The following is a 133,983-nucleotide window of genomic DNA, read 5'->3' on the forward strand; positions in this document are numbered from 1 at the left end:
AAATTGTCAGCTACGAAAAATATAGATGAAACCTGTTGACAAATAGACACAGACAGCCACCCCTCACACAATCCGTCTTACCGGAGGCAGCTGTTCTATCTTGCCGATGCACGGAAAACACAGCCAGCTGTATGTTACCCATGTTCAGCCACAACACGGTAAAACATAAGATATTAGAGTTAACGGCCCGTTGCTAGGAGAGTCTTCATCGTAGCTTCTCGAGTTTATCGTCCAATGATTGCACGTTGGCTAATAGTACTGAAGGTGGAGGCGGGTTAACCACTCGCCGTCGGATTCTTACAAGGCACACCGACCCACGTCCCCTATATCTCTGTCTCTTATTCATGTGAATGCCAGGGATTTGGTCCTTGTCAGGTGTCTGAAGAAAATCCTTCGCGTCCGACTCGTTAAAGAAAAAAATCTTAGTCCAGTAAGAGGCGAGTGATTGCTGTTCTGATATTCAGATATTCTTTTTTGGTCATAAGAGATGGTGGTAGAAATATTATGTACATAATAAGTTACAAATAATGTAAACACACAATCCGTTAGGAGCCCGTAAAACGGCTGCCATCTCCTCTGGCACCATTCGTCTTACTAATATTACAATTACATAGTTGTTCAGACCCTTTAATCAGTACTTTATTGAAGCACCTTTAGCAGAGATTAGAGCCTCAAGTGTTCTTGGATATGACCCTACAAGCTTGGCACACCTGTATTTGGGGAGTTTCTCCCATTCTTCTCTGGAGATCCTCTCAAGCTCTGTCAGGTTGGATGGGGAGAGTCCGCTGCACAGATATTTTCAGGTCTCTCCAGAGATGTTCGATCGGGTTCAAATCCAGGCTCTGGCTGGACCACTTGAGGACATTCAGAGATTTGTCCCAAAGCCACTGCTGCATGGTCTTGGCCGTTTGCTTTAGGGTCGTTGTCTTTTTGGAAGGTGAACTGGTGGAGTGCTGCAGAGATAGTTGTACTTCTGAAAGGTTCTTCCATCTCCACAGTGGAACTCTGGAGCTCTGTCAGAGTGACCATCGGGTTCTTAGGTCACCTCCCTGACCAAGGCCTTTCTCCCCGGATTGCTCAGTTTGGCCGGGCGGCCAAAGAGTCTTGGTGGTTCCAAACTTCTTCCAATTAAGAATGATGGAAACCACTGTTCTTGGGGGCCTTTAATGCTGCAGAATTGTTTTGGTACCCTTTCCCAGATCTGTGCCTCGACATGATCTTGTCTCGGAGTTCTATGGAAAATTCCTTTGACCTCGTGGCTTGGTTTTTGCTCTGACATGCACTGTCAACTGTTGGACGTTATATAGACAGGTGTGCGTCGTTACAAATCATGTCCAATCAATTGAATTTACCACTGGTGGACTCCAATAAAGTTGTAGAAACATCAAGGATGATCAATGGAAACAGGATGCACCGGAGCTCAATTTCGAGTTAAAACTTTTAATACATTTGCAAACATTTCTAAAAACCGGTTTTTGCTTTGTCATTATGGGGTATTGTGTGGAGATTGATTTTATTACAATTTTAGAATAAGGTTGTAAAATGTCGCAAAATTTGGAAAAAGTCAAGGGGCCTGAATACTTTCCGAATGCACTGCATCTTGCAATGTACCTGAAAGTATCTCACAATGTCATTTTAACTACACTGAACAAAAATATAAAAACGCAACATGCAACCATTTCAAATATTTTACTGAGTTAAAGTTCATATAAGGAAATCAGTCAATTGAAATACATTCATTATGCCCTCGTCTATGAATTTCACATGACTGGGAATAAAGATATGCATCTGTAGCTCACAGATGCCTTAAAAAAAAGGTAGGGGCGTGGATCAGAAAACCAGTCAGTATCTGGTGTGACCACCATTCGCCTCATGCAGCGCAACACATGTCCTTCGCATATAGTTGATCAGGCTATTGATTGTGGCCTGTGGAACGTTGTGCGAAGTTGCTGAACATTGGCGGGAACTGGAACACGCTGTCATACACGTCAATCCAGAGCAACCCAAACATGCTCAATGGGTGACATGTCTGGTGAGTATGCAGGCCATGGAAGAGATATGACATTTTTAGGTTCCAGGAATTGTGTACAACTCCTTGCAACATGGAGCCATGCATTATTGTGCCGAAACATGAAGTGATGGCGGCAGATCACTCACATGACAATGGGCCTCAGGATCTTGTTTATTCAAATTGCCATAGATAAAATGCAATTGTGTTCATTGTCTGTAGCTTATGCCCGCCCATTCTAATAACCCCACCATGGGGCACTCTTAACAACATATATCCCGGCTGGGGCCACTACATCATGGGTGGCCCCAGCAAAACGACGCTTGGCGTTGCAACATGCTCTTGACATCAGAAAACCACTCGCCCTCACGTCTGCCCGGTGAAATCCGTGAAGAGCATACTTCTCCAGCGTGCCAGTGGCCATCGAAGGTGAGCATTTGACCACTGAAGTCGGTTATGTCTCCGAACTGCAGTCAGCTCAAAACCCTGGACCAGGACCTCCACATCCGGCTTCCTCACCTGCGGGATCATCTGAGACCAGCCACCCGGACAGCTGATGAATCTGTGGGTTTGCACAACCGAATAATTTCTGCACAAATTTGTGCAGAAATTCTTCAGTTGTGCAAACCCACAGATTCGAATGAAGATTGTGGAGAAAGGGGAAATCAAGATTTTAAAACAATAAGCCAGACAACTAATTGTTAGCTGCAAAAGGCCCATGATCATCCGACATTGGAGAGGGGAAAAAAAACATGTTAGGCCCTGTGACATTCTGCGCTGCTTTGGTGCTATCCACTCTTTCTACAATCTATGTTGTTCTTTTGCATTATGTTAATAGTTTAACTCCCATATGTATTAAGGTATGTCGTCCGACAAGCTTCACCGAGATGGTTGTGCAAACCCACAGATTTATCAGCTGTCCGGGTAGCTGGTCTTTGACGATCCCGCAGTTGAAGAAACCGGATGTGGAGGTCCTGGGCTGGTTACACATGGTCTGCAGTTGTGAGGACGGTTGGACATAATGCCAAAATCTCTAAAACGACGTTGGACCTGGCTTATGTTAGAGAAATGAACATTCAATTCTCTGGCAACTGCTCTGGTAGACATTCCTGTAGTCAGCATGCCAATTGCATGCTCCCTCAAAACTTGAGACATCTGCAGCATTGTGTTGTGTGACCAAACTGCACATTTTAGAGTGGCCTTTTCTTGTCTACCAGCACAAGGTGCACCTATGTAATGATCATGCTGTTTAATCAGCTTCTTGATTTCACACACCTGTCAGGTGGATGGATTATCTTGGCAAAGGAGACATGCTCACTAAGCTTTTTGTGTGTTTGGAAAACTTCTAGCATCTTTTATTTCAGCTCATGGAACCAACACTTTACATGTTGAGTTTATATTTTTGTTCAGTGTAATATGTATCAATGGACTTCACTATGACACTTCATCTGAATAGCATTGCGTTGCGATATAGGGTAGGGCAATTTTACGATTGTATTGTCTATTGACAATGTTTGACAGCCATTGTCGATGGTGATGACATTGTGTAGTCACAAACGATTGTTTAGTATATTTGAATTTAACTGCACCTCCGGAGTCTGGCAGGATACAACAGTGAATGAGCATACAGCATACTTAATACATATGTTAGTTAGACTATTAACATAATGCAAGAGAACAATGTAGAAAAAGTGGCTAGCACCAAAGCAACACAAAATGTCAGATGGGGAAAAACATGTTAGGCCCTCTCTTCAATGTCGGATGATCATGGGCATTTTGCAGCTAACAATTGGTTGTTTGGCTTATTGTTTTAAAATCTTGATTTCCCCTTTCTCCACAATCCTCATTCGATTTGAATGTGACTTGTTGGCCTAGGCATAACCTACTCTTATGATCAACCATCGAATTAACCTAGTGACCTAACGGAGTTCCATCTCAGAAAGTTGTTTGCGATTGGCCTCAATAAAAACAGTATAGTAATAATGAGAACAATAGCAAGATAGGTTTCTGCGTTAATTGATCAAAGTGTAGGCAAAATAAATTGTGCTGTTGGAAAATCCCCCCTTGCAAATCAAACAGACAATAATATAGGCCTACACCATAGGCTACTGTCCATAAAAGTTGCACTAAAATTACTTTCACAAGTTAAATTTAAACTAATATTGTCAAAGTGTTTATTAATGTCATTGAATTGCTCAACAAGCAATTGGGCATAAGATCCCACATCAGCACATTCAATAAGCTGGTATGAAAAATAAATTAATGATGATTTTGTGTTTTCAATAAATTTAAAATTGTGCATTTAAATAAAAACGAACAATCAGATAAAAATACTATTTAGCCTATAACATTCTTTATAACACTTGAATGAACATTGGCTTAGGCTAAAAATCGAACTGTATATCAAACTGTACAAATCCTAAATATACAGTGCCTTCAAAGTATTCATACCTCTTTTGACTTATTCCACATTGTTGTTACAGCCTGAATTTAAAATGAATTTCTCACACCCATCTACACAGAATGCCCCATAATGACAAAGTGAAAACATGTTTGAAGAAACTTTTGCAAATGTATTAAATTAAATACAGAAATCTAATTTACATAAGTATCTACACCGCTCTGCTATAACACTCCAAATTGAGCTCAGGTGCATCCAATTTCCTTTGATCATCCTAGAGACAACACTACAACTTGATTGGAGTCCACCTGTGACCAATTCAATTTTTTGGACATTATTTAGAAAGACACACACCTGTCTATAGAAGGTCCCACAGTTGACAGTGCATGTCAGAGCAGAAACTCTATCGTGAAGTCAAAGGAACTGTCTGTAGATCTCCAAGAGAGAATTGTGATAAGGTATATCTGGAAAAGCATATAAAAAATATTTCTAGTGTCTTGAAAGTTTCCAAGAGCACAGTGGTCTCCAGCAATGGGAAATTACAAAAAAAATATGGAACTACCCAGACTCTACAGACCAAACTGAGCAAGAAGGACCTTGGTCTGGTAGGTTCTGATCGGAGAACAACAACAACAGTCTAACAGTCTCAAAGGCACTTCACCAATCTGGGCTTTATGGGAGAGTGGCGATTTGGAAGCCACTCCTGAGAAAAAGGCACATGACAACACACCTGGAGTTTGCAGAAAGGCATGTGAAATACTTATGATCTCAGTGGTCTGATGAGACAAATGTAACTATCTGCCCTGAACACAAAGCACTATCTCTGGAGAAAACTAGGCACTGCTCATCACACATCTCTACCATGAAGCATGGTGGTGGCAGCATCATCATGCTAGGAGGGTGCTCTTCAGCAGCAGGGACTGGTAAGGGAACCATGACTGGAGCAAAATACAGGCAAATTCTTGATGAGAACCTACTTCAGAGTGCAAATGACCTAAAGGTTTCTGGCAAGGAACACCAGCATGTAAACCTTTTCTGCCCCAGAGTATAGAACTCAGCAGAATGATGGACTTGCAGAATATTCTGTCAGCATTTACAAGTGACTTCGGTCAGGTCTGCTGGCTCACCTTTATCATTCGGCCTAAAACCGAAGAACTGCCAAAAAGGAGAAGATGTGCTTTTCTTTCCCACCAAATCAGCCATAACTTTTTACTGATTCAGCTTAAGGCAGGCTACACTATAGTGAAATGTCACTTCCTTTTTTTTTTACAGTCTGAAACTGTCAGTCACAAATGTACTTACCTACATGATCTACAATAGCCTACAATTGAAACGGCTATAATATATATATTTTTAAAGATATGCTAATCCCACTGGGCACATATGTCAGTTCAACGTCTAGTTTTGATTTACATTTGACTGAGTTGTCAATTAACATTAAAACAACAAAATCACATCATTGGATTTAGGTTAAAAGTTGACTTTTTGTAAATCAAATCAGTTTTCCATGTTGATTCAATGACATTGCATAGGCTTTTGGGGTTGAAATTATGAAAACAACATTGATTCAAACAGTTTTTACCCAGTGGGATATACACTGAGTCTACAAAACATTAATAACATCTGCTCTTTCCATGACAGACTGACCAGGTGGTGAAATCTATGAACCATTATTGATGTCACTTGCTAAATCCACTTCAAATCAGTGTAGATGAAGGGGAGGAGACAGGTTAAAGGATTTGTAAGCCTTGAGACATGGGTCTGTGCCATTCAGACGGTAAATGGGCAAGACAAAAGATTTATGTGCCTTTGAATGGGGTATGGTAGTAGGTGCCAGGCGCAGCGGTTTGTTTGAAGAACTGCAACACTGCTGTGTTTTTCACACTCAACAATTTCCTGTGTGTAACAAGAATGATCCAACACCCAAATGACATCCATCCAACCAACTTGACACAACAGTGGGAAGCATTGGAGTCAACATGGGCCAGCATCCCTGTGGAACACTTTCGAGTCCATACCCTGACGATTTGAGACTGTTCTGAGGTCAAAAAGGGGTGCAACTGAATATTAGGAATGTATTCTTAAATGTTTGGTATACTCACTAACTGATGAGTATATAAACACAGCAAAAAAAGAAATGTCCCTTTTTCAGGGCCCTGTCTTTCAAAGATTATTTGGATTTTTACGAATTCCTTCACAGATTTTCATTGTAAATGGTTCCCCATGCTTGTTCAATGATCATGCCCCTGTGGAACGGTCGTTAAGAGACTAACAGCTTACAGATGGTGGTCAATAAAGGTCACAGTTATGAAAACGTAGGACACTAAAGAGGCCTTTCTACTGACTGAAAAACACCAAAAGAAAGATGCCCAGGGTCCCTACTCATCTGCGAGAACGTGCCTTAGGCATGCTGCAAGGAGGCAAGAGGACTGCAGATGTGGCCAGGGAAATAAATTGCAATGTCCGTACTGGGAGATGCCTAAGACAGTGCTACAGGGAGACAGGACGGACAGCTGATCGTTCTCGCAGACAAGACTGGCGAAAAGTGCTCTTTGTTGACGATCTACGGTTTAGTCTCACCAGGGGTGATGGTCGGATTCGCGTTTATCGTGGAAGGAATGAGCGTTACACCAAGGCCTGTAATCTGGAGCGGGATCGATTTGGAGGTGGAGGGTCTGTCATGGTCTGGGGCGGTGTGTCACAGCATCATCGGACTGAGCTTGTTGTCTTTGCAGGCAAACTCAACGCTGTGCGTTACAGGGAAGACATCCTCCTCCCTCATGTGGTACCCTTCCTGCGGGCTCATCCTGACATGACCCTCCAGCATGACAATGCCACCAGCCATACTGCTCGTTCTGTGTGTGATTTCCTCCAAGACAGGAATGTCAGTGTTCTGCCATGGCCAGTGAAGAGCCCGGATCTCAATCCCATTGAGCAGGTCTGGGACCTGTTGCATCGGAGGGTGAAGGCTAGGGTCATTCCCCCCAGAAATGTCCAGGAACTTGCAGGTGCCTTGGTGGAAGAGTGGGATAACATCTCACAGCAAGAACTGGCAAATCTGGTGCAGTCCATGAGGAGGAGATGCACTGCAGTGCTTAATGTAGCTGGTGGCCACACCAGATACTGACTTATTTTTGATTTTGACCCCCCCTTTGTTCAGGGACACATTATTCAATTTCAGTTTATGTCTCAGTTGTTGAATCATGTTATGTTCATACAAATATTTACACATGTTAAGTTTGCTGAAAATAAATGCAGTTTACAGTGAGGACGTTTCTTTTTTTTGCTGAGTTTATTTGTTTTATTACTTTTTACCCATTTTTCATGATATCCAAATTGGTAGTTACAGTCTTGTCCCATCGCCGCAACTCTCGTACAGACTCAGAGGTGAAGGTCGAGAGCACAACCCCGCCAAGCACACTGCTTGCATAACCCTACCAATTTGAAACCCCATCCTCCCCTATTGCGATACCTCACTTATTCCATTGAAATCCCCGGTCAAAAGAAACAAAGAAATGACAACGCCAAGGCAAACCCATCGCAATTGTGATAGAGCATATTCAGCACCTCTGCAAAAGGTTTGAATGTGTAGTGGAAATACAGTACCTGTTTGGTGGCGTGAGTTTCTTCTGTAGGTGATCAATCGTCTCCTCTGCCACGCGTATCTTCCTGAGAGCGTCCTCATCAGCCAGCTTCTTGCTCTCCTTCCTCTCCCTCTCCTCCAGCTCTCGAACCCGCACCCGCAACTCATCCACCTGGGACAGAGGGTGGATTTAAGTATAACACACGGACTGAGACAGTACTTCAGCTTGTAGTGGGGGGGGGGGGGGAGATTCAGATAACACTAACCATCTCATGAATTGACTTTCAATGATAACCTACAGTTCAGGTTGGAATTTGAAAAAGTCAAAGAGCATAGTTGGACAAACCTCGGCTTTAGACTTGCGCTCTGCTGCCATAAGCTGCACTTTGTCTCTCTGCTCTTTAGGAGCTGATTTATACATGTCCAAAAGTAGCTTCATCTCCTTCTGAGACTCCTGGGCTTTCCTGAGGGGAAAGAAGAATGAACCGTAGAAGGGTTAGCACTACCTAACTCCAGAATATGACAATGAGTTAAGTCCTCTACTATATGACAGTACCCTTAATTCTATATAAAATATGAGTTGTGTGTTCAGAGCCCAAGAACTAAACATACTTAAGTTCAGCCCTCAGCATCTTCAGTGTGTCAGAATCTTTTCTCTTCAACTCTTCGCTGCGCTGTCGCTCCCTTTCTCGCTCCCTCTCTCGCTCCCTCTCGGCCTCCCTCTCTCTCTCCCGGGACCGCTGTCTCTCCAGCTCCCTCCTCCTCTCCTCCTCCTCTTCTTGGTCTTCATCCTCTTCTTTCTTCACCTCCAGGCTGTCGCTCACCGGCTCCTCCAACGACAGAAGCCCAGTGTCACCACTCTGGCACCGCAACTGACAAAGGGACAGGAAATGGTTTTGGGACATCGATTGCATTCATCACATTGTCGTACCAAATATCATGATTCAAGTGTCATGTTTATCCTGAATTATTATCCAAATATTGTGCATCTCAAGTTTTGTTGAACCATGACCTAACCACCTCACCAGGGCAAACTCCAGGCTGTAGTTAACCTATAATAAGGGTCCAGAGTTTAACCCAGTCAGGTCCTATGGCTCTATCTATGAACTATGCATATTGATGAAATATTCTTAGAGAGCAGAAGGAAGTGCAGGATCAGTTGCCTACCTTATTAATCTCCATCTGTGTTTCTCGGAGCTTCCGCTTGTAACGCTGCACGTCACCTTTCAGCTGGTGGTTGTGGTTCTGGAGGCTGCTGATGAGGTGTCGCATCTCTCTGTTGATTGGGCCTAAGGGAAAGATCAAAAGGGACAGAGGTGTCGATAAGATAATGACCATGGGTTTTCAGTCAGCGCCGCCGCAGTGTTTTGTCCAACTACTGTCTGGTGCTTGTGAGCAATATGGACAGTGATAACAGGATAGGATACATTCCTCCCAAACACACAGTCAACATCCTTGGTTACAGAAAATTATTAAATAAACAAGACATGCATATATTACTAAGTACATAAGTTCACTGAAAATAGTTCATTCAAACATCTCACAGAAAAACATGAGCTTTTTATGAGAAACCTTTAGTGATAGAAACAAGCCTATAGGGAGTGGGAGGTGTTGTGGAGATGATACGTTACCTGCTTGCTCGTTGGCTGCCAGGTTCTGCTCAAACTCGATACGCAGCATTTCATACTCCTTGCGCACCTGGGCCAGCGTGTCTTCCAGCTGGATGACCTCAGTGCGGAGCTTCTTCTGTAGTGACAGCTCATCACTCTGAAAAGATGACGAACAACACCAACTTTTGTTGACGGCTGTCGAACAGCGACATCACACCAATCTCTGACATCATGACTACTAGTGTTGGCCATGTTTTTATAATTTGTGATGTAATCCACTTTCACGGTTGCCACGGCATTACCTTTCCAACCACATATATTCCTTTTTGTATTCATGATATAAGTGCCAGACCTGGGTTCAAGTAGTATTATTAGTTCTCTATCAAATACTTTAGATGTGCCAGGCAAGCTCAATCAAGCACAATGTAACCAATGGAATAGTCCCAAAAGGTCCAAACCCATCCAGCTGGTACCCCAAACAGGCTCAATCAAGCACAATGTAACCAATGGAATAGTCCCAAAAGGTCAAAACCCATCCATCTGGTACCCCAGACAGGCTCAATCAAGCGCAGTTAAAGCATATATATATATAAAAAACGGGACTGATATGCTGAAAGGTTGATTTTAAATCAGTGGCTCCCTCCTACACTTAAGTCATTTGTCAGTTCATCTTATCCAAAGCGACAACCAGTGCATTGAACTAAGGGAGGTACAACCAAGTTCACAATGACTGCAAGTAAAACCTATCTGCTAAATTAGTGCTTCTGACCTCCATATGCTCGATCTGTCTGAGGTGGGCGTTCTTGGCGGTGAGGAGCAGGGCCCGGGCCTCGTCCAGCTGGGTCTTCACCCCGAGAGACTCGTTGTAGAGCAGTGAGAACTGGGACTGCAGGCACTTGTAGTCCGCGGTCTCCTTCACCACATCCTCTGGAATATTTTTCAGGTCCAACTGAAAAGGAGTTAAGTGAATGAGTTACCCCCCTCATACACTGTAAGATGCCTTGGGACCTGCTGAAAAACTATATAAATGCAATCAATTTGGGATAGAGCAAACAGAAAAGTAAATGCATTCAATGATATTATATACAGAGTATAGATTCAAAGATCATAATGACAAACACAAGTTATTGTGTTTATACATTCTACAATTATTGTCTTCCTTAACTTGACACCTGACTCAACAAGACTGTCTAAATAGTGAGCATATCCTTTGTTAAGCAAACAGAGTATTGCGGTGAGTTTAGTCTTGTATTCCCTCAGAGGAGACGACTTCTGTACCTTGAGCTTCTCACTCTCCCTCACAGCCTCTTGGAGCTCCTGCTGTAGTTTCTCCAGTTCCGCCATGCGGTTGTTGGCCAGCTCCTGGTTTTGCTCCAACTCTGCATTCAGGCTCTCAAACTAACAGACATAATAATGACAGTATGAAGTTAAATTATTATCACAATTGGCACCAATTCATCTCCATATGACTAGGTTGGAATACAACAATGTATCAAAACAAGACTGAAGGGAAGCTCAAGAATATGGTTGGACAAAAAAGTGACAAGTCTGCACTCACCTTCTGTATATTGAGAGTGATCTGGCCTCCGGGTAGCCCCCCTGAGCTGCCAGTGGTGTAGTAGCCCGAGTTCAACTGGACAGAATAATCATAAGAGGTGTTTAGCGAACTTGGCCCATACATTAGTTCAGACAATAACCTAGAAATATTACAATAGTAATATAAATGTGGTTACAGTCCTCATTTAGACTATACAATATCAAAACATGATTTTACCCATGTGCATACAGCAGGACATAAATAAACACACTCAGCTGCGATTCAATGGCTGGCATGCTCTGGTGCCTTATCGCTGGCCATAGATGCATAATGGAGAGTGCCATCAGCAATGATGAGATACAGGACTACACACACAAAGTATACACACCCACCCACGCACACAAATTAAACAAACCTGCTCAAGAGCTTCAGCTAGATGCTTGTTGAGCTTCTGTTCCCTTTTACGGAGCTTCTCGATGTCCCACTGCAGATCCTCCACAGCAGTCTCCATCTCAGACACCTTGGTCTCCGAGCTCGTCACCTTATCCACAAGCTCATTGTACTGAACAAGAGAAGTACAGATGAGAGAACATTTGATTAAGAAATTGACTGGATGAATTTACACAATCTCCATGTATTTTTAATGTTTTTTTTAATTTTTTATTACATTTTTTACATTTTTATTATTACCAACGATGAGAAATGGCAGACATTGGCAGACATTCAATTTGAGGATACAAAAGCGTGAGAGGACACACCATGGAGATGTGGGCATTCCCAATCCACCCACACTACATTATAAGGTGAGGCAAAGTACCTCCATAGACATCTTGTGGTGTCTGCCCTGCAGGGAGGAAGCCAGGTCTTGTAGTCTGCTATTCTCCTCCAGCAGAGTGCGATTCAGACGGAGCAGCTCTTCCTGGCCGTCGTCCTCACACACTGACAAAGACAACACAGTTACTAGGGTTACTCAACTGTGAATGTCACAGTAGGGAAATCCTCAACATGTTTATGCCACATTTAGAACCCAAATGCTTCTACAACAGCAAAGTGACAAAAAATATTGTCCCTGGTCATGAGTGAGTCTGAATATTTACCTGCGGACTGGATCTGGGTGCATAGGCCGTCGATGCGGCTGTGCAACCTGTCAAAGACGCAGACCATGCAAGCAGCGGCCTCTTTGCTAAACTGCATCCTGTCCTGCAGCTGCAGGCTGAGCTCCTCCTCACTGCTGTTGTCCAGAATGGAGAGGAAGGCCTTGGCACTCTCACTGAGGGAAGTAGTGGGCGGAGGTGCTACAGATCATGGCGACAAGTAAAAATGGACGGGAGGACTTAGGATGTGGTTGAAAATATAAATGTGACATAAACGCTAAAAAGGTGTACTGCTTTGTTACATTCCCATACATCAGTTATTACAGGTGGCAAAGCAATGGACTTGGAGGTATCATTACTGCAGATCAGAGCTAGATATGCATAGAGAAAGGTTGAGCGAGCGAGAGAGCAGGGATCATCTTTACCTGTTGTCGAGTCCTGCTGTGGTTCAGGAGCTTTCTCCATAACATCAGGTGGGGGAGGCTGTGTCTCCTCGTGTTCTGTTGCTGGAGGAGGGGGTGGTGGAATCATCATACCATCCTCTTCTATTGGGGTAGGGGCAGAGACCGGCATTGCATGCGGTGCTGGGACCACCGTGGGGTCAATGCGGAGGCGCAGGACGTGAACATTTTCTTCCAACTGGAAGTCAAAGAAAGGGTAATTCAGTATGGGTGGGGGTTACATTTTAGGTTAAGCATACAGTACAAGTCAAAAGTTTGGACACACCTACTCATTCAAGGGTTTTTTTAATGTATTTTTTAAATAATAGTGAAAACATCAAAACTGAAGTAACACACATGGAATCATGTAGCAACCAAAAAAAAGTGTTAAACAAATCAAAATATATTTTAAGATTCTTCAAAGTAGCCACCCTTTGCCTTGATGACAGCTTTGCACACTCTTGGCATTCTGTCAACCAGCTTCGTGAGTTAGTCACCTGGAATACATTTCAATTAACAGGTGTGCCTTGTTAAAAGTACATTTGTGGAATTTCCTTCCTTCTTAATGTGTTTGAGCCAATCAGTTGTGTTGTGACAAGGTAGGGGTGGTATACAGAAGATAGCCCTACTTGGTAAAATACCAAGTCCATATTATGGCAAGAACAGCTCAAATAAGCAAAGCAAAATGACAGTCCATCATTACTTTAAGACATGGTCAGCCAATCCAGAAGATTTCAAGAACTGAATGTTTTTTCAAATGCCATCGCAAAAACCATCAAGTGCTAGGAAAAGAAGACAAAGAATTACTTCTGCTGCCAAGGATAAGTTCATTAGAGTTGGCCTCAGAAATTGCAGCCAAAATAAATGTTTCACAGAGTTCAAGTAACAGACATCTCAACATCAAGTGTTCAGAGGAGACTGAATGTATCAGGCCTCCATGGTCGAATTGCTGCAAAGAAACCACTACTAAAGTTCACCAATAAGAAGAAGAGACTTGCTTGGGCCAAGAAACACAAGCAATGGACATTAGACCAGTGGAAATCTGTCCTTTGGTCTGATGAGTCCAAATTTGAGATTTTTGGTCCCAACCACCGTGTCTTTGTGAGACGCAGAGTAGGTGAATGGATGATCTCCGTATGATGTGGTTCCCACCGTGAAGCATGGAGGAGGTGGTGTGATGGTGCTTTGCCGGTTACACTGTTGGTGATTTATTTTGAATTCAAGGCACACTTAACCGGCATGGCTACCACAGCATTCTGCAGCGATACGCCATCCCATCTGGTTTGGGCTTAGTAGGACTATCATTTGTTTTTCAACAGGACAATGACCCAATACATCTCCAGGCTGTGTAAAGGGATATTTGACCAAGAAGGAGAGTGATGAAATGCTGCATCAGATAACATGGCCTCCAATCACTCGAACTAAACCCAATTGAGATGGTTTGGGATGAGTTGGACCGCAGAGTGAAGGAAAAGCAGCCAACAACTGCTCAGCATATGCGGGAACTCCATCAAACACATTTGGAAAAGCATTCCAGGTGAATCTGGTTGAGAGACTGCCAAGAGTGTGCAAAGATGTCAAGGCAAAGGGTTGTTACTTTGAAGAATTTGTTTTAAACCTTTTTTGGTTACTACACTGTTATTTCATAGTTTAATGTCTTCACTATTATTCTACAATGTAGAAAATAGTAAAATCAAGAAAAATCCTTGAATTGTATGTCCAAACTTTTGACTGGTACTGTATGTCTATGATCCTTCAAGGCAGCAAAAGATTGTGGAATGTACGTACCTGGGACCAGTAACGATTCACAATGAGCAGTGTGGTATCATCAGTGGCTTGTCGCTTTTCCAGCTTCTCGATCTTCTCTCGCAGCTCGTCCTCCATGGTCTGCCTCTGCTCCAGACGCTCACTCAGCTTCTTATTCTTAAACTGGATCACTTTCATGTCCATTTCCTCCTGCAGATGTGAAATACATGATAATGAAGATGATAACCATGTAGGAGGGATAATATACTTCATTATAGACAAGAGCAAGATGCGGAGGCCAAAAATAGTGACTAACCGTAGAGGACACTCCCCCAATGCGTATTGGCTCAATGAGAGTGGTGGTGGTCTTCTCCTCTTTTTTACTCTTTTTCTCAGGTGGACCAGGGGGGCTGTCCCCACCTGAGGCTCGCTTCCCTCCGCCGGTGCCAGACATCATTGCTGCTTATGCAACCTAAGTGTGACAGCTGTTTTAGGACACAAAACTGATGAAAATTGTATATTTCGTTAACATAATTCATCAGCTGACGATGTACTCTGTGATGGCAAAAGAGACATTTAGCAATATAGACATTTATCGTTGATGACAATACTGATTATCTGCTCTTGTCAACAACACTAGGGTTTTGTCATTGTGTCACCAACTCTTGAGGTTAAATTTAGCCAATGTTACTGAAGCTAACGACTATCTGGTATCTAACTACAAATAATTTGTGTTGATTTCTTACAATTGTTGACGAATAAATGTAGATTTGTAAATGTCAATTAAATTAAGGCCAGAATGTCCCGCTAGCTAACTTGCAAGCTATCCAGTTTCCGATGTTAGAATTATGTGCACCTAAACTTGCAAAGTGGCCATCAAAAACTTGGCATGCGTATCTACGTTAGCTACCTAAATAGCGGTAGTTGCGTCTTAGCTATATTTTACTACCTGGTGTAGCTTTTGCAAGAATCTGTCTAGCTAACAGGCTAATGCTGCGGTGAAGAATGCTAGCAGATTAGCAACTGTGAAGACAATGGCTTTGAGTACAATACGGCGTATTTCCACGAATTAGTTTTAAAAGTAATCATATATAGGGTAGTATGAATTAATTCACGTTTTTATTTCCCGATCACTAAGAAATATGACAAACCTTTCAGAAAGAGACCTCGTACAACATTTCCACTAACCGAAGATGACGACAGTAACTATTTCCTGTATAGCACGGTAAGTGTACTTCTTCTTCATCTTTTTCTTCTTTGAGGTTTAACGGCAGTTGGCATCCAATTTATTGCATTACCGCCACCTACTAGACTGGAGTACAACTCCCTCATACTTTGCTTGCTCGATAAAATGTAATAAATACCCTACCATCTAACACTACACTCACTAATTTCAAAATTATATAAAATAAAATGAACACCAACCATGAAAAACAGCCCCAGACCATTATTCCTCCTCTATAAAACTTCACAGTTGGGACTATGCATTGGGGCGTTTCCAACACTCCAGAGTCCAATGGCGGTAAGCTTTACAACACTCCAGCGCCGATGCTTGGCATTGCACATGGTGAACTTAGGCTAGTGGGCGGCCATGGAAACCCATTTCATTAAGCTCCTGACAGTTATTGTGCTGATGTTGGTTCCAGAGGCCGTTTGGAACTCTGTAGTGAGTGTCACAACCCGAGGACAGATGATTTTTATGAGCTTCAGCCCCCGGCAGTACCGTTCTGTGAGCTTGTGTGGCCTACCCCTTTGTGGCTGAGCCGTTGTTGCTCCTAGACATTTTCAAATTTCTGCCCTGCTAGAGCTGCCCTGGTCAAAGTTGACCGTAGAGGTGACCCGGGACTTTGACTCTATCTTGAAGGAAGGAGGAGCCCCCAAGAAAGTGCAGACTCATGGCGGAAAATACTTTTTTAATAATACTTTTCAGAAACTCATGAAGAAGCACAATATAATACATTTTGCTACAGGCTCAGATTTGAAAGCTTCAGTTGTTGAACTCTTTATTAACAGAACTCTGTAGGAGCAGATGTGGAGATATTTTACAGCTCACAACACGCATAGATATATCGATATAGTTCAAGATTTAGTAAAGGGGTACAACAACAGCTACCATAAGAGTACACGGATGAAGCCCTCTGAGGTCTCTTCTGAAAACTCTTTTCAAGTCTTTAAAAATCTGTATGGTTTATTCCCCCTTCGCCGTAAGAAAAAAAATATTTTAAAATTCATAGTGGGGGACTTGGTGCGTATATCCACGTTGAGGGGTGTTTTTGACAAAAAATGAGCAAGGTTACAGAGATGAGGTGTTCACCGTTACCGAATATCTACCGCACATACCCCCTGTCTACAAGTTAAAAGATTGAGACGGGGAGCTTATAGAGGGATCTTTTTATGAGAAGGAATTACAGAAGGTTCAGTTGGGAAAAGACAAAGTCTTTCACATGGAGGAGATTCTAGATCAAAAGAGAGAAAAGGGTCAAAATTGGGTGCTGGTCCGCTGGAAAAACTGGCCCCAAAGGTTGAACAGTTGGGTATTAGAGCACAATGTGGTGGAGGCATCGGGGGTTAACTTAAACCCTCATGCATGTTAAAATACACCATCATTCGCGTGTACACAGGAGTGCATCATGGAACACAGCGGCTTCTACCTGACTCTCCCCAGTAATGCGTCTGCACATATCGTAATAACCAAAGTTTAAATTATACAACCAATTTTCCAAAGCCTATAGAGTTATCAGAGGCCTGGGAAGTAGGTCTCAGCAAAATTACATACCCCCATAGTTGGTATAATATCTAAAGATAAGGACCGTGATTTTTATTGCAAAAGGATATCGGAACCTACAAAACTTATTAAGCTTAAAAAAGGGTTCTATAGAACCGTCGACAGGATCGTCTCAGAGTTGAATGAACTCCTAACCCAGAACAATATGGAAATACTCGATCTACAACCCTATACATAAACGTGTACAAATCTCAGGGGGTGCTGATGGGGGTATAAAGACCAGCGGTAATTTAGCATACATGTTGGGGATGGGTCCCAATAAATGGACGTATGTGAAAGATAAATTGTTTTCATTCCCGCGGATATACAAGCAGGATTTTACAACATATTTGTAACATATCCTATCTCAAAGGGTCGTAGATAGTTGTGTGCCCCTCCTGAGAACAGTTCATATAGACTGAAAGGATGGCGATATAGACACTGACAACTACGACAAGCCACACTACGTACCTATAAGCAAGAAATATATTGAAAACATTCTGGTTGAGCTTAAAACGGATCATAACGAAAACATTGAATTTACTTATGGTAAAACGATTGTAAAACTCCACTTTAGACCCACCAAAACCTCTCTACATGTATTATATATTTTTATAAACATAATACAAATCATTTAAAAGGGTTATGGACCACCAACATCTCGACCCTAACCGCTATGTCTCATACTATGTTGCTCAAGTGGGTAATGGGTTACCAGGCTATCATGGATCCCCGACCATGTACGGGTCAGGGATAGGAGGTATATTTCGTAATCTCTTTAGGATGGTTTTACATTTATGATGAGAGGCCTCAGCATAGCCAAACCACATTTAAAATCAGCGGCTAAAAATATAGTAAGTGAGGTTGCAGCCAATGTTATGACCAGAAGGGCGTCACCAGATGCTGAGCATCAAGAAGCCTCGGGGCTTATGATGTTGTCTCGAAGACCAAAAAAGAGACCTCCGGGTGTAAGGCGCAGGCTTGCCCCTAAAAAGCGGAGGTTAACAGTTAAAAGAAACTCAGTAAGTCAAAGACGTGGTAAAGTGAAGAGGTCTGGACCAAAAACGACAAAAATAATTCTCTGAAGTATTTTCTAAAAGAACTAGCACCATGGCTCTTTTACACCGCATGTCCTCTGAAGCTATAAAGACAGAGCTCAATCTTTTCACGGCTCCCTTAACCCAACATTCAGTAGAGAGGTCCAGTTATGTGGAGATAGCCCCACTCTCTGCCATTACAGACAACGGTCCCACAGAGTTTTTCATACCAGGCCACGGTGACAACTATCTGGACCTCAACAACACCTTTGTGCATTTACGTCTAAAAGTGACCAAAATAGATGGTGCTAATATTGCACACGATGCTAAAGTGAGTCTCATTAATTACCCAGTGGCCACCATCTTCTCCCAAGTGGATGTGACTTTGGGTGAATGCCTAATCAGTCAGTGCCACATACCCTTATAGGGCCATCATAGAGTGTTTACTCAACTACTCTGAAGACACTCTCAAGACACAATTCAGCGCCGGGCTGTTTAGCAAGGATACTGCAGGAGGCTCTATGGAATCGACAGACCCTTCCACCGGTGCAAACAAAGGACTGGAGGCACGCGCTCGCTACTGTGCCGAATCTCGAGAGTTTCATCTGCTAGGGCCTATACACTCTGACATTTTCTTTCAAGAATGTTTACTCTTAAATTCGGGTTGATTTAAGACTAAAATTAACCAGGGCCAAGGATGAGTTTTGCCTGATGTCTGCCCAGGACGGGGACTTTAGTTTAAAAGTGTTGGGGGCATCGCTTTTTATTTAAAAAGTGTCTATCTCCGGCAGTTCGTCTGGGTCACTCACAGGCTTTGATGAAAGGAAATGCCCTTTACCCTCTCCAAAGAATTACCATGAAAACCTTTAGCATACCTGTGGGCAGCAGAATCTGCAGTCAAGAAAACCTTTTTCTAGGCCCTTTACCCCGATACATTGTTATAGGTTTGATTGATCACGCCTCTAATACGGGCAGCTTACATAAAAACCCATTTAATTTTCAACACTTCAATGCAGAGTATGCAGCTCTCTGTCAGGACGGACGTCAGGTCCCTGCTAAGGGTTTCCAACCGCAATTTAATAACAACATATCTGTGCGAGAATTTTACAATCTATTCCTGGCTACCAGGAGGCATCTAAAAGATCTCTGTTTACCTATTGACAGAAATGATTTTGCAGATGTTTACACATTATATGATTTCAGTTTATCACCTGATGATGACACCTCAGGAAATCTGTCTGTGGTGTCCCAAGGTAACCTCAGGCTGGCAATGCGTTTCCGTACACATTTAGCCTGTACAGTTAGCATGATTGTTTATGCATGCTCTGATTCAATCTTGGAAGTGAACCTTTCCACTACATGCGGTCACCACTGTGTATTCTACCTTTGCCAAAGAGCCCGGGGAGTTTCTTTTGAAGATGGTATGTCTCTTTATAATGATGATTTAAGAAGTAATGATAACGTTGTAACTTGTTTTGTTCGAAAATATCAAAAAAAGATTTCAAATATGTGTCCTTTAAGACTGTGAAATCAAGGCGTATGCTCACGTCAAATGTTTCAAGAATGCCACAAATGTTAAATTGCTTAATTTTTCAAATAAAATATATTGAATTTAATCACAGTCATTCAAAAGTCTAACCACCCTGAGAGATCGGGATGAGGAAAAGGTCCGGAGGCGTTCAGGGGGGTAAATGAGTTACCATCATCCCTTTCATAGGGGGGAGGGGTTGTTGGGACATCTTTAGGGGTGCTGTAGCTCGTTGAAGGTTTTTGTTTTAAAGCTTGAATCTGTTGACGAAGCTTATAGTTGGGTGCCCCCAAGAGGGGAATGTTGAGGATTGCCAGGGCCTTAAGAAACTGACGCCACCCGGGAGGTCTTCTGTCATCAGCAACCTTGTGGGCAGCCATGGTACTTTTTAAGCAAATCAAGCATATGTGAACCCCCGACAACAGAAGGATAAAGGATAAACTCTCCTTTGTCATTCCAAGTAGCGGTCCCCTTTGAGTCTTTTATCTTGTTCATAATGTATCTAACATTTTTCCTGTTATGTGCCGGAACATGTGTCAACATGTCATGCATAACTGTATCTTCAACAGACATTTTGATCTTCAGCCGGTAAGATCGCAGGTACAGGCATTACAGAGGCTTGGCTCTCGCTAGTGTTGGATCCTGTATTTTACATTATAGCCATTACCATATATATGATTGAATATGCTGAATATGAATGCTGTTGGCTTGTGTGGATGTATGTATGTGTTATGCAACATAGCTGACTTGAAACATTGTTACAAGTATCAGGGCCATGGGACTTTCTCATGATGGAAAAATACAGAGAAGCATGAAGACAGGAACTGTTCAAATTAGTTGGGAGGGGGGCACATTCAGAGCGGGGTGTTGCGAGAACAAGCGGTCTCTTGTTAGATAACAGGAGCCAGGTGCGAGATAACGGTATGGAGCATGAGAACCTGGATGTTCTTCACAAGCAAGTTACATCTATCAACAGAAGCGCCAAGAGGCGGGGACCCGCCTGAGCACCTGCAATAGGCTGGACAAGTTTAAACCACGCCCAGTCTCTACTGTGATAGGCCAACAGACGGGTTGGAACTGTCTATTACAGTATAAAGAATACTGTTTTACATACGTCTTGTCAGTTCTCTGTTCTGCCCTGCGTGGTATTACAGAGAGCCCGTATATACGAAAGTTGCATTTGCCATTTATTACTTAGCTAATAAAAAATACATCGTATAAAATCGGTGACTCATTGTTATATTTATCCTGATACCAGATTTGAATTTACGCAACTCTAACACTAGGCTCGTCATCTTTTAAAGGGTCAGATATGGAAAGCGTTAAATGGTTGGTCTCTCTCTCACTGAGAGAAGGCCAAATACCTTTGCAAGAGGTTTGTGTATTTTTGGACCTTATCATAGGGATTCAATCCTTTTCGGTTCAAAATATCCTTCATGGCCGTATCCAAATAATTTCCCGCTGTTTGTCTGATATTTTCAGGACCCTGCATTTGTTTTTTTAAGTCTATCCAACTCTTGTTGTGGCACCAAGTACATTTTTTGGACCATCACACTCTGTGTTCAACCCCCACGTCTGGCAGCAATAAGGCTGGTGATGAAGGGCATGGCTATACTTAGTAAAGGTAGAAGAAAACCCCCAGACTGTTGTATGCTATGTCGTTTCTTTTGAAGACTGGCCCTTTTATTGGCAAAGAGTTTGATCGCGGTCTTTAGTCTCTTTAATTTTTTTCAATTGAGTCAGGGTGAGTGGAATGCGTCCTTTGAGAAGATTCAAAGCAATCTCACATAGGGATAATATGAGATCTGAAGAACAGTGACCCAAGGTGGCCTTCTGTTCTTTAGCTGTAGCCCCAACTAGGCTTCTCAAGAGGGGCAGGTTTCTTTTTAAACGCAGAGACATAGCTGTTACTTTTTAGGAATGTACGCAGCCGGCGACTCCCATGGTAACAGACCGGTTCGTAGCCTCAGGTGTTCTGGAGTATTTGCTTTTAAAATCCACGATTAAATAAGAAAATAGCGCTTTGGTAGCATCCTCATAGCTCTCCATTAAATAGGATTTCCTTCCCGGGTACATCTGCTGAGCTAGAGTGTTAATTTGTAGTTTGTCTTTTTGAACAAAACCATGTAATTGGCGTTCAAACTAATGGTACGACTATTTTTACCTTGGTGAAACACATTCTGCACCAAGTAAAGCACGGACAGGTTTCTATGATGAGTATATTGGGTAAACGCTCGGGCAATTTCGGGATGTTCGCTACCTGCAAATAGCATATTGTCCAAAATCAGCAGATTGTTTTTATGAGGAGGGAGAAGTTCATCATCAGACAGGGATTCAGGTTTTCCTTCAACAAACTTGATTTTTATTTTCTTCAACAATTAATCATACAAAGGTTGACAACACGAATAACACCACACAATATTATCAGGCTTTTGAGAAATCACATGTTCAGAATTCTCTAAAATACTTTTTACAAAACAAGTTTTACCACTATTGGATGGGCCTGCGATTAAGGCCGAAAATGGTAGTTGCAACCGGGGGTCAAAACCTTCTACAGCAGAGTCATTATATCTTAAGCTTTAAGACACACTGGAACTTGTAGCATAAGTCCGTAGCCAAAGGGCAATGTGGTCCAGTCAGGCAAAAGCAGTCTCTTGTCATAGACTACCCGGAATCTTTCAGTAAGTGGGGCATTCCTTAGATGGAAGCACTTTTTATCCCTAACAATCTGTTTGTAGGAGCTCAAACTCCAAGTCACTATTCCGGTCGTTTATGAACCCCTTGACCAATCGTGTGATTGATTCCAAGTTTACATGCGGGGCATTTTCATAGTTTTGAGTCACGCCTTTGGCTTTCAACACCACGTGATTGTCTTTAGTCCTAAAAGCATAGCTTTTGAGACCACAGGAGGACCATTCTGTGACATGGTCACCATCTTCGAGTTCACTCGTTAAACCACCCAGATAGTTACTAAGTGGGGGGTTCCTATCACCCTGTTTGCTTATATAGACCACAGAGTCTGTGTCGTGGTAAAGAACCCGCCTCTGAAGCTGCTCCATGAGGGTGTCAGACGGCCATAGGCCGTGGTAAATGCTGCAAGAAACATTTACATTACTCGGGGGTAGAACCCACTTCTTGTTACGCCTCCATTGCACCAGGGCAATGTCTTGACTCAAGAATGAAAAATGTGAAATTTTGAATTGGTCCGAAAAAAACAAATTCCAAAAATTCTTTGCGGTCTTTAATGATCGACGTTGTTAGCATATTGCATAATCTGCGAAAGCTTGCCCCAAAACGAGTTCAAGTACAATTGACACATCTTTTTGGTTTTGTTGACCTCTATTCTGTCAGGGTCAAGAAGTATGCCTTCTCTGTCGAAATAGTCTTGAATGTACCTGTCTTTGCTCTCTTGATCTGTGACCGATGCAGGATAGCCTGAAGCCATTTGCTTGCATCTCAAGAAGGTATTGATGTACTCTTTAAAAAGAGTGTCTGATTTCCTGGAAAAGTTCCACACTTCAAAGATTTTGGCCACACGATACCCCATCTCTAGAGCCTTAGAGAATTCAACTGTGACCCATACACCTGTCAGGGCTCTTTCTTGATCTGAGTGATCACAAGGGTTTCCTGGTTGTTGTTTTCACTGCAGGTGCGACAAAGGGGAAAGAAAAGTGTTCCTTGAGGTCCCTTGTAAGGCAACACTGGTATAAACAAACCCCTAGGAGGGTAGACAGTTGATTTGATCAGACCAAAATAGTTTTGGGGTAAGTCAAAGTCGCAGTGAATAATTTCAGGATGCCCCATAGGATAGCATGAGGAACTCATTACATGAGGATAAAGGGATGTAAAATCTACATATCCTATTTTCTCGTCGGGTTGCGCTACATACCTCAATATCAAAGCATTGGTATGGCCTCCATACAAGGTCTGTCGTGGTTCCAAGGGTTCTGGTGTGTCAAAGCTGGAAAGGAAGGCTTGAACATCAGGATCAGACTTTTTGAGTGCGGTCCATTCGTGCTCCCATATCACATTCACTTTTAACCCGTAAGTAGCCTGTAAAGAATCCAATTGGTCTTGAGACTCTCGGTACATTTCCCCAAAAATATTTTGGTTTAGGACACATGGCCTGGGGCACAAAGCAAGATTTACAACCATGGAAGAAACAACCGTTGTACTCAAACACGGTCTCAACCCCGTCAATCTGTGTGTATCCATCTACATGATAAGACCCACACGCCTTCTCATCCCTATTCAAAGCATGTTGAATAAAAATGTCTCCACCCTGGGCCAAGTACTCCAACCATTGAATGGACCCACTAGAGTATGACTTGAATTGGCGTCGGTAGTTGTCAGGCGAGGGGATAGCTATAGATGCTGTAGGTAGAAAGTGTGTACGATAGGTTTTCATGCATGCCGATGCAATAGTTGTATAACTCCAGGGGTTAATGCCTGCATCTTTAATGACCTCTTCTCTAAATCTGAGGCATCCTTCACGAAGTATAACCACATCATTGTCACAGTATGATTCCATCTCTTTATGGAAATCAAGGGTGCTGCGTCTTACTGTCTCGTACCAAGTCATGAATCTCTCACGCTCTTTGGGAGACATTTCATCACACCCGTACATTTCGGGGCTGGGATAAGATACAATATAATGTAGATTCTCCTCAGATGTGAAGAAGTGGGAAAACCAACCTTTGGCAGAGTTTTCAAAACCCAAGGCCTCTGGCATTTGAGCCAATCTCATGGGTAAGAAGCTTAAACTGTCAATGTATCTCTGGTTGAAGGTGGGGTCTACAAAACACAAGATTTTACTACCTTGAGCTATGACACTGGGTGCAATGCCTTGCTGTATCAAGGGGTTCAGAAGAAGGTAGGAATCATAGGCTCTAGAATTGTGCGCTATAAACGTGAAGTTTCTGTACTGGGGTTTTCTAAAGTGTTTTAGAAAGAGCAGTGCACAATTGGAGCCCTCTGCCGACCACTTATCACCCTTGAAAGTCATGGTAGATACAAAAATTGGCAAATGAACCCCTGATTGCTGATTTGTCTCAAAATCATAGAACACGTATTTCTCTGAATGTTCATCTTCAGCCAAGGGCTGAATATAACACTTGTGTGGCACTTCTTGAACCACATCAGCGTCTCTGTTTCTCAAAGGCCCTTTACAGTGTGGGCAATGTATGATTCCACACATGAGGTTTAGGGCTGTCTATTTTACAGTTGTAATTGCAATGGCATGTTGGACATTTCTTGTTAACGGGATTGATATGACAACAGCCAGTGAAAGTGCAGAGTGCCAAATTCAAACAACAGAAATCTCATAATTAAAATTCCTCAAACATATATGTATCTTATACCATTTTAAAGGTAATCTTGTTGTTAATCTCACCAAAGTGTCCGATTTCAAATAGGCTTTACAGCGAAAGCACCACAAACGATTATGTTAGGTCAGAGCCAAGCCACAGAAAAACACAGCCATTTTTCCAGCCAAAGAAAGGAGTCACAAAAAGCACAAAGACAAAATGAATCACTAACCTTTGATGATCTTCATCACATGACACTCATAGGACTTCATGTTACACAATACATGTATGTTTTGTTCGATAAAGTGCATATTTATATTTTTTTAAATCTCAGTATACATTGGTGCGTTATGTTCACTAGTTCCAAAAACATCCGGTGATATTGCAGAGAGCCACATAATTTTACAGAAATACTCATTATAAATTTCGATGAAAATACAATTGTTAGACATGGAAATATAGATAAACGTCCTTAATTCAACCGCTGTGTCAGATTTCAAAAAAGCTTTCCCGGAAAAAGCAAACCATGCAATAATTTGAGTACAGCTTTCAGACAACAAAGCAGCTAAAACTATATTTGCCATATTGGGTAGTCAACATTAGTCATAAATAGCATTATAAATATTCGATAATGTCCATTTTTGTCCAAAGAGCTACTTTTGTTAGCACGTTTGGTCAACAAATCCATAGTCATGAAGCACGTTCCCTAGTTGCAGACGAAATGTCAAAAAGTTCCATACTGTCCGTAGAAACATGTCAAACGATGTATGGAATCAATCTTTAGGATGCTTTTAACATAAAACTTATTCCAACCGGATAATTCCTTTGTCTTCAGAAAAGCCAAGGAACGCAGCTACCTCTCATGTGAAATGCAAGTGACCAGCGCATGACTGCTGGCAGACCTCATTCCTCTCTCATTCAGTCCCACTTCACAGTAGAATCCTCAAACAAGTGTCGAAAGACGGTTGACATCTAGTGGAACCCTTAGGAAGTGCAACATAACTAATATCCCACTGTGTATTCAATAGGGGCTGGGTTGAAAATCGACCAACCTCAGATTTCCCACTTCCTGTTTGGATTTCCTCTCAGGTTTTCACCTGCCATATGAGTTTTGTTATACTCACAGACATCATTCAAACAGTTTTAGAAACTTCAGAGTGTTTTCTATCCAATACTAATAATAATATGCATATATTAGCAACTGGGACTGAGGAGCAGGCAGTTTACTCTGGGCACCTTTCATCCAAGCTACTCAATACTGCCCCTGCAGCCATAAGAAGTTAATGTCACAACTGCTTACCGATTTACAGGCCTTGGGGTGCCATGTTTCAATTTTGTGTTTTTCGTAACAGTAGGCCGAACGACATGTGCGGTGACAATCCTCACAGGGTGTCAGGTTTAAGGGCTGCATCGGACAATTTTCATCCAGACATATAACGGCAGGAGTGCCCCCCCTCTCGAGTGTAGCCGGTATGGCGCCTAAAAACGCTGTGATGTTAGTAATAGCATAATAGTGGGCGTTTTGCACATAAAAGTACAGATTCTGAGGATGAGGTTGGGGGTTGTTTTGGAACTTCAAGAGAGCTGCATTAGCTCTACTGTGGTACAAAACCACAATCTTGATGTTCAGAAGGTTTTCAAACTTGACTATGTCCAAGAAAGCCACCGCATCTTGTATACCGAGACCCACGGCAGTTTGGAGCTCTCTAGCCTTGTGTAATGCCGCTAGATCTGTACATCCAGGTTTGAGTAAATGTGCTAGGCCTATTGCAAAGCATAGCTTTTTACCAGGATTGTGAACGTTTATGAGATATGCCCTTTTATTGCTTATGATTTCTGATTGCATTAGGCTATCAAGCTTCCTTCTCTGACCACCCAGTGGTTGACGTATTATTTGCACTACAAGCTCGAGGGTCCTATTGGCTATGACAGATAAATTTGACTGAACAAGTCGTACCAGCAGGGCTATAAATTGTTCACGGTCTGCTTCGCCATTGGGTAAAATAAGAGATACCGTGTTATGCAGGCTATCTCTACAAATTTCCAACTGTAAGACATCACGAGGTTCGCCATAATCTCTTGCCCTGTCTAACAGATCGTTCAGAGTATCCAGTATCATCACATAAAACACTGCATAGTCAAGATTCTGATTCACCCATGTGAAATTGAAAAATTGTCGAATCTCTGTATTGCTGAATTTATTTTGGTACACAACCCGGACACTTCTATCAATACCATCTCCCTCCTGATTTATTAGACAATTTTCCAATTCCTCAAAAACATTGTATTGCGTTTCAGACTCTTCGGACATGGGCGTTAATGGCGGGGTTTGTGGGGTGTCCGGTGTAGAAGATCTTATGCTTTCATTCATCTGTTTTTTTTAATTTTATTTTTTATTTCACCTTTATTTAACCAGGTAGGCTAGTTGAGAACAAGTTCTCATTTGCAACTGTGACCTGGCCAAGATAAAGCATAGCAGTGTGAACAGACAACACAGAGTTACACATGGAGTAAACAATTAACAAGTCAATAACACAGTAGAAAAAAAGGGGAGTCTATATACATTGTGTGCAAAAGGCATGAGGAGGTAGGCGAATAATTACAATTATGCAGATTAAAACTGGGGTGATAAATGATCAGATGGCCATGTACAGGTAGAGATATTGGTGTGCAAAAGAGCAGAAAAGTAAATAAATAAAAACAGTATGGGGATGAGGTAGGTGAAAATGGGTGGGCTATTTACCAATAGACTATGTACAGCTGCAGCGATCGGTTAGCTGCTCAGATAGCAGATGTTTGAATTTGGTGAGGGAGATAAAAGTCTCCAACTTCAGGGATTTTTGCAATTCGTTCCAGTCACAGGCAGCAGAGTATTGGAACGAAAGGCGGCCAAATGAGGTGTTGGCTTTAGGGATGATCATTGAGATACACCTGCTGGAGCGCGTGCTACGAATGGGTGTTGCCATCGTGACCAGTGAACTGAGATAAGGCGGAGCTTTACCTAGCATGGACTTGTAGATGACCTGGAGCCAGTGGGTCTGGCGGCGAATATGTAGCGAGGGCCAGCCGACTAGAGCATACAAGTCGCAGTGGTGGGTGGTATAAGGTGCTTTAGTGACAAAACGGATGGCACTGTGATAAACTGCATCCAGTTTGCTTAGTAGAGTGTTGGAAGCAATTTTGTAGATGACATCGTCGAAGTTGAGGATCGGTAGGATAGTCAGTTTTACTAGGGTAAGTTTGGCGGCGTGAGTGAAGGAGGCTTTGTTGCGGAATAGAAAGCCGACTCTTGATTTGATTTTCGATTGGAGATGTTTGATATGAGTCTGGAAGGAGAGTTTAGAGTCTAGCCAGACACCTAGGTACTTATAGATGTCCACATATTCAAGGTCGGAACCATCTAGGGTGGTGATGCTAGTCGGGCATGCGGGTGCAGGCAGCGATCGGTTGAAAAGCATGCATTTGGTTTTACTAGCGTTTAAGAGCAGTTGAAGGCCACAGAAGGAGTGTTGTATGGCATTGAAGCTTAATTGGAGGTTAGATAGCACAGTGTCCAAGGACGGGCCGGAAGTATATAGAATGGTGTCGTCTGCGTAGAGGTGGATCAGGGAATCGCCCGCAGCAAGAGCAACATCATTGATATATACAGAGAAAAGAGTCGGCCCGAGAATTGAACCCTGTGGCACCCCCATAGAGACTGCCAGAGGACCGGACAGCATGCCCTCCGATTTGACACACTGAACTCTGTCTGTAAAGTAATTGGTGAACCAAGCAAGGCAGTCATCCGAAAAACCGAGGCTACTGTGTCTGCCGATAAGAATATGGTGATTGACAGAGTCGAAAGCCTTGGCAAGGTCGATGAAGACGGATGCACAGTACTGTCCTTTATCGATGGCGTTTATGATATCGTTTAGTACCTTGAGTGTGGCTGAGGTGCACCCGTGACCGGCTCGGAAACCAGATTGCACAGCGGAGAAGGTACTGTGGGATTCGAGATGGTCAGTGACCTGTTTGTTGACTTGGCTTTCGAAGACCTTAGATAGGCAGGGCAGGATGGATATAGGTCTGTAACAGTTTGGGTCCAGGGTGTCTTCCCCTTTGAAGAGGGGGATGACTGCGGCAGCTTTCCAATCCTTGGGGATCTCAGACGATATGAAAGAGAGGTTGAACAGGCTGGTAATAGGGGTTGCGACAATGGCGGCGGATAGTTTCAGAAATAGAGGGTCCAGATTGTCAAGCCCAGCTGATTTGTACGGGACCAGGTTTTGCAGCTCTTTCAGAACATCTGCTATCTGGATTTGGGTAAAGGAGAACCTGGAGAGGCTTGGGCGAGGAGCTGCGGGGTGGGGGCGGGGCTGTTGGCCGAGGTTGGAGTAGCCAGGCAGAAGGCATGGCCAGCCGTTGAGAAATGCTTGTTGAAGCTTTCGATAATCATGGATTTATCGGTGGTGACCGTGTTACCTAGCCTCAGTGCAGTGGGCAGCTGGGAGGAGGTGCTCTTGTTCTCCATGGACTTCACAGTGTCCCAGAACTTTTTGGATATTTTTTTTTTTGGTTAATTGACGATATGAGGAATTCAGGAATCTGGGACAGTTTTTCATCGGTCGTCCCTGACTCATTCATACGATTCATTATTTTTATGAGTTCGGGGGTATTGGGGATAATATGTTTTCATCTATCGGTATTATGTCTGTTACCCAAGCCTCATTCACCTGGTTAATTATAGCTTGGGATAACAGGGTTTCAACTGTCTCAATTATGTCTGTTGGCTCAGCCATTTGGATAATTAATGATGTGTGTTCTTGTGGTATTCTGGAAGGATACATGTTACATATATGTTTCTAGCGCCTGTATTTGCGTTTTTTAAATCGGTTTTGCTGTTTAACAAACGTGGCATTGTTCTATGCCAGAAGGATAGATCGAGTAAAGCCCCCATTCGTTTGTGGAGCAAAACCTTTCGGGATTTTAGAGCCCTGGAAAAGGCTGTGAAAAACCTAGCTTTTTCTATTTCAGGTTCGGGTGTTTCCACCAAAGAATTGGCTGAATCAAGAAGGTTGGCCGCCTCCCATAATAGCAGGTCGTCTACCTCTGAAATGTCATTTAAAACGATGAAATCCTCTGGTTTCGTTGTTTCATTGTGAACGTCTTGTGAGCCGAAATCCTCTGCGTGCTCTAGGTGTGTGAGGTCTTCTGTGCCGTTATACGCTGGGGAGGAGTCTGAAAGAAAATAATACATACAAAATACGTTATTAAACATAAAATATTTTACATATAAAAAAGTAATACATTTCAGGTATAATACTATATATTAACAATACATAATTAAATTACCTCAGCTTTTTTGACGAGGGCTGTTCTGACGGATCGCGGAAACCGGGGTTCTTTCACCAGGTATTCCAGATTCTGCTGGGCATGTCTCGTTGGGAGTCTGAAAAAACATTATTTGTCATTGTTTTAACATATTGAATTATCAAAAAATGTAAAAATAGTAAAATATGTATAACTAATAATATATATATATATAATTCTCCTCGGATATCGTAAAGGATGGATACCCTACAAACGTTAAATCATATTAACATATATTTATCCGATATATATTACATTTTAAATTTTAAGAATACGTGCATTTGAAATATTACCTAAACAATCATTGCCCCCCATTTAAAAAACCATATCACGCCGGTTTAATATTACAATAATATCCATACCATTCCCCGCCTCCAAATCTAATATATTATTTTCACTAACTCACCTTCAGAAAGCTCCATTAGGACGGATTCGCTGATTATCTTTGAGCTGTTCTGGGCTGTTGGCCGTTCGTACAGAGGGGTTAGTATCTGTTTCACTAGCCCTCGCTCCGCAGTCTTGGCTCAAAGGAGAGATGTTCTGTAATGGTTTTACAGCGCGGGGGTGATGTTTTTTCGGGCGGCAGGACCTCTGAATGTTCAGAGAACCCAAAACCACAGGTGGTTGTCTCGACATATGTCTGCCAGTATTTCCTTTTCATTTCCTACAACATCATGGGTAGCAGCGTGGGGGGTGTCCGATATACATTTATAGACCTGGGTGGGGGGGGGGGGGGACCGTTTGTATATACACTGATTACAAATAACATATGTTTTAAACCGTAGGAGGTTGTCTAGACAAGATATATTCTGCCGGGGTTGTTTGACTTTTTAGCCCCCCACGTCCTTGGGGGTGAGATAAATACGTATTTGAAAGGCATGTGTGGTAAATTAATCGAAAGTGCCCATTTGAAGAGTCACACAAACACAGCCCCCATACAACCCCACACACTTTTTGATTGGGGGTAGCCAGATATCTTGACAGAGAGAGATAGAGCCTTGAGTACAAATTCCATGGCATTGTTGAACACACACCCCTCCCCTTTGTTTTTGAAACACACACACCTACACTCGCACGCACACGTCTTTCTGGAAAGCCTTTTTTCTCAGGGACAGATTGGGAGAGAGAGGGCGTGTGATATTCCTTTCGTTAAACGGTGAGATAACATTTAGTTAATTCATAATATTTAGTACAGACCTTTTTAAAACAATTTTACTGCGCAATATAAAAACATGCATATATGTTTTATGTATAAACAGTGGTTGTACAACAGTTACACATCATTACCAGACAGTACTAAACTTGTATTAACCTTTAATGTTTATAACATAACTTTGTAGGAAAGACTGTATTCATATAAAATAAGATATTGCATTTCTCAGCGACAGACCGGGGCGAGAGAGAAAATACAGCTTCCCCGTTCGTTAAGGGTTAAGATATAGCATTAATCCCCTTTAAATCAAAATCTTTAGTACATACAGTTTAAAACATGTTATAATTAATTCAACATTTTTACTATTCATTTATTACAGATAGAGAGCCTGGTTAGCCCTGACCCCCATCCGTCTCCAATTCACCTGCATCGAGACAGGCTCTCTTGCTCGCAGGATATCCCACACATGCTCAGTCAAGGCTCCGTAAGTTTTCACTCCAGGGATAGATCAAACGTCTGGCATGTCGATCCAGCGCCGTAATTGTTCATGATTTTGGAAAAGACTGTCCAGCTTATTCATCAGGGTTATGGATATAGGGTAATCAATCCATTTAAAGCTGAACACTGGCATAAAAAAAGTTCACATCCTTGCAGGCTTTGGAAAATACATATGAACTGACAGACTTAGTCGCATTTGTACTATCAAATTGTTCACATGCTAAAAATTGTCACTTTAGAGTCGGGGCTATACGCCATTGAAGCGATTCTTAGGGTATTCAAATCACTGCGCCAGGGCAGGGTTGTACCACTCAGGGCCCGTTCAATTTGACAGAGCGCTAGCCTTATCTTAAGCCATTCTCTCATACGCAGCACAGGAGAAAAACTCCCGGGTTTTGCATAATAAAGGGTTTGGGTCCGCAGTCTGTAAATATCTTAACAGTAGAATCCTCAGGTTGGAATATGTCAGACATATGTCCTTCACTAGCATCCAAAACTCCTTTAAAACATTCAGGGGCCTCACCCAAAACGTCCTTGATGCTTTTATCATTGGGTTCGTGACAAGAGATGCATAGCACCCCGAGAATTGGCCTAGGAGACATAATTTTCTGTTTAACGTTCTGGGTTTTATTTAAAAAAATCTTGTTTAGTGTTCTGGGGCCGCATGTGTTGTTCTGGGCTTTATTTATAATGCGTCTGCCGCCAACACAAACCCCCCTGGACATTCCTGCTTCATAGACAACAACCCAAAGGGCAATAAAATAGGGTGGGTGTGGGGTCATCCTCTTGGAAATGTTCAAACCCCCCCAGTTCAACCAGGTCCCTACACATCAATCATCATGACAACTTCAAAGGAATAGATGCAATATAGATATAAAATAACACACCCTCTAACACCTGACAACAGGATATCCTGGCCGGATGCCCATATTTGGGCATGAACGCGGGATCCAGACATAGGGTCATAAATCAGACGTTTGACCCGCGCCACCTACTTTATTCTCTCTATTGTAATTACAGCAAAAATAATGAGTAATTACAATACTTTGTACACAGTAATTACAGCAATCATTACAAAGTAACAAGGGCACTGTAAAGTAAAGTGTAACAGGAAGCTTTTATTTTTGAGGACATCAGTTCCATGCCGGATCTTTGACACCAAAGTGTCTTTCTCTCCCCAGTCAAACCCAATAAACAATTCAATCTCACTGTCACCAGGATGTCAAGTCAATAAGACAAATATTTACCTAACAATCTTCTGATTGACAACCTGAAGTACCAACTTGTACTACATAAGTGGCCACCAAGGCAAGGTAAGACACTCAAATCCTGCTAAAAAATTTTTTTAAATAAAGCCAGTGAATAAATCTATTTCCTCAAATATGTTTCCTCCAGTTTGCCGAGTCTCGCCACTCAACTAACATCTCAGTGAACAATGAACATTTTGAGCAAGACACAGTAAAAGTGAGGTCCATCCCCAACAAACATCCCTTTCAAGGCCAGTGGAGTGAATGGGCATCAGAGGTTCATGGGAGGACTGAAGCCATACAACAAGGTATGGTTTGGTCAAGACATTTGGAACTTTACTAGAAACATTTGAGCCCAATGTTCCTTGTCCCCTCAGTTGCAGAATTTCCAATGAACACAACATTTTGCGCCATCTTATGTGTGCTGGTTTCAGTGCTGCTAATTCTGTGCTTACATTCCAATTGTAAGGTTAGTTTGGATGACCTTATCTTTAATGACAACATCTACTGTGTCAGGTGGAAGAGATCATGTCATTCTTGGACTATGGAAAATTAAGGTTACCTAATATAATCAGTTATTTGATAACATGAAAGGTCTGTCACTTTTGGGTAACGTCCTGTTAGGGGCAGAGTCTAGGAAGATCCAATCACACAACGTCTGTTGTAGACAGACAGGAGCAACGGCCAATAGTGGACCTATCCACTTCCCATATAAGGGGAAGTTGTCCGCTCCCATCTTCACTTCTAAGTACATCTTTCTTACACACACCTTGAAGGGTAACACGGTGAGATCTGACTCGTAAGGTCATAGAACCGGGGCTACATTAGGTAGCTTTAAGTTCTATTTCATTTACCTGTTCGGTCTCTCACTTTGGGGAAATAGACAACTCCCGTAGCGCTTGTATACTATCCGAAGCCAAGTCTAGACCAATGACTGTATATACAGTTGAAGTCGGAAGTTTACATACACTTAGGTTGGAGTCATTAAAACTTGTTTTTCAACAACTCCACAAATTTCTTGTTTAACAAACTATAGTTTTGGCAAATCGGTTAGGACATCTACTTTGTGCATAACAGAAGTAATTTTTCTAACAATTGTTTACAGAAGGATTATTTCACTTCATTCACTGTATCACAATTACAGTGGGTCAGAAGTGTACATACACTAAGTTGACTGTGCCTTTAAACAGCGTGGAAAATTCCAGAAAATTCAATTTTAAAAGGCTCAGAGAGGCTAATTGACATCATTTGAGTCAATTGGAGGTGTACTTGTGGATGTATTTCAAGGCCTACCCTCAAACTTAGTGACTCTTTGCTTGACATCATGGGAAAATCAAAAGAAATTAGGCCAGAACTCTGATTTTTTTTTGTAGACCTACACTATTCAGGTTGGGAGCAATTTCCAAACGCCTGAAGGTACCATGTTCATCTGTACAAACAATAGAACACAAGTATAAACAACATGGGTCCACGCAGCCGTCATACCGCTCAGGAAGGAGACGTGTTCTGTCCCCTAGTGATGAACGTACTCTGGTGCGAAAAGTGCAAATCAATCCCAGAACAACAGCAAAGGACCTTGTGAAGATGCTGGTGGAAACAGGTACAAAAGTATCTCTATCCACAGTAAAAACAAGTCCTATATCGACATAACCTGAAAGGCCACTCAGCAAGGAAGAAGCCATTGCTCCAAAACCTCCATAAAAAGCCAGACTACGGTTTGCAACTGCACATGGGGACAAAGATAGTACTTTTTGGAGAAATGTCCTCTGGTCCGATGAAAAAAAAATAGAACTGTTTGGCCACAATGACCATCGTTATGTTTGGAGGAAAAAGGGGGAGGCTTGCAAGCCGAAGAACACCATTCCAACCGTGAAGCACGGGGGTGGCAGCATCATGTTGTGGGGGTGCTTTGCTGAAGGAGGGACTGGTGCAGTTCACAAAATAGATGGCATCATGAGGGGGTTCAATTCTATGGATATATTGAAGCAACATCAAGACATCAGTCAGGAAGCTAAGGCTTGGTCGCAAATGGGACAATGACCCCAAGCATACTTCCAAAGTTGCAAAATGGCTTACGGCCAATAAAGTCAAGCTATTGGAGTGGCCATCACAATGCCCTGACCTCAATCCCATAGAACATTTGTCGGCAAAACTGAAAAAGCGTGAGCAAGGAGGCCTGCAAACCTGACTCAGTTACACCAGCTCTGTCAGGAGGAATGGGCCACAATTCACCCAACTTATTGTGGGAAGCTTGTGGAAGGCTACCCAAAATGTTTGACCCAAGTTAAACAATTTAAAGGTACACTTCTGACCCACTGGGAATGTGGTGTAAGAAATAAAAGCTGAAAAATCAATAATTCTCTCAACTATTATTCTGACATTTCATTCTTAAAATAAAGTGGTGATCCTAACTGACCTAAAACAGGGAATTTTTACTATGATTAAATGTCTGGAATTGTGAAAAACTGAGTTAAAATGTATTTAGCTAAGGTGTATGTAAACTTCCGACTTCAACTGTACATAAACACAGAGATTATTTATAAAGCCAGGCACAGTTAATAGTTAGGCTATTGATCATAGACCTAATAAAGTTGGTTTCCCCTCTCCTTACTTTTCTTAAGACAATTAAGGTAAGGGCCGTTTGTCATCTTGTTCTCAACACTAATTTGTTGGTTAACTTTGCTATTAGGTACATAGCAACATGGTCTAGAAGGTGCCAATTCAACGGCGCACTGATATGTGTTTCAGAACCGCCGACAGCGACCACTACCCAACGCGGGAGAATGCGTGTTTGTTATCAAATATTATTTGTGTTGCACCATTGTTCTTAAGTAATATAACCGTATACAATTTCACGCAATGGATCAGTCGACTCGGACAGGAACGAATCAGACAGGTGTCTTGTACGCCATTTATTTTTTGTTGCTACTGCTTGACTAAAGAAATCAAGCAGTAGCTTGATCAACAGCCTATTGACCAAACAATTGACCAGTCGACTAAATGGGGTCAGCCCTTGTCCGGATTCCCTTCTGCAGCGTTATATTGAAATGCTGGTATGCATTCTGCAAACGGTTGAGTACTGCAGTTAACCTCTAACTAGCCAGGAAGCAAATCTAAAAGGAAATACAAACAGTTAAGCATAACAAAAAAATCCTAAAAAGGTTCCTTTTTCAATTTTCCTAATAAGCTACCTGGCTATGATTTATGAAGCCAACAAACACATTCCTCACACACTAGGAAGACATTTCCTCAAACTCATACTGAAAAAAAGGTGCCTCTCACTCCCAAAACACGTGTTCTGGAAACGTGTGGGCAAAGTGCTGATGACTTCGCCCACTGTATGGATTTTCGGTTGCCTGACTGCGTCCCGACCTATATAACAAATACGCATTCTTCCTCGTTGGATAGTGGTCGCTGTCGGCGGTTCTGAAACACACCAGTGCGCTGTTGAACTGGCACCTTTTCCTAGCTAATGTTGCTATGTGCATAACAGCAAAGTTAACCAGCAAATTGGTGTTGAGAACAAGATGACAAACGGCCCTTGCCTTAATTGTCTTAAGGAACAATCTGCACACTGAGTCCCTGACCACCTCCCGAAGTTGTCAGCCAGATCTGAACACAATCCAACCACAATGCAACTTGTGTGTCTAGACCGGTTGTTTCAATGCGATCTTCACAGTTTGATAGCAGAAGTCGCACGTGACATGGTAGACATTTAAAATGTAGGTTTATGTTCATGACGTGTCCGCAATTTCATGATCAGAATACAAAAGCTGCATGAACTGTCAAGTCTAGACACTGCCTCAGACACACTCTCCGGTGGGCCATCTGTGAGCCAGGAGCAGTGCCCCAGAAACGAGGCATAAGAAATTCCCAGGACAAGTGCATCAGATGCTGGGTTAGACAGGTTGTCTTTGGGGCCATCCTGGATCATGTGTACAGAGCAGTCGGAAAGTATTCAGACCTTGACTTTTTCCACACTTGTTACGTTTCAGCCGTATTCTAAAAAGTATTAAATAAAACAATTTCCTCAATCGACACATAACACCCCAAAATGACAAAGTGAAAACGTTTTTAGAATTTTTGTCCCCTAGAATGGATAGGCATATTGTGCCCGACTTCCATTCCAACATATGAGGCTGGAAAACGTATTGTAAACAATCCGCATTTGCGCTTCATCTACAGAAAAAGTTATTCATTCTTACTCATATGGAATAATATCCTTAAATTGGTTTTACAATTGTTTTTTTTTTAGTAAATAAGGGCAAATATCCTTTATTATGACCATTGTTTTTCTTCTTCACTCTCAAAAGATGGAACTCAAATGTCTTGCCAGTTGATAAAGCGAGCGGTCTTACTCTGTATCATGATGTGCAAACAAATATGTTTTAATATACTATTTGTACAAAATATGGTATATAGAAAGTGTCAAATAGAGTTTCATGGGGGGCAGGGGTGTGTCACCTATAGCTATTATAACATTTCTATGGCAACATTTGTTAACCACTAGTTTTACTGCTCGAGACAGTAACAATGGCTTTATAGAAACAGTTTATTTACTCTAACACATACATGAACAAAGCACCATATAAACATAAAGACTGATACAGACGTAAGCCTACCTGCCTTGCGAGTCAATGTGGCCATTTTCTTTTTTCATAGCAAACACTCCAAATAACAAAAAGACAGCAGACTTTCTTATATTACAGCATGCTGAATAGAAAACCTGCATAAGAGAATCAGACAGAGCAAACTAGAGACAAATGTGAGATGACAGTATAAAAGTGCCATTCATTATACAGCAGTTGAAATACTGACAATTAAGTAATTAGCACATTTTACATAATTAAAATCATGGAAATCTGAGAGGGGAGGGGTTTAAGGAATAGACCATCTTTGAGAGCAAAAACAACAACAAAAAAACCTAAAGACAACTAAGACGTTCTCTTCCTCTAAAGAGGATGAAGATTGGATTATTTTTGAGTCGATGGTGAAACCGGTACTTTGCTGTGTCCCTCGCACCATAAGACAAGTAATACAGCTAAAAGGAAGCGGCCGGGATGCTACGGCACCCATTTCCTCCTTGCACCCGCAACACACCAGCCCAGCAGTTTAACAAAAGGGGGGGGTTGGTCAGAGTAGAAGATGGCACAGAATGCCTGTCAAGAGTTTTAAATAGAAGTCCTTATAAGCGAGTCCCGATGTGAGAGGGGCACATTCATAGAGAAATAGGGGCGGTGATCCACATCTGATCCATTCCTTCTGCCGAAGCCGAACTATCTTCACCCTTATGAAGGGGAGAATTTTTTGGCCTGTGCTCGAACTCTTTTTTCATATTCTACTCTGTTTTGGCTGAAAAAAAGAGGGGTTTAGATTAAACAACTGAATGATCGAAATATAGTGTTACATCCACCATATCCCTATCCAAAAACAAGACTGCAAACCGGAAGAAACTCCCTCGATTTTACTGCTGTGCTTTAATTAGTTGTTACTTTTATTTCTTACTATTTGTTGGGGTATTTAAAAAAAAAACTACATTGTTGGTTAGGGCTTGTAAGTAAGCATTTCACTGTAAGGTCTACCTGTTGTATTCGGCACACGTGACAAATAAAATTAGATTTGATACTAGCAGGACTCACCAGTAAATTGTGTATGCCTCTGCTTGGGCTGGATCCTGGATATTGGGCTCATTTAAGAGTTCCTGTATTCCTAATAGGATCTGTAAGATATGACAATACATAAGGATCATGTTAGTTGGACATACAAACTATGGACACCAAATGGTCAATCACCAGGATATCCTAACCTGCTTGATGGTGATGGCTGGTCGCCAGTCCTTGTCTTCCTCTAGAATGGATAGGCATACTGTGCCTGACGGATATACGTTAGGATGGAAGAGTGGAGGCTCAAATTTACCTAAAAAATAGAAAAACAAGAGGGAATCATTATGGGGAAAATAGGTGATGAGATAAGTTCTAAGTCCTGTTCCAACACATCCTTCCTACCTTTGTGATCACCAATTTCACCTGAAATTCCGAGGGGGAGAGAAAAAAAACGAACGTACACTTTGGGGGCGAGGAAGGATAGTCATCCTTGAACAGCATCCGCAGTTTGAACAAGCCTCCTTCCCATGGGGTCTGGGGATGAGTCATAAGCGTTTAAAATGTTTATTTATTTAACTAGGCATGTCAGTTAAGAATACATTCTTATTTAATAATGGATCACAAACACTTGCAAATTATGTGAGGGTCAAGGATGAGCCATGACCCAGCCTAGCAATCTTTGGTTTCATACAAGATATCCACTTTTCAGTGTTGGTGTATGAAACTACTATATATGCAGGTGCAAAACATTTCCTCTCAATGATCTACTACCAACTATGCACATATTGAGTGCTTATAAACAATGACTATTTTTAACTGCATGTGTAGAGAATTGGCTGTACCTACCCCCTTCTTCCCAGGAATAGCACATTCCCAGTTCATCAAGTTCATCGTTCCATCTGGGTTTTTCGTCGGCACAGCCACAAAGCCCTGAGAAAGAGGTGCATCAATCAGTAAAATGCTGAAACATGAGGTGACGGCAGTGGATAAATGCCACAACAAGGGGCCTCAGGATCACATCACAGTATCTCTGTGCATTCAAAAGTTCATCAATAAGATGCAACTGTGTTCGTTGTCTGTAGCTTATGCCTGCCCATACCATAACTCCACCACGGGACACTCTGTTTACAACATTGACGTCAGCAAACTGCTCACCCACACGACGCCGGTTGGACATAGGGCTGTTTTACCCGCCACACCGGCGGTCAGGAGTCATGACCGCAGTCAAATTCCACGTGAACATTTAGTCATGGTAACCCTTTGGCCACAAAAGGCATGGATTTTTTTAGGGAGCATTACGGCCACACAAGGGGGATGTCGCCGGGACATTAGAGGCCTGGTGAGAATATTATCAAGTGCTTGTCAAAATGTGAATGAGAGACTGATGAAGTGTGTGCAGCCTGCACAAGAAACAAAGCAGAGCTCATGCCTTTCATGCAACTTTTTTCAAATCATTAGTCGCATCATGCAGCCTTAAAATTGATTTTATTATTAAAAAAAATAAAAAAATAGGGCCTCCCGAGTGGCACAGCAGTCTAAGGCACTGCATTCCTCAGTACGAAATCCTCATCGACCCACTGTACTGTCAGACTCAGCATGCTCATGGGGCTGACGTCGCTGGTCCAAATGTCAGTCGTGAAGCTAATAGCAGTGACGCCCATAGCAAGTAGCTCATGGATGTGCATTTCAACAATACTGTGTAACTCCGGTAGGGCAACATCTGAAAAATAGCGCCTACTTGGTAGTGTGTACTAGTGCTTGACCAGTCGGCAAAAGCCAATATCATCCACGACAGAGAACGATTGATTGTGAAGGGCAATGAATTCCAATACCTTGGCATTAATGGATTTCGCCTTTGAGTTGTCTTGCTGAAAATGTCTTACTCTTTCAAATGACTGCTCGACTTGAACTTGTTTAGTTGGAATTGCGCTTAGTGTTCTTCTGCTTTTGTTCTGTGTAGTGCTGTATTTTTCATGGCATCATCTGCAAACGTTATATTGGTATGCACGTCAGCTTTGACATCGGTCTTGCACATCGGAGTTAAACTAGACATTGGGCTGATGTTGGCATTTTTTTAAACTAATATCGGCCAATTACGGTATGATCACCGATATATTGTGAATCCCTAGTTATATCCTTCTTCTAAAATGTATTAAATACCCCCCCCCCCCAAATCTACACCCAAAATACCCCATGACAAAACATGTTTGTTTTTTAGCAAAATATTAATAGAACTGAAATATCACATTTACGTAAGTATTCAGACAATTTACTCAGTGAGTTGTTGAAGCACCTTTGGCAGCAATAACAGCCTCAAGTCTTCTTGGGTATGACGCTACAAGCTTGGCACACCTCTATTTGGGGAGTTTCTCCCATTCTTTTCTGCAGATCCTCTCAAGCTCTGTCAGGTTGGATGTCGCTGCACAGCTATTTTCAGGTCTCTCCAGAGATGTTTGATCGGGTTCAAGTTCAAGCTCTGGTTGGGCCACTCAAGGACATTCAGAGACTTGTTCCGAAGCCATTCCTGCTTTGTCTCGGCTGTGTGCGTAGGATCGTTATCCTGTTGGAAGGTGAACCTTCGCCCAAGTCTGGTCCTGAGCACTCTGGAGCAGTTATTCATCACGGATCTCTGTACTTTGCTCCGTTCATCTTTCCCTTGATCCTGACTAGTGTCCCAGTCCCTGCTGCAGAAAAACATCCCCACTGCATAATGCTCCCACCACCACGCTTCACCGTAGGGATGGTGCCAGGTTTCCTCCAGATGTGGTGCTTGGTCTTCAGGCCAAAGAGTTCTAGCTTGGTTTCATCAGACCAGAGAATCTTGTTTCAACTGGTCTGAGAGTCTTTTGGCAAACTCCAAGCGTGCTGTCATGTGAGGAGTGGCTTCCGTCTGGCCACTCTACCATAAAGGCCTGATTGGTAGAGTGCTGAGAGGTAGTTGTCTTTCTGGAAGGTTCTCCCATTTCCAGAGAGGAACTCTAGAGCTATTTCAGAGTGACCATTGGGTTCTTGGTCACATCCTTGACCAAGGCCCTTCTCCCCCAATTGCTCAGTTTGGCCAGGGCGGCCAGCTCTAGGAAGAGTCTTGGTGGTTCCAAACTTGTTTAATTTAAGAATGATGGAGGCCACTGTGTTCTTGGGGACCTTCAATGCTGTAGAAACGTTTTGGTACTCTTCCCCAGATCTGTGCCTCAACACAATCCTGTCTCGGAGCTCTATGGATAATTCATTCAACCTCATGGCTTCGTTTTTGCTGACATGCACTGTCAACTGTGGGACCTTATCTAGAAAGATGTGTTGCTTTCCAAATCATGTCCAATCAACGTCATTTCCCACAGGTGGACAATCAAGTTGTAGAAACATTGAGGATGATCAATGGAAACAGGATGAACCTGAGCTCAATTTAGAGTTTCATAGCAAAGGGTCTGAATACTTTTGTAAATAAGGCTTTTCAGTTTTTAATTTTTAATACGTTTGCACAAATAAAATAAAAACTGTTTTTTTTCACTTTGTCATCGTGGGGCATTGTGTGTAGATTGAGGATTTTTTACATTTATTTAATCAATTTTAGAATAAGGCTGTAATGTGACAATGTGGAAAAAGTCACGGTGTCTGAATACTTCCGAATGCACTCTTTCTTTCTTTCTTTCTTTCTTTCTTTCTTTCTTTCTTTCTTTCTTTCTTTCTTTCTTTCTTTCTTTCTTTCTGTATGTACAGTGGGGAGACAAAGTATTTGATAACCTGCAAAATCGGCAGTGTTTCCTACTTACAAAGCATGTAGAGGTCTGTAATGTTTTATCATTGGTACACGTCAACTGTGAGAGACGGAATCTAAAACAAAAATCCAGAAAATCACATTGTATGATTTTCAAGTAATTAATTTGCATTTTATTGCATGACATAAGTATTTGATCACCTACCAACCAGTAAGAATTCCGGCTCTCACAGACCTGTTAGTTTTTCTTTAAGAAGCCCTCCCGTTCTCCACTCATTACCTGTATTAACTGCACCTGTTTGAACTCGTTACCTGTATAAAAGACACCTGTCCACACACTCAATCAAACAGACTCCAACCTCTCCACAATGGCCAAGACCAGAGAGCTGTGTAAGGACATCAGGGATAAAATTGTAGACCTGCACAAGGCTGGGATGGGCTACAGGACAATAGGCAAGCAGCTTGGTGTGAAGGCAACAACTGTTGGCGCAATTATTAGAAAATAGAAGAAGTTCAAGATGACGGTCAATCACCCTCGGTCTGGGGCTCCATGCAAGATCTCACCTCGTGGGGCATCAATGATCATGAGGAAGGTGAGGGATCAGCCCAGAACTACACGGCAGGACCTGGTCAATAACCTGAAGAGAGCTGGGACCACAGTCTCAAAGAAAACAACTAGTAACACACTACGCCGTCATGGATTAAAATCCTGCAGCGCACGCAAGGTCCCCCTGCACAAGCCAGCGCATGTCCAGGCCCATCTAAAGTTTGCCAATGACCATCTGTATAATCCAGAGAAGGAATGGGAGAAGGTCATGTGGTCTGATGAGACAAAAATATAGCTTTTTGGTCTAAACTCCACTCGCCATGTTTGGAGGAAGAAGAAGGATGAGAACAACCCCAAGAACACCATCCCAACCGTGAAGCATGGAGGTGGAAACATCATTCTTTGGGGATGCTTTTCTGCAAAGGGGACCGGACGACTGCACCGTATTGAGGGGAGGATGGATGGGGCCATGTATCGCGAGATCTTGACAAACAACCTCCTTCCCTCAGTAAGAGCATTGAAGATGGGTCGTGGCTGGATCTGGAGAAGGTCTGTATAGAGGAGTAGGATCTGGAGAAGGTCTGTATGGAGGAGTGGGCCAAAATCCCTGCTGCAGTGTGTGCAAACCTGGTCAAGAACTACAGGAAACGTATGGTTTCTGTACCAAATATTAAGTTCTGCTTTTCTGATGTATCAAATACTTATGTCATGCAATAAAATGCAAATTAATTAGTTAAAAATCATACAATGTGATTTTCTAGATTTTTGTTTTAGATTCCATCTCTCACAGTTGAAGTGTACATATGATAACAAATACAGACCTTTACATGCTTTGTAAGTAGGAAAACCTGCAAAATCGGCAGTGTATCAAATACTTCTTCTCCCCACTGTATGTATGTATGTATGTATGTATGCACGCACACAGAGTGTAAAAAAACATTAGGAACACCTGCTTTTTCCATGACATACTGACCAGGTGAAAACGATGATCCCTAATTGATGTCACTTGCTAAATCAATTTCAAACAGTTTAGATGAAGGGGCAGAGACAGATTAAAGGGTTTCTAAGCCTTGAGACATGGGTTGTGTGTGCCATTCAGAGGGTGAATGGGCAAGACAACATATTTAAGTGCCTTTGAACGAGGTATGGTGGTAGGTGCCAGGCGAACCGGTTTGTGTCAAGAACTGCAATGGGCTGGGTTTTTCCATGCTCAACAGTTTCCCGTGTGCATCAAAAATGGTCCCCCACCCAAAGGACATCCAGCTAACTTGACAACTGTGGAAAGCATTGGAGTCAACATGGGCAGCATCCCTGTGGAATGGTTTACACCTTGCAGATTCCAGTCCTGACAAATTGAAGCTGTTCTGAGGGCAAAGGGGGTGAAACTCAATATTAGGAAGGTGGTCTTAATGTTTTATACACTCAGTGTATATATATTTTTTACTAAAACCACCCATGGACCGGATTGGACCCCCTTGGTGCTGGATGTGGGCTGTATGTTCGATACCCCTGGTCCAGAACTACACACTGAAAATGTGACGCTTGAAATGGCATAAATACTCACGAAAGGGTGGTCTTTCCGCCACGCTTTGCGCTCCTGAGCAAGCCGGCTCAATGCAATGCCAGACATGACTGGTGGGCTCCTGAAACAGCAGAAGTAACAAACAAGTGTGCTTTCAAAGACATGTAAATACAAAATCTAAGAAATGAGGTTAAATGTATCATTTTGTCAACCTACACAAAATACTCCAATGCCAAAGTGAAAAAAAACGTTAAATGTTTAAAGATAAAAAATAAAACACCTTGATAAGATAAGTATTCACCTTGAATCAATACATGTTAGAAACACCTTTGGCAGCGATTACAGCTGTCAGTTCATGGGTAAGTCTAAAGGCGGCAGCATGCTTCAGTTCGGACGGAGCCGAGCCGAGAACCGAACAAATGTGCTTTTATACTCCCTTAAGACCTTCGGGGGAAAAAAGCGCCAACTGTACGGTTTGTCCACTTTAAGACGCCATAGCCAGTATATGCTAAAACATTTTTTAAATAAAAATATACTAAGATAACTCAAGAAATCTGTCATTAATTGACGTTTTTGCCGAGATCTTAGTTGCCTAATTTGACATCTAACTAATATGTTGGAACAAAAACGTGTTTGAACAAAAACATCAAAATGTAGTCATAATATATGCACAAACTCTCCCGAACTGTTTCGGCTGGGAAGCATGCTTAAGAGAGCTTTGCACACCTAGCTTTGCACACCTCATTCTTTTCAAAATTGTTTCAAGCACTTTTCAGGAACATTCAATGTGTTCTTGGTAATGTTAGCTTTTATTAACCAACCATTCCCACACAGAGAGAGACGTGATCGCATACAAATGTAAGCAAGGTTTGAAATTATTATGTTTTAGTCAAAAATATCTGCTTGGTGTTTTGCAATCAATTTGCAGTCTACAAATTGTTTGTAAATAAACTGGGTGGTTCGAGCCCTGAATGATGATTGGCTGACAGCCATGGTATATCAGACCTTATATACCACAGGTATGACAACATGAATTGACTGCACTAATTACGATTATAATAACAATAAAGGTACCTCGGAGGTTTGTGATATATGGCCAATAGAGTTGCAAAAGGTCGGAAATTTTCCATGGGATGTTAAGGCCGGGAATTGAGAAATTTTCCTTAAATTAATTTTTTTTTAAAGTTAGCTTATAACAGTGAACATTTTTTTGTGGGATACACAAGGCAATTCTACATTGTGGCATATTTTGGTTAAACTATCCCCAATTCAATGGAATTGCAACCTGCATGCACAGTGCATTCTTCCATCACATGTGCAGCAGATTCTCAAGATCTTGCACACTCATGAGATGCTATTGAGCCCACACTACTACACTGTCTGAGCCAATACTGGGTGGGGTGAATATATTTTATAAAACATACATCATTTTTGGTTAATTAGTAAATAGTAACCTACAGCAAAGTGTGTTTAAATCATTTCTAATTTGTTAACAATTCTGCTAGTTAGTTATTTCTACCATGTGTGTTTTTAGCTTGCTTGATCCTCCCAAATGAGGTGTGTAAATTCACCTGTTTCCATACATGTTTCAATTTAATCTAATTGCTTAACTATTTATCGGCAAATGGAATTGTATTTTATTTTTTTAAACAGATTTTTCTCATCTTTACAGGAAAATGCCACAGCCACTATCTGATGTGTGGAGACATTTCACTGCAGCTAATGTAGAATGAAAAGCTGTGTACATCTGCAAATACTGTGCCAAATCATATGTGAAGAAAGCAACAAAGATGCAGAATCATCTGGCCAAGTGCATAAAGTTCCCTCAGCCCTCTCAACAAGCAACCTCTGACAAAAGTTCCTCTACTTCTATTCAAGGTTAAACAAATGTATCTGACACCTTATCGATGGCAACAGCTCATGGTCCTCCTGGAATCAGACACCTTATCGATAGCAACAGCTCATGGTCCTCCTGGAATCAGACACCTTATCGATAGCAACAGCTCATGGTCCTCCTGGAATCAGACACCTTATCGATAGCAACAGCTCATGGTCCTCCTGGAATCAGACACCTTATCGATAGCAACAGCTCATGGTCCTCCTGGAATCAGACATGTTTTTGACTCAATGGAGGAACGTAGTCAGAGAAATGCGGAAGAATGTCTTGCTCGAGCTGTGTATGCAACTGGTGTAACTGTGATGCTCACAGGGAATGTGTACTGGAAGAGATTTCTGAATATTCTTCGCCCAGCATACACCCCTCCAACCAGATATTACTCATTTGCTGGATGCAGAGTTCAAGTGAAGGTCAAGCAAATCATTGAGAAAGCAGACTGTATTGCAATCATCTCTGGTGGGTGGTCAAATGTTCCTGGGCAAGGAATAATTAACTACATCATCTCCACCCCTTAACCAGTATTCTACAAGAGCACAGACACAAGGGACATCAGACATACCCGTCTCTACATTGCAGATGAGTTGAAGACAGTCAATGACCATGGACCACAGAAGATATTTGTACTGGTGACAGACAATGCTGATAACATGATGGCTGCTTGGACAAAAGTGGGGGAATCTAACCCTCACATCACACCCATTGGCTGTGCTGCTCTTGCATTAAATCTGCTCCAAGGACATCGTGGCACTGAAAACAATGTATACACTCTACAAGAGAGCCAAGGAAATGGTTAGGTACAGTGCCTTGCGAAAGTATTCGGCCCCCTTGAACTTTGCGACCTTTTGCCACATTTCAGGCTTCAAACATAAAGATATAAAACTGTATTTTTTTGTGAAGAATCAACAACAAGTGGGACACAATCATGAAGTGGAACGACATTTATTGGATATTTCAAACTTTTTTAACAAATCAAAAACTGAAAAATTGGGCGTGCAAAATTATTCAGCCCCCTTAAGTTAATACTTTGTAGCGCCACCTTTTGCTGCGATTACAGCTGTAAGTCGCTTGGGGTATATCTCTATCAGTTTTGTACATCGAGAGACTGACATTTTTTCCCATTCCTCCTTGCAAAACAGCTCGAGCTCAGTGAGGTTGGATGGAGAGCATTTGGGAACAGCAGTTTTCAGTTCTTTCCACAGATTCTCGATTGGATTCAGGTCTGGACTTTGACTTGGCCATTCTAACACCTGGATATGTTTATTTTTGAACCATTCCATTGTAGATTTTGCTTTATGTTTTGGATCATTGTCTTGTTGGAAGACAAATCTCCGTCCTAGTCTCAGGTCTTTTGCAGACTCCATCAGGTTTTCTTCCAGAATGGTCCTGTATTTGGCTCCATCCATCTTCCCATCAATTTCAACCATCTTCCCTGTCCCTGCTGAAGAAAAGCAGGCCCAAACCATGATGCTGCCACCACCATGTTTGACAGTGGGGATGGTGTGACCAGGGTGATGAGCTGTGTTGCTTTTACGCCAAACATAACGTTTGTATTGTTGCCAAAAAGTTCAATTTTGGTTTCATCTGACCAGAGCACCTTCTTCCACATGTTTGGTGTGTCTCCCAGGTGGCTTGTGGCAAACTTTAAACAACACTTTTTATGGATATCTTTAAGAAATGGCTTTCTTCTTGCCACTCTTCCATAAAGGCCAGATTTGTGCAATATACGACTGATTGTTGTCCTATGGACAGAGTCTCCCACCTCAGCTGTAGATCTCTGCAGTTCATCCAGAGTGATCATGGGCCTCTTGGCTGCATCTCTGATCAGTCTTCTCCTTGTATGAGCTGAAAGTTTAGAAGGACGGCCAGGTCTTGGTAGATTTGCAGTGGTCTGATACTCCTTCCATTTTAATATTATCACTTGCACAGTGCTCCTTGGGATGTTTAAAGCTTGGGAAATATTTTTGTATCCAAATCCGGCTTTAAACTTCTTCACAACAGTATCTCGGACCTGCCTGGTGTGTTCCTTGCTCTTCATGATGCTCTCTGCGCTTTTAACGGACCTCTGAGACTATCACAGTGCAGGTGCATTTATACGGAGACTTGTTTACACACAGGTGGATTGTATTTATCATCATTAGTCATTTAGGTCAACATTGGATCATTCAGAGATCCTCACTGAACTTCTGGAGAGAGTTTGCTGCACTGAAAGTAAAGGGGCTGAATAATTTTGCACGCCCAATTTTTCCGTTTTTGATTTGTTAAAAAAGTTTGAAATATCCAATAAATGTCGTTCCACTTCATGATTGTGTCCCACTTGTTGTTGATTCTTCACAAAAGAACACAGTTTTATATCTTTATGTTTGATGCCTGAAATGTGGCAAAAGGTCGCAAAGTTCAAGGGGGCCGAATACTTTCGCTAGGCACTGTATGTGAAGGGTCATCAAGTTATAGCAGCAATCTACCTCACCAAGCAAAGTGAGAAGAGCACCACATTGAAGCTGCCCAGCAACACCCGTTGGGGTGGTGTTGTCATCATGTTTGACAGTCTCCTGGAGGGGAAGGAGTCTCTCCAAGAAATGGCCATATCACAGTCTGCAGATATGGACAGCCCCATCAAGAGGATCCTCCTGGATGATGTATTTTGGGAGTGTGGTAAGCAGCCAGAAACCTATAGCAGTAGCCATTGCATGGATTGAGGGAGACAATGCCATCCTGTCTGATGTTCAAACTGCTTGCAGATACAAGAGGAGAAATCCATACTGCCCTGCCCACTTCACTGTTGCGCCAAACTGAGAAAACTGCAGTTCTGAAATACCTCAAAAAGCGTGACGACATCTGCCTGAAGCCCATACAGAGATCAACAAGGCCTATGGTGTCATCACTATTGTGTCTCACCAACCTTGGCCTGGATGAGGGCAAGGTTGTTGGCTGTCTGGCAAAGTACACTTTCAAGCAAGGGCTATGGGATGGAGATGCAATATGGCAGTCGTGCCAACATAGCTCATCAGCCACCTGGTGGAAGGGACTTTGTGGATCTGAGGCTCATTCCACTGTTGCCTCCATCATCCTCCAAATCCCACCAACATCAGCCCCCTCAGAGTGCAACTGGTCCTTGTTTGAGTACACACCAGGCTGACCAATACAAGGGTTGAAAAATTGGTGGCCATCCAGGCAAATTTGAGGCTTTTTGAGCCTGACAACAAGCAATCCTCAACAAGTTTGAAAAGTGACAGTGAAGATGAGGCCTCAGTCTGATGTTCAAGAGGTGGAAATTGAGGAGAGGTCCAGGGAAAAGACATGGAAGCCTGAGAGGAAGACAACCAAAGCTTTTGTTTCTAGACTATCATTTCACAGATGTATGCTGAAAATGTTTTTCGGAGATGCGATGGATCATTGGGGATAATTCCTTTTTGTTGTTCAGTCAAATCATCCCATGTGAAGAGTCAACTCATTTAATTAAAGTTCAATTCGTAGCTAAATTGTTTTCCCCCCCTATTGAAGTATTTAATCATTTGCAATTATGTCTACTTATGATTAGGTAAAATTTTTGGTTTATGTTTCTGACTCCATATGATATGGTAAATATATCCAATGCAAGAAACATCTATATTTAAATGGTATTAATATGCATATATTTCCATTAATTCCCATATACAGTTGAAGTCGGAAGTTTACACACTTAGGTTGGAGTCATTAAAACTCGTTATTTCAACCACTCCACAAAATGTATTGTTAACAAACTATAGTTTTGGCAAGTCAGTTAGGACATCTACTTTGTGCATGACACGTAATTGTTCCTAAAATTGGTTACAGACAGATTGTTTCACTTAACTTCTTGGTGACTGGGGGGCAGTATTGAGTAGCTTGGATGAATAAGGTGCCCAGAGTAAACTGCCTGCTACTCAGCCATAAAAGCTAGAATATGCATATAATTAGTTGGATAGATTTGGATAGAAAACACTCGGAAGTTTCTAAAACTATTTGAATGATGTCTGTGAGTATAACAGAACTCATATGGCAGGCAAAACCCTGAGAAAAATCCAACCAGGAACTGGGAAATCTGAGGTTTGTAGGTTTTCAAATCATAGCCTATCGAAGATACAGTGAGATACTGGTCATGTTGCAGTTCCTAAGGCTTCCACTAGATGTCAACAGTCTTTAGAACCTTGTTGGATTCTTCTACTGTGAAGGGGAGCCAAATGAGAGGGGATTGAGCCAGGTGTCTGGCAGATTGCCACAAGCTTGTGACGCGTGATGCAAAATCACTGCATGTTTTGGAACTACTGAACATAAAACGCAAATATAAAATTAGATTTTTGGATATAAATATACACTTTATCGAACACAACATACATGTATTGTGTAACATGAAGGCCTGTGAGTGTCATCTGATAAAGATCATCAAAGGTTAGTGATTCATTTAATCTATTTCTGCTTTTTGTGACTCCTCTCTTTTGCTGGAAAAATGGCTGTGTTTTTCTGTGACTTGGTGGTGATCTAACATAATCGTTTGTGGTGCTTTCACTGTAAAGCCTTTTTGAAATCAGACACGGTGGTTGGATTTACAAGAAGGGTATCTTTAAAATGGTGTAAAATACTTGTATGCTTGAGGAATTTTAATTATGAGATTTTTATTGTTTTGAATTTGGCACCCTGCCAGATTTGACGCTACCGTCCCACTTGTACCAGAGAGGTTAATTTCATGTAGCCTAGGCCTACTGATTGTATGAATTTGGGACTCATCATCCCACAACTGTCCCAGAGTGTTTGGAATAGGCTATTTCTTTTTCGACAAGCTGATCAATAGAATAGGTAGCCTAAACTATTCTACTACAGTAGATTAACATAGGCTAGTGATTTTGTTGTTTGTTACTCGTGTTGTTGGCTGAGGAAAAGTACATGGAAAGTAATTCTAAAAGTTCAAAGTAAGAAGGACCGAACATTGTTGCATCCTCAACTTGCATGTTCTGTTAATATGAATTACCATATTCTAAATGCAATCTCAGTCATTCCCCAATGCATATGGATCCAGTAAATTAAATGTTGCTGGTCAAATGTCCTGCCCCACATTGTCCAAACATAAGACATTTAGGACAAAAAGTGCTATTTTTCAGTATTACGTTTCTGGGTGGTTTAATACATCATCCACAACATAATTATTAACTTGAGAGAGAGAGAGACATTCATTGTCTGATTTGTTATCATTACCCATCTACCAATAACTGCCCATCTTTAAAGCTTTTGAAAAGCTCTGGTCTTTGTAATCGAATCTGTGCTTATTATTCAACACTTGACCGAGACCTTACGAAAGTATTCAGACCTCTCGGATTTATTCACATTTTAATGTGTTACAAAAGTTAGATTAAAATGGGTTTAATTTCCATTTTTCCATCAATCTACATAAAATACTAAAATGTTAAAGTAATACACCTTTCGGCCTAAATGCAAAGCCTTAGTGTTGTTGGATTTGACCCAACCAGGAGTAACTGCCTCCTTTTTAAGCATGGTGGTTACTGCATCAGGGTATGCTTCACAAAAGGCAACTACTGGGGAGTTTCAGGATAAAAAAATAAAATGGGATGAGCTATGCATAGGCAAAATCCTAGACGAAAGCCTGCTTTACATCAGAGACTGGGAGAGGAAATGCACATTTCAGCAGGACAATATAACCTACAACACAAGGCCAAAATGTACATTGAGTTGCGTACCAAGAAGACAGTGAATGTTCCTGAGTAGCCAAGTTAAAGTTGACTTAAATCTGCTTGAGAATCTATGGCAAGACTTGAAAATTGACATCTAGCAATGTACCCCAACAGAGCTTGAATAATTAAGAAAAAAAGGCAAACATTGCACAATCCAGGTGTGCAAAGCTCTTAGACTTACCCATAAGACTCGACTGTAATCGACACCAAAGCTGTTTCTAACATGCATTAGTATTCCGCTCCCTGAATCAATACAACTATTTAAAAAATAAAGCCAAATTTTACTTCCACTTACCCAAATTATTTTGTGTAGATAGTTGACCAAGAAATTACAATTACATTTACTGTAATCCCACAGGGACAGATGAAGGGTTAGTCATTCAAAAATCATGTCAACCCATATAATTTCACAGAGTAAGTCCATCTATTGTAAGTGACTTCCGCTAAAGACTCCTAAACTAATTTAGGCTTGCCTTAACTATGGGCGTGAATACTTATGAAACTATATTATAGTTTATTTGTATGAATTTGTCAACATTTATAGAACTCTATTCACTTTGACATAATGGAGGAGTTTTGTCTAGATCAACGATAAATAAAAATACAACTCAGTTAAATATAGTTTAATGCAACAAAATAAAAATATCCCAAGAGAGTTGAATACCTACTGTGCGTGTGTGTTACACAGGGGCAAGAAAATGTATGTGAACCCTTTGGAAATACCTGGGTTTCTGATAAATTGGTCATAAAATTTGATCTGATCTTCATCTAGGTCACAACAGACAGTCTGCTTAAACCAATAACATTCAAATAAACGTTTTCATGTCTTTATTGAACATACCGTGTAAACATTCACAGCCCAGGGTGGGAAATGTAAACTCAGCAAAAAAAGAAACGTCCTCACTGTCAACTGTATTTATTTTCAACAAACTTAACGTATAAATATTTGTATGAACCTAACAAGATTCAACAACTGAGACAAACTGAACAACTTCCACAGACATGTGAATAACAGAAATTGAGTGTCCTAAGTTCTTAACTATGCCCATAATTGCCTACCGTCTGTAAGCTGTTAGTGTCTTAACAACAGTTCCACAGGTGCATGTTCATTAATTGTTGGGAAACAGTGTTTAAACCCTTTACAATGAAGATATGTGAAGTTAGTTGGATTTTTACAAATTATCTTTGAAAGACAGGATCCTGAAAAAGGGACATTTCTTTTTTTGCTGAATTTATGTGATCCCTTGGATTTAATAACTGGTTAACCCTCCCTTGGCAGCAATAACCTCAACCAAACATTTTCTTTAGTTGCGGATCAGACCTGCACAACTGTCAGGAGAAATTTTGGACCATTCCTCTTCACAAAACTGTTTCAGTTCAGCAATATTCTTGGGATGTCTGGTGTGACCTGCTCTTGAGGTCATGCAACAGCATCTCAAATTGAGTTGAGGTCAGGACTCTGACTGGGCTACTCCAGAAGGCATATTTTTTTCTATTGAAGCTATTCGGTTGATGATTTACTTCTGTCTTTTGGGTCATTGTCCTGCTGCATCACCCAACCGTTGAGCTTCATTTGGCGGACAGATAGCCTTACATTCTCCTGCAAAACGTCTTGATAAACTTGGGAATTCATTTTTCCAATGATGATAGCAATTTGTCCAGGGCCTGAGGCAGCAAAGCAGCCCCAAACCATGATGCTCCCTCCACCATACTACCATACAGTTGGGATGAGGTTTTGATGTTGGTGTGCTGCGCCTTTTTTCCCTCCACACGGTGTTGTGTGTTCCTTCCAAACAACTCAACTGTAGTTTCATCTGTCCACAGAATATTTTGCCAGTAGCGCTGTGGAACATCCAGATGCACTTTTGCAAACTTCAGATGTGCAGCAATGTTTTTTTGGACAACAATGGCTTCTTCCGTGGTGTCCTCCATGAACACAATTCTTGTTTAGTGTTTTACCTATTGTAGACTTGTGAACAGAGATGTTAGCATGTTTCAGAGCTTTCTGTAAGTCTTTAGCTGACACTAGGATTCTTCTTAACCTCATTGAGCATTCTGCACTGTGCTCTTGCAGTCATCTTTGCAGGACAGCCACTCATAGGGAGAGTAGCAACAGTGCTGAACTTTCTCCATTTATAAACAATTTGTCTGATGATGACTTTTAGAGATACTTTTGTAACCCTTTCCAGCTTTATGCAAGTCAACAATTCTTAATCTTAGGTCTTCTGAGATCTCTTTTGTTTGAGGCACGGTTTACATCAGGTAATGTTTCTTGTGAATAGCAAACTCGTATTTTGTGAGTGTTTTTATGGGGCAGGGCAGCTCTAACCAACATCTCCAATCTTGTCTCATTGATTGGACTCCAGGTTGGCTGACTCCTGACTGCAATTAGCTTTCAGAAAAGCCATTAGCCTAGGGGTTGACATACTTTTTCCAACCTACACTGTGAATGTTTAAATTATGTATTCAATACAGACAGGAAAAATACAATAATTTGTGTGATATTAGTTTAAGGAGAGTATGTTTGTCTATTGTTGTGACTTAGATAACGATCTGATCAAATTTGATGACCAATTTATACAGAAATCCAGATAATTCAAAAGGGTTCACCATACAGTGGCAAGAAAACGTATGCATGCATGCAAGCAAACTGCTGTTCAAAAGTTTGGGGTCATTTAGAAATGTACTTGTTTTCTTTAGAAAAGCAGCAAAAAAAATTGTCCATTAAAATATCAAATTGATCAGATAATGGGCCTCTGTACGCCTAGGTAGATATTCCATAAATCAGCCATTTCCAGCTACAATAGTCATTTACAACATTAACAATGTCTACAATGTATTTCTGATTCATTTTATTGGACAAAAATGTTTGCTTTTCTTTCAAGTCGCTCTGGATAAGAGCGTCTGCTAAATGACTTAAATGTAAATGTAAAAACAAGGACACTTCTAAGTGGCCCCAAACTTTTGAGCGATAGTGTATACACACACACACACACACAATGCAATCGGAAAGTATTCAGACCCCTTAACTTTTTCCACATTGATACATTACAGACTTTTTATAAAGTTTATTTAATTGCCTACCCCCCCCCCCCCCCAATCTACACACAATACCCCATAATGACAAAGCAAAAACTGGTTCAGAACTTCTGATTTAAAAAAAATATATAATCACATTTACACAAGTATTCAGACCATTTACTCAGTACTTTGATGAAGCACCTTAAGCAGCGATTACAGCCTTGAGTCTTCTTGGGTATGACGCTACACGCTTGGCACACCTGCATTTGGGGAGTTTCTGCCATTCTTCTCTGCAGATCCTCTCAAGCTCTCTCTGGTTGGATGGGGAGCATTGCTTCACAGCTATTTTCAGGTCTCTCCAGAGATGTTTGATCGGGTTCAAGTCCGGGCTCTGGCTGGGCCACTCAAGGACATTCAGAGACTTGACCCGAAGCCACTCCTGCGTTGTCTTGGCTGTTTGCTTAAGGTCGTTGTCCTGTTGGAAGGTGAACCTTCACTCTAGTCTGAGGTCCTGAGCACCCTGGAGCAGGTTTTCATCAAAGAACTCTGTGTACTTTACTCCTTCCATCTTTGCCTCGATTCTGACGAGTCTCCCAGTCCCTGCCGCTGAAAAACATCCCCACAGCATGATGCTGCCACCACCATGCTTCACTGTAGGGATGATGCCAGGTTTCCTCCAGACATGACCCTTGCCATTCAGGCCAAAGAGTTCAATCTTGGTTTCATCAGACCAGACAATCTTGTTTCTCATGGTCTGAGAGTCTGTAAGTGTCTTGACAAACTCCAAGTGTGCCGTCATGTGCCTTGTACTGAGGAGTGGTTTCTGTCTGGCCACTCTACCATAAAGGCCAGATTGATGGAGTGCTGCAGAGGTGGTTGTCCTTCTGGAAGGTTCCCCCATCTCCTAGTTGAATTCTGGAGCTCAGTCAGTGTGACCATTGGGTTCTTGTTCACCTCCCTGACCAAGGCCCTTCTCCACCGATTGCTCAGTTTGGCCAGGCGGCCAGCTCTAGGAAGAGTCTTTGTGGTTCCAAACTTCTTCCATTTAAGAATGATTGAGGCCACTGTATTCTTGGGGACCTTCAATGCTGCAGAAACATTTTTGGTACCTTTCCCCAGATCGGTGCCTCTGACACAATCCTGTCTCGAAGCTCCAAGGACAATTCCTTCGACCTCACAGCTTGGTTTTTGCTCTGACATGCACTGTCAACTGTGGGACCTTATATAGACAGTTGTGTGCCTTTCCAAATCATGTCCAATCAATTGAATTTACCACATCTGGACTCCAATGAAGTTGTAGAAACATCTCAATGGTGATTCATGGAAACAGGATGCACCCAAGCTCAATTTTGAGTCTCATATCAAAGTGTCTGAATACTTATGTAAATAAGGCATCTTTTTTTATTTTTAATAAATGTGTAAAAACTTGTTTTTGCTTTGATATTTATGGGGTATTGTGTGTAGATTGCTAAGGATTTTATTTTTTGAATCCATTTTACAATAAAGGCTGTAATGTAACAAAATGTGGAAAAAGTGGTCTGAACATTTTTCGAAGGCACTTTATATAATTGAGCATAATGGCGCCGGAAGGGATAGCTGCCGTTTTACGGGCTCCTAACCAACTGTGCTATTTTGTGCGTTTTTGCATTGTTTAACTTATTTTGTACATAATGTTGCTGCTACTGCTTCTAGTGACCGAAAAGAGCTTCTGGATATCAGATCAGCGATTACTCACCTTGAACTGGACGAAGATTTTTTCTTTAATGAGTCCGACGCAAAGGATATACTGCTTCTCCGAGACCAGGCCAAAATCCCCGTTGTTCGCGTGAAGAAAAGATGGAAATACAGGGGGCGGAGATCGGGGTGACTTGTTAGAATTCTTCGTCGAGTGGGTAACCGCCTTTACCATCCGTTCTATTGGCCAACGTGCAATCACGGGGGGAAAAAATGGATGATGTCCGTTCAAGACTATCCTACCAAAGGAACATTAAAAACTGTAATATCTTATGTTTCACCGAGTCGTGGATGAATGACGACACAGACAATATACATTTGGCTGGGTTTTCCTTGCAACGGCAGGACAGAACAACCACGTCTGGCAAGACGAGGGGTGGGGCTGTGTCCATTTGTCAATAACAGCTGGTAAGCAATGTCTAATATTGCTCACCTGAGGTAGAGTACCTGATGATAAACTATAGACCCCACTGTCTATATTTTTCATACCGTCTATTTACCACCAAAAACTGATGCTGGCACTAAGACCGCACTCAACGAGCAGCATAAGGCCATAAGCAGGCAAGAAAATGCTCATCTAGAAGCAGAACTGCTAGTGGCCTGGGGACTTTAATGCAGGCAAATCCATTTGACCTAATTTCTACCAACGTCACATGTGCAATCAGAGAAAAAAATACTCCACACACAGAGACACATACAAATAATTATATTCTCCTGATTCCTGCTAACAAGCAACAACTAAAGCAAGAAGTACCAGTGACTCGCTCAATAGGGAAGTGGTTAGATGACGCGGATGCTACAGGACTGTTTTGCTAGCACAGACTGGAATATGTACAGGGATTCATGCAATGGCATTGAGGGGTATACCACCTAAATCATCGGCTTCATCAATAAGTGCATCGACGACATCGTCCCCACAGTGACCGTACGTACATATACCAAACAGAAGCCATGGATTACAAGCAACATCCACACCGAGCTAAAGGCTAGATCTGCAGCTTTCAAGGAGTGGGACACTAATCCGGACGCTTATAAGAAATCCAGCTATGCCCTCAGATGAACTATCAAACAAGCAAAGCATCAATACAGGACTAAGATTGAATCCTACTACACCAGCTCTGACACTGATGTGCACCTACCAGACGAGCTAAATGCCCTTCATGCTCGCTTCGAGGCAAGCAACACTGACGCATGCATGAGAGCACCAGCTGTTCTGGACGACTGTGTGATCACGCTCTCCATAGCCAATGTGAGTAAGACCTTTAAACATTTACAAGACCGCTGGACCAGACGGATTACCAGGACATGTACTCAGAGCATGCGAGGACCAACTGGCAAGTGTATTCCCAGACATTTCAACCTCTCCCTGACCAAGTCTGTAATACCTACATGTTTCAAGCAGACCACCATAGTACCTGTGCCCGAGAAAGCAAAAAGGTAACCCGCCTAAATGACTACTGCCCCGTAGCACTCACGTCAGTCGCCATGAAGTGCTTTGAAAGGCTGGTCATGGCTCACATCAACACCATCATCCCGGAAACCTTACACCCACTCCAATTTGCATGGTATCCCAACAGATCCACCGATGACGCGGTTGAGAATTTGTCACCTATGTAAGAATGCTGTTCATTGCCTACAGCAGTGTTCAACACCATAGTGCCCACTAAGCTCATCACTAAGCTAAGGACCCTGGGACTAAACACCTCCCTCTGCAACTGGATCCTGTACTTCCTGACAGGCTTCCTCTAGGTGCTAAGGGTAGGCAACAACGCATCTTCCATGTTGATCCTGAACACGGGAGGCCCTCAGGGGTGCGTGCTTAGTCCCCTCCTGTACTCCCTGTTCAGCCACGACTGCGTGGACAAGCACGACTCCGTGGACAAGCACGACTCCAACTACATTAAGTTTGCTGACGACATAATAGTGAATGCCTGGTCACTGACAAGACAGCCTACAGGGAGGTCAGAAACCGGGCAGTGTGGTGCCAGGACAACAAACTCTCCTCTAACGTGAGCAAGACAACAGAGCTGATCGTGGACTACAGGAAAAGAAGCGCCGAATACGGCCCCATTCACAAGGCTGTAGTGGGGCGGGTTGAGAGTTTCAAGTTCCTTGGTGTTCACATCACCAACAAACTATCATGGGCCAAACACCAAGACAGTCGTGAAGAAGGCACAATAACACCCTTCCTCCCTTAGGAGACTGAAAAAGTTTTGGCATGAGTGCCCAGATCCTCAAAGTTCTACAGCTGCACCATCGAGAGCATCCTGATCAGTTGCGTCACCGCCTGGTATTGCAACTGCTCGGCATCCCAGTGCATCATTAGGGCCAAGCTTCCTGCCATTCAGGACCTATATACTAGGCGGTGTCAGGGGAAGGCCCCAAAAAATTGTCAAAGACTCAAGTCACCCAAGTCAGACTGTTCTTTCTGCTACCGCATGGCAATCAGTACCAGAGCGCCAAGTCCAGGTCCAAAAGGCTCCTTAACAGGTTCTACCCCCCCAAGCCATAAGACTGCTGAACAATTAATCAAATTGTCACCGGACTATTTGCATTCACCCCCCCCCCCCCCCTTTGTTTTTTACACCGCTGCTACTCGCTGTTTATTATCTATGCATAGTCACTTTACCACATTCATCTACAAATGATCTAGACTAACCTGTACCGCCGCATATTGACTCGGTACCCGCTGTACATAGCCTCAATACTGTTATTTCCTTGTTACGAAAATATTTACTAAATAAAATATAAAGTAACTCTTTTTTCTTTAACTGCATTGTTGGTTAAGGGCTGTAAGTAAGCATTTCACAGTAACGTCTACACCTGTTGTAGTACACGCATGTGACAAATATAATTTTATTTGATCCTGTACACAAGGGTAAATACCTGGTTTACAAAGTCTAGCCTATATTAGTCAAAAGACAAAAACATGTATAAACAGTGGTCCTCAAAGACTAGAGTTTTACATTCATAGATAGCAACTTCTATTAATGATATCTACCATGTTGACTTCCCGAGAAAGGTCCTGGTGTGTACTGTAGGTTATGTATCCAAAATTTAGGGTGTCCACCAACTCTGCCTAGAGTGGGTAAAAACGCGCTATGATGATGACATAACTTCCTTATGTTATTAAAAAATACATTTTTACCAAGACAAATATGATTTTTCATGTTCTGAAACGTTCAGTGGTCTCTAACATATCAACATTATATCCAAAAAGTGTTATTTCGTAACCTAATACATCCATAATAAGCACCTAACTCTGTTGACGTATCGTATCATAACTTTTGATAATTTTACATTTTGTGGTCATTGTCTTCAAAAGTGTTTTTTGCGGATCGCAAAAAGCTAAATTATCATGACACGAGCTGAATTCAAATGTAAAGGCTTTGAAAATAAAAAGCTTGGTATAGACTCATTTCTCCGTTGACATTTCAGAGATTTTTTGAGAAAGCTTACAAAAAGAACAAGGATTTTGGATTAATATGAACATCGTATATTAAAATATCGCAAACTCGATATCCCTCTAACCTCTATATTGCTTTATTCGAGAAGATGAGTTCAAAAGGAAAATGAGCCAGTCAGGTATCCAGCAGACTTAATTATTGCACAGAATCCAGCCAAATTGACGCGATTTTCCTGATAATTTGCCACTTTTGGGTTTGCCACTATGCTATTGTCATAGACTGAGCACACAGCAATCATTATAGCTAGCTCGCGTCATAACATCGGGCTGTTAATCTGCGCCAGAAACTCCCAACATTTTTGCGCAAAATTTTGGTCCGCTGTCTGCTCGTTAGCTGGTGGTAGCTATGCCAGCGACAATACAAATTACGTACGAAAGAAATTACTCATGGTGCAAATTCCAGGTCAGAAACTGGTCAACAACATGTTCGACTACCCTGGCCATATGTGGAGCGCGGTTGGCGAACGGAGTCTGCTTGAGCACTTGTCGTTGTTTTTTTCGCATATTGTTGTGGCAACGAGACTCGTTCTTATCATCTGAAGCCCATAAATAGGTGATGCTAATGTTTATCCGCTTTCTTTAGTTTACAACAGAAACTCACAAATGTGAAATAATATCACCCATGACTGAGCAGGACAAAGGAGCGTGGGCTTCCCAAACTGGCGCACATTTACGCATCAACCAACTAACGAAAATGGCGCAAACTCAGGCAGATTATATAACCTCGTATTACATAAATACATAATTGTAAGGACACGGGCGACATTCTCTTACCTTTCAATATGGCTATAATGACTCGTATTGTTTTAACTGGATCAATTAGTCGTGTTTAAAATCGGAATAAAGCCCGGTGAAGTTTCCCTCCTGAAAAAACACCCGTTCCTGCCCAAGCCAAATAACAGGACCAGTAACATAGGCAATCTCCCAACCGCCTGAAAATAATTCTAAATGAAGTGGGGGTTCTGTAGGGATCGATGTACCATAATCACGTTACTAGTTTGTGTTAATTGAAATAACTAACAATTAAGTGGTACAACGTTCATAATGTGGTCTGCATTGATTTGGGCACACTTTGCATTCGTAAGTGACAGCTGATGAAGATGGCCTTATTACGATGTTATGCAATATGTGCATGTCAATTTTATAATTTTAGACTTAGTCCCAAAAATTCAAACAAATAAACTCAAACCGGCAATTTCGTAGACAACTAAAGATTTAAAGGTGCAGTACGAGCATTTTTTAATAAATAACACTAGAGGGCGCTATTTGCTTACGTTTATCAGTTCCATAAATTGACGCTTGAGAAAACAAAATGTTCTTTCGAATCCATTGCTTATGTTTAGTCTACCACACAGTGTGCTATAAAGTTTGTCTTAAATGGAGAAGGAAACAAGGTAACGTACAGTCTTTTGTCACGAGTGAGTGTCATACTTTCCTCAAGCTTTTGGACTTGTCTTTTTTGTAACCTCATATTCAACTGTGTAGCTTTCAGTTACAATTGATAATTTTATTGAAGAATTGATGTCTGCTGATGTGTAATTCAGACAATCAAACAAAAAAAATCTGAGTGCATTGCTACAAACTGCATTAAAATACACACACACATACCAAATGTGAAAGACAAACCATTTTATTGGACTTACCCTATGCAAGACCATAAATCTATCCCAGTAACATTAGTTATTTTAAACATTGCATAAAACATGGTACTAGTCAGAAGTGACTGATGTAGTGATGACATGATAATCTTTGATATCAACAGCATCATCATTCTGATTAAGGAATAATAGGCCTAAATGTGACCATCTTCAATCATGCATTGCAGTATTCTGTGATGAAGTAACCAGCTGACTCATAATATACTGGGAACTTGACTGGATACTTTGGTGCACAAAATATAATTGTTATTACTCCATGGCATGTAGTCTAGCAGTGAGGAGAAGGATGCTGCTGAGGAAGTAGTGCAGCCAGCTTATACAGGCCAGACCAAAGTACACAGACTGCTAAGGTTAAGATGGAACCAAGTAAACTAAACCAAAAAAGAATCTCACTGCAACAAAACTCATTAGACCAAAACTAGTCTCATTGAGCTGCCTAAACGTGTCACCATTCCACTTATAATCACAATTAAAAAAAAGAAGTCTCAAATTAAAATCTCACATAATTTGGGCAGTACCATTTAAATTTACATAGTCTGTCCTCAAGAGATTACTTGCACTTTGAAATGTATATGATATGTAAACATAAATTAACAGTAACTATCAACATTTGTTTAAAATTAATCTGGAGTGGGGATTGCATGTTGTTTTCTTTGTGCCAGTCAAAACAAGTCAGGATCTGTTAAGGTATGTGAGAGTGTGCAAGATCTCTGGAAGGCTTCAGAATACTATAGCAAATGTAAACATAGCCAAGCGCCGGCAAAAACACCCGCTCTTATTTGATTGGAAATTATGAAATCTGCAAAGAAGTTCACTTTATAAGCCCTTGTGTGTATATATATAAAAAAAAACATGCATCCATCCAATAACCTTTAATTATATAGAATTATTACGTAAAAAGAGAGTGTGCATGTGTGTGAGAAAGGAGTTGTGTCTGTGTCCTGCTGCACAGTGTGCCTGCAGCCAGAAATGTTGTTTTCTTATCTCGACACTAAAAGTTAATGTGTAAGCTGCACATAAGACATTGTATTTGGTCGTCACTGCATGGGAAAAGGCAACACTATCAAAAGTTAGAAGTTAATGAAATATCGAACAGCGCAATGCCACATCTCAGGCCAGAAACAACTCAGTGTGTGTGTGTGTGTGTGTATATATTTAAAAAAAAAAGTCCTGAAATGCTGTATTTCCCCTTAACAGTGTTGCAGGATAAGGAAAGCATTGTGCACAGTGTTCCTCCTATTGTAGAGCTTGAAATGCTGTGTATGAAGTCTCCACAATACAAAATGCCTCAAAGAAGGTGTAGATTTCCAAGACAAATACATCTTTGTACAACTTAACAGTCAACGTCTGAGCCAAGGTATATCTCCTCTTATTGGATATCAAAAGACGTTCCAGGTGTGTTCTAACTAAAGCAGATATTGAGCATCAACAATTGAAATCCTGATTTACAAATCTTAATATGCAGAGACCTCTGTACAAACGTCGCAAAACTCGAGTCAACATAATTTAATTGTAAAGACTTTCTAGACTGTAAGATCCAGTACAACAACGTACATTTGTAGTTGTGTTTAACTATACAGTGTACAAAACGTGCAGTTCGAGTTAAATATGAATATTGGAATTTTTAGATTATGTACATCAAAAAACCTAAGGATATTAAAAGATATTCCTTCACCGTTAGTCCCCAAAAAATATTAGCACACCCCAACCTTTCCCTAAAATATCTTACCCCCAAATAGACTTTATTAAACAAAATGTACCCTCTAAAAATACAAAGGATAAACCAGTTAAGGAAGTATTAAACGTGTTTGAAACCTAAATGAATTTCTTTAAAAAATATTTTAAATCTACTGACAGTACAGGTTTAAGCTTGATAATATAGATAGACCATCATGATCCCTTACAAGATTCCCTTGAGTTAGAAGGTGTAAGAAACTCAAAAGTAGCCCCTGAGTGAATCATTGGCCGTGTATGACCATGTTTTATAGCATAAAATATTTAAATGATTATAATTCATCATTTGTTGGAAAACTTGTCACTAATTTAAAAAAATCCAGTTTAACTGTACAGGCACAAAAAGTCTGTAAACAGACTTATTTACATAATAAAATATAAAATGGAGTAAAAACAAACAAATGTAAGTCCCTCTCGACTAATGTCTTCTCTGTTGAGTGAAAGGTTCTTCCTCGTCAATGATATGTTTGCATCGTTATACCTGGAGCTCGTAATACTGATCCGTCACATTCGGGATCCCCTCTCCTGAAGAATCTGCAAAGGCAAAAGGCATTCAAATCAGTTAATGTTAAAATAAAATGTAAAAACATATTCCTGCAATTACCTAACTGTAAATTAGAAACTATTCTACAGCAGGCTCATATCTAAATATGACGGGCACACAGTATGTTAGAAGTAATGAGTGTGATCATTAAGTCTGGTATCTGCGATTGGGTCACACACACACAGGAGTAGAGGGAAAGGATATGTTTAGGGGTTTTCTAAGCTAACCATACCATCCAGGCCAGCAATATAAAGCAAATACACTGAGTGTACAAAACATTAAGGATACCTGCTCTTTCCATGACTGACCAGGTGAAAGCTATGATCCCTTATTTATGTCACTTGTTAAATCCACTTCAAATCAAAGTAGTTGAAGGGGAGTAGACTAGCTAAAGAAGGATTTTTAAGACTGGAGACATGGATTGTGTGCCATACAGAGGGTGACAAAAGATTTAAGTGCCTTTGAACTGGGTATGGTAGTATGTGCCAGGTGCACCGGTTTGTGTCAAGAACAGCAACGCTGCTGGGTTTCACACTCAACAGTTTCCCGTGTGTCTCAAGAATAGTCCACCACCCAAAGGACTTCCAGCCAACTTGACACAACTGTGGGAAGCATTGGAGTCAACACGGGCCAGCATCCCTGTGGAACGCTTTAGACACCTTGTAGAGTCAATGCCCCGACGAATTGAGGCTGTTCTGAGGGCAAAAAGGGCTGCATCTCAATATTAGGAAGGTGGTCCTAACGTTCGGTATGATCAGTGTATTTGCACATGCTAAATGAAAAGCTTGACAGGTGTAGTCAACCTTGGTCCTAAAGAGTGTGTTGAACCAGATGATGTCAGAGGAAGGCCCTAAAAATGATCAAAGACTACAGCCACCCTCGTCAGACTGTTCTCTCTGCTATCGCACGGCAAGCGGTACCGGAGTGCCAAGTCGAGGTCCAAGAGGCTTCTAAACAGCTTCTACCCCCAAGCTATAAGACTCCTGAACAGCTAATGAAATGGCTACCCAGACTATTTGCATTGCCCCCCCCCCCCCTTCTACTCTGTAATTATCTATGCATAGTCACTTTAATAGCTCTACCTACATGTACATATTACCTCGACACCAGTGCCCCCACACATCGACTCTGTACCCCCTGTATATAGCCCCGCTATTGTTATTTACTACTGCTCTTTAATTATTTGCAATTCTTCTTACTTTTTTTGTTGGTATTTTCTTAACTGCATCGTTGGTTAAGGGCTTGTAAGTAAACATTTCACTGTAAGGTTGTTGTATTCGGAGCAGGTGACAAATAACATTTGATTTGAAAGACGAAGTGACTGAAAGCCTGACAGGACCAAAATCCCAGACACAATCCTCTCATGGACCAGGGTTACAAGCACCAGGGTTACAAGCACCAGGGTTACAAGCACCAGGGTTACAAGCACCAGGGCGATGACACATGGTGGAGTTATGGAAAGAAAAACGTAAGAATACGAGAGTCGAAAGAAAGGAGGGGCAGGAGTTAGGAGGGCAGCAGAGCTGAGCTCTCACCGTTGAGTCATAAGTGCTCAACCCTAATCAGTCATTCATTTCATAATCCGTCTCTTCATCTTCACTCTGAGCAACATGCAGCATGCAAATGGCACAGGAAGAAGACAAGTCTTTACAAGAATGAAAATGAATGGGGAGAAAATGTCAAGGGTAAAGTGGGGTGGGGGGGCAACATATGGGGTTGTGTAAATGTTACAAAAAACATTCACCTTCCAACTAACTAACTAACATCAGTCCAATGAAGACTCTCCGACTGGGGATGCATCACTAACCAGGTTTCCATCCAACCATTCCATGCAAATGAATTACCTGATGCATAAAAACTCACAACAGGACTGATGGAAACAGCAGATGTGTGTAAAAATGTCCCATTGCCGACAAAACATTCTAGACAAACTGAGATCATTTTTTGGGTCGGTGAATTTTTTTGTGACAACGCGATGGAAACTCCTTTATGCGCAAATATTGCTATAAACTAAACCATCGTGTGTAAGTAAACTTGGAGTCACGCAATGATATGTTCGGTTGTGCTACCAATACCACATGGAAAAGCATTAGGAGTTCATATGCAGATTAAATAAGGTTTGATGAACTTCATGGTGGTTAAGTGATGGACAGTGATGAGCTTGATGCAAATTTTCTAATAAATATTGGAGGGTATTATTTGAATGCTGGTGACATGATCTATGTTTGGCTGCCAATTACAAATGATATTGCTCTTATCCATCCCTCATCATATAACCTATCCTGTCCACTTTATCAGTGAACTGTTGTCAAGAGCGCATACACCAATGTTTTTATGCAGATTTTAGAAAACTTGCACTAAAATCTGTCACCAATTGGATAGAAACCTAGCTGACTACTATTACACCTCTTGGACTTGATTCTCAAAAGTTCTAGCCTCCATCACTCTACTCAACAAATTGGATGCAATCTATCGCAGTGCCATCCGTTTTGTCACCAAAGCCCCATACACTACCCACCACTGCGACCTGTACGCTCTCGTTGGTTGGCCCTTGCTTCATACTCGTCGCGAAACCCACTGGCTATAGGTTATCTACAAGTCTCTGCTAGGTAAAGCCCCGCATTATCTCAGCTCACTGGTCACCATAGCAGCACCCACTCGTAGCATGCGCTCCAGCAGGTGTATCTCACCTGGGCACCCCCAAAGCCAATTCCCCCTTTGGTCGCCTTTTCTTCCAGTTCTCTGCTGCCAATGACTGGAACGAACTGCAAAAATCACCGAAGCTGGAGACTCATGTCTCCCTCACCAGCTTTAAGCACCAGCTGTCAGAGCATCTCACAGATCACTGCACATGTACATAGCCCATCTGTAAACAGCCCATCTAACTACCTCATCCCCATACTGCATTTATTTATCTATCTATCTTGCTCCTTTGCACCCCAGTATCTCTACTTGCACATTCATCTTCTGCACATCTACCATTCCAGTGTTCAATTGATATATTGTAATTACATCACCACCATGGCCTATTTATTGCCTTACCTCCCTTATCTTACCTCATTTGCACACTGTATATAGACTTTGTTTTATTTTTTCTACTGTATTATTGACTGTATGTTTTGTTTATTCCATGTGTAACTGTGTTGGTGTGTGTCGAATTGCTATGCTTCATCTTGGCCAGGTCGCAGTTGCAAATAAGAACTTGTTCTCAACTAGCCTACATGGTTAAATAAAGGTGAAATAAAAACTCAGCAAATATATTTTAAAAAAATAAAATAAAAATTTACATTTAAAAATACTTTTTTACATCGCAACATTTGGACATTGACGGGTCGGGGGAAAGCTACTTTCACATCTAGTAAGATTCACTTGCAATGGAGCTGATATGCCCTCTCTTAAGCGGTCTCTGTGATTGCTTTGCTCTGTACCAAAGTGACATTTAAATCTGATTTAATCTAAGACTTCTTGGGGGCTTTCACACCAAATTGTTTTGGAGCAATTTCCCCCTTAGTTTGGTTCGTTTGGACTGGTGTGAACACTATCCGGAGCGCACTACACAATGCACCGTGGTTCATACAAAAATGGCGGTCTTGGTCAGATTCCATTTGTACCATGGTACGTTTAGCTGCAGGTGTGAATGCAGTCCGGACCAAACAGAGGAAAATAACCAGAGGCGTGCAGTAGGCCAATTATTGGTTGTTTGACTGTAAGCATTTGATGAAATGCAAGCAGAAGCCTATCATAACTTAATATCTCTGAAACATTGTAAGTAGCACTGCATTTATAGGTGCATCTGATGCAGATTAGGGAAGATTGCAAGTGAATCTTACTTGAAGGCTATAGCTCCAATCGAGCCGATATGCCTTCTCTCATTGCCTGCCTGCCCACCTCCCATTTACCTCAGAGAGGCTATTGTGCCATTATCTCCCACATGTTGTTGGAAGACCAAAGCAAAAGACATATGAAGTTTGGGACACACAAGTTATGCTTCTTGATAGTCAAATGGATTTAACGTTAGAATTTTTCTCCAATAAACAATTACTTGCATGAACACGTGTTTTTTGGTGGGGCGTTTTAGTTTGTTTGACATTTGGCAATATGAAACCAAACAAACCAAAATGAAAAAAATACAACACAACAAATGATCCAACTGATTCAAACTATATCTCAAAACTGTGTGTGAAAACACCCTTAAATCGCAGCCTATTTGCAACAATTCAATAGAATTACCAAATCTGGGACAAGAAGGAGCCTGATGAAAATAAGTGAGTGAAGTATGCCCTGGAAGACTGGGCACCTGCAGATGGGACTAGTAATTCCCACAGCTAGGCCTGCTACTTTGATCCAAAAGCCCTCAGAGAATGAACTTCCCCACTAATAGTCCCAGTAATCCTCAAGCCCATGTTCAAGGTCCTGCTAACATGGATAATTGATTTTTTTTTTTTTGGGGGGGGGTTCGGTCAAAGGTCAAATCTAACATTGCATCAATCTTGTAATACTTGAAAAATGCACTTAGATCTGAGTGTAGTCTGACTGATAGCTTTACACTAACATAACTGTCCTTTTGATTTAGACACCAAATTGTTGAAAGTAAAGGTTAACTGCTATGAAAAAGGACTTGGCTTGATTCAATGAAGGCTAATTCAATCGCTAACCTAACTAATTGACCAATGTTTTATACTTTTCAGAAAATACAAAATTCGCATTTATCAATTAATTACTCTGTGCAGCAGTCCAAACCCATCTTCTTTAAAATGGACTCCTCTATGAGCGTTTATGTCAGCAAACCAGGGCCATTTATCACTGTCCCATAGAAGCAAGGTTAGTAAATTTGGTACATTTAGACATCCAGAACAAGCCACTATTCAGACAAGCTTGTCATGGAATTCTCACTTTCCTGACAGCCGGTGTTCACACTCACCTTGGCTTTCTCACTGGGCTCACTGTTTGTGCCGTATGATTGGTTGTGTAGCTCCTTGGAGACCACACAAAGGAACTCAGATTGGTCTTCGTTTCCGTAGTTATAAGAGGAGCCAATGCTGACCAGCTGGGGGGGTGAGAGGAGAGAGAGAGCAAGCACAGAAATAATTAGCTTCAGAGACAAAATGAGGACAGAAAGTGGGTTACAGTGTACTTAGATAACAGAAATGTGATGAGTTTGAACAGTAATAAAAAGCATTAGATAATAGGTAGAAAACATGAGCTTGAAACAGTTCAGAACACAATGTGAATTGGCTATAGGCGTAATATACCGTACACCGGGGTATTTGAAATTAGCCACTAGATGGTTTTCCAATACCGTCAAAACGATTACGTTTATTTATAATAATAAAAGTTCATATCTATAGCTACATTCAAGTAAATACCTGCAGTCAACTTGTGCGATACGTAAGGAGATAAAGATTGCGTTCTTCATTTCACCAGTCACAACTTTTCATTATGAAGCTTACTGGTAGTCCCCAATCACATGGAGTTTGTTTACAAGCACACCACGACAAGACCAGAGCCTTGTGAGTCACTCACTGCTGTGCAGCCAGGTGATCTACTTACAGTATGGAATGCACAACTAAAATGTCAGAGTGCACCCATCAGACCAACTCGTCACCTAATTTATTTACTATTCAGTGAGAGTACTTTATTTATACCTGGAATATCATTTTTCAACAGGAAACGTTCACAAATAGCTGGAGTGGGTCTTTAAAGGGTTAACTTTTTAAGGACAAATAAAACAACTTAGACAGGGACAACAGATTGTTAAACAAACATGCAGACGGTGAGGTGATGTCATGCAAATCAACGCGGAGTACTTCGGCCTACACAATACATATGACAATGTCAGACAAACACCTGTTCCTCCTCTTAGTCGAATGCGTTTAACTTGTGTTCAGCCAGTCAGTATGTGTACAGTACACTCTGTGGGTGTGCATGTCTCGACATGCCCGGCCTCATTAGCCACTTCTGCAGGAGCAGTGTTGTTCCCAAGAGATATCTCACACAGGAGGCAAGAGTATTACGCTACTCTATATTGATGCTAAATGTTATAGCTACCAGCTACTGTACCAAGTGCAACCAGTGTCAGTTCTCACCCATCGCGAAACCCATTCAAATCCAACGATATGGTCAAAACCTCAACTGAACCCAAATGTGTCTTTAAGTGCAGTCAACTTGCAGATTACTTGTTTTCTGAGGTAACTCTGAATAAGCATTCATACACCACAGACCGCTGCACCACTCGGCAGCCTAAGGCACTCCATCTCAGTACTAGAGGCGTCATTACAGATCCTGGTTCGACTACAGGCGGAATTGCAACTGGCCGTGATTGGGAGTCTCATAGGGCGGCACACAAATTGACCCAGCGTCGTTTGGGTTTGCTCGGGGTAGGCCGTCATTGTAAATAATAATTTGTTCTTAACCGACTTGCCTAGTTAAATAAAATAAAAAAGTACATTAAAATGTTTAAAAAACGTGATTCAAGAACCTTTCTCAACCAATCTAGCATGGATGATCCGTGGACATAGCAAGAGTATTTAGAAACCTGAAGGCAGCCCAGGATCGGGTTCAGTAGCACAAATTAAAGAAAAAGATCAGAAAAGGGTGTGAAACTGGGCAGTACTCTGAACTTCTCCAATAAAAAAAACATCTACATTTTCTGTTGGAAAACGTGCCCTAATGAACAACCCAGGACTGAATGGCTCTGAATGAGGAGTAATTGGTTACATATCCCCAGACGACTAGGCTCACTGCTGCTGAGCCTTAAGCTTAGGTCAAGTATGTGTTTTAAGGTGTTTCCCGTCTGACCCTTGTAAGACTATTAGTGACATTCCAGCTGTCTGGGAGATCCAGTGATCCTCTCCCCATAGGGACAGTGGAGCCAGGGGAGACTCAATACTCTTGGGATCTGCAATGCAGCAGAAATGTTTTGATGAATTTACCACAGGTGGACTCCAATCAAGTTGTAGAAACATCAAGGATGATCAATGGAAATAGGATTCGCCTGAGCTCAATTTCAAGTCTCATAGCAAAGTGTCTGAATACTAAGGTAAATAAGGTATGTCCATTTTTTATGAATAAAAAAAAAAACATTTTGCTTTGTCATTATGGAGTATTGTGTGTGGATTGAGGATTTATTATTAATTTATTTTTACTTAATCCATTTTAGAATACAGCTGTAACGTAACAAAATGTGGACAAAAATCAAGGGGTCTGAATACTTTGAATGCACTGTATGTTGAAGATTAAACATGGTCGCAAAGGAGTATTACCAGAAAACTGACAACATAGTCACAGACAAAGGGTGCAGTGTTCATTTGGGTCTCTGTTGGACAAACAGTACACATCTTAAAATCAACTCAAAATGGCCACCTTGTGTGCATAAAGCTGGGATACACAGAGGCCAAAAGGGTTATGATTGGGTCCCACCCATAACCTATACTGACAAGCTGCAACAACCAATCAGAGCAGAGGGATGCCCAGATTACATATAAAACACTGAAAAAAAATACTATTTCAAATTAATGGATTGTATTGGTTTGGGTGATAGGGTGAGGAAAGTACAAATAAAAATGTTCTCCTTGTGGTGGGAGTCAGCGTTACCTGCTCAAACTTCCAGCCGTCTGACATTGTGGACACCATCTGGGTGAGCTCCTCCTCTTGGCACTGCAGCACCCGGTACACATGCTTCACTGGAGCCTGGGGAGAGAGTGAGAGCTTTACCCGACCCATATGCATTGGGTGTATAACCCATTAGGACGTCCACTCACGTTGCTCAAAATGACAAAAGAAACATTTAGATAATGCATCGAAACAGAACATGCAACTTAAGTAACAAAGCAGCCAATAAAACGTTATATTCGAAAATTTGCCAACATGCACCTCGACACTGGTGCCCCCGCACATTGACTGACCGGGTACCCCCTGCTATTGTTATTTACTGCTGCTCTTTAATTATTTGTTTTTCTTATCGCTTACTCTTTTTTTTCCTTTTTATTCGGTGCATGTGACAAATAACATTTGATTTTGATTTGAAAACACCATTCTAAACAGGCAACTGGATATCGTTTCCATATGCAACAACTAGGATGGGTTGCTAATATGACTAGGATTGTGCCTTTGGCTTCTGGACAATGAAATAAAGTTGATATGAAAACCAATAGAACAGGATATAAATGGCATAGCGGTGAGTCCAATAGGGAAGTAAAGGTACATCTGTCTACACAGAAATAGAATCATTCAAAATACTTAAAACAGAAAGCATGACTGCCACAAAAAAATTGCTGTGGATTGTTTCAAATCACAATAGACCTAGCTGATTATTTAGTTGCTGCTGTCAGTGAAAAGCATCTAAGACGTGTCTTGATTCTAATTTAAAGTATTGAGAGAAAAAGGGGAGGGGTGTGTGGCGAAGATATAGACGAGTCTCTCTCCAGAATGGGTCAGCTGTCTCCCACCAATTCTTGCACATTCATTGGGCGACTCGTATACCCTTGGATGATTTGCCATTTTTGGAGTGAAAACATTATTTGCAGAGTTCACAACCTGCTACACTTGTGAGAGAAACAAGTTTTGGGTTAGTTCATAACCATTTACCAGATTTGTCTTTTGTTTGTGAGCAATGAGCATGTCTGCTTTCTATGTCCTGATAATGTTGAGGGAGCATGCGTGCCTGAGCACGCATAGAAGTACCTGGCCTGCTACGCGGAAATGTAGGAAAGTGTTTTTTTTAACATCCATTGTGAACGATATTTAAAAAAGATATAGTTCCTGGGCCTCCCAAGTGGCACAGCGGTCTAAGGCATTGCATCGCAGTGCAAGATTCGTTACTACAGCCCCGGGTTCATTCCCAGGCGGTGCCACAACCGGCCGTGGCTGGGAGTCCCATAGGACGGCACACAATTGGCCCAGCGTCGTCCGGGTCGCTTTACTTGGCTCATCGCTCCCTAGCAACTCCTTGTGATGGGCCGGGTGCCTGTAGGCTGAACGGTGTTTCCTCTGACACATTGGTGCGGCTGGCTTCTGGGTTAAGCTGGTGGCTGTTAAGGAGTGTGGTTAGGCGGACGCATGACTCCACCTTTGCCTCTCCTGAGCCCGTTGGGGAGTTGCAGCGACCAGACAAGATCGAGAAAAAGGGTGGTAAAATACAATACACACAGTCAAAAATCTGGACACCTACTCATTAAAAGGTTTCAATTTATTTCCACTATTTTCTACAATGTAGAATAATAGTGAAGACATCAACACTATGAAATAACACATGGAATCATGTACTAAGCAAAACAAGTGCTCTTCAAAGTAACCACCCTTTGCCTTGACAGCTTTGCACACTCTTGGCACTCTCAACCAGCTTCACCTGGAATGCTTTTCCAACAGTCTTGAAGGAGTTCCAACATATGTAAAGCACTTGTTGGCTACATTTCCTTCACTCTGCAGTCCAACTCATCCCAAACCATCTCAATTGGTTTGAGATTAGGTGATTGTGGAGGCCAGGTCATCTGATGCAGCACTCCATCACTCTTCTTGGTCAAATAGCCCGTACACAGCCTGGAGGTGTGTTGGCTCAATGTCCTTTTAGAAATAATTGATTGTCCCACTAAGCGCAAACCAGATGGGATGGCGTATCGCTGCAGAATGCTGTGGTAGTTTTGCTGGTTAAGTGTGCCTTGAATTCTAAACAAATCCCTGGCAGGGTCACTAGCAAAGCACCGCCACACCTCCTCCTCCATGCTTCACGGTGGGAACCACACGTGGAGATAATCCGTTCAACTACTCTGCGTTACATAGACACGGCGGTTGGAACCAAAAATCTCAAATTTGGACTCAGACCAAAAGGACAGATTTCCACCGGTCTAATGTCCATTGCTCATGTTTCTTGGCCAAAGCAAGTCTCCTCTTCTTATTAGTGTCCACAAATTGACTTTTAACAAGGCACACCTAATTGAAGTTAGGTTAATGGAAATGCATTTTAGGTGACTAAATCATGAAGCTGGTTGAGAAAATGGCTAGTTTGCAATGCTGTCATCAAGGCAAAGGGTGTCTACTTTGAAGAATCTAAAATATATTTTGATTTGTTTAACACCTTATTGGTGACTGCATGATTCCATGTGTTATTTCATAGTTTTGATGTCTTCACTACTATACTTCAATGTAGAAAATAGTAAAAATAAAGAAAAACCCTTGAATGAGTAGGCCTGTCCAAACATTTGCGGCAATTTACATACACTTAGGTTGGAGTCATTAAAACTTGTTTTTCAACTACTACAAATTTCTTGTTAATAACAAACTATCATTTTGGCAAGTCGGTTAGGACATATACTTTGTGCATGACACAAGTAATTTTTTTTACTTAAAAAAGAAATCAGCCAAAACTGCAGAAAAAAATGTAGACCTCCACAAGTCTGGTTCATCCATGGGAGCAATTTCCAAATGCCTGAAGGCACCACGTTCATCTGTACAAACAATAGTACGCAAGTATAAACACCATGGAACCACGCAGCCATCATACCCCTCAGGAAGGAGATGTGTTCTGTCTCCTAGAGATGAACGTACTTGTGCGAAAAGTGCAAATCAATCCCAAAAATCGAACTGTTTGGCCATAATGACCATCGTTATGTTTGGAGGAAAAAGGGGGAGGCTTGCAAGCCGAAGAAAACCATCCCAACCGTGAAGCACACGGGTGGCAGCATCATGTTTTGGGGTTGCTTTGCTGCAGGAGGGACTGGTGCACTTCACAAAATAGATGACATCATGCGGTAGGAAAATTATGTGAATATATTGAAGCAACATCAAGACATCAGTCAGGAAGTGAAAGCTTGGTCGCAAATGGGTCTTCCGAATGGACAATGACCACAAGCATACTTCCAAAGTTGTGGCAAAATGGCTTAAGGACAACAAAGTCAAGGTATTGGAGTGGCCATCACAAAGCCCCGACCTCAATCCCATAGAAAATTTGTGGGCAGAACTGAAACAGAGTGTGCGAGCAAGGAGGCCTACAAACCTGACTCAGTTACACCAGCTCGGTCAGGAGGAATGGGCCAAAATTCACCCAACTTAATGTGGGAAGCTTGTAGAAGGCTACCCGAAAACTTTGACCCAAATTAAACAATTTAAAGGCAATGCTACCAAATACTAATTGAGCGTATGTAAACGTCTGACCCACTGGGAATGTGGTGAAAGAAATAAAAGCTGAAATAAATCAAATCTCTACTATTATTCTGACATTTCACATTCTTAAAATAAAGCGGTGATCCTAACTGACCTAAGACAAGGAATTTTCACTAGGATTAAATGTCAGGAATTGTGAAAAATACGTTTAAATGTATTTGGCTAAGGTGTATGTAAACTTCCGAATTCAACTGTATATGTCTTTATTTTAGTTTGAAAAATCTGTCCAACAATCTCCCCCTTGATAATCACCAGTCCTCAGTGTGAAAGAGCAATTACAGTTATAGGCCTACTGCTGCATTGGCCTACAGTCAGTTCCATGCGCTCATTTCTTTAGCCACCAATGGATCCGTGTATCAATGTTAACTGAGCTTTTTGTAATTTTAATTCTGATTTCTATGATAAACTACATGACAATGAATTTGCAAAACGAAAACGTTATTATTGAAATGAAACTGTTCCACGAAAATGCTCACATGAAAATCATAACTGGCACATAACGGTAGGATAAATTGTAAGCTTCCCCAAACTTGAAACTCAGGAGCTGCCTATGAAGTTTTTGCCTATAGGCTACTTTGACATGACTCATAATATGAAATAAAACATTCAGGTCTAAGTATTTTTTCAAAACGCACACTGCCTCCAACTCACATTGTAAAGTGGTGAGTGACACGCTGGTAGGCTGCTTCCTGCCATTGAATGGGAGGCACGCTTCAATTATCAGTTGAGAATTAAAAACAGTAGTTCTTAATCACGCACCAAAACGTTTAACACACGATTTCATTTAAAAATTGTTGCACAATGAATGTGCTTATAAAAGCACATGTTTTACTCCAGCAGCAACCAGCTGAGACACTGCAGGAAAAATCCTGCTCAAAATAGGCTCGGTATGCTGTGCGGGTGTGACAGTTGTGTTGGATAAATAAGGTACACACGAAAATACACAGGCCAAATTAATTCAACTAATGATGCAAATTAACCTATAAACCAATAAGCATGATGGTCAAATGTATTTCCATCAATTAATAAAAAGCATTATTTAGCAATGGGATTTATTTTCTCCCGGCCCTTTTGGCCAACAGTTTTACTTATCGGCTTTTTTTTTGTTGCTAGCAATTGAAAGTCAACAGAAAGTCAACAGACAGACATGCGCACAGAGACAGAGGCACACAGACAGAGGCACACAGACAGAGGCACACAGACAGAGGCACACAGACAGAGGCACACAGACAGAGGCACACAGACAGAGGCACACAGACAGAGGCACACAGACAGAGAGATACTGAAGCATGGGATAGAACAGGTGCATTTACTCTAACAGTGGACTCAGCCAAGGCCAGGAACCCCCAAAGTGATAAAAATCACAAGATGGCGCCAAAAGATAGGAGCTAGAAGCAGAACTGCCCTAAGCAACTTTGCAAGATTTAGTTTTTTTGTGCACAAGCATTTCACTACACCCGCAAAACATTTGCTAAACATGTGTGTGACAAAATTGATACGGGTTTAAAATAAATTAATATAAAATCAAGAGCACAATGTGTCAATTGAGAAGTTCACCTACCTGTAATGTTTTGCAGTCACGTTCCCTGATCTTGTCCTTGAGGAGCTTTATTAATGATGTGATATTGTAGAATTCGGCTTCCTCCAAGACACCTTCAAAAACACACATTTAGAATCTATCCTGGCAAGAATGATCAACATACTGAATGGACTGCTACAGAGAATACTTGAAAGCTGACATTGGAAACCAACTGCTTCACTGTGCACCTTGGCTGTAATATGCATGTCACATGCCCACAGTCTTACCTTCCTCAGCCAGGTCCCTGTTGAGCACCAGCTTGCCATGCCTCAGGTAGTTCAGCACTGGCCCAAAGTATGTGGGGTCTCGGTCGATAAGATATGCACCAGTGTCATCCTGAAAATGGAACAGAAAGAAAATAAATTTAGTCAAGACTCACAATTCACCGTTGGACGATGAAGACCAAGTTGAGTAAAGAAAGGAAATCCACTGGCCAGCTGTTAATAGAATACATAAAACCACACCAAGTATATCAGGAAACAGAAACCCTAACATCAGCCAATATAAATGAAGAAAGCACCTGTGATCATAATCCCTGCATGGGTTGAACTTGTCACAAACGCTGTGGCCTTCCACAGTCGATTCTAGCCTATATTCCCACAAGGACTTGGGGTTTGAGCCTCATGCGCGAGCAATCCCAGCGAGCAATCCCATATTCCTGTAAGTACTGTGATTAGAACAGCATTATCTCCTTGGGGAATAGGAGGTTAAAACAATTAGAGCAGAACAGAATGAGATTTGGAACAGGAGGCCGAATCCAGAGGGGACCAAGAGGAAAACACTACTGCACCCTCTTCAATGCAAAAACAATTACGACTGCAGAATGCAACACAATCTTACATAATGTAGGCCTACAAGACGTAACAAATTACACAACCACCCTCTTCGTTCCATTAAAACACAGAAGTCATTGAGACAAGTAACCTGTAACCTGCAAGTAACACCTGTCCACTGAGAAGAGAATAAAAAGATCATTCAAGTAAGGATTAAAATGGAAATGGTGTGTGGATGTCATTTACAAAAAAAAAAAAAAAAAACTTGTGGGTGGGGGGGGGTCGAAACACAAAACAAATGTTGTGCAAATCCACTCAATACAACAGGATGTGTGAGTTTGCATGAAGTTGAGTATTTGACTTCAGGAGTGATCTAGACAAATTGTCTGAGGCACTAGAACACACGCTTCATTTTCATACTTTCCAGGCCTTGGTCACAGCCTAACAAAGCTAGGCAAACTCCAACTGACACACATGCATCTATTCACAGCTACCTTCACTAGATAGACGGTCACCAAATGTTGTGAAACCCAATTAGTCTTTCCTATAATGAGAAACTGTCTCAAAGCATTCTCTATAGTGCTGAACCGGAACCTTTTTGGCTGACTGGCCTCCTTTCCATGGAAAAAATACCCCAGTGGATCCCATAGGTTATGAACTAGCCTAAATGCTCAGTCAGTTTCTTACTCTTCTGCAGACACTAAAGTTTAACCACAGGTACACTACCGTTCAAAAGTTTGGTGTCACTTACAAATGTCCACATTTTTGAAAGCAATAGAACTGGCCTTCTTTAGACTAGCCTTCACTTCTCAGAACAAGAATAGACTGCAGAGTTTCAGAAGAAAGTGCTTAGTTTCTGGCCATTTTGAGTCTGTAATCGAACCTGCTGATGCTCCAGACACTCAACTAGTCTAAAGGCCAGTTGTATTGCTTCTTTAAAATCAGCACAACAGTGTTCAGATGTGCTAACATAATTGCAAAAGGGTTTTCTAATGATCAATTAGCCTTTTTAAAATGATAAACTTGGATTAGCTAACACAACATGCCATTGGAACACAGGAGCGATGGTTGCTGATAATGGGCCTCTGTACAGCTATGTAGATATTTCCAGCTACAATAGTAATTTACAACATTAACAATGTCTACTCTGCATTTCTGATCAATTTGATGTTATTTTAAAATGGACAAGAAATTTTGTTTTTTAAGTTAAAAAAAGGGACTTTTGTAAATGACCAAACTTATTAACGGTAGTGTATATGTGGAGAGTACAGGAGAACAGAAATAGGCCAGTTAAGACTTCCATCTTCTGGTGTAGCGGCACCTCCACAACACTTACTGACTAAAGTGCTGAGCCATGGTGAATACATCTATTGCCATGTTTGTACTTTGTCAACGTTCAACAATGAGGGGCCATATAAAGTTTCAGTACAGACATGCCACCTAGATGTAGAAGCATGCCTCAGTGATGCCATATCTGTACATTGTCTCTTGTCGGTGCGTCAGCTCTAAGCTGCACATCTGCAAATGAGGTGAGCTCCACAGTCCTCTTTCTGTCTAATCCTTTGACGGGACCCCCTTGAGTTAGTTCATTTGGATTGGGATCTCTGGGTGCTCATGGCCCTGTGGTTGAGTCCCCACTTGAAGTAACCCTGTTTTTGGGAGAGTGGTGATGAGAGGAGCAGTGGCTCATGATTGATGTGGACCAACACACAATGGGCACAGTGTTTTAACAAAAAACAAGAGCCTCCCTCTGGGGGAGCACCGGTCAACAAAACACAGGGAAGTGGACGAAAGGACAAGGGAGAAAACCATAGGGAAATCGAGAGGGAGTAACAGAGTAGACAAGTAGTGATGTAGAATGGGATAGGAGAGTAAGAAAGGGAAAAAAAATTGAATCGGCTAAATTAAGTGACCACAAGTGGAGGTTGTTGTAAGACTAAGATGCTGATGTTCGCGAGTGATACCATAAAAGTCACTTATGATATTTGAATGAGCTCAGGTGGAAGACACACAAGGATATCCAAAGAAAGACTGACAAGTCTAATGAATAATGCAACATGCCATTGTGGGAGTAACTTAAAACTCCCATCAAACCTTCTTGCAGGACAGAAAACATCATTAATTTATGCCCAGTCCATTTGAGGTCCCCAATGGCTGCACTGTCATCTAAGGCCAGATATAAAGCTAGAACCACAGGGATAGCTAGGTAAAGCCTACAGCAGCTAGATCAGCTAAGTGAACATACTGTGGTTGTAACGATATGCGCGGAGAGTCGGGAAGCAAGCTCAAGGAGTGAGTGTTTTAATAAAATAAACAATCCAAAGCAAGAAACACAGACGCACAGACAGGAAACTGAAACAATAATGCCTGGGGAAGAAACCAGTGACATATATAGGGAAGGTAATCAAGGAGGTGATGGAGTCCAGGTGAGTCTGATGACGCACAGGTGCTTGTAACGATGGTGACAGGTGTGCGCCATAACGAGCAGCCTGGTGACCTAGAGGCCGGAGAGGGAGCACACGACAGTGGTGAATATAAATTGACAGTGGATGGAAAATGCCAAACCCTACACCGAAGATGGAAAAATTGTTCTTAGTTCATGAGCAAGCTATTGGCAAGAAGATATACGGTCTGTTGCCAGATACATTAGCTGGGCAGTCATGAAGTTTGTCAGCCGGTTATTGTCATGAAAAAGACTGCCAGTCTCACAGTAAGTGACCGTTAATTAACACATTTTGAATCTTCAGGCCTCCACACATACAAGCCTCTGATGCGTGCCTTTGAAACAACTACATTTGTTTTTAATTAATACATTTGAAATCATATATTGTACACTATCACAGTAAATTCATTAGTCATGTCTAAAGAAACATTGAAATGAAGAACAGAATGAGCTGGCCTATGTTATAGGCCTGTTAATTTAGCTGACAAGATATGCCATTTGTCCCTTGACATTTTATAGTAGGTAGAATTGAACTTGTCAGCTTGAATAAAAGGATATTTTTCCCCATTAGGCCTACTGTGCAAGTGAGCATATTAAGTGGTTATTTTGAGCTTATAAGTGAACATTAAAACAATAATAAAATCAATAAAAACTGGTCCTATATGCTAGTTTTAGAAGTTATTTGGAAACCTTAGATGTGACGATACAACTCTCGTCTTAACAAATATCCAAACATGAGCAGCATGGTACGACTACAGGCTATTGATTAGAGAAAGTAGAGAGAAAAAAAGCTTGGGCTCTGTTCCTTGCCTCAGGCTGCATTCATCAGTGATCATATTTTCAACCATCATACTATTCTCTTTCCTGAATATGTACTATTTGTTAAGATTTAGAATGAACTATTATCAAATGGGCAAGAACAGAGGCGGGGGGGATATACATAATATCTGGAGGCCATGCGTTCCCAGCCGGTCCGTTTTTTAGGCTACTTCAGGTTTATAGCAGAGCATGTGCTTAATGAGCAGCTGAGAAATAAATATGACACTTATTTCTCTCCACATATCAACCACTGTTTTGAGATGCATGCTCTTGCTGCCAGACACGTGATACTCCGTCCAAACTCTGAACGCCATGGGCTCTCCAACCTTGTTCCTGCAGCTACCCCATGCTTAAATTTGGGAACCAAGTGAAATCTGTTCGGGAACATCGATAGTAGCATTCGCAACTAAACATATTTCGCTAAACTGTTGACAGCCTTTCTGCATGCTCAAGAAAGTTCTAAAAGAGAGCTGGAAACGCAAGGTGTGAAAATGTTTTGTATAACTGAAGGTAATGTATCACCCAATTAATTATGAAAATATAAATCCTCTTATTATGCTATTCAAAATATATTTAAAAAAAATCACTAAATGTAGGCTAATTGTAAGCCTCCCTGCAAAACAACCAACAGCATTGCCCAGGCTATACGTTCTGACTCATGGATATACATTTTGTAGCGTAGCATAAGGTAACCAGTCCATCCAGTATGCATAATAATAAAGTCCACGCTCAAAGGCGATTAATTTAAACAATGTTGGAGTAAAGGCTTGTTCAATTATGTACCAAAATACATCTTGAAATCAGTTTTGTTTTAAGTTTTTCCTGCCATGGGTAATAATTAGCTTTTATTTTTTCCCCCACAGGTTTGGGCTAATAGGTCTACACATAAGACCTATGGGTCTTAGAGGGACAAGAGCCCTGAGTACCAGTCCATTAGGACCTTATGGTAGTTGGGTACTACCAACGCATGTCCAGAGTAGAGGTCGACCAATTAAATCGGAATGACTGATTAATTAGGGCTGATTTCAAGTTATAACAAATCGGTAATCTGCATTTTTGGACACCGATCATGGCCGATTAACATTGCACTCCACGAGGACACTGCATGGCAGGATGGCTACCTGTTATGCGAGTGCAGCAAGGAGCCAAGGTAAGGTGCTAACTAGCATTAAACGTATCTTATTTAAAAAAATATATCAATCATAATCACCAAACATGGTTATGATATTACTAGTTTATGTAGCTTGTCCTGCGTTGCGTATAAAAATCAAATCAGTGCCTGTTAATTTATCATTGAATCACAGTCTACTTCGCCAAACAGGTGATTTAAAAAGTGCATTCGTGAAAAAAGCACCGTCGTTGCACCAATGTGTACCTAACCATAAACATCAATGCCTTTCTTAAAATCAATACACAAGTATATTTTTAAACCTGCATATTTAGTTAAAAGAAATTCATGTTAGCAGACAATATTAACTAGGGAAATTGTGTCACTTCTCTTGCATTCTGGGCAACAGAGTCAGGGTCTATGCAGCAGTTTGGGCCGCCTGGCTCGTTGCGAACTGTATGAAGACCATTTCTTCATAACAATTACAGCCAACTCACCAAACGAGGGATGATTTAACAAAAGCGCATTTGCGAAAGAAGTACAATCGTTGCACGAATGTACGTAACCATAAACATCAATGTCTTCCTTAATCAATACATAGAGGTATTTTTTTAACCTGCATATTTAGTTAAGAAATTCATGTGAGCAGGCAATATTAAACTAGGGCAATTGTGTCACTTCTCTTGCGTTCATTGCACACAGAGTCAGGGTATATGCAACATTTTGGGCTGCCTGGCTCGTTGAGAAGTAATTTGCCAGAATTTTACATGATTATGACATAACATTGAAGGTTGTGCAATGTAACAACAATATTTAGACTTATGGATGCCACCCATTAGATAAAGTACCGAACAATTCCGTATTTCACTGAAAGAATAAATGTTTTGTTTTCGAAATGATATGGTCAAATCCGGAAACTATTAATGACCTAAGGCTCGTATTTCTGAATGTTATATAATTAAGTCTATGATTTGATAGAGCAGTCTGACTGAGCGGTGGTAGGCAGCTGCAGGCTCGTAAGCATTCAAACAGCACTTTCCTGCGTTTGCCAGCAGCTCTTCGTAATGCTTCAAGCATTGCGCTGTTTATGACTTCAAGCCTATCAACTCCCGAGATTAGGCTGGCAATACTATAGTGCCTATAAAAACGGCCAATAGTCAAAAGGTATATGAAATACAAATGGTAGCGAGAGAAATAGTTCTATAATAACTACAACCTAAAACTTCTTACCCGGGAATATTGAAGACTCATGTTAAAAGGAACCACCAACTTTCATATGTTCTCATGTTCTGAGCAAGGAACTTAAACGTTAGCTTTTTTACATGGATTTTTTTTTAACTTTCAACACTTTTTGCATTATTTAAACTAATTTGAACATGTTTCATTGTTTATTTGAGACTAAATAGATTTTATTCATGTATTAAGTTAAAATAAGTGTTCATTGTTCATTCAGTATTGTTGTAATTGTCATTAATATACACACACATATATAAATAAAATAGTCTGATTAAATCGGTATTGCTTTTTTTTTGGTCCTCCAATAATGGGTATCGGTGTTGAAAAATCATAATCGGTCAACCTCTAGTCCAGAGTGCATAAAAGCAGATTAGTGGCTCAGTCAAGTGGAATTATACTGCGGTCATGACTCACGACTGCCGGTGTGGCGGTAATATAGTCACCGCAACAGAATATATAGAACTATACGGCCAAGCACTGAAAGTCTCTTCAAGTTGGACCAACTTCCATTGCATCATAGAGTGGATGAACTATATTGAACAAAAATATAAAAACGCAACATGTAAGTGTGTTGGTCCCATGTTTCATGAGCTAACATAAAAAGATACCAGAAATGTTCCATAAGCACATGAAGCTTATTTCTCTAAAATGTTGTGCACAAACTTGTTTACACCCCTGATAGCCCTGATAGTGAGCATTTCTCCTTTCCCAGATAATCCATCAACCTGACAGGTGTATAATATCAAGAAGCTGATTAAACAGCAGGATCATTACACAGGGGCACCTTGTGCTGGGGACACACACAAAAAGACTACTACAATGTGCAGTTTTGTCACAACACAATGCCACAGATGTCTTAAGTTGAGGGAGCATGCATTTGGCATGCCAACTGCATGAATGTCCACCAGAGCTGTTGCCAGAGGATTGAATGTTCAGTTATACCGTAAGCCACATCCAACGTTGTTCAAGAGAATGTCAGTAAGCTCAACTGAATACGACATGTAACCACGCCAGCCCCAGGACCTCCACATCCAGTTTCTTCACCTGCATAAATCATCTGAGACCAGCCACCTCTCGCACATCTGCTGAAACTGGGTTTGCACACCCGAAGAATTTTCACACAAACTGTCAGAAAGTCTCGGGGAAGCTCATCTGGGTGCTTGTCGTCCTCACCAGGGTCTTGGCCTGACTGCAGTTCTCCGTCATAACCGACTTCAGTGGGAAAATGCCAACCTTCAATGGCCACTGGCACACTGGAGAAGTGTGCTTGTCACGGATTAATCCCGGTTTTAAAACTTAACCGGGCAGGTGACTGACAGTGTATGGAGTCGTGTGGGTGAGCGGTTTGCTGATGTCAACATAAGCTACAGAAAACTAACACAATCGCATTTCATCAATGGCAATTTGAATGCACAGAGATACCGTGACGAGATCCTGGAGGCACATTATCGCACTATTCATCCACCGCCATCACCTCCTGTTTCATCGTCATAATGCACAGCCCCATGTCATAAGGTTCTGTAGACAATTCCTGGAAGCTGAAAATGTCCCAGTTCTTCCATGGCCTGCATACTCAACATACCTGTCATCCATTGAGCATGTTAGGGATGCTCTGGATCAACGTGTATGAGAGCTAGTGTTCCAGTTCCCTCCAATATCGAGCAACTTCGCACAGCCATTAAAGGAGCGGGACAACATTCCACAATCAACAGCATGATCAACACTATGCGAAGATGTATAGCACTGCATGAGGCAAATAGTGGACACACTGGTTTTCTGATCCATGCCTCTACTTAAAAAAAAGGTTCTGTGACCAACAGGTGCATATCTATATTCCCAGTCATGTGAAATCCATAGATTAGTGCCTAATTAATGTATTTTTATATGAACTGTAACGCAGTAAAATGTTTTAAAACTGTTGCATTTATATTTTTGTTCTGTGTAGTAGACCAAAGTGCTTAACAAAAACCCAAAGACATGAGGGTAAACAAGGTGTAATTAGAAGGGGGAATACACATCTGAGAGGGGAAAGCCTTAAAGCGTTCCCTAATCGTTCTCCCATACACAATACAAATCCTCCTGCAGGAAATACCACGGTGGCCCACCCTTCAACGACATGAAAGTCAAACTTTTGCTGGAGCTTAAATGCCTAGCACTTGAAAGCTCAAAGTAGAGGTTCAAATTTCACTCCAACATTTTAAGCATCAGTTCTAAAAAAATGTTTTTAAAGGGTAGCTAGGGAACTTGAATCTGAGTAAGCAGCTACAGATAACAGAATTGAACAGAGGAATAGACCTTCCAGAAGTCACAAGACTGAAACTAGCACTTAGTGGAAGTCTGATCATTGTAGGGTTGGAGCAGATGCCCCTTAATTGTACACCTAAGAACTCACTGTCAAATATAACTGCTAAATAATCCACACCCATCTTATTTTTGTTTTACTACATTCATATTGATCAAAGCATCATTGGGTTTAGAGTTTGCAAGAAATACTTCACTGTACTTGTGCAAGTGATATTAAAACTATGTGGATCTCAATTTTCTAAAACATTAACTGTGTTTTTTTTAGTGCGTCTGACCTTTTCTCAGTTTCCCCCCCTCTGCTTTCCTTGACCATTTAAGGTACAGATCATTCACCAGGTTCACAGCCGGTGCATTTAGCTGAACAATTTATGACATAAATGTTTCAAATTAACAGCTCCTTTTAGAAGCCACTGAAAGCTTTCCCATCATAAGAGGCCGTTAGAGTTTCATCACTGCTGGGCTGGCAAAGGGGAAATCACTGCTGTCCAGAGCACTCTAGGTGGGGAAGAGTACTGTATCGAGGAAGAGAAAGCAGCACAATGTAAAATATTTACCATCAGTCGACAGGGAGACGGTAACAGCTGACACTACTTCTCTATCACGTGACCAGCTGAGCTGGATAACTTTCGGAGCGTTACATCACCGGGCCAACATGGGATGTTCAGTCATCCATAATTATCCTTTTTTTGTAAGTTGCCAGTGTGACATCACCACAGAAGTGGAGCTGACTTAACTCGTTCTGTCAGTGACAGCAGCACTGTGGCATTGTTGAGCGGTGGCAGTTTGAAGGCAGAAGTGGAGGAACAGGGAGATGATAATGTTAAATATTTACCCTGCTTCCCTCACACAGTGTGCTCAGGTGTGGAAAAAGCATGAACCCAGCACTAAATGCGCACCATGCTTCTCACACACTGTGGCGAGGGCCTTCTCAGCCAGCAAATGGAGAGGAATATGGAAATAATTAGATGTGAAAAGAACAATAATTTTATGCCATGTAATTCTTTAAATATTGATGTTGCGATCAAAACCAGAAAACTGGAATTTCATTTGAGTGGTCCTGCATTTGGTTGAGAGGAGTAGCCTGTTCTTACATTAACAAAGGCATAAGTGATACGGTCCTGTAAGCTTGTTATGGTTCTAAAGTCATTAGATAGCAGACCATCCACAACTCGGGTGCGCAAATCTCAAGAGATGTATGTAGGTGTAATAACATTAATTTCAGAGAAATAAAAAGGAATAAATGTCACACAAATAAAAAATAGCATATATTACACGCAAATATTTGGCCCCTTTCTGCATATTTTTTATATACTGAATGTTATCAGCTCTTCAACCAAAACCTAAATATTAGATAAAGGAAACAGAGTTTTCAAAAATTTAAAAGAATGCTTATTTAATTAACAAAGTTATGCAACACCCAATTCCCCCCCCTTAAACTGAATAATTGGTTGTGCCACCTTTAGCTGCAATGAGGTGGAAGGTATTCTTGTGGGCCGGCTAACAAGTATTGGTGTCTGAGGGGTCTTTGGCCTGGTTTGCTAACTACCCCTCTCAAAGAGTGCAGTGCATAAAGTCAGGAAATCTGCTGTCTCAGCCACTGCCTGTCACCAAGGGAGTACCCCAAGGCTTAATCCTAGCTCCCACGCTCTACTTGATTTACATCAACAACATAGCTCAGGCAGTAGGAAGCACTCATCCATTTATATGCAGATGATACAGTCTTATACTCAGCTGGCACATCACTGGATTTTGAGTGAAATGCTCTACAACAAAGCTTTCTTAGTGTCCAACAAGCTTTCTCTACCCTTAACCTTGTTCTGAACACCTCCAAAACAAAGGGTCATGTGGTTTGGTAAGAAGAATGCCCCTCTCCCCACAGGTGTGATTACTACCTCGGCAGGTTTAGAGCTTGAGGTAGTCACCTCATACAAGTACTTGGGGGTATGGCTAGACGGGGTACACTGTCCTTCTCTCAGCACATATTAAAGCAGCAGGCTAAAGTTAGAGGAAACCAAGGCTAGATTTATCGTAATCACTCCTCTTTCACCCCAGCTGCCAAACTAACCCTGATTCAGATGACCATCCTACCCATGCTAGATTACTCTCGAGCAGCTAGATGTTTACTATTCGGCCATCAGATTTGCCACCAATGCTCCTTATAGGATACATCACTGCACTAAATACTACTCTGTAAACTGGTCATCTCTGTACACCCGTCTCAAGACCCACTGGTTGATGCTTATTTATAAAAACCCTCGTAGGCCTCACTCCCCCACTATCTGAGATATCTACTGCAGCCCTCATCCTCCACATACAACACCCGTTCTGCCAGTCACATTCTGTTAAAGGTCCCCAAAACACACACACATCCCTGGGTTGCTCCTCTTTTCTGTTCGCTGCAGGTAGAGACTGGAACGAGCTGCAACAAACACTCAAACTGGACTGTTTTATCTCCATCTCTTCATTCAAAGACTCAATCATGGACACTCTTACTGTCAGCTGTGGCTGTTTTGTATGATGTATTGTTGTCTCTACCTTCTTGACCTTTGTACCATGTTTTTGTACCGTTACCATGTTGTGTTGCTACTATGTTGACGTGTTGCTACCATGCTGTGTTGTCATGTTTTGCTGTTGTCCTCTTCTGTCTCTCTTTATGGAGTGTTGTGATGTGTGTTTTGTCCTATATTTATATTGCATTTATTTTTTTAATCCCCGGCCCCCGCAGGAGGCCTTTTGGTAGACAGTCATTGTAAATAAGAATTTGTTAACTAACTTACCTAGTTAAATAAAAGGTTAAATAAATACTGCAACCAAATGCTTCCTGTAGTCTCACGTCGCGGTGGAGGAATTTTGGCTCACTAATGTATGCAGAACTATTTTAACGGAGCGACATTTGTGGGGTTTTAAGCATGAACTGCTCATTTCAAGTTACAACATCTCAATTGGGATTATTTCTGGACTTTGACCAGGCCATCTGGGAATTTGACTTGGTCTGCCAAGAGTGTGCAAAGCTGTCATCAAGGCAGAGGTGGCTATTTGAAGGTAAAATATATTTTGGATTTGTTTAAAACTTTTTTTTGTTTCTACATGATTCCATGTGTGTCATTTCATAGTTGTGACATCGTCACTATTATTCAACAATGTAGAAAATAGTAAAAATAAAGAAAAACCCTTGAATGAGTCAGTGTCCAAACTTTTGACTGGTACTGTAACACACACACACACACACACTTTGCTGGCTCAATCCCTCTGGAAACAAATTTGGGAGTATCCGTCAGTTGACTGCATGAGTGTACAACTCCCCCCTCCAAGCAATCTGTCCCTGGTTTACCCCAATGTGCAAAACAGTCTAGCCAACAACATGAATAATGCAGATCTCATCCTGAAGCAAGCGAGCCTGCGTGACTGAAGACCAAGCAACTCATTTCCTGAGGTGGGAAACTACTGCGTCGGCCAAAAACCAGAGCACTTGAATTAGCCATCAATCTTTGGCACTTCCTATTCAGGGTTGGGTAACGTGACAGAAACACATGCCTCACACTAATTCATGTATTAACATTTTTAAAAAGGTGTTGGCTATAGACTGACTATGGTTGTCCAGAATATATATTTTTATATCAAAGGCGACTATTAGTCAAACCTGCCGCCAGACAGATATCTAGAGCATTAGCGTAAGAGCCCAATCTGCATTTAGGCAGGGGATTGGGCTTGGCAGCTCCCTTTATGATCAGCTGTTCACGTTTGGGTAAACCACACCGATTTAGGCTATTGAGAGATTAGGAGATTTGGATGAAAACATATAAATATGAAAGGAACTGAGACAACAGCAAATCCAGGGAATGTAGGTAATGATAGAGATGAACAGTGCTAGTAGGCTAGATGAGAGCAGTGGACTGTGATGGAGCAGTAAGAGAAACACACAAGGATGCTTTTAAAACAGACGAAGCAGTGCCGGGAGAAGTGAAACACACATGGTAAAAGGCTGGAACACTAAGCCAGCAGGACTAAGTCAGTTTTTACAGGCTGCTCCTTACAGACCAGACACACAGCCAGAGGGTAAAAGGGACTGAGGATGGTGGTAATTGTATACGTTTGTGTGCGTACGAGAGCTAACGTTGTAGAAAGGATAAAAAGACAGTCACATAGATATGGAGGCCCAGTGCAGGCAAAAACATGATTTTCCTGTGATTTCCCGCCCCCACTACTGTGAAAATGAATGCCCTTTTAGTGTACCTGCTGTTTGAAAAGACTGAAATTTCAGCCTGTTTTGGTGGGATGGAGTTTTGGCCTGCTGACTGGTGACATTAAAAGACAAATAAGAAAATTTAGAATTTAGAGAACAGCTAGTTTTCCCCTCCCCACTCAGACAGACCAACAGAAGCTGTTTCTTTTTGACCACTTTAATTGAAAACTATCACAGCAGGGTACTAATTGTTACCAGGAAATTATGTGATTGAGATAAAAATAGCGGCATTGGACATTTAACTCAAGTTAACCTCGAAAAACAGTTAATCATCATCATCATCATAAGTAGCATCACACCAACTGATGCTGCCCATGTACACAAATGCCCAACGGATTAATAGGAAATTCACCACACTTGCCCAGAATTTTCATTCATGTAAGCTCTCAAACTGAAGACTATCAACGGGTTGGCTGACAAGGTCACAAAAATGATGCACTCGATGAGGCAGATGGCCTTATGATTCTGAATGGTCAGATAGAGGCAATAAAAAGGTAAATGGAACTCAACCAACAACTGAAACAAGATGCTGTGGCCCAGCAAAATTAGCCTATATTTAGGCTGTTGTTTTTATGTTGAGACAAAAATGGGAGTGTAATGCTTGTATGGATGTCACACCCAATACATGTTCATGCCATCGTCACCAATCAACAGCAGTTAAAACGACTGACTACTACCACAGATTTCTGTACGCTAGCTATGCTGGAACAAATTGCAATTATTTTTTTTTTTAAATAAAATAAAATTTAAAAAAAATAAATTGCTGAAGCTGGAGACTTTTATCTCCCTTACCAACTTCAAACATCTGCTATGTGAGCAGCTAACCGATCGCTGCAGCTGTACATAGTCTATCGGTAAATAGCCCACCCAATTTTACCTACCCCATCCCCATACTGTTTATATTTATTTACTTTTCTGCTCTTTTGCACACCAATATCTCTACCTGTACATGACCGTCTGATCATTTATCACTACAGTGTTAATCTGCAAAATTGTAATTATTCGCCTACCTCCTCATGCCTTTTGCACATAATGTATATAGACTCTTTTTTTCTACTGTGTTATTGACTTGTTAATTGTTTACTCCATGTGTAACTCTGTGTTGTCTGTTCACACTGCTATGCTTTATCTTGGCCAGGTCGCAGTTGCAAATGAGAACTTGTTCTCAACTAGCCTACCTGGTTAAATAAAGGTGAAATAAAATCACTTTTTTTTTTAAACAGTGCATTCAGAAAGTATTCAGACCTAGACTTTTTACACATTTGTTTACATTACAGCCTTATTCTACAATTGATTAAATTGTTTTTTCCCCCTCATCAATCTACACAAAAAAACTTAAATATCACATTTACATAAGTATTTTAGCCCCTTTACACAGTACTTAGATGAAACACCTTTGGCAGTGAATACAGCCTCAGGTCTTCTTGGGTATGACGCTACAAGCTTGGCACACCTGTATTTGGGGAGTTTCTCCCATTTTTCTCAAGCACTGTTAGGTTGGATGGGGATCGTCACTACACAGCTATTTTCAGGTCTCTCCAGGCTGGGCCACTCAAGGACATTCATGGTCCCAAAGCCACTCCTGCGTTGTCTTGGCAGTTTGCTTGGTCGTTGTCCTGTTGGAAGGAGAACCTTCGCCATAGTCAGAGGGCATGAGCACTCAGTTCATCTTTCCCTTGATCTTGACTAGTCTCCCAGGCCTTGCCGCTGAAAAATATCCCCACAGCATGATGCTGCCACCACCACGCTTCACCGTAGGGATGGTGCCAGCTTTTCCTCCACATGTGACACTTGGCATTCAGGCCAAAGAGTTCAATCTTGGTTTCAAACCAGACAATCTTGTTTCTAAATGGTCAGAGTCCGTTAGGTGCCTTTCGGAAAACCAAGCGGGCTGTCATGTGCCTTTTACTGAGGAGTGGTTTCCATCTGGCCACTCTACCATAAAGGCCTGATTGATAGTGTTCTGCAGAGGTGGTTGTCCTTCTGGAAGGTTCCCCCTTCTCCACAGAGGAACTCTGGTTCTTGGTCACCTCCCTGACCAAGGCCCTTCTCTCCCGATTGCTCACCTTGGCCGGGCAGCCAGCTCTAGGAAGAGTCTTGGTGGTTCCAAACTTCTTCCATTTAAGAATGATGGCGCCCACTGTGTTCTTGGACACCTTAAATGTTTTGGTACCCTTCCCCAGATCTGTGCCTCGACAGAATCCTGTCTTGGAGCTCTACGGACAACTTCTTCGACTTCAGGACTTGGTTTTAGCTCTGACATGCACGGTCAACTGTGAGACCTTATATAGACAGGTGTGTACCTTTCCAAATCATGTCCAATCAAATGAATTTACCACAGGTGGACTCCAATCAAGTTGTAGAAACATCTCAAGGATGATCAATGGAAACAGAACACACCTGAGCTAAACTTCAAGTCTCATAGCAAAGGGTCTGTATATTTATGTAAATAAGGTAACTTTTTATTTCAGAAATTTGCAAAAACATCTAAAAACCTGTGTTCGCTTTGTCGTTGTAGGCTTTTGTGTAGATCGAGTGGGGGGGGGGGGGGGGATAAGGCTGTAAGTAAAAAAAAGTAAAGGGTCTGAATAGTTTCTGAATGCACTGTATACGGATGGGTGTTAAGCGGTCACTTCACCAAAAACAGCCAAATATACCCAAATCGGACCACATTGTGGGCGTGTTACAATCAGGGATGCAACTGGTGAGGGCACAAAAAGGGGACACTTTTTTGCACTGAAACATGCAACAACAAAAAAATCCCTGCTAGGGGGAAATGCAGGTTAATTAATTAAACAAAGAATGATCTACATGATCAGTCTGTGTGTAAAATAAAGTGGTTAATGTGAACCTAACTCACAGTTTTAAAAAATGTAAAGAAAGCAATCCAATGTTATTTGTTGCCGAGACTTTACTGCAAATGAGACTCAAAGTCTTGAGGAAAAAACAATAAACTAATATTGCAGTTAGCCATGACAGCCTTTATAATAGAGCGCTTGTGACCACACAGACACACACACACACATCTAAATATTGCACTTGGGGGAAAAAAACATCAAAAGTAGAAATAGTTTCATTCGAACAGGCATTCTATTATAGTGGCCACTATAGTTGACGCTCAAGTTCACTGAGTAAAACATTTTATAATCCTCCTCAATCACACACACGTGTTACTGTCAAATTCAACACAAAAGCTTTGTATTTTGGGCTACACTGCACATTATTACATTGTACACTTTCTGCCTGTGGACATCTGCTCTACAATGTGCCAGCAGAGCAGGATACCATTTGTTGGCATAATTGATATTTTTCAGGCAGAGTACAGCATACTAGCATACTCCTTTTAATGCACTCTATTGAGAAAGAGGGAAAGTGTGTGGTGTTTCTTTCACCTCTATAGTGGCATCCAGCTTTAGCCAAACCCAGCTTCAGCTCCAGTACACTTGATCCCTGAATACCCTTGTTTAACAAGCAACGCCTTATTTTCACCTAATTCTCTCATTCTGAAAGTTAAGCACATACTGTAGAGGGCAAACAGTTAACATAGTGGTTAGTTCGTTAGCTAGTTAACATTTCACACAGATTGCCAGGGTCCAGTAAGCAACGAACACGTTATTACTTGAGGAACAGCAAGGAGTCGTATACCAGTTAATACTATAGCGAATTGGTTAGGTTACTAATGCTAGCTCCTCTGATGTTTTAATGTTAGCTAACTTTAGCTGTGTGACTTCATTTATCATTAACTGAATAATTTGATCAGATTAGTTGGCGAATGTTGCTCAACATTTCTCTGGCTAGCTAACAGATAATTCGAACCAGCTAGCAAGATAATTAACAATGCTAACAATACTTGTTCCACCACACTTTCTCCCTCACCTCAAACTTTCTGGTTACAGCTCATGAAGTACGCTTCATCACTTTCTCACCCTGTCTCAGTGGTCAGGCTTCTCACCTCAAATTACTGCCTCATTATCGTTCAGGGGACTCGCTGCTGTAACTGGCAAGCTGCCTTTCTACTCTCTGCTGTCTTTCCAGAACGCACGCTGATGTTGTAATTAGCAAATTCGTTGTCTCTTCTCTCTTCAGTCGCGTGCGGTGCTGCATTCTGTTATGAACCTTGGATATAGCCAGTAGTGCTTCAAACGAGCGTCACTCGTTCACTTACAACAGCCAGTAGTGATCCAAAGCCCCCTCCCAAACTTTCCTCATCGGATCTACACAAATCACATTGGTCACCTATTTTGGATACAAAATGACAAATTTCCCCCGAAAGTTGACTAGTTTGCATCCCTGTAAAATACATCAATCTTGATGGATTTAACAAATATCCACTTTGTTAGATCAGATTAGTAGAATGTGCGCCAATCTGGTGTCCTATCCCCCACAGTTTGCATTCCATTGACCTCTTTAAATCGCATCTATAGCTAACAATGACAAGAAGCTGCCATGTGGGGAAGTGTAGGTGGCTAGTTTCATCTCGTTGTGTTTTGTTATTGATAACACGTCTCGTTTCGACTCGTCATCTCTACACTTATACGTCAGATTCGCTAGCTAACAATGGACTTGAGACAAGTGCTCATTGTACAAATGTATTTGTTTTCAATAAAACATTGAGACAAAATATGGTTTTACAATAATGTTGTGAAGAATCAAAGACAACCATCTGTTTTTCCCTATAGTTGCTACAGGGCTAAACAACCAACCCGTCTTATAAAACAGTCAGGCAGCGCATCATCGGGCACTAATGGTTCATTCCTCAACATACAGGTGGCGGGTTTTAGCAGAAACAAAAAAAAAGAATGACGTTGATATATCCTATATTGTGGATTTTTCAGTAAATACAGTTGAAGATGGAAGTTTACATACACCTTAGCCAAATACATTTGAACTCAGTTTCACAATTCCTGACATTTAATTCAAGTAAAAATTCCATCTTGGGTCAGTTAGGATCACCACTTTATTTGAAGAGAATGATTTATTTAGAGAGAATGTGATTTATTTCAGCTTGTATTTCTCTCATCACATTCCCAGTGGGTCAGAAGTCTACATACACTCAAATTAGAATTTGGTAACATTGCCTTTAAATTGTTTAACTTGGGTCAAACGTTTCAGGTAGCCTTCCACAAGCTTCCCACAATAAGTTGGGTGAAGTTTGGCCCATTCCTCTTGACAGAGCTGGTGTAACCGAGTCATGTGTGTAGGCCTCCTAGCTCGCACATGCTTTTTCAGTTCTGCCTACACATTTTCTATGGGATTGACTATGTTGTCCTTAAGCCATTTTGCCACAACTTCAGAAGTATGCTTGGGGTCATTGTACATTTGGAAGACCGATTTGCGACCAAGCTTTAACTTCCTGACTGAGGTCTTGAGATGTTGCTTCCATATATCCACATAAATTTCCTTCCTCATGAAGTCATCTATTTTGTGAAGTGCACCAGTCCCTCCTGCAGCAAAGCATCCCCACAAAATGATGCTGCCAACCCCGTGCTTCACGGTTGGGATGGTGTTCTTCTTGCAAGCCACCCCCTTTTTCCTCCAAACATAACGATGGACATTATGGCTGAACAGTTCCATTTTTGTTTCATCAGACCAGAGGACATTTCTCCAAAAGGTACGATCTTTGTCCCCATGTGCAGTTGCAAACCGTAGTCTGGCTTTTTAATAGCAGTTTTGGAGCAGTGGTTTCTTCCTTGCTGAGCGGCCATTTAGGTTACGTTGATGTAGGACAGATACTTTTGTTCCCGTTTCCTCCAGAATCTTCACAAGGTCCTTTGCTGTTGTTCTGGGATTTGCACCAGGGTATGTTCATCTTTGGGAGACAGTACACGTCTCCTTCCTGAGCGGTATGACAGCTGCGTGGTCCCATGGTGTTTATACTTGCGTACTATTGTTTGTACAGATGAACGTGGTACCTTCAGGCGTTTGGAAATCGCTCTCAAGGATGAACCAGATTTATGGAAGTCTACAATTTTTTTCTGAGGTCTTGGCTGATTTCTTTTGATTTTCCCATGATGTCAAGCAAAGAGGCACTGAGTTTGAAGGTAGGCCTTGAAAGACAGCCACACCTCAAATTGACTCAAATGATGTCAATTAGCCTCAGAAGCTTCTAAAGTCATGATTAATTTTCCAAGCTGTTTTATGGCACAGTCAACTTAGTGTATGTGAACATCTGACCTACTGGAATTGTGATAGTGAATTAAGTGAAATAATCTGTCTGTAAACAATTGTTGGAAAAATTACTTGTGTCATGGACAAAGTAGATGTCCTAACCGACTATCAAAATTATAGTTTCTTAACAAGAAATTTGTGTAGTGGATGAAAAACAAGTTAATGACTCCAACCGAAGTGAATGTAAACTTCCGACTTCAACTGTATCTGGCAATTATTTATTTCAGAATGAGCCAGCAAAACTAATTATGTGCTTTGTTTGACACCATTAGACATGCATGGCTGGTTATTCTTGTAAATGTTCAGGCCAACTATTTACTTTTGATATGGTTACACCTCTTGGGTCTTTTCCAGAACAGGGCTGTCCCTTTCAGAGGAGTTAGCAGGAGGACATGTATTGGTTATTCTTGTAGAGTGCCATGGTCTGTTGCTATGGTCCTACATGCATGAAACTATTTCTGTGACTCTACAGGTTCCATGCCCTAATATGAAGGCAATATGATAACGGTGGCTAAATGCCAGAGGTGATGAGCCATTAAGAGGAGTTACATTTGTCCTCACGTCATACTCATAGTATAAGAAGTCTGTGCCAAGACTGGAAGGCAGTTGTATTCATGATCCAGCTCTGCTTTTATTATGAAGTAATAAAAAGTATATTTGAAGTAACATGCTCCGGTATTTGTGAAATATGATTGGCCAAATATTTCCACGGCATAAATGGCGAGCTTGCCAGGAGTGGCGAAAAGGGACCAGAGACGGTGAAAATCTACAGCTGTGAATGGGCTTCCTGGACAGACGGCACAAAACACAAGCGGCCGCTTGTTAAGACGATAAACTGAGTTCTTACCTATAGTAATTGAGTTCTTGTGTGGTCCACTCTAGGAACCTGTTCAGAGGTAGGTCACCGAGTAGGTCTCTCTAAATTTGACAAACCAAAGAAATAAATGGGAGCTTTTGAGTTCAATGAAATGCATGCAAAATATTGGGGGTATACGCTTTTGAGGGTTTCAACTGTGAAAAATGTGTGTTTGAGTTTCAATTAAAAAAATGTTCAAGGAATGAGTATATTTAGGTGGTTTACATGATTAACTTTCCTACTAACCTTATTTAAAAGTTGACATTGCCAAAAACTTGGCATGGCCGATTTTACAATAAGAAATCAGCCTTTTTGGACGCCAATTACATTGCAATCCACGAGGAGACTGCGTGGCAGCCTGACCACCTATACATGAGTGCAGCATCAAAAAGGACCTTAAGTTTTAATGCAAGCTAGCAACATATATACACACACATATATATATATTTTTTTAAATCAATCTTCACATAATCACTAGTTAAGCTAGAAATAGCATCAACCATGTGTAGTTACCTAGCTTGTCCTGCGTTGCACATAATCAATGAGGTGCCTGTTCATTTATCATCGATTCACAGCCTACTTCAACTTCGCCAAACAAGTGATGACTTAAAAGCGCATTTGCGAAAAAAGCATAATCGTTGCACAAATGTACCTAACCATAAACATCAATGTATGTCTTAAAATCAATACACAGAAGTATATATTTTTAAACCTGCATATTTAGTTAAGATAGTCATGTTTGCAGGCAATATTAACTAGGGAAATTGTGTCACTTCTCTTGCGTTCAGTGCAAGAAGATTCCGGGTATATGCAGCAGTTTGGGCCACCTGGCTCGTTGCGAACTGTGTCAAGACCATTTCTTCCTAACAAAAAGTGTAATTAATTTTCCAGAATTATACATAATTATGACATAACATTGAAGGTTGTGCAATGTAACAGCAGTATTTATACTTCGGGTTACCACCCTTTCAATAAAATACGGAATGGTTCCATATTTCACTAAAAGAATAAACGTTTTGTTTTAGAAATTATCGTTTCTGGATTTGACCATATTAATGACCTAAGGCTCGTATTTCTGTGTGTTTATTATATTAAGTCTATGATTTGATATTTTATAGAGCAGTCTGACTGAGCGGTGATAGGCAGCAGCAGGCTCGTAAGCATTCAAACAAACAGCACTTTTCTGTCAAATGGTAGAGAAATAGTTGACGCGTCATAATTCCTATAATAACTACAATAACTGGGAATATTGAAGACTCATGTTAAAAAGGAACCACCAGGTTTCATATGTTCATGTTCTGAGCAAGAAATTTTAAAATTTGCTTTTACTATTATTATTTTTTACATGGCACATATTGCACTTACTTTCTCCAACACGTTTTGCATTATTTACACCAAATTGAACATGTTTCATTATTTATTTGAGACTAAATTGATTTTATAAAGTTAAAATGAGTATTCAGTCAGTATTGTTGTAATTATTATTACCCATACACAATTATTATTAAAAAAAAAATTCTTTAAACAACGGGATCGGTATTGAAAAATCATAACTAAAAAATAAAAATCGGTCGACCTCTAATCTCTGGATTACATCTTCAAACTAAGGACAACAGTGGTATGGCATTCCTGACAGAGGCGCGTCCATGACGACGCAGGTAAGATAATGTAATGTGAGCTAGCTATCGCTAGACTATCATATAATCACACTTTTCTAATTTTAACAGAGAGTGGTTTAATGTCAAGCTAAAGTGTACTGTTAGCTAGCTAGTGTTAGCTGGCTGGCATTAGTTTCCCAGAGCCGTTTGCTTTTCTAGTTAGAGTAATGTTTGCTAGCTAACATCGGAACCTGGTTGGTTAGCTCCCAGCACTGTGGTATTGTTGCCACTTTGTTGATTGTTGATTAACTAGCCAACGTTAGCTGGCTGGATCGTTAGCTAACAGTACGTGTGTGGTCTTAACAGTGTTCACTTTAGCTTAAGACATATAGCTAGCTGGGTTTACTGTTAGCTAGCTAGTGTTAGCTTGCTGGCTCCCTAGCGGACATTATTATTCGTTTCCCAGAGCTGTTTGCTTTTCTAGTTAGAGCCTAATGTTAGGCAGTGTTGGCACTTTGTTCATTGTTGTTTAACTGGCTAATGTTGACAGGCTGATTAGCTAACGTTTCTTGAGTAACACCCGTTGAATATGGCCGGTGTCAGTAAACATCTGTAAAAAAGCATAATGTAATTGTTTCCATGTTATCCAGAGGTAAACAAATCAGTCAGAGCATCAAGTGTGCGTTCCGAGAGCGAAACGAGATGGGTGGGGCTAAAGCTTAAGAGGGTGTGAATGATGCTGAATGGGTGTAGACAAAGAGCTCTTCACTAGATACCAAAACACAAAGGGAATTCTCAAAAGTGAGTTTACAAGTTGATCATCTTTCAAAGCAGAATTACTTTCCCATTGTTCCTCATATGCAGTGTATTATATACAATTGTGTAGCTCTGAGTCTCTACTTTTATCCAATGTATACAAAAAAAAAAATTCTAATCCAGGTGGTGAGTCACATATTAGCAGCCCATGCTCGTTGTAGCATATTTAGATAACCCTGCTTTTTACAATTTCATCACGGTCACAATGAAATATCTCAATGGAATTTCCCCACTAATTGCATTCAGAAACGAACATATGCACATATACGCGCACAAGGCAGGAGGCTATGAAAAAAAAAAAAAAAAAAAAAAAAAAAGGAGAAGTGGTGCGCGCATATGTATTCGCCCCCTTTGCTATTAGCAACCTAAATAAGATCTGGTGCAACCAATTACCTTCCGAAGTCACATAATTAGTTAAAGTACACCTGTGTGCAATCTAAGTGTCACATGATCTGTCACATAATCTCACTATACACACACCTGTTCTGAAAGGCCCCAGAGTCTGCAACACCACCAAGCAAGCAACACCATGAAGACCAAGGAGCTCTTGGGTATTAATCAGAGGCAACAAAGAGACCAAAGATAAACCTAAAGGAGCTGCAAAGCTCCACAGCGGAGATTGGAGTATCTGTCCATGGGACCACTAAGCCATACACTTCACAGAGCTGGGATTTACGGAAGAGTGGCCAGAAGAAAATAAGCAAACATGTTTGGTGTTCGCCAAAAGGCTTGTGGGAGACTCCCCAAACATTTTGAAGAAGGTACTCTGGTCAGATGAAACTTAAATGTAGCTTTTGACCATCAAAGAAAACACTGTCTGGTGCAAACCCAACAGCTCTCATCACCCCGAGAACACCATCCCCACAGTAAAGCATGGTGGGTGCAGCATCATGCTGTGGGGATGTGTATCCATCAGGAGGAACTGGGAAACTGGTCAGAATTGAAGGAATGATGGATGGCGCTAAAAACAGGGGATTTCTTGAGGGAAACCTGTTTCAGTCTTCCAGAGATTTGAAGATGGGAGAGAGGTTCACTTTCCAGCAGGACTGCTAAAGCAACACGAGAATCTGTGGTATGGCTTAAGGATTTCTGTACACCAGCGGAACTCATCCAACTTGATATTTTATTAGGATCCCCATTAGCTGTTGCAAAAGCAGCAGCTACTGTTCCTGGGGTCCACACAAAACATAATATCATTAGACAAGAACAGCTCAAGGCCAGAACGACATACCTTCTTAAAAAGGCACAAGTAGCCTACATATCAATGCATACACAAACTATCTAGGTCAAATAGGAGAGAGGTGGTGCCACAAGGTGTTGCTTTATCTGTTTTTTTGACACCAGTGTTTGTTTATTTGAGCAAAATGAGATTGAAGGAAGTTCAATGCAATAAGGGCTCTAAATAATACTGCACATTTTCTTGAATTTGTTCTGGATTTGGGGATGTGGAAAGACCTCTGGTGGCATGTCTGGTGGGATAAGTGTGTGTGTCAGAGCTGTGTATAAGCTGACTATGCAAACAATTTAGGATTTAACACAATTTAGGATTTTAAAAAAAAGTTGTGATGCAGTCAGTCGCTCCTCAACTCTTAGCCAAGAGACTGGCATGCATAGTATTTATCAGCCCTCTGATTACAATTAAGAGCAGAACGTGCCGCACTATTCTGGGCCTATTCTGCAGCTTAACTTGGTCTTTCCTTGCAGCACTGGACTAGAGCCTGCTGAACTTACTTTTTGGAGTGTGGAGTCAAAAAAAGCAGAGTATCTATTATGGCTAGACCTTTTTATTTTATTTCACCTTTATTTAACCAGGTAGGCTAGTTGAGAACAAGTTCTCATTTGCAACTGCGACCTGGCCAAGATAAAGCTTAGCAGTGTGAACAGACAACACAGAGTTACACATGGAGTAAACAATTAACAAGTCAATAACACAGTACAAAAAAGGGGAGTCTATATACATTTGTGTGCAAAAGGCATGAGGAGGTATGCGAATAATTACAATTTTGCAGATTAGCACTGGAGTGATAAATGATCAGATGGTCATGTACAGGTAGTGATATTGGTGTGCAAAAGAGCAGAAAAGTAAATAAATAAAAACAGTATGGGGATGAGGTAGGTGAAAATGGGTGAGCTATTTACCAATAGACTATGTACAGCTGCAGCGATCGGTTAGCTGCTCAGATAGCACGTTTGAAGTTGGTGAGGGAGATAAAAGTCTCCAACTTCAGGGATTTTTGCAATTCGTTCCAGTCACAGGCAGCAGAGTACTGGAACGAAAGGCGGCCAAATGAGGTGTTGGCTTTAGGGATGATCAGTGAGATACACCTGCTGGAGCGTGTGCTACGGATGGGTGTTGCCATCGTGACTAGTGAACTGAGATAAGGCGGAGCTTTACCTAGCATGGACTTGTAGATGACCTGGAGCCAGTGGGTCTGGCGACGAATATGTAGCGAGGGCCAGCCGACTAGAGCATACAAGTCGCAGTGGTGGGTGGTATAAAGTGCTTTAGTGACAAAACGGATGGCACTGTGATAAACTGCATCCAGTTTGCTGAGTAGAGTGTTGGAGGCAATTTTGTAGATGACATCGCCGAAGTCGAGGATCGGTAGGATAGTCAGTTTTACTAGGGTAAGTTTGGCGGCGTGAGTGAAGGAGGCTTTGTTGCGGAATAGAAAGCCGACTCTTGATTTGATTTTCGATTGGAGATGTTTGATATGAGTCTGGAAGGAGATTTTACAGTCTAGCCAGACACCTAGGTACTTATAGGTGTCCACATATTCAAGGTCGGAACCATCCAGGGTGGTGATGCTCGTCGGGCATGCGGGTGCAGGCAGCGATCGGTTGAAAAGCATGCATTTGGTTTTACTGGCGTTTAAGAGCAGTTGGAGGCCACGGAAGGAGTGTTGTATGGCATTGAAGCTCGTTTGGAGGTTAGATAGCACAGTGTCCAAGGACGGGCCGGAAGTATATAGAATGGTGTCGTCTGCGTAGAGGTGGATCAGGGAATCGCCCGCAGCAAGAGCAACATCATCTCTTCCCATCTTTGTAACTATTGTAACTATTGAATCTATATGTTTTGACCGTGACAGTTTACAATCTAAGGTAAAGCCAAGTAATTTAGTCTCTCAACTTGTTCAACCGCCACCCCATTCATTAACAGAGTCAGTTGAGGTCAAGCACTTAAGGAATTATTTGCACCAAAATACAATGCTCTTAGTTTTAGAGATGTTCAGGACCCGTTTATTACTGGCCACCCATTCCAAAACAGACTACAACTCTTTAAGGGTTTCAGTGACTTCATTAGCTGTGGTTGCTGATGAACGACATGGAAGGTGCATTCCACGAGCCGCTAGCGGAGTGGAACTAACCTTCCACTGAGTTGCATTATTTTTCAGAGAACGCAGAGCCCCGAGTAGATTATCCCTTTCATGCCATGACTATAATTGAACACATTTGCCAAAGGAAATGTGTTCAACATCCACTGAAGTAGCTAGCACGTTTACTAGATCACTACAGTATTAGTAGTATGAACGCTCCAGATCAAAACTCTAAACCTACAACCTAATTTTGACAAAAAAAATTGGACCAGAGAGAGGGGCCATGGTTCTTTTTCCAAGATATACGGAGGGTGCTCTAGCAAACAAACAGACTTGAGGACACCATGCAATTGAGTGAGTAGTGTTTGGTCTCATGCTATTTTGAAAGCCTAGAAGAAAAATAAAGTACATTACAATTATATATTTTAAAATGTGGACTGAATGCGGAATGAATGCAGAGTTAAGACACTGGCAATACTAAAGTGCCTATAAGAACATCCAATAGTCAAAGGTTAATGAAATACAAATGGTATAGAGAGAAATAGTCCTATAATAACTACAACCTAAAACTTCTTACCTTTGAAAATTGAAGACTCGTGTTAAAAGGAACCACCAGCTTTCATATGTTCTCATGTTCTGAGCAAGGAACCTGAAACATTAGCTTTCTTACATAGCACATATTGCACTTTTACTTTCTTCCCCAACACTTTGTTTTTGCATTATTTAAATCAAATTGAACATGTTTCATTATTTACTTAGGCTAAATTGATTTTGAGGTATTATATTAAGTTAAAATAAGTGTTCATTCAGTATTGTTGTAATTGTCATTATTACAAATAAATAAAAATCGGCCGATTAATCGGTATCGGCTTTTTTGGTCCTCCAATAATCGGTATCGGCATTGAAAAATCATAAATCGGTCGACCTCTACTATGCATAGATGACAGAGTGTGGCAGTGGTGAGGGGGGCAATGCAAATAGTCCGGGTAGCCATTTCACTAGATGTTCAGGAGTCTTATGGCTTGGAGTTAGAAGTAGTTTAGAAGTCTCTTGGATCTAGACTTGGTACCGCTTGCTGTGCGGTAGCAGAGCGAACAGTCTAGGACTAGGGTGGCTGGGGTCTTTTTAGGGCCTTCCTCTGACACCGCCTGGTATAGAGGTCCTGGATGGCAGGAAGCTTGGCCCCAGTGATGTATAGGGCCGTTTGCACTACCCTCTGTAGCGCCTTGCGGTCAGAGGCAGAGCATTTTCCATATCAGCCAGTCAGGATGCTCTCGATGGTGCAGCTGTAGAACATTGAGGATCTGAGGACCCATGCCAAATCTTTTCAGTCTCCTGAGGGGGAATAGGTTTTGTTGTGCCCGCTTCACAACTGTCACGGTGTGCTTGGACCATGTTAGTTTGATGGTGATCTGGATACCAAGAAGCTTGAAGCGCTCAACCTCCTCCACAGGATCCCCATCGATGGGGGGGGGGGGGGGTCATCTGCAAATTTAATGATGGTGTTGCAGTCATGAGTGAACAGGGAGTACAGGAGGGGGCTGAGCACGCACCCCTGAGGGGCCCCTGTGTTGAGGATCAGCGTGGCGGATGTGTTGTTACCTACCCTTACCACCTGGGGGCTGGCCCGTCAGGAAGTCCAGGATCCAGTTGCAGAGGGAGGTGTTTCATCCCAGGGTCCTTAGCTTATTGATGAGCTTTGAGGGCATTATGGTGTTGAATGCTGAGCTGAAGTCAATAAATAGCATTGTCACATAGGTGTTCCTTTTGTCCAGGTGGGAAAGGGCAGTGTGGAGTGCAAGAGAGACTGCATCATCTGTGGATCTGTTGGGGCGGAATGCAAATTGTAGCAGGTTTAGGGTTTCTGGGATGATGGTGTTGATGTGAGCCATGACCAGCCTTTCAAAGCACTTCATGGCTACAGACGTGAGTGCTACAAGTCGGTAGTCATTTAGGCAGGTTACCTTAGTGTTCTTGGGCACAGTCACTATGGTGGTCTGCTTAAAACATGTTGGTATTACAGACTGACAGGGAGAGGTTGAAAATGTTACTGAAGACACTTGCTAGCTGGTCAGCGCATGCTTGCAGTACACGTCCTGGTAATCCGGCTGGCCCTGCGGCCTTGTGAATGTTGACCTGTCTAAAGGTCTTACATCGGCTGCGGGGAGTGTGATCACGCAATCATCCGGTACAGCTGGTACCGGATGATTGCGTGATCACACTCCCCGCAGCCGATGTAAGACCTTTAGACAGGTCGACATTCACAAGGCCGCAGGGCCAGCCGGATTACCAGGACGTGTACTGCGAGCATGCCCTCATGCATGTTTCTGTGTTATTTGCCTCGAAGCAAGCTTAGAAGTAGTTTAGCTCATCTGGTAGGCTCGTGTCACTGCGCAGCTCTTGCCTGTGCTTCCCTTTGTAGTCTGTAATGGTTTCCAGGCCCTGCCACATCAGAGCCGGTGTAGTATGACTCGATCTTAGTCCTGTATTGACACTTTGCCTGTTTGATGGTTTGTTGAAGGGCATAACGGGATTTCATATAAGCTTCTGGGTTAGAGTCCCGCTGCTTGAAAGCAGCAGCTCTACCCTTAAGCTAAGTGCGAATGTTGCCTGTAATCCATGGCTTCTAGTTGGGGTATGTACGTACAGTCACTGTGGGGACAACATTGTCAATGCACTTATTGATGAAGCCAATGACAGATGTGGTTTACTCCTCAATGCCATTGGAGGAATCCCGAACATATTCTAGTCGGTGCTAGCAAAACAGTCCTGTAGCTTAGCATCTGCTTCATCTGACCACTTTATTGATCTAGTCACTGGTGCTTCCTGCTTTAATTTGCGCTTGTAAGCAGGAGGATGGAATTATGGTCAGATTTGCCAAAGGGAGGGCAAGGGAGAGCTTTGTATGCATCTCTGTGTGGAGTATAGGTGGTCCGGAGTTCTTTTCCCTCTGGTTGCACATGTTACCTGATGAAATTGCTGAACAATATGATCTTGTTGCCATCTGATGCACATTCAGATGTCAAATCAGCACTGCAGAACTCTCCCTGTCCTATGCTGTGCCTTGATTGTATTACTGTTAATGATATCTGGAAATGTGCATGTACACCCTGGCCCATCTACTGTTGCTAGACCCAATTCTAGACCCACTTGTGCTCTGATTTCTGCTCTTGTAAAAGGCTGGGTTTTCTGCACGTTAACACTAGAAGCTTACAACTTAAAATGGATCAATTGAAAGTGTGGAATCACAGCGCCAGTCCAAATGTGTTGGTCATTACTGAGATGTGGTTAAGGAAGAGTGTTTTGAATACAGATGTTAACCTTTCTGGCTATAACCTTTTTTCAGCAAGACAGATCTACCAAAGGTGGGGTAGTGGTAATCTTTACCAAGGATCACCTTCAGTGCTCGGTTGTCTCCACCAAGTCTGTCCCCAACAATTTGATTTGTTGGTTTTAAGCATTAAACTATCAAATAGCACTTCATTGACTGTTGCAGGGTGCTACCGTCCTCCATCAGCACCAGCCTGTACACTACCTTCCTCTAAGCGTTCTCGTAGCCCCTTACACAAGGTCAATTTGTCCTGCTTGGTGACCTAAATTGGGCCATGCTTAAACCACCTGACCAAGTCCTAAAGCAATGGGACTTCCTAAATATTGCTCAGATTATCACCAATCCCACAAGGTATGACTACAAAACACCCAGAAAAGCATATAAAGGAGAGTAGCCTCACAAATAATGCTGATAACACCAGAATAGTACCTTTCTGCAATGACCTTAGAGATCACGGTTTTACAGCCTGTGTTCGAAATAGCTGATCAGTGAAACGACCCGTCCTGATTTGTCATAGACGCTTGCTAAAAAAACTTGAATGAGCAAGCCTTCCTTCATGACCCCGGCCGCTGTAAATTGGTATAGAATCAGCTTGATCAGCTAACCCCAAAAAGTTCTGGAAAACAGTTAAAGACCTGGAGAATAAACCCTCCTCCTCACAGCTGCCCATGTCCCTTAATGTTGATGTGGTTGGTAATGTCAAGAAGCACATGGCTGAGCACTTCATTAAGTCAGGATTCCTATTTGACTCAGCCATTCCTCCTTGGCCGTCCAACATTTCCTAATCTCCCACCCCTTCGAATGAAACTATCCCCAATGTTTCTCCCTCTTTTTCCCCTACAAAGTTTCTCCCTGCAGGCAGTCACTGAATCTATGCTAAAGGAGCTCCTTAAACTTGACCCCAAAAAAGCATCTGGGTCAGATGGTTTAGACCCTTTCTTCTTTAACGTTGCTGCCCTATCATCGCCAAACCTGTCTCTCCTTTCTGGGGAGGTTCCGATTGCTTGGAAGGCAGCCGCCGTTCATCCTTTACTTAAAAGGGGAGATCAAGCTAATCCTAACTTTTATAGGCCTATTTCAAATTTGCCCCGTTTATCAAAAGTGTTGGAAAACTTGTCAATAATAAACTGACTGGCTTTCTTGATGTCTATAGTATTCTCTCTGGTATGCAATCTGGTTTCCGCTCAGGTTACGGATGTGTCAGTGCAACCGGGCCGGAAAAGGAGTATTGGTGTCTCTGAGGTGTCTTTGGCCTGGTTTGTTAAATACCACTCTCAGAGGGCAGTGCATAAAGTCAGGAAATCTGCTGTCTCAGCCACTGCCTGTCACAAAGGGAGTGCCCCAAGGCTTAATCCTAGCCCCACGCTCTTCTCGATTTACATCAACAACATAGCTCAGGCAGTAGGAAGCCCTCTCATCCATTTATATGCAGATGATACAGTCTTATACTCAGCTGGCCCCTCCCTGGACTTTGTGTTAAATGCCCTACAAAAAAAGCTTTCTTAGTGTCCAACAAGCTTTCGCTACCCTTAACCTTGTTCTGAACACCTCCAAAACAAAGGTCATGTGGTTTGGTAAGAAGAATGCCCCTCTCCCCACAGGTGTGATTACTACCTCGGCGGGTTTAGAGCTTGAGGTAGTCACCTCATACAAGTACTTGGGAGTATGGCTAGACAGTACACTGTCCTTCTCTCAGCAGATATCAAAGCAGCAGGCTAAAGTTACATTTATCCTTGATTTCCTCTATCGTAATCACTCCTCTTTCACCCCAGCTGCCAAACTAACCCTGATTCAGATGACCATCCTACCCATGCTAGATTACTCTCGAGCAGCTAGATGTTTTTTACCAGTCGGCCATCAGATTTGCCACCAATGCTCCTTATAGGATACATCACTGCACTCTATACTACTCTGTAAACTGGTCATCTTCGTACACCCATCGCAAGACCCACTGGTTGATGCTTATTTATAAAACCCACTTATGCCTCACTCCCCCCTATCGGAGATATCTACTGCTGCCCTCATCCTCCACCCGTCCTGCCAGTCACATTCTGTTAAAGGTCCCCAAAGCACACACATCCCTGGGTCACTCCTCTTTTCAGTTCGCTGCAGCTAGCGACTGGAATGAACTGCAACAAACTCAAACCGGACCATTTTATCTCAATCTCTTCATTCAAAGAATCAATCATTGACACTGACAGTTGTGGCTGCTTTGTATGACGTATTGTTGTGTCTACCTTCTTGCCCTTTGTGCAGTTGTTTGTACCATGTTTTGTGCTGCTACCATGTTGTTATGCTTTGTTGTCATGCGTTGCTATGTTGTCGTCAGTCTCTCTTTATGTAGTGTTGCCTCTCCTTGTGATGTGTGTTTTGTCCTATATTTATTTGTATTTATTTTTAGTTCCAGGCCCCTCGTCCCCGCAGGAGGCCTTTTGGTAGGCCGTTATTGTAAATAAGTTGTTCTTAACTGGCTTGCCTAGTTAAATAAAATAAATAAAAGTAGTTGCCTTTGTAACCAAACAGACTTGCTAATTTAGCTAATCATCAGTCCAAGCTTGCCATTATGAAAATCGAAATCAACAATGCCAATAATATTTTCAATTCAAAAGCAGCTCAAATAGAAAATCTATTTTAGACATTGAATTCTACCCTTATGATATACTGTGTGTTATTTAGCAATATTTAAAAAAAAAAATCTAACTGGCCAAGTCAGTTAAGAACAAATTCTTATTTACAATGACTGCCTACACCGGCCAAACCATGACGACGCTTAGCCAATTGTGCGCCGCCCTATGGAACTCCCAATCGCGGCTGGTTGTGACACAGCCTGGAATTGAACCAGGGAGTCTGTAGTCGTCAAGATGCAGTGCCTTAGCACTGCGCCACTCGGGAGCACCGTATAGGGCCAATATACCACAGCTCAGGGCTGTTCTTATATGACACATCAAAGAGTGCCTGGATACAGCCTTTAGCAGTGGTCAATTGGCAATATACCAGAAACCCGGAGGTGCCTTATTGTTATTATAAACTGATTACCAATGTAATTAGACCAGTAACAATAACTTGTCATTCGTGCAGTATACGGTCTGATATACAACAGCTTTCAGCCAATCCGCAGTCGGGGCTTAAACCACCCAGTTTATAAAGGGAAATAATGCACTTCAATCAAATCAGAAACAACGTATTCAACAAAGCCGTGGTACTCAGAACGCACACTGGACGCTCTAGCCGAGAAGTAGGGTTTATCCGAGCGTTCTGACCTCACAACTGCACTCAAGCTAACTGGCTAACGTTGGCTAGCTACTTCCAGACAAAATGAGAACACCCCTTTCATATTATCCAGAGCGTTGGTGACTAACTGTGCTGCTGGCAACAATTATATTACGCTATTTTTGCCGAAGTTTACTGACACCCACGATTTTCAAGTGTTGAGCCTTCATAAATTAATCAGTTATTCTGCGCTCTGACACTCAGACGAGTGCTCTGAAATCGGAGCAGTTAGCCAGAGCGAATTTACATACTCACCAATGTAAAAGTGTATTATTTGGCAGCGTTTGCCGGTATAGCTAGCTAACATACAATTATTTAGAAAACATTAGCAAGAATTGACATTGCCATCAAACGGAGAATGTGTTCAGCAGACATAAATATACACAATATGTAAAAAAAAACAGTTCCTCGAAAGGTCGATCTCAAACTAAAGCAGAGATAGGTGATGGGCCATAGCAAGCTATTACCAGACTTGGTTTGAATCCCCCAGTATTCCCAATACAAACTGATCATGGTCACAGAGAAAAAAGGGACACATTTAATTTTGCCACTGAAAATACATAGTGCAAGAAGTTTACGTTATTTACCTATTTGGAGTTGAAAATGTGATATTTACGTTTCCCTGTGAGCTACGTCGTTGTATAACGCTAGTAGCAACCAATTCTTTACAATGTGGTGCTATCTGCACTAGCTAGCTAACGTAGACAACCGTACTTACTAGTGGACCGGGTATCTGGGCCCGGTTACCCAGAAACATATTACGGGTAAGATCTTAGCTTTAAAATGCTTTTGTGTAAACGGGCCCAGATCTGTTGCTGGTTACCTAACAGGCTACTACAGTAACTAGCTAGCAGTACGTCGTTTGACATCTGTCGTGTCGGCATCGGGGATTAGTAAACCAACTAGCAGTTTTATAGTTGGTCTTAAAATATAACTTTTTATCGCATTATATAGCTACTTACATTTGCTTTGAAGACACCCTATGCGAACCCACACTGACATTCACACACGAGACCCGGAGAAGGCTAGCACGGCTAACATTAACTTAGCTACCTTATCAGAGTCGAGTTCGGGGTCAGCCTGGCTCAGTCGGTACAGAAATGATTTCGGATCTCGGCACAGCGTCTGTCGTGTTGTTAAGAAATAGGTTCCCCCCACGTTCAAGCGAACCCATTTGGAAGCCCCGTTAATGGGTGACTGGGGTTTTTCCCAGGGAGAATGAGTCAAACAGCTCCGATAAACGGAACCACAAGTATCGGCGCTGTTTTCTGCCATCCCCTCTTCTCTGCCCTCCGGTATGACTGAGGCTGTTGACAGGAAACCTCTCCAGTTAAGTAGGCTGTCTCCACTCCATCCACAGGCGATACCACTCCTTTCCCTCCACCTACTAGCTGTCTACCACTCCACTTTATCAACAATAACAGAATATGCATTGGACCAAAAGCAGAATTATTTCAGAAATATAAAATGACATAACGCATAAAATCCCTACCATATTTATATTGTTAAAAAAATGTTTACACATTAAAATCAGGTGGATACAGTATAACTTATGATTGACCAGCTAGCCCTGTTGGAATGGTAATGTACGCTTTCTTACAAGCCTTTTATATTGTATAAATGTAACACTATGCAGAAAACTGATGGAAATATACATTTGTAATGTTTCAGCAGTCATGTATTATGTCAGGTTGTAACAGAAGACATGAGGCATGGTATTATTGTATGCCTAAATCCCTACATGCTTTAATTACTGGACTACCAAGCATTACGTGGAAAATTCATCATTCAACAACTACTGACCTAGCGCACAAACAATCAGAGAGAATGAACAGAATCATTAAATTATCAGAAATATGATTAAATCACTGAGCAAATAGAAAATGTATATGATATAGTAAGAAAAAAGCTGTAAAATATTATAGTTTACAATAATTATTCACATTCAAAGGCTTTACATCTCAATACATACACAACATGGCCCCTGAACATGACTTCAATCCAAATATGATTCATATATTAGAATTTAAATAACACAGAATGAACTAGAGGCTAAACAATAGCCATCAAATAACCTTATACAAGAATAAAAATACAAAAACTGTATCCTAATATCATTGCATTACTTGCTTCAGATTTCAATAATACATCGTCTGTACATCACAGTTCTCGTCGGTTACAAACCAGGTAGAGTATTACATACACAATGTAACCGACTTGCCGCCCAACTTGATTTAAAAAAAATTCTAACAAGAGAAGCAAACACTTTCTATAGTGTTTCCTTACTTTAGAGACAGATACAGCAATTTCATCTTATTTGGATCAGATACCCTTTAGTTGATGTTCAAGCAAGTTCAGCCAAGCCAGAGGCTATTATTCACCTGCTCCAGTCGCACACAGACTAAGAGCTGGAGGAATATCCCTCGAGAGGACCTTAAGGTAATGTCAGAATTTAAAGTATTACTATTATACATATCTCTTAAAAAAAAAAAAAAAAAAAAAAAAAAAGAGCATAAGTCAAACCGATCGATACATATTGGGCCAGGTGTCATGTTGTAAAAAAAAAAAAAAAAAAGGACAGGGACATTCCTAATGAACCTTGATAACCCAACGAGGCAAAGCTGACAACTTTCCCTGGGACTACAGCTGTACTATGATTGCTTCCAAGAAATGATAGTATTGTGGATGTAACTCTTGAAGCTTTCATTATCGCCAAAGATGTTCATAATGGGGTGGTCAGCATTCTGTTGTTTTAAACAGGACACACTGAAGATTAACCGTCAATCCAACCAAATAAAACAAAAATTATTCAAACCACAAAGAAATAGCCAGTGAATGGTAAAGAACAGCCAAATAATTCAGTATTATTATCTATGGTTGCCAATGCAATCAAAATACCCACCTTAGCTTTAATAAAACTATATCTCCAGTGCCCTGGGAGAGAAGCAGACAATGCTATGCTAAAGAAAATGTCCGTGCAGGAAAGCTAAGCGAGTCTTATGATAAGAGTACACGCTAGTGGCATGTTCACCCCCCCCCCCCCTATTTGCAATGTAATGGTTTACTTTTAGGGACTGTCCTCACAGTCTCAGTGTATGGAGAACCACGCTGAAGCAATTGAGTGCTATTCATATCTATGCCTCACTTTGGGGACCAGCGCTCTGCCCTGAAACATTAACATACAGACCCAAACCGGACTGCAAACAGTAAGTACCAAGAGCGTTGAGAACCAATTCATATATACACTATGTGGACAATGGGGGTCTGACAAAAATATACTTTATTGGGTAAGCGCCTAGTTGCAGTGTGATACTGAACCAGGCACTAGTCTATAGTACATGTGTCGAGTTCAGGTAAAATTACAGAGGGATACAATGTTGGATTAGGATCTGGATTGAGTATCATACTGTATTGGGATAAACTCTAGTGTACGGCAATGCTGGATTGTGTTTTGTTATGGTTGAAGAAAACTAGCCCTTGCACTGAGATGGTCTTAATGGTACCTACACCAGTGAAATTCTACAAAGCCTATCCTCTCCCTTACCCCTGCAGAATGTATAAAATGCCGATGTGCATGGAAGCAGTAATCATCCACATGAAAAAAAAAAAATCATTAAAAGCCACACAGAGCACAAAGAACAAGCAAAGCAACCCTGAATCCCATGGTATTTTTTTCCTATTGGTTCTGCTCATTTCAGAAAAGGAAAATAAACAAGGTCTAGATGCCAGCGTCTCTAAAAGAGTTTGTTTACATTGCGGTGATGAAGGGCCCTAAAGAGGATGTTACTCTGCAATTGGCCTCAGAGCTTGGAGTGGCCGCAGGAGTAAATGCTCTCCTATAGGCCAGGATTCTGGTGCTTGTGATAGATCTTTCTCCACACTTCCTGGATCTTCTTACACCACTTGTCAGCGTTTCCACTGGGATCCATCAGATAGTATGTTCGATTGGGCTGTAAACAAATCACAACAAAGATGAAATAAAAACATCCAAAGCTGAGACAAAGTCAATATTGTTTGACAAGAAACCTGAGGTTATGTAATAATGTTAGTTTGAAATATGATTCAGCTATTAGTGTCATCAAAAAGCGTTAATTGCAGTTCACAATTACCGTGTGGACAAAGAAGGTCTTGAAGTTCTTGGCCTCTGGGCGCAGCTCGGGGGACCAGGGGATCTCCCCCTTCAGGACCTTGTTGACAGGGTCCACGTAGTACAGGTGTGGCCCTTCAGTAAGGAGCAGCTGCCTCCGCCGAGCAAACAGACCCTGCAATGGAGTCATGCGACGTGGCATGAGATGAGCACCAGAGGGAGCTAGTGCCAGGCGTAATGTTCCATACCAGAGGTGGAATTAGCTGCTGACCTAGGATCAGCCTTCTTCAACTCTAACAAGTGAAACTATATACAAACATTGCTCCTCATTGTCAACAATTAAGAATTAGGTAAGTCGAAAAAGACTACTTTTCTGAACTTATTTACTTTGAGTTAAAAACTAAGATGTGGTGTAAAATATTCAATACCACTGGTTTGGCTTCCACTCACCTTCCGTTTATCCACTGGGCCCATTTTCAGGATCAAATTATTCTCAACAAACTGGTGCCTGTGTAAGTCAGTGTAAGGGTTACGAGCAAGTACTTCCAAGCAAATAAAAGCAAAGTGATGTAAACAAAGTCTTTACAAAACGCTCAAAATAACAATTCAACATCAAATTAACATTGTCAATGCAAATGAAACAAATGTGAATAGGAGAGAGTGTTTGAGAGTGGAGCTTACCAGGGGTTCCTACTGGTCTGTTTTTCCAGCAGCAGCTGCTTCTCCTCCTCAGAGAACAGCAGGTCCAGCTCAAACGAGTTGTTGTCCAGGTCATGGATGTACTGCTCGATGTTGCTGCTGGACCTCTGTGGCGCTGGGGGAATGGTCTCGGGCGTGGAGAGCGAGTGGGACGAGCTGGACTGGGCCACCTGCATGCTGCTAAACTGGCTCAGGAGGTCATCGTACTGGGGAAAGACAGGAGATTTGGACAGAAGGTAGTAAAGTTGGTTCAAAGCATGGGATTTTGCATGGCACAAAGATATGGATCCCTTGATGAACAGCATTCTTGAAAAATCATCAAACCACAAAGACATGGAGGCCCGTTACATTTTGCCATGTTCAATGCATGTGTGGAAGTGTCTCACGTTTCCATAGCAGTCCTCGTCATCCTCGGACATGGCTGGCAGGTATGGAGTGAGCTTGGGGGGCGTCTGCACATGGAGGTCTCCCCAAGAGATGGTCTCGAAGAACGGGTGTCCCCTCAGGGGTTCGTACCCTCCCATATCCTCGCAACCAATTCTCTTGGAGGGGTCCAGCGACTGAGAAACAGAATCACGTTCACTGACCTAAAGCCCTCAACTCTTACTACAACTAACTAAACGAGTGTGTGGATGATTGAGAGATACACCATAATATGTATCCTCGTCTGCAGTGCTGATATTACAGAATTACACTGAGTTTATTGATGAAAACATGACCTACCAAAAGCTGTTCAACGAGATCCTTAGCTTTGGGAAAGAACTTCTCAGGGAATTCATACTCCAGCTTGATTATCTTCTGGAATATTAGGTACTCGTTTCTGGTCCAAAGTAAGCACAGAAGTCATGAGGGGGGAAGGAATCCAGAGAAAGGACAGTGAGTGAAGGAGGTAAGAGCTACCCCATAAAACATAATATCCAGATAAGCCTATCACAGAAGATAAAACAAAAAGGTGAAAGAGGCCAAGAGCAGCCATCGTGCTCTACTTACCCAGCTCTGAAGGGTGGTAGCCCAGCCACTAGCTGATAAATTATGCATCCCAATGCCCAGAGGTCAGAACTGAAACACAACCAGTTGATATCAATATAATATCCTATCAGAGAACGACAGACATTCACTAAGTGCATGGGCAAACAATGCATTGGCACAACACTCAAAGGTTCTCAATTGTAGAGTCCCAGTTACCTCTTGCAGGCCGATTTCTCTGTCAGCAGCTCTGGAGACACGTACTGCGCAGTTCCTACAAAGGAGTTTGCTCTTGCTGCTAAACAACAAGAAGGGTATTAACATGACAACACACTCACCTTGAGACTGATCAAATGTGTGTATTAAAAGTAAGAACATTGTAGAATTGTGGAATGTTCAGGTAGAAATAAAACAATGAATGCTTCATGTTGATAAAAGTCTGTACATGTACCTTGTTTGCCATCTGAAGATAACTGCTTTGCTGTTCCAAAGTCTGTTATTTGGATGTGCATGTCTTCGCTCAGTAAAATATTCTCAGGTTTAAGGTCTCTGAAAGACAAAAAAGGAATGTAGTCAACCAACATTTTCCAACAAAGTGGCAGCAAGTTTAAGTCACTTTATTTATACAAATGTACATTTATAAAAATTGATAATCAGGATATAAATTCAACTAAGATAACTTGTAACATATCATTACAGATATACCGGTTCTGACATTACTTACCTGTGAATTATCCCCTTCTCGTGCAAATATTCTAGTGCACAAACAATTTCAGCCGAGTAGAATCTAGTGCAGGTCTCATCAAAAGAACCGATTTTGCGAATATATTTCAAAAGCTCTCCATTCTTAGCATAGCTAAGGCCAAAATCTAATAGCAAGTTAAGAAAAACTACTCATCTCAAAAGAATTAATAAACAAGTAAACATGTTCACCATACAACTAAGACAAGATACGTTGCTAAACAAGTTGGTGATGCAGTCAGGCTCCAAGTCATCATGGTGTGTTTTTAAAGGATACACAACTTCTCATCATCTTGAAAAGTAAAGTACAGTTTGACGAAGAACGGATGATCCAGGTTCGACATCACATCCCGTTCTCTTTTCACGTACTGCGCCTTGTTCTCCTTCATAATATACCGCTTCTCCAAAATTTTTACTGGAAAAAAAAAATACAAGTAAAGTTGAGGGTAAATACCGCACAAAACACAAAGGGATCAACAGCAACGTCACTTGTTTTTACGGATTGTCATAAGTGTATGACACATGGAAGCCAAGATCTTTTAATGCCGAAATTACAACTTACTTGCATATTCTTTATCCGTTGCACGTTCTCTTGCAAGGACAACCTATAAAACATTTTTTTTTTTAATAGACTTCATTCAGAAAGTATCTAGACCTTGAATTTTCCCACATTGTTAGACGTACTGTAAAATTGATTCAAATGTCGTCGTCCCCCAATCTATACACAAAAACCCATAAAGACAAAGCAACAAGTTTAGAAGTCTTTGCAAATGTATAACAAAAAAACAAACAGAAATATGACATTTACATACGTATTCAGACCGTTTACTCAGTACTTTGTTGAAGCACCTTAGGCAGCGATTACAGCCGAGTCTTCTTAGGTATGACGCTACAAGCTTGACACAACTGTATTTGGGGAGTTTCTTCCATTCTTCTCAAGCGCTGTCAGGTTGGATGGGGAGCGTAGCTGCACAGCGATTTTCAGGTCTCTCCAGAGATGTTCGACCGGGTTCAAGTCCGTGCTCTGGCTGGCCAGTCAAGGACATTGAGACTTGTCCCAAAGCCACTGCTGCATTGTCTTGGTTGTTTGCTTAGGGTCATTGTCCTGTTGGAAGATGAACCTTCACCCCAGTCTGAGGTCCGGAGCAGGTTTTCAACAAGAATCTCTCTGTACTTTGCGCCGTTTATCTTTCCCTTGATCCTGGCTAGTCTCCCAGTCCTTCCACTGAAAAACATCCCCACAGCATGATGCTGCCACCACCATGCTTCACTGTGGGGATTGTGGCAGGTTTCCTCCAGATGTGATGCTTGGTTTCATTGGGCCTGAGAATCTTGTTTCTCATGGTCAGAGTCCTTTTGGCAAACTCCAAGCGGACTGTCATGCGCCTTTTACTGAGGAGTGGCTTCCGTCTGGCCACTAACATAAAGGCCTGAAAGGTGGAGTGCTGCAGAGATGGGAGTACCTTCCAGAAGGACAACCATCTCCACAGAGGAACTCTAGAGCTTTGTCAGATTGACCATTGGGTTCTTGGTCCCCTCCCTGACCAAGGCCCTTCTCCCCCGATTGCTCAGTTTGGCCAGGCGGCCAGCTCTAGGAAGAGTCTTGGTGGTTCCTAACATCTTCAACTTAAGAATTATGGAGGCCACTGTGTTCTTGGGGACCTTCAATGTTGCATAAATGTTTTTGTACCCCCCAGATCTGTGCCTCGTCACAATCCTGTATCGGCGCTCTCCGGACAATGCCTTCGAGCTCATGGCTTGGTTTTTGCTCTGACATGCACGTTCAACTGTGGGACCTTATATAGAAAGGTGTGTGCCTTTCCAAATCATATACAATCAATTGAATTTACCGCAGGTGGACTCCAATCAAGTTGAAGAAACATCTCAAGGATGATCAATTGAAACAGGATGCACCTGAGCTCAATTTCATGTCTCATAGCAAAGGGTGCGAATAGGTATGTAAATAAAACATTTTTATTAAATTATACTTTTGCAAAAATTCCAACATTTCTATTGTGTGTATATTGATGATATAAGTCAATTATAGAATTAGGCTGTAACAAAATGTGGAAAAAGTCAAGGGGTCTGAATACTTTCGAATGCACTGTACATTGTTATTAGAAAATATATTTCTACAACTCACTCAGTAGACCACTTCATCCCCAGAGTAAATTATGTGCCAGGTTAACTTAAATTCCATTGAAACTACTCAGTCATTCCTGATCAACTAGCAAGAATTGAAGATGAGTCACTGGAGTATATGACCACAAGAATGCTTACATGTAACAACACCTATCTAGGGCTAATTTATAACTGAAATGGAATGCTGGTCTGCTTACGGTTGAGAAGGAGCCCTCTCCCAGTATCTTCCCGAATTTGAAGTCCTCTGGCCTCTTCTTGCGCGGCTGAGGGGCCTGCTGTGCCCGGAGCTCGGCGCCCAGGCTGGCAGGTTTTCCCGGGGCCCGGGACTCTGAGGTGGGGCCCTCCATGCTGGTACAGTGGCTGCTACTTGCGCCTGGGATGGCAAGTGGCGAGCAGGAGTCCGGCTGATTTCTTACCATTGATGGATGTGGACAGGAACAGATGACCACGCTGGATTGAATGGGCACAACATCATACTGTATGGGAGAGGTGGGGGCATTAGGTGACATTACTACTAAAAGATGAGGGTGAACATGTTGAGGAACGTACTGGGCATAATTGTCTAGACTTGTCTTGTCTTCATTTAACGTTAGGTTGTCATTCTGGCATTACCCTGTCCCTAAACTCTGGGCACTTTGAAAAAACATTGAGGAAACATCTAGGCTTATGCCATGTTCAGTCACAGACAGTCCTTTAAGAATGTAGGTGTGAACAAAAAGTTCAAGCTCTGCTCTCTGGAGGGACTGAGGGCCCCATGAGGAGGCAGGCTAACTCAAGCTCCACATGTGCAGGAAATGCGGAACACATTTTGTTTGAATGCATTCAGTTGTGCAACTGACTAGGTATCCCCTTTCCCCCCTACCAAACCGTCAACATGTGCATAAGGGAATATAATAAAGACATGTTCTCTCGCATAGAGTCTAAACTACTTTAATCCCCACTGCCAGGGGATAGAATTCCCATAGCACCTTTGAGTCATCCTTCATGTTTCCAATTTTATGTCTGGTAGGTGTTTGAAAACAAATCACTGCCTCTCTCTTGCCAATAACTGGCAGGGCTAACAGCCCAAGTAAGAGCAGCACATGTTTGGAGAATTCAGATGGGAAGTTGAGGTGAAAGAACAGTTGTGGGGGGTATGGGCATATCTTTAAGCTGACTGAATATTATATGTACAACCTATGGCATGTTCCACTCCAGACAATATATGCTTAGTTGAGGATGAGGCAAAACGTCAACCTATTCATTTAACGATGTGGACATTCAGCCTTGAAACTGGCTATTTAAGTTCAATCATGACCAGTAAGTGAACTCATACTCTATGTTCACTATTGAGCAATTTAACAACTCAGTGTGGAGATGAATCTTGTGGACAAAAAAAACGTGAAGTAGATGGGATAAAAAAAAATGCAGAACCCAAACCTTTCCCTGGATGAAAAATCCAATTTAAGTCCTCCAATCAGACACCAAATACTCAAGTTTGACGATGCATTTTTTTAAATAAATTACAGACAATATTAACAAAGTTGATTGACTGGTAAACAAAAATAAAATATTATGTGGTGCATTTTAGCTAGCAAGTAACGACATCGTTAACTAACTAATGCTAAAAGCTTGTGAATGTGAGTAGGGACGCCAACGCAAAAATAGGTGGTTTCTTTTAGTGAGCAGCAAGCGTCACGAATTGTTAGCAAGCCAGTCCCTCTTAAAAATTACATTAAAACATACAAGTACGATTTAAAACACCAACCACCGGCCAACGGAAAAGCTTTCAATTCTGAATCCACTGCCAAAATATTAAACTGAGTTAACTAAACGTTAGCTGGCTACCGTCATAGGCCTGGGAAATTAGAAGCTAGGTAGCTACCTAGCGTAGGTCTGTAGCTAGCCAGTTTGGGAAACGGGATTGTTTGTCAAACAAGGTCAGGTGAAATATCGAGTTAGCCAAAGGTAGTCATCCACGAGTAATTGTTATCGGTAAACTAGCTAACGTTAGCTTGCTTACGTTACATCATGTTGATTAGAACATGTAGCTAGCTGGGGATGCAACTTCACGGGAAAGTATCAGCAGTCTGCTAGCAACTAACGTTGTCTTGTTAGCATCCTCGGCTAATTCTATAGCTGAAGCGTCAGGTACTGTATTATTAAACAAGTTAGCTTGCTAAAGTAGCTAATGATGATTGTAAGTTGACACAGCTAACTTACAAGTCCTAATAGTACTTGTCTATTGTACTAAATTACTACTAACAGTAGCTACCTAGATATGAAGTTACTAGCCAAATACCTAGATAGTGTATAATATAAATAACGTTAATGAGTACATTAATTTGTTCGCAATCCATTATCACAGGGTAGCGATGAATATTATTAGCTAGTTAACGTAACGTCGACGCTAGCTAGAAACTTTGACTACGTTAGGAGTAACCGCCAAGTTGGCTTGCTGGCTAGCCAGTTGACGTTACATTAGCTAGTTAACGTCAATTAATTAACAGGAATTTCAACTCACGTTCGCGAGCTAGCATGTTACCTGGTTGCTAGATAACTTAATCGACAGACTTTGCGCGTTGCTAACGTTAAGCTAGGTAGCTAATGCGTTAGTCAGAGGTCCTCTTAACGCTGTTTGGAAATGAGGGCCCAACAGTAACACATCTCAAATGTTGTCTAACTGCCACCATACAATACATATTGGGCAACGGCTTCACATTGACATTTGGATGAACGTTGCAATACTCACAATTTGACTTGTGGCCCTTGCCATGGAAGTTTCCCTCGATTATTTATTTGGAATAAAATAATTACTGAACATCCAATAATGGCTGCCTCTGCGCCTTCATTTTCCAACTGTGACGTCGTTCCACAACAATGTTACCAAAGACAGTCCAGTATGAAGATATGCAGAAACTGCTTCTCCAATAGAAATCCCTCATCAAACGTGTAGGCGATGTCATTGCGACGTTAGCTAGCATAGCTCATGCGCAATAAAACGTCATCGGGGCTAACGGTCGTGTCGCGCCTAACTGCGCATATGCAGGCTGTCCGAAAGGTGCTCCTTGGATATAAAGTGTATTTTTCGTGAATAATTAAAACATGTCAGTTTGTTACTTTCACGAGGTTGTAGTGATGACAGGTTCAACTGTTTAAGAGATTCTCTAATCTAGGTTTTGCCTTTAGAATTTGAGAACGACTTTTCACTTCTCCCTTTGCATTGCAAAAGCCGAGTCTGGTCTGTTGAGTCTGCTTCCCGACGCGTTACTGTAAATATCGCGATGTTTCGCCTGAGTTTGAAAAGTATGTGAAGTTCCTCAAGATGTTTATAACTAATCCCGCAAAGAAGGGAGAGGATCGGAGATGTCGGTTGTCCTTAAAACCGCTAACGGGACAAAGGTAGAAATTGGGTTGGACGGAGAGCGAGGACACCTTAGCGGAAATGGAGTCCCTAGAGAAAGCAAGAACAATATGGTTGTCAGGAGTAGTACAGTATTATCATAAGAACATGTATACTTGGAAAACGGAGGATGAATGGAGGGAGAGGAGGTCTAAGAGAGAAAGGGAAGACGAGGGTGAGCTTGAGTCTGATAAAAATAGTGGGGGAAAAGAGATGGTTTGTTAAAGAAGAATGGTAGAAAGTGTAAGCAGAGGGAGATGAAGACAGGAAGAGAAATGGAAGTGACTGAGGGGAAAGTATCAGAGATCGAGGTTTGCACAGAGGATCAGGATAAAGATGAGTCTGTGACAGTAGGAGTGAAGTTAATAGAAAAAGTGGGCTCTTGCCTTTGTCTGATCCATTTGTGGTTTCAAGGTGGGTGAAAATAGAGTTGGGTAATGTGGTTTCGGTGAAGGTTACCAGAAGGGGTCTAGTGATAATTGTTTGTGTTTCTGTTGGTCAGAGGGAGAATGCGCTTGGAGTAAAACAAATGGGGTAAGAAAAGTGTATTGTTTCACTCTCAAGAAAAAGGCACCAATGAAAGGAGTGAAAACTGGGGTAGCAGTAAATATAAAAGTTGACCAGCTGAGGGGAAAGATTCCTGGTGTATGTGATGCTCGTCGCATCTCGCAGACAGGGTGGCGAGAGTGGAGAAACAGAAGAGTCATTGTCTGTTCTTTTGAGTTTTGAAGTTTGCCCGACAAAGTGAAGTTAGGATATATAAGTTATCCTGTAAGAGCAAATGTGCCGAATACAATATGATGTTACAGGTGTCAAGCTTATGGGCATGTGGCAGCTATGTGTAGGAGGGAGGGTCCAAGGTGTGAGAAGTGTGCAGAAGGGCATGAGACAAAGAAATGTGTAGTATTGGGGAAAGTAGCGGAATGTGTTAATTGTAGGGGTGCCCATGGGGCTGGGGATCAGAAATGTCTTGTGCGAGAGAGGCAGGTTGAGGTTTCCAGGGTTAGAGTAGTGCAGAAGTTGTCATATGCTGAGGCAGTGAAGAAAGTAGAGGAAGATGGGTTAAGTAGGATGGTCAAGTGGTGATGTCCCATCCTTTCAGGATGATGGCATGAGGTAGGAATAAATACATTTAATTAGATGGTAGGGTATTTATTTAGTACATTTTTATTTTTCAAGCAAAGTGTCAGGGAGTTGTACTCCAGTCTAGTAGTTGGCGGTAATGCAGCAAATTGGATGCCAACTGCCGTTAAACCTCAGAAGAAGGAGAGGGTCCACCCTTCTTTGCGTCTCAACAACTTTATAAAATGTAGACCGTGACAGTCGTTTTAGGAAAGGTCATCAATGTCGTACAAACCCTGTTTCAAAGTGCCTTTGCATTGCATAACTTTTATTTTGTCCTGTGCCATGATTGCGTCTTAATTGCAGTTCCATGTCGGCAGGCAACAGTATACCAAACATTAGGACCACCTTCCTAATATTGAATTGCACCCAACCCTTTGACCTCAGAACAGCCTCAAGTCATCGTGTCTTGGAGTCTACATACAAGGTGTCGAAAGTGTTCCACAGGGATTCTAGCCCATGTTGACTCCAATGTTTTCCACAGTTGTGTTAAGTTGGCTGGATGTCCTTTGGGTGGTGGACCATTCTTGATACACACAGGAAACTGTTGAGTGTGGAAAAACCCAGCAGTGTTGCAGTTCTTGACAAACCGGTGCTTCTGAAACCTACTGTCATACCCTGTTCAAAGGCACTTCAATCTTTTTTCTTGCCCATCGCCCTCAGAATGCCACACACACATACACAATCCATGACGCATTGGTCTCGAGGCGGTCTCCTTCCTTTCATCTGCACTGGTTTAAGTGGATTTAACAAGTAACATCAACAAGGGATCATAGCTTTCACCTGGATTCATGTGGTCAGTCTGTAATGGAAAGAGCAGGTGTCCTTAGTGTTTTCTACACTCAGTGTACATTCATTATCATTGAGTATCAGCAGGATACAAAAAAACTTTGTTTCAAGAATAGGCCAATACTGTATACTATTCACACTGTACATACTCCATGTCATTATCTTTTCTTTCAAATGTTTACCTTAAAAGGGATGACATTTTAGCAATGAAGTATTTTTTGCAACATACTCAGAGTCAGATGAACTCATGGATACCATTTCTGTGTGCAGTTTGAAGGGAGCTTCTGGAGCCAATGCTAACTAGTGTTATGACTGGAAGTCTACAGGAGTAACTAGCGTGCAATCTAAAACTATCCCTTTAATAAGTAGGTCAAAGTACATCGCATGTTCAAATATATTTTCTACCATCCACACACAATTTTCATACTAAATCTCTTCTTTTTGCTCTTGATGCCTGTCATTCATTTTTTATTTAATGAGGCAAGTCAGTTAAGAACAAATTCTTATTTACAATAACGGCTTACCAAAAGGCAAAAGGCCTCCAAATTCTAATTATTGAGAAATACACCTTACAGGATGACGACACCGCTAGCGTTGCAAAATACATTTGGATATCTATCATTCAATTGCACCCACGCTGCTCGCGCGCACTAACGAGCATCTGCGTTGCCAAGGGCTAAAATAGAAGTCAGTTCTATTTCTGACGCAGATCGCGCTGCAAGTACTGCCTCTCCCATCTCTTCATTGGTTTATAGAAGCAGGTACCCACGTGCCATCTCCTCATTGGTTATACACACTTGGGTGACTGAAAGACGAACGAGGTCGGTGGCGGTAATGCACCTAATTTATGAAAGTTGCCAATCACAATGTAAAGTTAAGAGAAGAAAAAGCCTAGTAGGAGGAGTGATGACTTGAAACGATTCGGTTGACCGTTTTATGTGTGGATTAATTGTCGGAGTAGAGGACCTTGTGCATTTCAGATAAAATAACTAGTCAATGTTTATATCTCAGGACAAATTAGCTAGCAACAGCAAGCTAGCTAAATAGGGCAAATTAGCTAGCTTGCTAAATTGCCATAAACATTTAACGCTTTTCGACCTATCCCTAAATTAATGGAATTGGTTCAGAGTTTGTTTTGATATTTTAACCTGCGTGTCATGATCGCGTTTGGTGTGGGGGGACAAAATAAATGTATGCACGATGGTGCATGCGCACAGCCAGTTTGGGTTCCTTGTTAGCCAAATACATTTAAACTCAGTTTCTCACAATTACTGACATTTAATTTGAGTAAAAATTCCCAGTCTTAGGTCAGTTAGGATCACCACTTTATTTTATGAATGTCTCGACTTCTGCTGAAGTCGTTGCCTCTCCTTGTTCGGGCGGTGCTCGGCGTTCGACGTCACAGGTCTTCTAGCCATCATTGATCCTTTTTTCATTTTCCATTGGTTTTGTCTTGTCTTCCCACACACCTGTTTTCAATCCCATTCATTACCTGTTGTGTATTTAACCCTCTGTTTCCCCTCATGTCTTTGTCAGAGATTGTTTTATTGTCAGTATAGTGTGATTGTTGTATAGGTGCGCGTCGGGTCCTCGTACCCATGTTTGGTTTGTTTGTACATTTATTGTTATGGAGCATACTCTTGGAACTGCGCCTGACTTCCCTGCCACCTATTACACCTATGCATGACAGAATCTCTGACCAATATATATGAAGTCAGCAGGAGAGGACACTATGCCCATGGACCTGGAGGAACGCGTTCAGGAACAAGCGAGGGAGCTTGACTGTATCAGCTCAGTCATGGAGCTCATTGTCCAGAAAATGGATCGCTGGGAGAGACAGGGAGTTTCTCCAGCGCCACCACCACCACAACCGGAATCTCCCGTGAACGTTTTTTCCTCTCCGGAATCGAGGATCCATTTTTCCCTACCCACGGGATATAACGGAGATACTGCCGGCTGCCAGGGTTTCCTCCTCAAACTGAACTTACATCTAGCCACGGCCTCCCCAGTACCATCTGACCGTGAGAAGAGTTACGCCCTCGTCTCATGCCTCACCGGGAAAGCCCTGGAATGGGCCAGCGCTGTGTGTAGAAGGGAGGATGCGGCGTTGGACAATTTTGAGGAGTTCACCCGCCAATTCCGGATAGTATTCGATCACCCACCTGAAGGCAAAGCAGCGGGTGAGCTCCTCTATCATCTGAGGCAGGAGACGAGGAGTGCCCAGGATTTTGCTTTGGAGTTTAGGACCTTGGCTGCCGGCGCTGGATGGAACGACAGGGCCCTGATCGACCATTACCGTTTTAGTCTACGCGAGAACGTCCGTCGGGAGCTGGCCTGTAGAGACACCACCCTCACCTTCAACCAGCTGGTGGACATGTCCATCAAGCTGGACAACATGCTGGCTACTCGTGGACGTCTAGATCGGGGTCTGGTTGTTCCATCCTCCCGCACCCTCTCTCCCGAACCTATGGAATTGGGAGGGATGGTGCACAGGGAGACCGGAGGGGGTTCCCGCTTGAGCACCATTCATGGTCGCAGAGGGCACACTGCTGATCGGTGCCGGGTTGGTTCCTCTGGGAATAGAGAGGGCAGGCAGGGCATTCTGGCGTCACCCCAGGTGAGTAGGCACCATTCTCATCCAGGGCCCTCTGCTACACTAATGTTTGTCTCTGTCTCTTTTCCTGATTTTTCACTGCATTCCCAGTATAAGGCACTAGTAGATTCAGGTGCGGCTGGGAATTTCATTAATAAAAGTCTAGATCATAGTTTAGGGATCCCTATTGTTCCTGTGGATATGCCTTTCCCTATTCATGCCTTAGATAGTCGACCATTAGGGTCAGGGTTTATCAGGGAGGTAACCGCACCTTTGTGTATGATAACGCAGGAGGGTCACAAGGAGAATATTAGTCTTTTCCTTATTGATTCTCCTGCGTATTCTGTGGTGCTAGGCCTTCTCTGGTTAGTTTGTCATAACCCCACTGTTTCTTGGCCACAGAGGGCTCTCACGGGGTGGCTGCGAGAAAGCTCAGGTAGGTGTTTAGGGGTTTCCGTTGGTGCTACTACGGTGGAAAGTCCAGACCAGGTCTCCGCCATGCGCATTCCCCCCGAATATGCCGATTTGGCTCTCGCCTTCTGTAAAAAGAAGGTGACTCAATTACCACCCCATCGATGGGGGGATTGTGCGATAGATCTCCTGGTAGACGCTGCATATCCCAAGAGTCACGTGTATCCCCTGTCGCAAGCGGAGACGGAGGCTATGGAGACATATGTCTCTGAATCCCTGCATCAGGGGTTCATTCAGCCATCCATTTCACCCGTCTCTTCAAGTTTCTTTTTTGTGAAAAAAAAGGATGGCGGTTTACGCCCGTGCATTGATTATCGAGGTCTTAATAAAATCACAGTGAAATATAGTTACCCGCTACCTCTGATCAATACGGTTATTGAGTTAATGCACGGGGCACGTTTTTTCACAAAATTGGATCTCAGGAGTGCGTACAATCTGGTGCGTATTAAGAAGGGTGATGAGTGGAAGACGGCATTTAGCACTACCTCAGGTCATTATGAGTACCTGGTCATGCCATATGGGTTGATGAATGCTCCATCAGTTTTCCAATCATTTGTAGATGAGATCTTCAGGGACCTGCACGGGCAGGGTGTAGTGGTGTATATCGATGATATTCTGATATACTCTGCTACACGCGCCGAGCATGTGTCCCTGGTGCGCAGGGTGCTTGGTTGCCTGGTGGAGCATGATCTATATGTCAAGGCTGAGAAATGCTTGTTTTTCCAACAATTCATCTCCTTCCTAGGGCATCGGATTTCCACTTCAGGAGTGGAGATGGAGAGCAACCGCATTACATCCGTGCGTAATTGGCCGACTCCAACCACGGTAAAGGAGTTGCAGCGTTTTTTGGGGTTTTCCAATTACTACCGGAGGTTTATCCGGGGTTTTGGTCAGGTGGCAGCTCCCATTACCTCACTGCTAAGGGGGGCCCGGTGCGCTTGCAGTGGTCCGCTGAGGCGAACAGGGCTTTTGAGCACCTGAAGACTCTGTTTACCTCTGTGCCTGTGCTGGCTCATCCGGATCCCTCTTTGCCATTCATAGTGGAGGTGGACGCATCCGAAGCTGGGATAGGAGCAGTGCTCTCTCAGCGTTCGGGTACGCCACTGAAGCTTTGCCCCTGTGCTTTCTTTTCGAAGAAACTCAGCCCGGCAGAGCGAAACTATGATGTGGGGAACCGAGAGCTGTTAGCTGTCGTAGAAGCCTTGAAGGTGTGGAGGCATTGGCTTGAGGGGGCTAAACACCCTTTTCTTATCTGGATTGACCACCGCAATCTGGAGTACATCCGGCAGGCGAAGAGATTGAATCCTCGCCAGGCAAGGTGGGCCATGTTTTTCACTCGTTTTGTGTTTACTCTTTCTTACAGACCAGGCTCCCAGAACGTTAAGGCAGACGCATTGTCTCGGCTGTATGACACAGAGGAGCGGTCCATGGACCCCACTCCCATACTCCCAGCTTCGTGTCTGGTGGCGTCTGTAGTGTGGGAGCTGGACGCGGACATTGAGCGGGCGTCACGTGCAGAGCCTTCTCCCCCTGAGTGTCCAGCTGGTTGTCTGTACGTTCCGTCTGCTGTCCGCGACCGATTGATATATTGGGCTCACACGTCACCCTCCTCTGGTCATCCTGGGATAGGTCGGACAATGCGCTGTCTTGAAGGAAGTTACTGGTGGCCCACTTTAGCTAAGGATGTGAGGATTTATGTTTCTTCCTGTTCGGTGTGCGCCCAGTGCAAGGCTCCTAGACACCTGACCAGAGGTAAGCTACAACCTCTACCCGTTCCTCAACGGCCATGGTCGCACCTGTCGGTGGATATTTTGACTGATCTTCCACCTTCACAGGGTTACACCACGATCCTGGTCGTTGTGGATCGGTTTTCAAAGTCCTGTCGTCTCCTCCCTTTGCCCGGTCTCCCTACGGCCTTACAAACTGCAGAGGCCCTGTTTACACACGTTTTCCGGCACTATGGGGTGCCTGAGGATATAGTGTCTGATCGGGGTCCCCAGTTCACATCAAGGGTCTGGAAGGCGTTCATGGAGCATTGGGGATCTCGGTTAGTCTTACCTCAGGTTTTCACCCCGAGAGTAATGGGCAGATGGAGAGAGTTAACCAGGATGTGGGTAGGTTTCTGCGGTCTTATTGCCAGGATCGGCCCGGGGGAGTGGGCGAAGTTCGTGCCCTGGGCAGAGATGGCTCAGAACTCGCTACGTCACTCCTCCACTAACCTTACTCCCTTTCAATGTGTATTAGGGTATCAGCCGGTTCTGGCTCCTTGGCATCAGAGCCAGACCGAGGCCCCTGCGGTGGACAATTGGTTTCGGCACGCTGAGGAAACCTGGGAGGCAGCCCACGTCCACCTTCAGCGTGCCATAAGGAGCCAGAAAATTGGCGCAGACCGTCGCCGCAGTGAGGCCCCAGTGTTTGCACCAGGGGACAGGGTCTGGCTCTCGACCCGAAACCTGCCCCTTCGCCTGCTCTGCCGGAAGCTGGGTCCGCGGTTTGTGGGGCCGTTTAAAGTCCTGAGGAGAGTGAACGAGGTATGTTATAGGTTACAACTACCCACTCATTACCGTATTAACCCCTCGTTCCATGTGTCTCTCCTCAGGCCGATGGTGGCTGGCCCGCTCCAGGAGGCTAAAGTGCGTGATGTTCCTCCGCCTCCTCTAGACATCGAGGGGGTTCCGGCGTACTCTGTTTGATCCATTTCGGATTCGAGACGTCGGGCGAGGGGCCTTCAGTACCTCGTGGACTGGGAGGGGTACGGGCCGGAGGAGAGATGCTGGGTTCCGGTGGAGGACGTGTTAGATCCTTCCATGTTATCAGAATTCCACCGTCTCCATCCGGATCGCCCTGCACCTCGCCCTCCGGGTCGTCCCCGAGGCCGGTGTCGACGCGCAGCTGGAGCCGCGCGTCGGGGGGGTACTGTCACGACTTCTGCCGAAGTCGTTGCCTCTCCTTGTTCGGGCGGTGCTCAGCGTTCGACGTCACCGGTCTTCTAGCCATCATTGATCCTTTTTTCATTTTCCATTGGTTTTGTCTTGTCTTCCCACACGCCTGTTTTCAATCCCATTCATTACCTGTTGTGTATTTAACCCTCTGTTTCCCCTCATGTCTTTGTCAGAGATTGTTTTATTGTCAGTATAGTGTGATTGTTGTATAGGTGCGCGTCGGGTCCTCGTACCCATGTTTGGTTTGTTTGTACATTTATTGTTATGGAGCATACTCTTGGAACTTTATTAAAAGACTCCATTTTACACTCAGTTTGACTCTCCTGCGCCTGACTTCCCTGCCACCTATTACACCTATGCATGACAATGAATGTGAAATGTCAGAATAATAGTAGAGAATGATTTATTTCAGCTTTTATTTTCATCACATTCCCAGTGGGTCAGAAGTTTACATACACTCAATTATTGTTTGATAGCATTGCCTTTACATTTTTTAATTTGGGTCAAAGGTTTTGGGTAGCCTTCCACAAGCTTCCCACAGAAAGTTGGGTGAATTTTGGCCCATTCCTCCTGACCGAGCTGGTGTAACTGAGTCAGGTTTGTAGACCTCCTTGCCCTCACACGCTTTTTCAGTTCTGCCCACAAATTTACTATGGGATTGAGGTCATGGCTTTGTGATGGCCACTCCAATACCTTGACTTTGTTGTCCTTAAGCCATTTTGCCACAACTTTGGAAGTATGCTTGGGGTTATTGTCCATTTGGAAGACCCATTTGCAACCAACCAAGCTGATGTCTTGAGATGTTACTTCAGTATATCCACAGAATTTTCCTAACTCATGATGCCATCTATTTTTTGAACTGCACCTGTCCCTCCTGCCGCAAAGCACCCCCACAAAATGATGCAGCCACCCCAGCGCTTCACGGTTGGTATGGTGTTCTTTGGCTTGCAAGCCCCCTTTTTCCTCCAAACATAACAATGGTCATTATGGCCAAACAGTTATATTTGTGTTTCATCAGACCAGAGGACATTTCTCCAAAAAGTACAATCTTTGTCCCAATGTGCAGTTGCAAACCGTAGCCAGGCTTTTTTATGGTGGTTTTGGAGCAGTGGCTTCTTCCTTGCTGAGCGGCCTTTCAGGTTATGACGACATAGGACTCGTTTTCCTGTGGCTAGAGATACTTTTATACCAGTTTCCTCCAGCATCTTCACAAGGTCCTTTGCTGTTGTTCTGGGATTGATTTACACTTTTCACACCAAAGTACGTTAATCTCCAGAGCAGAATGACGGCTGTGTGGTCCCATGGTGTTTATACTCGCGTACTATTGTTTGTGCAGATGAATGTGGTACCTTCAGGCGTTTGGAAATTGCTCCCAAGGATGAACCAGACTTCTGGAAGTCTACAATAGTTTTTCTGAGGTCTTGGCTGATTTCTTTTGATTTTCCCATGATGTCAAGCAAAGAGCCACTGAATTTGAAGGTAGGCCTTGAAATACATCCACAGGTACACCTCCAATTGACTCAAATTATGTTAATTAGCCTATCAGAAGATTCTTAAGCCACAACATAATTTTCTGGAATTTTCCAAGCTGTTTAAAGGCACAGTCAACTTAGTGTATGTAAACTTTTGACCCACTGGAATTGCGATACAGTGAATTATTAGTAAAATAATTGTTGGAAAATTGGAAAAATTACTTGTGTCATGCACAAAGTTGATCTCCTAACCGACTTGCCAATCCTATAGTTTGTTAACAAGAAATTTGTGGAGTTGTTGAAAAACAAGTTTTAATGACTCCAAACTTAGTGTATGTAAACTTCCGACTTCAACTATATTTTATCCATCCCAAATTTAGAATGACATTCCTTAGTGCTTCACATTGGTTCTATCAATTTAAGACCCTCCCTTTTCTCATCACTTGTGGTTATGACAGATTGTTATCTCAATGCATTCTCAATCTAAATTCCTATACACTTTGCAGTGCAGACCTCCACAATCAGCTTGATATCCCCAAAATAAACAATTTTGGACAGGCCTAAATCAATTACGGGCATGGTTGACCACCCCCTGTTCGCGGCACTCGTTCTTCCTTTCCTGGCGTTTCTTCGTGTTCTTCTTCAGATGGTGTTTCAGTTCGTCCTTTTAATGGCACATGTTCAAGGTGTATGGCCCTTGTTAATGTCTCAGTCCATTATGTCTGTCCATTTTCCTACCAGTACACCAGCAGCATGAGAGAAGTTTGGACTGTGCTCACTCCACATGCACCCATGTCGCACTCCTGAGAGAAAAAACATGAGAGAAAAGGAAGTTGATAGCTTCTGGATGCAGTGTACAGATTACTGTATTGGACTCAGGTCTCACGGTAGAAGTGGTAAAGGACCATGCTGAATGTCATTTTCAGACGGTTAAAGGGGGTGTTGAGGTTCACACTGTTCATCGGCCAAATTATCTTCCATGCATCTAGATACCACCTTCGCCATAACCTCGAGAGAGCACTGACCAGAACAACAGTTTAGTTTAGAATAACAACACACATTTGAAACCATTTCCCCACCCCAATTAGCTTATACTCCCCTATACTCCCCTTTGGACACGACACATCGTGATTCATGCATCCTAAAAAAACAAACACTGACTGTTAAATCAAAAATAAACAAATTAGAATAAATAGAATCGAATTATCTATTGATAACCCCATAAGGAAATAATTGTATCCTGTCAGGTAATGGAAAAATAGACTAGAGACAGCTCTCTTTCTGTCCTTTTCATGGTCCGAATCACACAAGTGTAAACTTCTTAATTAGTAAGGGTGATCAGGCGTCACCAAGAAGTCAGTCAGCCCTATTAAGTTAGTGTGTTTTTTATTTATCCTTTTTAACTAGGCAAGTCAGTTAAGAACACATTCTTATTTCAAATTACGACCTACCCCAGCCACACCCGGAAGACGCTCAATTATGTGCCACCCTATGGGACTCCTAATCACGGCAGGATGTGATACAGCCTGTATTCGAACCAGGGACTGTAGTGATGCCTTTTGCACTGAGATGCAGTGTCTTAGACCACTGTGCCACCCTATTTACTAATAGCCTATAGATGGGTTAGCTGACAACATCACAAAACAATGTGCATGCTTCATTGGGGCAGAAGTCTGTTTTGTTTGTGATTCTTCATGGCCAGCTATTAACAATGACAAGAAGCTGCCATGTGGGGAATCGTACTGTAGGTGGCTCGTTTCAGCTAGTTTTATCTTGTTAGGTGCTTTGACTGATGTCAAGTCTATGCTAATATTGCTAAAATTCACTACCTAGCTAACCAACAACTAATAATGTATTTGAGAGACAAGTGCTCATTGTGAAAATGTATTTATGTTTTCAATAAACATTGGACACTAAATATACTGTAGTTTACATGTTGTCAACAATCTAAGCAAACCATGTCTGTTTTGCCATAGTTGTGTACGCATTGGTTTTGTTGGCATTCCCTCAACCAGCTTCACGTGGTAGTTTCCTGGAATGCATTTCAATTAACAGGTGTGCCTTCTTAAAAGTTAATTTGTGGAATTTATTTCCTTCTTAATGCATTTGAGCCAATCAGTTGTGTTGTGACAAGGTAGGGGGGTATACAGAAGATAGTCCTGTTTGGTAAAAGACCAAGTCCATATTATGGCAAGAACATCTCAAATATGGCGGCAGGGTAGCCTAGTGGTTAGAGCGTTGGACTAGTAACCGGAAGGTTGCAAGTTCAAACCATCAAGCTGACAAGGTACAAATCTGTCGTTCTGCCCCTGAACTGGCAATTAACCCACTGTTCCTAGGCCGTCATTGAAAATAAGAATTTGTTCTTAACTGACTTGCCTAGTTAAAAAATAGGCAATGAGAAATGACAGTTCATCATTACTTTAAGACATGTCAGTCAATACGGAACTTTTCAAGTGCAATCGCAAAAGCCATCATGCGCTGATGAAACTGGCTCTCATGAGGACCACCACAGGAATTGAAGACCCAGAGTTACCTCTGCTGCAGAGGATAAGTTCATTAACTTTATATGGCTGCAGGAGCAGTATTGAGTAGCTTGGATGAAAAGGTGCCCATTGTAAACGGCCAGCTCCTCAGTTTCAGTTGCTAATATATGCATATTATTATTAGTATTGGGTAGAAAACTCTAAAGTTTCAAAAACTGTCAAAATATTGTCTGTGTATAACAGAACTGATATTGCAGGCGAAACCCTGAAGAAAAATCAAAGCAGGAAGTGGCTTCTGTTTTGAAAACTCCATGTTCCATAGCCTCCCTTTGCTCCATTTAAAGGGATATGAACCAGATTCCTTTTCGTCAGACATAGTTTCAGGCTTTTATTTTTAAAAATTAGCCAGAACAATAACATCGCGTCAAGAGGTCACATGAGTTTTGCTTGCGCAACAGAATTTGGACAGCCATTGTTTTCCCCTCTCCTACTGTGAAAGACATTTGCGGTTGATATATTATCGATTATATATTTTAAAAACAACCTGAGGATTGGTTATAAAAACGTTTGACATGTTTCTGTGGACATAATGTTAACTATTTGGAATTTTCGTCTGCGTTGTTGTGACC

General features: G+C 42.0%; 4 protein-coding genes across 11 annotated transcripts in view; all 4 read right to left on the reverse strand.

Annotated features, from left to right (window-relative positions):
* Positions 1-15,651, reverse strand: part of LOC135523977 (E3 ubiquitin-protein ligase BRE1B-like) — a 21,574-nt gene extending 5,923 nt beyond the window's left edge. The window contains 16 exon segments of the mRNA XM_064951036.1: positions 8,016-8,026; positions 8,029-8,164; positions 8,339-8,456; positions 8,605-8,864; positions 9,160-9,281; positions 9,624-9,759; positions 10,372-10,551; positions 10,881-11,000; positions 11,161-11,235; positions 11,555-11,701; positions 11,957-12,078; positions 12,237-12,434; positions 12,659-12,872; positions 14,462-14,629; positions 14,736-14,904; positions 15,571-15,651. Of these exon segments, the coding sequence (XP_064807108.1) occupies positions 8,016-8,026; positions 8,029-8,164; positions 8,339-8,456; positions 8,605-8,864; positions 9,160-9,281; positions 9,624-9,759; positions 10,372-10,551; positions 10,881-11,000; positions 11,161-11,235; positions 11,555-11,701; positions 11,957-12,078; positions 12,237-12,434; positions 12,659-12,872; positions 14,462-14,629; positions 14,736-14,876 (2,148 nt within the window). The 5' untranslated portion in view covers positions 14,877-14,904; positions 15,571-15,651.
* Positions 15,652-37,835: 22,184 nt separating this feature from the next.
* Positions 37,836-61,408, reverse strand: LOC135523978 (SUMO-conjugating enzyme UBC9-B-like). 7 transcript variants are annotated; one of them, XM_064951040.1, is made up of 9 exons: positions 61,283-61,408; positions 60,044-60,121; positions 57,044-57,276; positions 44,731-44,809; positions 39,751-39,834; positions 39,366-39,438; positions 39,108-39,217; positions 38,941-39,020; positions 37,836-38,653 (listed from the first exon to the last, which is right to left on the reverse strand). In XM_064951040.1, exons 4-9 carry the CDS (start codon positions 44,794-44,796, stop codon positions 38,590-38,592), a joined length of 477 nt encoding a protein of 158 aa, XP_064807112.1. In that variant the 5' UTR covers positions 44,797-44,809; positions 57,044-57,276; positions 60,044-60,121; positions 61,283-61,408; the 3' UTR covers positions 37,836-38,589. The 7 variants fall into 7 exon arrangements, with proteins under 7 accessions (XP_064807112.1, XP_064807115.1, XP_064807114.1 ...); XM_064951043.1 differs by lacking the exon at positions 60,044-60,121 and having other exon boundaries at positions 57,044-57,094; XM_064951042.1 differs by lacking the exon at positions 60,044-60,121 and having other exon boundaries at positions 57,044-57,097.
* A 714-nt stretch (positions 61,409-62,122) lies between these two features.
* On the reverse strand, positions 62,123-110,764 carry LOC135523980 (BTB/POZ domain-containing protein KCTD5-like). Its single transcript, XM_064951044.1, has 6 exons — positions 110,516-110,764; positions 77,408-77,516; positions 77,163-77,254; positions 72,038-72,133; positions 69,366-69,491; positions 62,123-64,434 (listed from the first exon to the last, which is right to left on the reverse strand). The coding sequence occupies exons 1-6, from the start codon at positions 110,735-110,737 to the stop codon at positions 64,405-64,407; spliced, it is 675 nt and encodes a 224-aa protein (XP_064807116.1). The 5' UTR covers positions 110,738-110,764; the 3' UTR covers positions 62,123-64,404.
* Positions 110,765-111,178: 414 nt separating this feature from the next.
* LOC135523981 (3-phosphoinositide-dependent protein kinase 1-like) lies at positions 111,179-120,974 on the reverse strand. Of its 2 annotated transcripts, none has more exons than XM_064951047.1 (14): positions 120,829-120,974; positions 118,295-118,573; positions 116,518-116,560; positions 116,233-116,370; positions 115,939-116,083; positions 115,666-115,763; positions 115,434-115,509; positions 115,239-115,307; positions 114,972-115,068; positions 114,635-114,808; positions 114,231-114,454; positions 114,000-114,057; positions 113,572-113,724; positions 111,179-113,412 (listed from the first exon to the last, which is right to left on the reverse strand). In XM_064951047.1, the coding sequence occupies exons 1-14, from the start codon at positions 120,850-120,852 to the stop codon at positions 113,299-113,301; spliced, it is 1,692 nt and encodes a 563-aa protein (XP_064807119.1). In that variant the 5' UTR covers positions 120,853-120,974; the 3' UTR covers positions 111,179-113,298. The 2 variants fall into 2 exon arrangements, with proteins under 2 accessions (XP_064807119.1, XP_064807118.1); XM_064951046.1 differs by having other exon boundaries at positions 115,434-115,512.
* Positions 120,975-133,983: the final 13,009 nt, after the last annotated feature.

This window comes from Oncorhynchus masou, chromosome 31 (genome assembly GCF_036934945.1).
Source record: "Oncorhynchus masou masou isolate Uvic2021 chromosome 31, UVic_Omas_1.1, whole genome shotgun sequence".
Lineage (NCBI taxonomy): Eukaryota > Metazoa > Chordata > Actinopteri > Salmoniformes > Salmonidae > Oncorhynchus > Oncorhynchus masou.

Excerpts from the sequence above, each read along its gene's own strand:
- LOC135523978 (XM_064951041.1), bottom strand. The coding sequence starts at position 44,796 with ATGTCTGGCATTGCATTGAGCCGGCTTGCTCAGGAGCGCAAAGCGTGG. Across the intron at positions 39,218-39,365 it reads TCCTTCCTCGCCCCCAAAGT|GTAAATTTGAGCCTCCACTC; the intron begins GTACGTTCGTTT and ends TCTATTTTTTAG. Across the intron at positions 39,021-39,107 it reads CAGCCATCACCATCAAGCAG|ATCCTATTAGGAATACAGGA; the intron begins GTTAGGATATCC and ends CATATCTTACAG.
- LOC135523981 (XM_064951046.1), bottom strand. The coding sequence starts at position 120,852 with ATGGCAAGGGCCACAAGTCAAATT. Across the intron at positions 116,561-118,294 it reads GAGAGGGCTCCTTCTCAACC|GTTGTCCTTGCAAGAGAACG; the intron begins GTAAGCAGACCA and ends AATGTTTTATAG. Across the intron at positions 116,084-116,232 it reads TCAAGATGATGAGAAGTTGT|ATTTTGGCCTTAGCTATGCT; the intron begins GTATCCTTTAAA and ends ACTTGCTATTAG.
- LOC135523980 (XM_064951044.1), bottom strand. The coding sequence starts at position 110,737 with ATGGCAGAAAACAGCGCCGATACTTGTGGTTCCGTTTATCGGAGCTGT. Across the intron at positions 72,134-77,162 it reads GTGACTGCAAAACATTACAG|GCTCCAGTGAAGCATGTGTA; the intron begins GTAGGTGAACTT and ends CTCTCTCCCCAG. Across the intron at positions 69,492-72,037 it reads ACGGCTGGAAGTTTGAGCAG|CTGGTCAGCATTGGCTCCTC; the intron begins GTAACGCTGACT and ends TCACCCCCCCAG.